Source organism: Telopea speciosissima, chromosome 2 (genome assembly GCF_018873765.1).
Source record: "Telopea speciosissima isolate NSW1024214 ecotype Mountain lineage chromosome 2, Tspe_v1, whole genome shotgun sequence".
NCBI lineage: Eukaryota > Viridiplantae > Streptophyta > Magnoliopsida > Proteales > Proteaceae > Telopea > Telopea speciosissima.
Genome location: NC_057917.1, coordinates 16,545,318 through 16,689,496, shown reverse-complemented (window position 1 = coordinate 16,689,496; position 144,179 = coordinate 16,545,318). Strand labels below are relative to the sequence as shown.

The window sequence follows — 144,179 nt, the reverse complement described above, 5'->3', positions numbered from 1 at the left end:
ATTTCACTATAATTGGAGAAGCGAGATGGGTAATTCATCATGTAACGATCAGAGGATGGAGACCGCCTCCTGGGCTTGGAGATTTTGGTGAATCCTTTTAAATGGTGGATTCCAAGTCTGATAACATTGCACGAACACGATCGCCAAGCGTGATGAGTGAGTTCAGAGCTTGAGATCAGATGATAGTGGTTGAATCGAAGGAGAAGATCGATTGGATATCGAGAAATAGTTCGGAGATGACTTCATAGATATTGAGTATTCTAAACATCTTCTCCGGTGACTTTCCTTTGTGGATCTTGGCCATGGATTTAGGGAACCGGAACAGATGGATGGCTCCTTCTTTAGTGATATCCGAGAAACAAGACTCTTTGGTGGAATCGGAAGGGAAGAAGACGTGATCGCAGACGATCCTTTCCCCAGAGAAGAGTGACTTCACTGCAATCTTGACGGCATTGAGCTAGCTCTTAATCTTGAGCACAACGACCTCCCAATCCATCTTTTGAATCTTCGAAGAGGAGAGCCGCTCGACTCCGAGCTTGTACAGAGCCTCATCAACGATAGACTTCCTCATTATCTTGTAGATCTTGATGCACTCTTTACCGTAGCTGGACGAGACCATGCATTCAGCGATGAACCTGAGGTCCGACATAGCGAGTGTGGAGAACTGCTCGACCTCTAAAATGGATACGTCGACGGCCTGAATCTCATCTTCAGAGCCGGCGTCGTCTTTGTAGTCGGAGATGCTTGATTTAGCAGAGGCATGGGAAGTACTGGATGAGGGCAATTTGGACAAACCTTAAACGATTTGGGGAAAAATTTTTCAGTTTGAAACCCTAAACCATTTGGGGAAGATGAGGGCAATTTGGTCATTTTATTCTTTAATTTTGATGGGTTTTAATCAGAGGGGCATTTTGGTCATTAGATTCCCTGAAACTAACGTCTAACATCCCAAATTAACGGACTGGACCAAAATGCTACAATGTTTTGAAATTAGGGGAGCATTTACAATTAAAAAGTTGCAAGGGGACATTTGGACAAATGGGCATTTTCAGGGGGGCATTTGTTGAAAACCCTTATAATTAATCTAGCTCAAGTGGGAGATTGTTAGATATTTTTCAACGGTGATGTGTGGGCTTGATTAATTATCGGGTTGATCATTGATGGGAATCAAAAAATACAAAGGCTGACATGGCTCGCTACTTATTTTATTGAGATGGACCGGACCGGCCTGGCCCATTGTGGAAGTGGGTTAGGGTTTGGGGAGTATTATAAATACTAATGATGAGGGGTCCCTACAGTTACTATTCTCTTTCCTCTTTTCTCCATAAGAAAGAGAGATGGACGGGAGTCTAGGAAACTGTAGAAGATCCCCATCGCAGTTGTCCAAGCTTCTACACGGACTCGCATTATTCTTCGTGATCTTCATCAACATACGCGGTGAAAGGTACACATCGATCCTCCTCTCTTTATTTTATTACATCGTATTCTAGGGTTTTGTATGGGACTCGATTAGGGTTTCATGAAAAATCCAAAGCTTATTCTAATACCACCCACCTACGGTGAAGAGTGATCAGATCTCACTTCCAGGTCTCTCTATGGGTATACCATTGGCTTTGCGAGTTTCTAACTTCTATTTGGGAATCGAGAGGAGTAGAGTACATTTGCTGCTAAGAAAAAGGCAGCTTTGTTGTTGATTTTACTACTAGTGAAAAGAGAAATAGTGTTCTTTTCCTTGCTCCATGGTGGTTTGGAAAGTTGATGATCCACCTTATCCCGCATTCTTTAGAAGATAATTTGTATATCCATGAACGAAAATCTCTTCCCATTTGGATAAAAGTTCGTTCTATCCCATCTGATTGCTTCGTTGAGGAAGCCATTAAAGCAATCCGTGTTAAGGTGTTGTTTAAGAAAAAGAGATCAGTTTGTGAATCTTCCAAAATTCGAAACAAGGCGAGAGAAGGTTTTTAAGTGGCTCTTAAGTACATATTGTTGGGGTTTGGAAAAAAATTATTTTCAACGCAAGATCACAAAAAAACATAAAATAAAACAAGAACATACACAAAGAAGAGGCAAGAGGTTTACGTGGTTCGGCAAAACCGCCTACATCTACTGAGTGAGATCCAATTTCTACTATGAATCAAGATAACAGAAAAAAGTACAACCCTTGCGATTTAAAACCCAAACTCAAGCCTCCATGTACACTCTTCTCTCATCTCTCATTTACTCTCTCTACATACCTTCACCTTGGCTCCATACTGCACCAACATTATACCTGTTGGACTCTCACTTGGATCATCTCATTTTGGCTCAACACTTGAATCACCACTATCCCCTTTAATAAACACCTGTATCCTTTTATAAGGCTCATCACAACTTAATGGTTTTCTTTCTCTTTAGAGAAAACCCATTAGTTCTCTCTCCTCCAAGGTGTCTCTTGTGAGACTCCACTTTGCTTAATGTCTCCAACCACTTCCACTCCTTTGGAAGACTCAATCTTGTTGAAGACTCCACTGTTCCACTCTTTTGGAAGACTTCACCTCCTTTGAAAACTCCAATACTTGGAAGATTCACCTTTTCCACTCTTTTGGAAGACCCAACCTTATTAAAGACTCCACCATTCCACCTACATGAAAGACTTAATCTCACTGTCTTTCTTCTCCATTAGTCTATCTAGATCATTGAACCAAACCTTCAATCGATCTAGATAAAAGCCGTCAAACCCAACATTAAGTCCATTCCATTTGTTTTATATGTGGTCAATATACCATGATACGACTTATTGTCCTCAGCTCAAGGGGTCTCCCTCATGCTGCTCTCCGCCTCTGGTTTCCTTTGATAATGTTCTAACTACCCCATTAATGGTGAACTTCCCTTCGGGTGGATATGTCTCATACCTGGAAACAGTGGTTGATTCACCTTTCTCTTTAGGGCTAGGGACAACTACGCCTGCCAGTACTGAGGAATTGGAGGTGGAAAGGCTCTCAAGAGAAGACGCATGAGATAGCAAAGGAGGTACAATCCTCTACCATGAACTGTGACAATGTGTTTTCTGCTACAAATCAAGGCCTGGAGGATACCCAAGGATTGGTATCAGGTGAGGAATTCTTTCTCTCCTCATTATTCTTGGACACCCCTTCCTTGAATCTATAAGGAACTACAAATCAGGGGCCGGTGAGTACAAATAAAATTTTTTCTTTGCCTACCATTTCATAAGCCAATCTCAATGGCCAGGAACACATTCCAACTGCCTTGAATATTAGCCCCACTCTATTTGTTGCGTCACAAGGGTGTAATTTTCCATCAACATAGATTGTGTTTATCCACCAATATTTTTATAGTCATTTTTCGCAATCAGCGATTTACTCTAATGCAAAAACCCCGACGGATACGGGAGGAGGTCAAGCCTTCTATATAGGGAACGCGAGTCTGTCACCTTGCACTAAGAAATGAAAGCTTGCTATTCCAGTTTGCTCATTATCTTTGTCTGTTGAGTTCGATGCATTACGCACATCTTTGGCTCTTTCTCTCAATTCATTTAATCCACAATTTATTATTTGATCAAGGATTGGGTCTCTGAATAACCGTTGGATACTTCTCTAGGCTTATCTCTCAAGAACTCTAACGCTGGTAAAAATGATCCATCAAATCTTTGGGAGGAGGAAGGTTCACTGAATCCAAACCGAGTAAAATCTTTCATATATTACAAATCTTTTTCAACTATTTCACGGTTTTCTTCAGTATTTTGCTTAATTTATCTCTTAGCCATTTTGATCTAAATTCTAGAGCTCTCTTTCGATCCTTTGTTCCTCGCAAGGGCATTATATTTTGTATGTTTGGTCTCCCCTTTTTCTCCTTCTGTTATTATCTTATTTTTTTTGTGCAGGAATAGCCATTCTGTTATTTAATTGACCTACCCTGCCTGGCCTAGTTTTTTGTTTACAGTGTTGCTTTTTTCTTAAAATGCCATCGGGTTCCATAGCTCCCTTAGCAAAAAAATGTTTGTTATATCATGTGAAGAAACACAAACCGGATATACTTTTTCTTTGTGAAACCAGATGCCAAGATCATGCTTCTTTTAAGTTGTCATCTTTAAATCTAGCCTACAATTTTATTGCTTTTGTTAATAGTGAAGGATTTAAGGGTGGTAAAGGGGGACTTTGGGTCTGAGCTTCAACTCAGATTCAGTTCTTTGATATTAGCATTCATCATTTTTCATCACCTTTGTTCATGCGCTGTGCATGACAGGGGAGCGTCGTCTGCTTTGGTCGAGCTTAGTTGTGGATACGGAGAACATTGATGCCCCCTGGGCGATAGGAGGGGATTTTAACACCATTGTTAACCCTCTGGAAAAATTGGGGGGTAAGCCTGCTTGCTCAACATCAATGGATGATTTTGGCAATTTTCTTAGTGAGGCGGCTCTAATTGATGGGGGTTATGAGGGGAGCATGTTCACTTGGTGCAACAATTAAGGGGGAAGGAGTAGAATTTTGGCTCGCCTGGACAAATTCTTATTTAATGAGCTGTGGGTGAACTTTTTTGCAACAAGTAGAGTACTCCACCATAACAGAACTTGCTCTGATCACTCACTAATCCAGTCAGATTGTTCGTTGCAAAGGGCTGTTTGTTTCTCTACTTTTAAATTTCAGCAGATGTGGATCTCTCACTCGGATTTTTTGAGCAGTGTGGCCAGTGCGTGGGCAGAGCCAGTGGTGGGTTCCCCCCTATATATCCTATTTGCCAAATTGAAGGCGCTCCGTTCGCATCTTCGCTTGTGGAATAAAAACACTTTTGGTAACATCCACCAAAATGTTCGAGATGCGGAGGATAGAGTTTGCCGAAAGGAAATGGAGTGGGAGCACAACCCTACTAACGCTGCTAGGGCAGATTTGGTTACTGCAAAGAAAAGCCTTCATGAAGTTTTATTACAGGAAGAAATTTTTTGGAGACAAAAATCAAGAGTGAGGTGGTTGAAAGAGGGAGACAGAAACACCAAATTCTTCCACACAATGGTCAACATTCGCAGGCAACGGAAGGGAGTGGATAAAATCAAAGATAGTAGTGGTGTATGGGTGACGGGAGAAGATAGTGTGGAAGAGCAAGCGATCAAGTTTTTCAAAGCTGCTTTCACTTCTCAGGACGCCCATAGGGATGATGATCTCCTGCAGTATATCTCCCAACTTATCACTGAGAATGATAATGCTTGTCTGCTGACTGCCCCTTTGTTCGAGGAAGTGAGGAAGGTGGTTTTTGACCTATCAGCTGATAGCGCCCCAGGCCCAGACGATTTTGTAGGCTATTTTTTTACTGCTTGCTGGGAGATAGTAGGCAGTGATGTGTGGGAGGCGGTCAAGGACTTTTTTGATGGAGGATTCGTTCCCAGGAGCTTTACTTCTGTGCATCTGGTGCTCATCCCCAAGAAAGAAAACCCGAAGGTAATTTCTGACTTTCGCCCTATTAGTCTTTGTAATTTTGCTTACAAAATTATTGCGAAGGTCATTGCTTCCAGATTAGCTCCAATTCTCCCCTCTATTATTTCAGAGGAGCAAGGGGGATTTGTAAAAGGCAGATGTATCCATGACAACATTGCATTGGTTCAGGAGGTAGTGAATGATATAGATAGAAGGGCCCATGGGGGGAATGTTGTTCTCAAATTAGACATGGCAAAGGCTTATGATCGGCTTGAGTGGGACTTCCTATACAAAGTGTTAGAGAAGTTTGGCTTTGCTACCCCTTGGATTAATCTGATCAGAAAGACGGTGGAAAATTGTTGGTTTTCTTTAGTCATGAGCAGAGGCCCTACAGGGTTTTTTAAATCCACTAGGGGGGTGCAACAAGGTGACCCACTGTCGCCTTCTCTCTTCATCCTAGCAGAAGAGGTATTAAGCAGAGGCCTTAGATCTTTGTTCTTGGAAGGGAGGGCACGGTATTTTAACCTACCCAGGGGTTGCCCAGGAATCTCTCACAGTCTGTTTGCTGATGACACAATCATCTTTGCCAGAGGGCTGACAAACTCGCTGAAACAAATCATGGGGTTCATCACCAGGTATGAGGTCTCTTCAAGGAAGCTAGTTAATAAGCAAAAAAGTTATTTCATTGTTGGAAAAAGAATAGAGGAGGGAAGGTGTCAACTCATTGAAAGGATCACAGGGTTTAGTAGAAAGAGACTTCCCATAACATACCTTGGGGCTCCGTTGTACTCAGGGCGGCTAAGAGTTGCTTATTTCGAAGATTTTTTTGGCAAAGATGCACAGGAGAGTGGCAAGTTGGAAAGGAAAATTGTTGTCTTTGAGAGGGAGGCTTATCCTGTTGAAGCATATCTTGAATTCTATGTCAATCCACATTGTTTCCACCTTGAATCCGCCAAAGGCAGTAATGAGGAAATTTAATAGTATTTGTGCTGATTTTTTATGGGATCACTCAGAGTGGGGAAAGCGACATCACTTGGTGGGGTGGCATAAAGTCACACAACCTCTTAATGAAGGGGGCCTTGGCATTCGAAATTTGAAGGACATCAACTTAGCTTTGAGGTTAAAGGGTCTATAGAGAATTTTGTCAGAAAATTCCCTTTGGTGCACTATCTTTAAAGCAAAATTTCTGCCCAACCAACATTTTGCTTTAGCTGGTGTAAGGAGGATAGGAACGGTCTCTTGGAGGAACGCCTTAAGTCACAAAGAACTATTAATTGCTAACTCTAGATGGCTCATTGGTATGGGTGATATTAGCTTCTGGCTTGACAACTGGTCAGGGTGGGGTCCTCTTTTGGACCACGTTGATAGAGCACTCAATCGGGATTTGGAAACCCAAGTCAGAGATGTGTTACAAGCAGATGGTTATAGAACCGATCCCTCCCTACTAAAATTGGTTTTTTTTCCTAGCAAATCATGTGTGGAAACATCCCAACGGATGACTCGGTGAAAAAGTTGGGCGTTCCTTTGGCGTCCAAATGCCTTTGTTGTGCTTTTCCAGATGGTGAGTCGACCTCCCATTGCTTAGTGGAGGGAGTAACGGCGTCCAAGGTTTGGAATTATTTCGCCTTGGTCTTTGATGTAGCAGTCCACACGACACAGGGCGCAAGGGGCCATATGTTATTTTGGCATGAGCAAGCTAAAGGGAAAGGTACTAAAGGGAAAATCATGGGTATAGTGGCTTCCCTCATCTTTTGGGAATTGTGGAAAGAAAGGAACAATAGAAGGCAAGGCAGGAGACCAAGACCTACCAGTGTCATTATAGAGGTGGTAAAGAACTGGGTAAAAGAAGCCCCCTTTATTGAATTTCCTGCAAGAGCTCCTTCTTTTAGAGAGAGGCTGGTCTTTCAAATTTTTAATATCACACCAACCCCCCCCCCTCGGTTAAAGCCACCTCTTGCTGTCTATTGGTGCCCCCCTTTCTCTGCAGTTAAGCTTAATGTAGGTGGAGCTTGCAGGGGGAATCCCGGAGTAGGTGGAGGAGGGGGAATAATTAGAAATGGAGAAGGGAAAATCTTGGCTGCCTTTGCTAACTATTATGGAGCATGTAACAACTCAATTGCAGTATTCAGGGCCTTAAGGGATGGTCTAAAGCTCTGTGCGGAGATGGGCTTTTCGGATTCCTCATTAGTAGTACATAGTGTCTCCACAAAGAGATGCAACATCTGGAAGGGTTGGTACTGGTTTCATGAGATTATGACTTTGGTTCAAGCCCTCCGGCCAATGGTTACTTTCACATTTAGAGAAGGAAACAGAGCAGCGGATTGGTTAGCCAACTATGCCTGTGATTCGGTGTCCAGTACTACTTTCACTGATTGGGCGGATACTCCGACAGATCTAAGGAAAATTATATGGGAGGATGCCGCAGGTTTACCTGTTATTCGTACATAGTATTCTTTTGTGGATACAGGGTTTTGAGTGTGCATATTCTTTTTGGTAGAGAGTGTGAGATTCTTTGTATCCTTGGGTTGGGGTAAGGCGGGTTATGTCCCCCCCTTGTAATTATTGATCATTTTATTTTGAAGACTTAATAAATTGCCAGGGGCCAGCCCAGGTCCCAGACAATATTCGGGGTAAAAAAAAAAAAACATTACAATGATCCTTGTTTCGAGACTTGGTGTTTGATCTATATTTACGCACCCCCACATTATATTCCCTAGGAAGATGTTGGGCTGAGCTTTTGGCTTTTGTTTCCTCTATCTCTTGTATGTTCCTCATATTTGGGGATTTTAATGAAGTCCTTTCAGCATCGGAGAAATTAAGAGGTGTCCCCTATCACCCATCCTCCTCAGCTCGTGCATTAAGAGATCTCATTTCTACCAACTCTCTAGAAGACATTAAAATTTTTTGCTCTTGTTTTACATGGTCGAATAAGCAAAAACCACTTGGGTTGGTAAAAGAGTGTCTTGATAGGGCCCTTGCCTCTCCAAATAGGATTTCTTGCCTGCTTTCCCTTTGCCTACTTAAGAAAGTTATCATCGGTGGGGTCTGACCACAATCCTATCTTACTCCAGTTCCATGTCTCCCATCCTTCATATAGAAAAAATTTTCATTTTCAAGAGGCTTGAACCCATCAGCTGAATTTATGTTCTTTCTGTGTCGAGAAATGGACTGTTTTAGTTTAATCGATTAAATATGATTTGTTTCATCAATCCTCTTATTTAGAAGAGGCCTCTGACTCCCCCCGTCTTCCAAATTAGCAAACAGGAAAAGACTAATCAATTTCATTATATCCAAGGATGGCACCAGACTTGAGGATCCTAACGGAATTGCTCATGCCTTTGCCACCCATTTAAGGGCTATCTTTACCACTTCAAACCTTTTCGATCCAACCTTTGTGGAATGTCTATTTCAACCCATTGTCTCAGGGATAATAGAGCACTTCTATGCATTCCCCCTAATCTTGAAGAGGTAAGAAAATTTGTTTTTTCTCTAGGCTCGTTTAATGCCCCTGAGGTGGATGGTTATCATGCTTATTTCTTTCAAAAATTCTAGATTTAATCCACTTAGATGTGCTTTCTTTTGTTTCTTGTGTTTTTTCTTGGGCTCTCCCATCCAACATGGAGTTAACCATATGTTTATTTGTCTAATCCCTAAAACATATGAGCATCACGAGTCTCTGATTTTAGACCAATCAGTCTACGCATTGTGTCTTATAAAATTTTGGTTAAATTATTGGCAAACCGTCTTAAGGGTTCCTTTCATCCTTTATGTCCCTTTTCCAAATAGTTTGTGTTTCTGGTCGACAGATCTTTGACATCATTATAATCGCCTAGGAATTTTCCACTACCTTAACCACAAAAAAGGGAAGGAGGGCTTTGTAGCTATTGAGTTGGGTATAGAAAAGGTTTATGATAGGTTATGGGGCTTAGTAAAAGTTGTGTTTGATTTTCTAGGTTTTGGGGATAAATGGGGTAATCTCATCTATTCTCTTATCTCTTCTCCAACCTTCTCCATTAAAATGAATGGTAGCCCCTTTGTTTTTTTCTAAGCCTCTAGGGGTATCTGTCAAGGGTGTCCCCTTAACCTGTATTTATTTATTTTGGTCATGGAAGTCTTGTCGAAGTTGCTTTCAGCTAGGGGAATCAACCGGTCGATTCAGCCTAGTTTCGGTCGGGCTGATTCGATTTCGGTCTCAAAATGAGTGAGACCAAACCAAACCGGTGTGGTTTCAGTTTATTTTGGTTTTTCAATATCGGGTTAATACCAATTTAGATCAGTTTGTTTTCGGGTTTGAACCACAATGAAATCTTACATTCATAACTTGTAGCGAATACAAATTTGATAAAAACACTTTAATTCACCTTCCCCAAGTCAAACAAGTAAACAACCATGAATAGGAAAATTGATTGTGTTGTAATCCAAACAAAGAGGAATAAATTGTAACGGAAAGATAACTAATATTGAAATTAATGGATAACTGAAGTTTGTAGGGAAATCAATTTTACAATTCATATCATTATTTATCATTAATTGTAAAGGGAAGATAACTAATATTGAATCAATGAATAACTAGTCACTAAGAAAACTAATATTGAAATCACAAAATGAACCCTACTATCAAATCATTCATTTACTATCCAATTAATATAGTGAATAAGGAGATCAATGGAAGCATTTTTACAAATCAATTTCCCTATTCATAACCTCATATTCATTGATCTGTAACAATTCCCCTTACAATTAGAAAATTCTCACTAATGTATGGATAATCAATTCACCTATTCATAACCTTATACTCAATGATTTTTTATCAGTTTCATTCGGTTCGGTTTTCGGTTTGGATATCGGTCATTTAGGTGCGGCCCGGTTTTCAGCCAATCCCATCATACCCCAGTCCAAAACCAATCTGATTAGGATCGTTTCAGTTCGATCTAGGTTTTCGGTCAGCTTCGGCCGATCTTATCGGTTCAGGCTAGGTTTTGCCACCCTTTCTTTCATCCTACAAGGATTTAGGCCTTTTTCGTGGAGTTATGGTTGCACAACATGCTCTAGAGATCTCCCATCTCCTATTTGTTGATGATACGTTTATTTTTTTTTTATCGAGAACTGTCGATTATATGCTAACCATCAAAGCAATTCTTGATATGTTCTTTGACCTTTCAAGTCAGGAAATTAACTTAGGAAAAAGTGGGTAATGTTTTAGCAATAATGTATCTTTATCGAACAGAAGAAATATCTGTGCTATTATAGGGATAAAAGAGATGCCCAGAGACTCGGTCTACGTAGGAACAAATCTCTTTCATTCCCGCTCAAAGGTAAAGACATTGGTTTTGTTGTTCGAAGACTAAGCGATAGACTTGCTTCTTGGAAATCAAATTTCCTTTCTTTGCAGGTCACATGGTCCTAATTCAATCAGTTTTGACCTCGATTCCAGCCTCTAAAATCCTCCGCAGTACCGGTGGGGGGGTTGTACACATCCAGCGGCACAGCAGAGGCCATGTGTGCCATGTGTGCCACATGGCCTCTGCTGTGCAGTCGAATGTGCACCGCCACCCCACCGATACTGCAGAGGATCCTGGTCCTTGTTTTTCTTTCCACCTCCAAATCTGTCGTAGCCTTGATTCAATTTGTCTTAATTTTTGGAACAACAGTTCAGGGTATTCAAAGAAAACTACTTATATTGCCGTGGACAAAATTTGTTCCTCACTTTCAAACGGAGGATTGGGAATTCATAAGGCAGAGACTCATAATAAAGCCCTGGTATTAAAGCTAGGTTGGAGATTACTTTTTGAGAATTCTGCTCTATGGGCTAGACTGCTAGAGTCTTAAAAGCTTTCCCCCATTTATCAGTTTTTGACCCCAAAGTGATTTCTTAGAGACGATCATGGATTTTGTCTTTAAGTTTTTGAGTAATAACCAATGGAATATTTCAATGCTCTCTTCCTTACTTCCTACTGCTTTTGTGCATAAGATTTTTAACTTGACAATTTAACACTTACTGTTTGTTCATCACTTCAGATTCTAACATGACGCATTAGGTATTCCAGTTGCATCCTAGGTGGTAGACCAAGAAATGCCTTAGCCTTCTTCTCATTTTCAATGAGATAGTCATATGCCATGGCTATTGCTTCCTTAGAATCATGTGTTTTATTTGCGTCACCAAATACAGCAGTAATTTTCAGCAGCTGCAGCTGGACCTCACAACCAGTCAAACTCCAACACTGCACCAAAAAATGGACTCCTTTTCATTCTTTTTTATTATTATTATTATCAAAGGAGGGCAGCATAACCATCCAAAGAATTTACTAAGAGAAATCAGAAGACCTGTTGAAGAGAGCAGGGGATACAAGACATTTCGGTGGGAAAAGCCAAAAGACCTTTGACAAACGAAACCTACAAGCACCCGTAGCCAATACATGGGCTTCCCTATTAAGGGAACGGGGGACATACAAGAACCTAATTTCCACAAAATGACTACACAAGTCCATAATGCTTTTAACAACAACACCAAAAACCCAATCTAAAGTTCCAGAAGAGGAATTCTGAAAATTTACAAGAACCAAAGAATCTGAAAAAACTGCTAAATCCTTAGATCCAAACTGCGAGCTAGAAGTAAAGCATGACGAACTACCAAAAATGGACACCTTTTCATTCATCACCACCAAAAATGAACCTATTTTAATTCATCAGTCATCACCAAGTATGACTAAATGATAAAAATGGTTTTATTTCATTCAAGTGTGAGAAAGTAAGAGTTGTTGAACATTTCAAACTCTACGATACAGCACCATCTATATTGAAAGAAAAGAAATGTTAAAGGTTTTAAGCTCTACCATCCATGGGTATCTTAAAAAGCCAAGTTCCAAAAATCCCTCACAATGCCCACTTCCACCAACCTGGCATGAAATCATGGTTCCTCAACCATACATTAAGCTTGCAAAGGAAGCACCGATGTAGCATAATTTAATGCAAAGTTCAGATTACTAAATCTTTTATCATTGGGAACCAAGGGATGGCATCCACAACTTTGTGAGATTACCCTTAGAACAAGGTCTCTGGGAACCAGGGGATGGCATCCACAACTTCCCTCAGAACACCTGCTATCAGCCTAGCATGAAAAGGTCCCTCAACCTTTGCAAAAGTTAATGCAAAGGGAGCACCTATCATTCAGAATTTCATGCAATGTTCAGATTACTAAACCTTTCATCATTTGGGAAATGTGAAAATATGGAGGAAAACTCATTTATTTTAATCATTTCACGGACACAGAGAAAGCACTAGCAGCTTCAGAAACAGCAGGGAACAATCAAAGAAACACAACACTACATAGATGGAAAAGAATAATTCAAGTATAATTCAGCTATCTGCTTAAATCTGCAAATTTTTTGAACCTGCTGTGTAGAAGGAAAAAGAATATTAAGAGAATGGGAATTCAAATAAGCATTCACGAGCAGAGAGAATGTTGAATGCTACTACTAATGGTTGATAAATATACAAGTCTGTCACATATGGAACTCATTGTAAGTGGTGCTCATAAGTACAGGGTGGAAGTTTAATGGATTGATTAAATCCAGCTTGGACTCATTTTAAGAACCAAGGAACCCCTCAGGATGGCCTACAGCTTTATTAGGAAAGATACCTCTGAGATTCCTTTTGGTACCATGTAACTCAAAGCAAACATCAGCCTCATTATGTCCCGATTGAAAGAACATGGATTATCAGGGAACCATCTCCATCAGTTGATTTTCTCTATGTTCTCGCCCTTGGTTTTCAATTCCAAACATTGTTTCATCATAGAAGGGGCTGTAATTGGGATATGAATCCATATGAACTTGTATAAATTGGAAGTTGGAAAGGGATAGTTTTCTCTAATGGGTTCTTTAAAAATTCTCTAAGAGAGGTATTTGAAGGCTTCAGTGGTGTTTGGGAAGCCAAATACAGAGGAATACAGATACAGTAGTAAACAAGTTAAGAAGAGAAATAGCTTTGAAGCTATCATCTCAGATGGAAAAGAGATCAGTAGAGACAAGCAACTACACTAAATTTTGACCCTTCCTCATCACAGCCTCTCAACAGCTAGGAAATGTGAAAATAATGGAGACAAGCAACTAGACTGAACATTAATCCTCTGATTTGTCAAATAAGTGCCCCAGGGGGTGTGGAATCCAAGGCAGGTATAAAAATCTGAGCCGTACAAAGAGAAATACCTAAATCGCAATTGGTGGGATTGAGAACATATTGGAATTCTGTTTTCTTAAGAGTTGGAGAGGATAACAATTCCTGAGCAAGGAGAGGAAGGTGCCCTATAATGTAGGTCTTTTTTTTTTTTTTTGTAAAGAATGTAGGATCATTTAAGTCCTTATGATAGATCTTCACTTTTAGATTTTAAAGCTTTTTTAGATAGGGTCAGAATAAGATCAAAATGGTGCTACAATGAGGTTAAGTACCTATTCCCCATTTCCCTTAGCCCTGAAAGTTATATTTTTTGACATGAAAAACTCAATTGGCATAGACCCTAAATAGAGGTTCAAAAATAGAAGCTCAAATACATCAATTCCATTTCAATGCCAAAAGGTTTAGTAAGAGAAGTACAAAACCATCAATTTTTGAGAAAATTTAAAAAGGGAAAACACAAGTGCACAAGTCGATTTTCACTATAAAATTTTCAACCAGAGAAAATACAAGTGTAATAATCGATTTTCAATATGAAAAATTTAGCAAGAGAAGATACAAGTGTATTTATTTCTTGATTTCCAATATGAAAAGTACAGCAAGAAAGGATACAAGTATACTAATTGAATTTTAATATGAAAAGTTCAGCAATCATTCAAAATCAGAGTGCAGCCTGGACTTCAAGTGCTAAGGTGAGGAATATCAATGATATAGGGGCATCGTATCATTTATAATATCGAGAAATAGAACCAAACTACGAATCCTGCAGGGTTAATAGCTTAAGAAGCATTGTTATACAGAATCCTTGAATCTTGCTTCCTCTGATGAGATCTCTAGCTATCCCAAGTGCTTTTATTCCATAACAGTTTTCCTCTGAAATCACAAGGCCCAACATAAAAACAGCAGCCATGTACAGATAAAATAAAGCATCATTAATGGCTATGAACTTATATTACTAAAATAAAGAAGAGCTAAAATACTTATATTACATTCATCGACGGATGAAACATGTTATACAAGGCATATACTATAAGACTAATCTGTAACATAGTAAATAGAAAAATACCTGTTATCAGCACCGAGACACGAACCAAAAAGGAGAACTCCGAACAGCACAAACAGAAACAATTGCGAACAGGGTGAGTTGAGTCGTATCTGAGAGATACTTTCCTTAAGGTTTTAGAAGCCCCACTTCTGCAACGAGATTGACCTTGTACCTAACCCTCCAAGATGAAACAACTCCTAAATGTATAGGTTACAGAACTTGATACGAGTACTAAGGATACCAAACGGTTGTACTATCACTCTATTTATAGAAGATACAGTAAGGTAAAACTGTCTCTGGAATGAACAATTGCAGAGACAGAAAACGAAATCTGTTGTGTGTAACAAATGGCATGCCAGACTTTGTATATATAGTGTTGGAGTACCCTTTCATGAAGGGATATATCCATACAAATGTAGGGTGCAACTCTTGCAAAGGAGGTATGATAGTACGTATTTCCTTCACGTACAGGGAGAGGGTGTATCTATCCGTATACGTGTACAAATAAGTATGTATGGTTCAACCGTATAGATGAACCATAAGTGAACCAAATCGAGTTTTAATATGAAAATTAAAACTCAAAAGTGCAAAACTTATACTATCTAAAAATAAGGTTTTGCCCACACCCCGACCCCGACCTCGACCTTGACCTCGGCCTCTGCCACAGCCATGGCCCGGCTCAGCTTGGCTCGGCACGCTCGCGTGATTCAAAAGCACCCCAAGGACCCCCCACACACTAGAGAGTAGGGTGACTACCTCTCCAAAGGGCTCACACCTTAAGGAACCAACCATATATATATACCCCTCAAGTTACTCTCCCACAACCAATGTGGGACTATTCTTGAGCTCAATATTGCCTCTTGCACACAAGAGTGCACAACAAATTCAAACTAAAAAAAATGGAGGGAAGTAAAAAGGAGGGAATGAAACAAAAGACACATTTTTGAAACTTTGACTCACATTGAAAAAGTGCTTTTTTGAAATAGTACATTGACTCAAAAAATGCCTTTTGAAATAATAATACAACAATTCCCCCACAAGTTTCAAAATAGTGATACATAACGAGTGACGAGTATATTAGACATAGTAGGACACTTCATTGCAGGTGTCTTCAGGACTTGAACCTACACTAGGTCTGATGAACTACGCTACGGAGTATGGGTGAAGTCAGACTTCTTGAACCTTTCCTCATCGGTGTAGCCGACTAGTTCACCAGCCACATCCTACTAGTCAACCGTTTGTGATATCTCTTTTATGAAGATGGACATTTTTTAACTGGCCTTGTCCCCTATCTTTGTCTCATGGATGTTTAGAGAATTCATCTATAAAACTCTCATCGGTAGGCGGCCTCACCTCCTACATCTATTTAGGTCAGTCCATAGTGTGCACCACAGTTAACATACCCCCACATTACATGATATCCGACTTAATTAAGAGTCTATAAAACTCATCCTCCTTTCTTTGTAGTGGAACTACTTTTCCTATCTGCCTAGAATGAGCTAAAATGTAGTAGTACAAGACAGGTCATCTAGAGATTTTGTTTGTACCATTTGAACCTAATTCAAGAACATACCTCTTCACATAGGTTAGGTGTCCATCACATGACCTATGTCACAGGCCTCAAACTCATTCCCTTAGATGAATCATGAATTAATTTTGTAGGCAACGGTTTTGTGAAAACGTCAGCTAAATTACTTTCAGATTTCACAAAGTCAATAGCTATTGTTCCTTCATTAATATACTGTCTTACAAAATTATGCCTTAGGCGGATGTGGCGCTTCTTTCCATTGTACATTTTATTCTTAGCTTTAGCTATTGTCGCTTGATTATCACAATGAAGTGATATCGAAGGCAATGGTTTAGGCCACAATGGAATATCTACCATCAAAGTTCTGAGCCACTCGGCTTCAGTTCCCGTCTTTTTCAAAGCTATAAACTCAATTTCCATGGTGGATGCTGTTCCACAGGATTGCTTTACCGATTTCCACGAAATCGCTCCATCTCCTAGTGTGAAAATATATCCACTAGAAACGCTTCTTTGGTATCTGAAATCCAGTTAGCATCACAATAGTCCTCTAACACGGCTGGTTTTCCGCTATAATGAAGACCATAGTCTATCGTTCCCTTTAAATATCGCAATAGTCTTGTCATGGCATGCCAATGCGCTATACTTGGATTATAAGTATATTGCCTCAATTTTCCAACCGCTAAAGCGATATCTGGCCTAGTGCAGTTTATTAGATATGTAACTAAACCAATAATTTGTAAATATTTCTTTTGGGAGACAGGTTCCCCCAAATTCTTTTGTAAAAAATAATTAATGTCTAAAGGTGTTTTAACCGATGATAAATTATAATAATCATACTTCTTTAGTATGTTTTCGACATAATGGGATTGGGATGATATAATCTCCTTTTCTTTTCTGATGATTTTAATTCCAAGAATTACATCAGCCTCCCCCATGTCCTTTGTATCAAACTTAGACATTAAAAAACCTTTAGTTTGCTTTACAATGTCTAAACTTGTTCCCATTATCAACATGTCATCTACGTAAAGTAAGATGAACACACATTTACCTTTATAGAACTTGCTATACAAGCACCTATCAGCATCATTTATGAGAAAATCATTCGATACAAGTACTGAATCAAGTTTTTCATGCCGCTGTTTTGGAGCTTGTTTTAGTCCATAAAGTGATCTAACCAACTTACACACCTTGTGTTCTTGTCCAGGCACAATATAACCTTCCGGTTGTTTGATGTATATTTCTTCTACCAAGTCGCCATTTAGAAATGTTGTTTTCACGTCCATTTGGTGTATAACCAAATTATACATAGATGTAACAGCCATCATTACTCGTATAGTAGTTATTCTTGCTACTGGAGCAAATGTGTCAAAGTAATCTATATTCTTCTTTTGTCTAAAGTCTTTTACTACTAAATGGTCTTTAAACTTATCTAGTGATCCATCTGGTTTCAATTTCTTTTGAAATATCCACTTAGTGTCCAATACTTTGGAACCTTTAGGTAAGTCAACTAATATCCATGTGTGATTGGCTAAAATGAAATCTAGTTCACTTTTGATGGCCTCTTTTCAAAACACGGCATCTAAAGATGTAACCGCTTCTTTATACGATAAAGGATCCTTGACTAAAAGGTAGACAACCCAATCACCGTCCAAAAAAATAGTTTTTCTTTGTCTCTTACTTTTTCGTAATTAACTTGAATCACCAGGTATAGGCTCAATTTCTTTTGACACTGCTTGTCCAAAAGATGATACACTACTATCAACCTTACTTTCTAGTAAGTTAGACTTAAGAGGAAATACATTCTCAAAGAATTCTGCATCTCTTGACTCAATGATGTCATTTTCTTCAAACACATCATCTATGATTTTAATAACCATAAATCGATATGCAGTACTGTGCACTGCATATCCAACAAAAACACAATCACATGTCCTTGGTCCTAGTTTTCTTTTCTTTAGTTCTAGTATAGCCACTTTGGCTAGACAACCCCATACCCTTAAATGCTTTATAGTAGGTTTTCTTCCATACCATAATTCAAAAGGTAACAGTCTCGTTTTCTCATGTGGAACTCTATTTAAAATGTAACACACCGATAAAATGGCATCCCCCCACATGTCTAGGGGTAACCCTGAGTTTATGAGCATTGAATTCATCATTTCCTTCAATGTTCGATTTTTTCTTTCTGCTACCCCATTAGAGTCAGGTTGATAAGGAGCGGTGGTCTCATGAATAATACCATGTTCCTCACAAAACTGAGCAAGATTAGAGTATTTAGTACTTCTATCAGTTCTAAGCCTTTTCACTTTTCTCCCTAATTGATTTTCCACCTCTGTCATATAGGATATAAAAGCATTACTTGCTTCATCCTTGGACTTAAGAAGGTAAATCATGGTGAATCTAGAGTAGTCATCTATGAATATAACAACTTATTTTTTGTCTCCTCTAGATTCAAGTGACTTATAATCACAAAGATCACTATGCACCAAATCAAGAAAGCCACTTTGCTGTTCTATTGACCTATGTGGTTTTTTAGTGAATTTTGTCTCCACACATGTGGGACCCTTAGTCAACGGTTACTTAATATAATTGTCAATTAAGCTTTTCTTATACATATAAGAAATGTAAGATGTATTGCAGTGACCTAATCTACCATGCCACAAATCATAATAATCAATAAGGTAAGCAGAAGAAGCACTTGGCTTATCTTTTATTACTTCAGAAACACTTAGTACAAATAGTTCATTACTAAGATACCACTTGCCCACAAATACATCATTTTTCAGAACAACAAGCTTGTCAGACTCAAAAAGTAACTTCATTCCTGCTTTGTTGAGAAGTGGCCCTGAAATAAGATTGCGTCTAAGTTCTGGCACATGCAGCACATTGTCCAAGACAAGTGTCTTTCCTAAGCAGAGCTTCAATGTAATTTTCCCTTTAACGATAACCTTGGATGACTAGGAGTTGCCCATATAGACTTGATCATCTAAAATAGAATAACTCAAAAAAGAGTTTCGATCCCCACAGATGTGCCTGGTAGCACCTGTGTCAATTATCCGGTCATTTGGTTTTTCAACCAAAAACACTTCGGTTATCATTGCTGCAAAAACTTCCTCTTCAACAAGATTGACTTTTGCCTTATCTGGCATCACCTTCTTCTTATTTCTGCAGTCTTTCTTGAAGTGGCCCGGCTTGCCGCATATGAAGCAATTTCCTTTCTTCCTGTTTGAGTTTGTATTCTTCTGAACATAATTGTCTTTCCTCTTGAGATTTGGTTTCTTCTCTGTTTCCACCAGATTAGCATTGGATCTAATGTATCCAATAGGCTTTTCACATTTGTCTTTGATACGGTTCCGTTCCTCTATTTTGATTCGAACTACCACTTGATCAAAGGACCAGTCTTTCCTCTTGTGTTTCATAGTAGTTTTGAAATCCTTCCAAGAGTCAGGTAGTTTATCAATCAAAGAACTTGTGACAAAAAGATCCGGTAAAATCATGTTCTCTTTAGCCAAATTCCCAACCATAACTTGGAATTTGTCTACTTGAGAAGAAATGGTTTCACCTTCAGTCATCTGGAAGTTCAAGAAATTTGACACCACATACTTCTTTAAACCAGCATCCTCAAGAGTATATTTGTTGACAAGAGCTTTCCAAATCATGTAGGCATGGTCAAAGGAATTGTAAACATTGTACAATTCATTTGACAGAGCATTCAGAATCCTGTTTTTGCATTGAAAGTCTGCTTCTATCCAAGCAATCCTCTTCATATCAAGAGCAACATTCTCACTTGACGGAGGCTTGGGATCAGTCAATGCAAACACCACCCCTATTTGCGTCAAGGCAAATAGCATCATCTGTTTCCACCGTTTAAAATTATGCCCGGTGAACTGTGCTATCTTATCAAACTCTGAGACTATTCTCAGTTTTTTCATACTCGGTTGTATGGCAGCAGCAGTATTTTGGGCAGCAGCAGCAGTAGGTGGAGGGTCCTCAGTAGCAGTTGGGTCCACAGTATTATTCTCAGCCATAGTCTTACACAGGAAAAAAAAGCCAAATATCTAAAACCTTAAGATTGTTATACAAGGCATATACTGTAAGACTAATCTGTAACACAGTAAATAGAAAAATACCTATTATCAGCACCGAGACACGAACCAGAAAGGAGAACTCCGAACAACACAAACAGAAACAATCACGAACATGGTGAGTTGAGTCGTATCTGAGAAATACTTTCCTTAAGGTTTTAGATGCCCCCACTTCTGCAATGAGGTTGACCTTGCACCTAACCCTCCAAGATGAAACAACTCCTAAACATATAGATTGCAGAACCTGATACGAGTACTAAGGATTCCAAACGGCTATACTATCACTCTGTTTATAGAAGATACAGTAAGGTAAAACTGTCTCTGGAATGAACAATTGCAAAGATAGAAAACGAAATCTGTTGTGTGTAACAAATGGCATGCAAGACTTTGTATATATAGTGTTGGAGTACCCTTTCATGAAGGGATATATCCATACAAATGCAGGTGACCTACGTACAGGGTGCAACTCTTGCAAAGGAGGTATGACAGTACGTATTTCCTTCACGTATAGGGAGAGGGTGTATCTATCCGTATATGTGTACGAATAGGTATATATGGTTCAACCGTATAGATGAACCATGGGTGAACCAAACCGAGTTTTAATATGAAAATTAAAACTCAAAAGTGCAAAACTTATACTATCTAAAAATATGGTTTTGCCCCCACCCCGACCACGGCCACGGCCCCTGCCCCGGCCCCGGTTCGGCGCGCACGTAATTCAAAAGCACCCCAAGGGCCCCCCCACACACTAGAGCGTAGGGGGACTACCTCTCCAAAGGGTTCACACCTTAAGGAACCAACCATATATATATAGCCCTCAAGTTACTCTCCCACAACTAATGTGGGACTATTCTTGAGCTCAATATTGCCTCTTGCACACAGAAGTGCACAACAAATTCAAACCAAAAAAATGGAGGGAAGTAAAAAGGAGGAAATGAAACAAAAGACACATTTTTGAAACTTTGACTCACATTGAAAGTGTTTTTTTGAAATAGTACATTGACTCAAAAAATGCCTTTTGAAATAATAATACAACAAAACATGAAATACGATAATTATAACTATTCAGCAAGCACAAAACTAAAGAGCTTTTCTGCTCCTCTTCCCTTTCCCCAAAACTTAGCTCAGTTGTACATAATTTCCCCCCAAAACAAAATTAAGTAGATACTATATACCCAAAATATCCATCTATCACCACCTCACTTTATTTTCAGACCCATCTCTCACCAGACTGAAAATGACAAGTGCAAGCTAGGTTAAACCAGATCAAACAAAATATTTACTGTAATTTGAATTCTCCAACCATAAGAATCTCATTGAATCTCCACACACTGAAAGGCAAATTAACCCCAATGGAGCAATTCACTACATAATCAGTAACTACAAAAAAAAATAAGAGTGAAAATAAAGGTAGAAAGGACACAACAAAGCATAAGGGCAGGGCCCCCTTCTCTGTCCCACTGGATTCTGAAATCTCTGCAGGACTTTTATCACCAGGAAAGAATAAAGAAATAGAAGAAAATGCTAATGGGAAACTGGGGACCAACAATTTTGTTATGAAGTTCCCTATTCTCCAAATTTTGAAACATCACAGCAGCAAGAGAATCATCAGTAAGCAGTTAATCCACACCCCATTCCAACTGCAAAAAGGGCAAGGAAGGGGAATTCGGGAAGAAATCTTCTGAGCTCTGTTTGTTGCGGGGTAAAATTTTACCTGGAAAATTTTCCACAGCAAATTTTACTTGTTGAAAAGTTTTCTAATGTTTGTTTCCATCAAAAAACAAACATTGCAACACTTTCCAACATTTAAAATTTTACATCTAATTTTTTTTTAAGTGAAAATTTTAAGTAAAATTTTACAATGAAACAAACGGAGCCAAGGGTCACACTGGCCGTAACAGCCAAAGAAAAAGAAGGAGAAAAAAAAAGAAGAAATTTGCCATTCCTAACTGTGGCATGGCAAGAACCACAAAATTGGCAGGTTTCTGCTTCTTCTCCTCTTTCCTTGACCACATTTTCAACCTTACAATAACGCCACAGTTGCATACAGGGGGAAAGGAAAGGGAAGGAATTAAAAAGCCGCAGCCATGGCAACCGTTGTCTAACCTTCTGACGAGAGAGATGCTGGAGATCAAGCTCGAGCTCTCTTCGGGGAGGAATGGAGGACTATTCGACCAAAACTTTTCTCACCATTCCTCGTGTGGACAACGAGATTAGTTTTAGGGTCCGATGGAAAGTATTAAATTTTATGATTTTTTTTAAAACAGAATTTTCTTTCTTAAATTTATCAAACAAACAACTAGAAAATATGAAGGCCAAGAAAATTTACAGAATCTTCTTTTCTTCTCTTGGCTTCCAAACACAGCCTAAGGCAGACTCTTCAATCTCCAAAAAACACAAATTGACTCGCATCAATTATAAGCTTTTCAACGAACTAGAAAATGTCCGAATTACAGCACATACATATTTACACTTTTCCTTGGATACATGCCTACACTTAATACTCCTCAGTCTCCAAAAGCACAAATTGGCTCACATGCACGACGTACTTTTCAATGAAATGAACTTGATAATGTCAAGAACAGCGACGTACATATTTACACTTTTTCCTTGGATACATGTGGTGGAGGTGCAAAAACAAAAGGCAAAAAACTTTCAACATTCCAGTCAGTCTGTAGCCCCTCCACTATCATCCGAACAGGACTTTTCAGGGCCCTCCGTAACCTGTGATATGTTGTCCAAATCATCCTCCCTGCAATGTATCATTTGCCGAGAAACTAATCCCACCACACCACCTGTGTTTTCAATGGCGCCAACATCTCCTATTCCATTATAAAGTGCCCTGCTTTCTGCAGCAAGGTTACCATGTTTTTCGTCGGTGCTGTTCAAAACAGGTAGCACACCCATCAGTTGTGGATTTGTCTGAGTTGAACTAATGAGCAGCCGAAGCGTTTCCCTTGCACCCTTCTCTACCACTGATTCTGTTTCTGCCATCAACGGGCCCACAATGTTTGGGTGCAAAGATGGTATAGTGGTTGAAATAGCAGGCCCTGCACTGACCAAGTAGCCTTGACCTGAAGAGCAGACATCAAGAATGTGCACTATAGGGTCACACATCAAGGGAGTGAAAGTTGGAATCTGCTGCGAGCTTACTGCAGAGATGATCGAAGAAACTGGGAGGGGTAACTGATTCACTGGGTCAGGCAGGAGAGCGGGGAAATCCAATGATATGATATCAGTGATATCAAGAGAACTTTTTGGTGGGAACAGGGTACTAGGGGATCTCATGTCCGATAATAAGGAAGACACAGTAGGCAGTGACAAAGAATCACTCCAGGGGATAGGAAGTTGTGGAAGTGTTGCAGAGCATTGCAAGGTTGATGTGCAGGGAGGGCACCAGCAGTAGTAGGGGGAATAATTTGAAGCACTCATGGATGGAATTTGGGATGACAATGGACTTAATGCGGGTAGAGAATCCAGCTTCCCAAGAGATTGCAAGAAGCCTAATGGCAATAGGGGCTGGGATCCACTGACCTCCAGAAGGTGGTCGTCCTTTTTAGTGCAGGTAGTAGTACATCCTTGTGCAGCAGATGTGGAAGCAACAGGTAGGTTCTCAACTGAAAGATGACCATCTCCCCGTCGCTTGATCTTTTCCCTAGAAACACTTTTAGCAAGGGAAATGTTCCTTGGCAAGCCATCCTTGAAAGAATTAGATCTTGGGCTGAGGCTGCCTTGATAGAGGGCATGAGTTTTTACTGCTTGACTACTGTTGTATCGTGCACGGCATGGCTTTGTAGATGCAGGCACAAGTTGGATGATTGGGTCCAACTCAGGAGAGTTGGATACAGTACCCACTGAAGAAAAAGACGACACATTTGCATTTGATTGGGGGTTGCTCACTGTTGACCCAATTAGATAAGCACGGAGATGAGTTGCAAAGCAGTCGAGGCGTGACTCACTGATGCCAGTTAGCTGAGCTAAAGAAGGCTTCCTATTAACAATATCCTTCATCTGTGCATAGAAAAGGAAAATGAGGCCCAACTATATCAAAATTCTACCAAAACACCCTGGATTATATTGATCAATGTAGTATTAATTATACCTTTGCAAGCAACTCCATGCCAAGGAGCTTTGATTTTTCCGAGCACCAGAAGTATGAGACTTTCCCATCTGGTAGCTTTATTAGGAAAGAACGACCAGAATTGTCAGCTGGGATATCTTCTATTGCCACAGAGCTTTCAGAATTGCTACTCAATGTAACTACTTTCTCTGTGCAGCCATCATCCCCAGCAAATGAGACGCGCAAATCAGATGTGGGCAAAAGAGTGATATAGAGATTTCCTCTGTGAGAAGGTAGAAAAGGAACGTAGAATTTAGAAACATTGAATAATAACTAAAGGAAAACAGAAAATAACAACTAACAGGTATGAAAATAATTGTCTAAAATTAATGAGTAAGAATGGAGATTTCATCTTCTCAATGAATAATATGTACAGTGCTTTTATTTTTTATTTTTTATTTTTTTAACTCGGAACCTTTTATGTTAAACAAAATGGTCAATGTGCCACACAAGGTAACCTTCAAGTTGCTATACAGGATATACAGGTTTTGACGTCATTTGAGATAAATGATTTAGCTTTGCAATTACGTGCAACTGTTAGGTCATTTGGTTAACATTTTACTTGTATACCTATCAACATTTCTAAATACTCATTGTTGGGGAAACCACCAGGTTTTGACGTCATTGGAGATAAGTGATAATCACTCAATTTTAAAAAGTTATTTGCGACATTCAAGCTAAATTATTAGCAGTTCCCAAAAAGTGGCAACAACAGTTGGGCAAACCACTATGGACCTGGTTACCGAAAGGAATTCCATCTAGTCTGTCATTGGAACATGAAACAGGCCGGTACTACACTCATACATCATGTGTAATGTCTGAAAGGTAAATGAAGCGGTTCAAGATAAACAGATGCCTCTCCATTCTACCCCACCACCCCAGGGGGTGGGAGGAGGACCCTTCCTGAGACCACATCCTGGGCCTCAAAAGGAACTACAGTGGGCCCAATATTCCCAAATAATAAATCAAGCACCTAAACTAATGCTTACACTTAAAACCAGTTCCATGCAGAACTGTCATGTCTATTGATCTATGCCTGGAAGGAAAGAAATGTTATATTATGTTTGACTATGACAATCTATACATATGTAACTAAATAACCTAAATATTCTGGGTAATAAATTAGTAACTGAAAAATAAATTCAGGAAAAGAAAACTAATAGAGGATTTGTACAATAGATTTATCCTTTTTGAGATTGTTAAACATGACCAAAAATTTTTAATGAAACAGTATCTAAGTCACTCATTTCAGCATGGTTGCCAAGCACAACTAATCAGGACTATTTACAATAAATCAAAACCACAAAGATACTATCTGAAACACCAAGACTTGAAGGATCCTAATGCCTATTACTAATCAAACAGAAATAAAAGAAATCCTAACGCCTATTGAGTATTACTCGTAATGGAGCTCAGTGACTGCATTGCTTACACAGAAGTACTTGCAGAAAATGTGATTGCAACCATATTTAAATGCTTACAGCAACAAAATACCTGTATAATATTAGCTTAATTTGTGTAATTGGTGCATACAAAGAGCAATCATAAATTTATACAAGGACATGCACAACGTGATTGGTTTCAAACAAGATCAACTGACTCAATGAGTACAATCTTAGTTCTTTACCGTTAGGTTGGTAGGTCCAATTCCAATTATCCATTCTTGTGGGTGAAAATTTTAAATGCAGTGTTATTTTTTACATCACCACCTTTTCCACTTGATTGGAGTTTGTGTTTGGAAAACAAGATATCAATTATCAAGCAATATTACTCTTCCAACTTGTGAGTTGACTGCCAACTCCTCAGCATATGTTTGTGCAGATTAATTTCTTATTTATCTTTTGAAAGAGTTTGGTTTTAAATAGCTTCTTCCTCTAATTTTTGTGCAGCTTGCAACAGAAGACATTGACATGTATTCAAGGACTAGAAGTGCTTCTATAACACCACCTTAATTAAGTAGCCTATCTACACATTTCTCAATCAAGTCATGCAGAATAAATAAACTCTGTCAAAAACAAATCCCTAGAAATATAAAACACCAATGCAGATCTAGAAATAATAATAAGCTAACAGTTATGGAGACAACAAGACAACACCAATAGAAAAAACCTCAAATGACACATTCATATTCATAATAAAGCTAACCAAAGAACGAAGCTGCTGTCATTAGCAAAGAGAGGAACAAATACAAGAATGATTCAAGGGTCCTAAAGCTGTCTTTGAGTAAAAAAGTCACTTCCAAAATGCAATCAGTGATTCTATCTCACACAAAAGAATAGTATCTGGATATGATAAGATGGAACTACACAATATGGGGACACGAAACTACCTTCACCTCCTCTTAATTCAGAGATCATAATAACATCACAAACGCCCATTTTACCTACAAATACAAAGATATATTCATTTGGAAGGATGAACACTGCCACCATTACTAAGCTGAAGCATAAAATCCTGCAACTTCTGTAATCACCAACAAATACAGGACACATTTTCCAGCCAGTTTATATTTAGTAGTGAACTTGAGAATACCGGTGGACAACGTTTTAATCAAATAAGTCACCTTCCACAATAAAATATTCCCTCTAATAAGATATCAAATAGAATTTTCAAACTAAAACGAAAAATGTTCTTAATCGGACTTGATTCAACATGCGATGAAAAAGCAATGCAAGGAAAAAGCATGATACAAAAGAAGCAAAAATAACCATTATAAGATCGCAGACTTCCAGATAACAGCATCATTAAAATTCCAAGAGCAGGACAAAATTGTTTCTGAAATCTGAACTGTTTGATTGAGAACTAAACATAGTGATAATTATAAGACCAACCTTAATGGTGCCTCCTCATGTTCACTTTGCACCTCTTAGTCATATCACATTCTCATTTCAAGATGGAGTGGTGCCAGGACAGACCAAATAGAACCCATCAGGCAAAACACGTCAAGAGATGATCAAGCTGCACAAATGCATCTGCATGTGCATGTAAAGGGCACTCAACATATGCCACCTCAAAGGAAAGCACCCTTGACAAAGATAGAAGCCCAGTCCAATTACAAAAGAAATGCATTAACTACTGTGAAAAATATCAGGAATTTATCTCCAATTTTCAAGAAAATATCATGAAGCTTGTAAGGTATGGGCCACTTTTTCCCAAATAACTAAATAAGTTACACTAGTCATGTCAAACTATGACATAGTATACCTACACTCATAAAATAGAAATTCTTTCATGCAGCGACCATTCATCTACCCCACACTCCAAAAGGCCACCTGAACACACAAACACATTACATACACCATTCTTTCCCCCATCATCTAATACTCGCCATAGAAAGTGGAAAGAAAAATGAGTATAATAATTGGATAATGATGCATGTGGAACTATGCTAATATCATGCAAAACTATGAGGAAGCCACAAACTATGTAGACTTGACTGAATAAGGTAACTATCTATATCAAGACGAGTCTCCTTGGTGTATGCTTTTTTCTAACGATATTGTTTTGGTGGATGATATCCAAATTGGAGTAATGGATATCAACCTTGGAATCAAAAGGTTTTAAGATAAGTAGAATGAAGACGTAGTATATGGTGTGTAACTTTAGTAACACTAGGACAGATAATGAGGGGGTGAAAATTGAAGAGAGGGCGATTCTGCAAAGTATTTATTTTAGGTATTTGGGCTCAATCATAAATAAAGAAGCTGATATAGAGGATGATGTTTCACAGAAAATTAAAATACGATGGATGAAGTGGAGAGGTGTGTGCTGAGTGTTGTGTGATTGGCGTATTCATTTAAACTTAAAGCAAATTTATAGGACAATCACACGACCGGCTATGATGTATGGTGCAGAGATAAGGATGTTGAGATGGATGAGTGGCAAAACAATGAAGAGGTAAAGTAATGAATGATCATATTAGAGCTTACTTGGGAGTAGCTCCGATACATGATAAGCTACGAGAAAGTCGTTTGAGGTGGCATGGCCATATTCAATGGAGGCCTTTGGATACTCAAATATGAAGGAGTGATTTGCTTCAGATTGAAGGGACTAAAAGAGTGAGAGATAGGCCAAAAATGACCCTACGAGAAGTGGTGAGGAAAGACATGCATAGCTTAGGTCTTGTATCAAGTATGACCTTGAATAGAGCTGATTGGAGGGCAAGGATCCATGTAGCCGACCCCATTTAGTTGGGATAAGGCTGAGTAGTTGTTTTTGTTGTTGTTGTGGTTAGATGCAATGAATGAAACGCATCACATGACATGTGCAAGTCTGTCACAAAAATTTAAAAGGTATTATCGTGCAATATAACATGCAATCAATCACAGTTGCAGAGAAACTCACTCTATCCGTTGAATAGTGCAGAATAACTTGTTAATCAACAGGCTTTAGAAACTAAGAAAATACATTGACAGCAGTGATACGTATAACCTTAAGAGTCTATGATAAAATGCAGTTAGAAAGAACATCAATACCAATTACTGTATATGGCTACTGACCTTGATGGAGAGAATACTAGACCAATTATCCATCATACATAACTGGGTAACAAAAAAGAAGGGATACTGAACCAGTACTCCTTGCCTATATTATAAATAAATTTAGAATGTATCTGTTCTTTCAGTGCAGTTTCACTTCTCTTGTCTGGGAAGAAATTCAAATGTTGTGTACTAATTTGAGATGTCAAAGGCAGAGCCTAGTTGACGTAGCTATTTGGGTGGCGCATAAGTTTGGGCATTTGAATTACATTACAATGCTTGGCAAACTTTCTTTTTGTGCTACTCTTACTCATATTTGGCAGGAAAGAAACTTCAGACTCTTTCAAAACAAGACCAGAACTAGGCCCATGCTAGTTAATGATATTAAAGCGGATGTCTTGGATCGGTGTCTGTTTCTGAATTTGTCGGGAGTGGATAATTCAAGAAACAATCATCTGGCTAGTAAATTTGGGGTTCAAGTTTTATGGATCTCCAAAATCCCAAAAACTTGCTCTTGCAGGTGTCCCTTAGATGGTATTATTGCATTACACTGTGATGGTTTGCTAAATCAAGATAGGGCATTCTATGGAGGAATTGCTAGACAGTATGATTGTAATCCCATTTTAACCTATGTGTGAAGGGGGAGAGGGCAGATCTATCCTGGCTATGGAGATTCTTGCAATTTATAAAGGATTGTTGCTTTGTAAGGAGAAGGGGTTACAGAAGGACTCAGTTTGATCAGATTTTAAGGTGGCAGTGGATTTCCTCGAGGCAAAGTCCACTGACCTTGGGGTGTTCTGTACTTGAGGAGTGCTATTTCACAAACAATTGGTGACTTCGTTAATGTGATATTTCAGCATGTCTGGAGAGAGGAGAATCAACCATTGGACTATATTACTTCTCTTCCTTCTTTAGAGAAGAAATTTTGTACTTACCCTGATGAGTATTCATCCGATTTTGGCTACTATAGTTCATAATGATGCCAGCCATTATATTTATCACCGGATGTAACTTTCCTTATCTTTAATGAATTTCTTTATTACCCATAAAGAAAAAAGGTAACAGCCACAAATATTTCTTGGCCCTGAATATCAGAACGCAGAGGGTTCACACAAACAAACTACCCTGCCCCCATAAAAATTTCTGCGCAGACACATGACATAACAAAGTACTTCAATGATAAAAATTATAGAAGAGACAAATACAGCCACAGTATTTCTTCTGAAACTATAATTTGTCATCCAGCTGGTTCAGAGAAAATCGAACATGTATATACCATGATGTGGGAAGCATATCTGAATTAAGATTTCATATGTAAATACCTGGTAACCGAATTCAAATGACTGCAATTACCTTTTAGCGGTTGGACACAAAAGGGTTCCTTGCTTGACGACCTTCCCCACACGCATGGTAACGAGCGGAATGCACAAACATCTCGCCAGCATACCAACTTCTGGGGCCTCGAAATGCTGTTCACAAATCAAGATAACAAATCAATGCTGTTCTCTGCACGATTGAGGGCGCGATGGATATGCAAGTACACTAACAAACCTGACTTATATGCGCCAGCAAGCAATCATCCGTAACACCACTCGAGACATTCAGCTTCAGCAACGGCTTCAGCCTTTCATCGGCACGGCAGCCTCCCATAACCTGCACATCCAAGGCCTGTAGCCACTGAAGGATGCCGTTTCCTTGATCGGTTCTCTGTAGCAACAGATCTTCATCAACCTCATCTCTGAAGATACCCCTAAGCCTCTCAGTAAGATCACGTTCACTTCCAGAGATTCTCCCACTCTCCCGAGAAGTGATCGAAGGGCCTCTAGAACTAACACAAGCGACTTCAGATTCCCTCGACGAAACACCAACAGCAGATTCGTCAGAAATCTCATCGGAAGTTTGATTTAAGCGATCCGATCCCTCAATTTTATTCTCATCAATCGAGCCTTCTCGTTTTGGGTTTTCCATTTCAAATCTCAGGAATTAAATTTTGTGAAATTTTCTTAAGTTCCAAGACTAGAACCTTTTTGTTCCGCCGTAAACACCGATTCGCTCAACAAAATCTTTCAAACTTCTCGATATCGAACCAGAGAAGTGATCAAGAGAGCTAACAGTCTGAAACTCAGACAAATCAATCGAGAGAACCACAAAAATCGTGAATTTAATCAATTCTTCAAAGCCTCGGGCAAGAGATCGGAGGATAACGAATATTAACCTCCAACTCAATCGTCCAAGCAATTGAAACAGATAAAAGGCTCGGACGCGAAAGGAGTTATAAACTGCCTCTATAGGGCATTTTAGATCCGACCGCAATTTCACTCCTCACAAGTCACAACTCACGCTCGCGTGGAACAACCGACTTCCAATACAATCCCACGTCAGCAAGATATTTCCACGGCAGCGATGTGTCCGCTCAAGAACACTCTGCCGATGGATTCAAAATGGATTCCCAATTAACAAATGTTGATAATTTAGGATATTGAGTCATTGATAGCAAAAAAAATTGAGATTGTTCTATTGTCTTTCTTTGTCTTGGTCTCATCACGCCCTAAGCATGCATACTTCCTTCTTACCCCCTAAAAAAAAGCATGCATACTTCCTCCTAGAATTTTTTTAAATTCTTATATGATAGAGTGAACAACCATAATGGAAAGATGGGAGAAGCTACTGTATCTTTCCACCCCCACTTTGTTTTGTTATGTAAAAAGAAAAAGAGAGAGAAACAGACACACAATGGAGAGAGAGCGGGCGAAGAAGTTTTAGAGGAAGACTTGAGATTCTGCTATGGGTGCAACAACATCTCAATTTGCCACAAGCATTGTAGGCGTTTATGCTTCCTATGAATGAATTCATTTGTGTTTAAACATAGGTCCCATGGAGGAGAAGCCTGCAACTCCAACAACTATGCTTTCAATTAACCGATCTGCACGCTAGATGATTATTGTAGAGATCAAAGTCAAGGGAGCAAGAACAGCCCTCCAGTCCTCTCGAGTAGATTTTGATGGCTCTGGGTCATAGCAACACCCTCACCAATATTACTGGCCTTCCCTATGGTAGCAACTCAAGGTCAGACCCATAACATCGTTGGCTCTTATGCTTCCCTCTCCATTGCAACACCCCTAGGGTTTTCCCAACCATCGAAGAAGATGAAGCCCATCAAGAGTTTGTAATTATGGAGTATTATAGAGTCTCATTTCTAAGATTGTAGAGCCGACCACGTAGGAGTTCCATGAAAGGTGAAGACAACCCTAAAGTTGGATCAAATAGGGTGGAAACCGGAGAATCGTTGACATGGAAGTCAAATTCCTCTAAACCAAAGGAGCACTTACAGAATTTCATGATGGGTTTTGTTCTTCATTAACGAAGTACTCCCTAAAATGGTTAGAAGTGTGCATGGTATGAAAGAACTTAGGCCTATGGCAGAACCTCTTCAAAATTCTGACATGGCATTCTTGGGTCCTAAACCTCTCCAAAGCTTGATACTATCATCTAGCATTGAAGCCAAAAGTCAGTGTCCCACTTATTGCTTTCTCGTTCAGTAGAAATACCAACAACTAAGAAAGACAAAGGGCAATGGAAGTAGAAGAAAAAGAAAAAAGAAGTAACTATTGAAAATTTTCATTCTGTGAATAGTGCAATAGTCCTACAAATTTGGTGGGACTTTGGAAAAGGTATGGTGGATGACATGTCAGCAGACAAATAAAACCTACTTTGTAAGGATTGTCTGGTAACTTTCCCTCCCTTCCTAACCAAACATTTCACAATTCCATATTTTTAAAAGTTTGTACAACTATTTCACCCCTTAAATGTCACTCCACTAAAATACCTCTAAACAAATGGGGTCATACTTAGGGGTGTCAATTATAGATCCGCACCAATGGAATCCACCTATCTCAACTTATGAAAGTTTGAAATCGGCCTGGCACGTTAGTTAAACGTGTTGTTTACAGTGCAAGGGGATGGATCGACAAGCGCCCGATTGAACTCGACATGTGTAAGCCCATTTATGAATTGTTGACTTTTTTCCAATTACCCGTTAAATTCCTAATTTTAACCTAAATATACCCTTTCTTAATATCCTTGATTAATTTATCTTATCGCATTATGTAAGCTATATATAAAAGACTATGGCCAAAGTAAAAATATAGAATTGAAAATTGAATATTAATGCACTGTGAAGCTAGTGTGCTAAAAATAAACGGAGCTCATAATTAAGGTCATTTATATTGTTCGAAATGCCATCATATATATGTCCATTGAGATTGAAGTCCATAGAACTCCAAATGTATTGAGATTTACTCATTTAGCCGTTAGCCCATTGAAGAACATTCTCTCAAGTTTTTTGCTTCATTCCACAGAATTGAATCATTATATAGACCAAACTTGCATAGCCCGATTATAGCTCATTTAGTGTGAGCTCGTTAATTACCACATTTAACTCATTCAGTACGAGCTCGATTATAATCCGGTATCTGATCGACAATTTATAAATATGACCATGTGTAAGAACCATGGATTCCAAAAAATCCCAAATTCCCTGACAAGGGGTTGGTTCTCGGTGTGCGAATCGGATCTCACCGGTGAACCCTAAAGCAATGACCCTGATCCCTCCTAAGAGGGTAAACGGGTCAATAGGAAGCCACCACCTAGAGAGGGTCTAGGGCCCTCAGATTTCTCCCGCGGAGGGGAGAGGCTATGACTCAATGGATAAGGTCGGGGTCTACCCAGATCATCGGGTAAGTGTCAGGTTACGAACTGGGAAGGTGTTAGGCACCCAGTCCGCCTGGCTGAAGCCGGTCATTCTTCTTTTGGCCACATGTTTGCATAAGTTAACTTGCAATCCCTAAAGCTAGGCATTCTAAACCTAGGTCATCCTAAACTAGGAACCTAAGGCTAGGTATCTATGTATAGGGGTTCAAAGCCTAAACCAGATTTCTAAGTTATTCTAAGTGTAAGCAAATAATTATGCAAAATGATTAAACTAACTAAGCCTTACACTAACATGCAAAGACATATTAAGCACAAAGCATAGAATACCGAACAATAGGGCATGTAGCATGAAATACAGAGTATGGAGCAAAACAAATTAACCAATCACATCATGAGTATCTTAAAACATTCACAAGCTAGATGACGGGCTAGCCCAATTCCCGTCCTAAAGATCATGTATCTACGACCCAAGGAATCCCAAAATGGTTAGCACTTCAACCTATAGTCACCGGGTGGATCCTCTCTCTCTCTCTTTCTAAATCCACGATTGGTCATGGGGCTAGTGCTTAGACACCCACAGCCCGAGCGATTCCTAAGTAGGGTCTCAAGTGATCCGAAACGGGGTAGGGGACCAACATGAGGACTATGCCGATAGATCGGAATTTAAAATCCCGATACAAGCCATAGCCTCATTGGTTTTCAGGGCATGATGTCGAGATCACATTAAACCCTACATTCTACCCAAATCATTTTCTTGAAATTCATTGGGAATCCCATAACCCCCATTCGAGATTGAAAGAAATGGGGAAGTACAATTTTTAAGATCTTGAATTGTAAGCTAGAACGCGCTCACGGGCCCAAAACAAATGGGCCCCAACTCTCCATTCAAACGAATTTGGTTAATGGGTCAATGCCCAAACCAAAGCCAAGATCAAATGGGCCTCCCAAGTCGAATCAAAGAGAGTCCTAAAGCCAAATCAGTCAAACCCATGGGGGTTCATATGACTCAAACCGAAATGGGCCAAGGATTAAAAGAAATAATCAGATTTGAACCAAGACTCTAATTATATTTCATTAAACATGGGCCTTAGCCTATTGAAGGGTTATAGGCTCAAACAAAACTCCTAAAGAAAATAAAAGACTTCCAACATGGGGTAGTGGGCTTCGTCAAACGGGCCTAAATTGGGTGCAAATAATCCATTATACCAAAAGGTTCATGCCCATTCACAAGGAGCCGATCCAAATTTAAGGTCAATTGCTTTAAGCCTAATGGGCCTAGTCTATGGATCCATATCCAACCTGAATCTGTCTTGGGACCAAGTTCGATGGCCTGAATTGGTTCCAACGGACCCCTAGGCCCAAGCCCAATAGTCAAGAGACCAAAAAATGAAATATAGTCCATACCCCAAATCGAAATCAAATTAAGCCCTCGTCCCGAAACCTCAAACTCCAGCCCAATCTCAGCCAAGTGACCGATCAATGTTGGAGATCCGAACTAAACCTAGGCCCAACATTTAATCATATGGCCCATTATCCGAAAACCCATGCCTAAAACATATATTCTAAGTTAATTAGTTACGAAAAAAACAAAAAAATAAAAAAAACCAACACATCTGATTTTCTCCAACCCACCGATCCAAATCTTGCAATGTCCCAGATTCAATCCAAAAGGGAATCCAAACAAATGATGGATGGATCAAGATTTGGGCCATTGCAATCTTTGAACCCATGGTTTGAATCGGACCAGGCCCATATTCAAATCTATCAATCATCACCATTTCGTTAAGACAAAAGCAAATAAAAACTAAAAATAACATCAACAGATAAGCTGAAATGAGTTGCAGCGGAACAAGAATAAAAAGCAGCAAATACAGGATAACAAGCACATATAGACAAGAAGCAAGAACAAGCTAATAAGCAAAATAAAAGACAATGTTAAGACAGTAATAAGCATCAATGGAATGTAGACAAATAGAAATATACTAAACAGAAACCATACTATGCATGACAACAAAAGGGTCAAAGAAATGATAGCAGAGAGCATTTGAATGTAAGAAAAAAGGAAACCGAAGCAATTTACAGCAAATATAACACCTCACGGGTTCAAAAAGGGACAACTAAATTGAGAGAAACATAACAAAGAAACATAAATGGACTTGCTCACAGAAAACAGGAAAAATAAAGAAAATGATTAGGGATCAGATGGTATACCTGAGGCGGTAGCACCCAGAAAGTGGAAAGAATTATTACAAATTGGGGAATAATGTGGGGTGGGAGTTAATTACACAAAAAGAAAAAAAAGAAATCAAAAGAAACGAACTGAAATAAAACTATAATCACTGGAACAAAGTTCGAAGCCATCCTGCCTCTCCCTGATCCGATCCTTGTTGCAATCGATCGTAGAGACGAAACACCCTTACCGAGAGGACGGATGAAGACCCACCTTCGATCGCAGAGACTCAAAGTAACAGCGACAGGACAAAGAAGGAGAAGTCAAGAAGCAAGAGACGATGACTCACAGGAATCCTCTACCTTGGCCCAGGGAAGCCTCGAGCATTTCTGTCTCAGTACTCTTTTCTCTATCTACCTCACCCTCCCTCTGCTACTCTATTTTCATTCTCGGTTTCCCCCTCTCTGTTCCGCTTTTTTCCTCCCTGTGACCTCTTTTGCTTTCCAATCCAGAACCTCCTCTCTCTCCTTTGTTTCAGCTCTCTCTGTCCCTTCCTCTTTTTGCTCTCTAGTTGTTTTTCTTTCCTTTCTTTCCTTTCTCTCACTCTCCTCTCTTTTCTCTTCGTGTTTCACTCTCTCTATTCTTTTCTCCTCTCTTTCTGTGTACTCCCCCTGCACCCCTGACTCTCTTTTTTTTTTTTTTTTTTTTTCTTTCTTTCCTCGTTTTGCTCTTTTTGAAAAGTTCCCCTCCTAAGAATGACGACCCTCCCTTAATTAGAAATTTATTTTCTCTTTTAAACCTCCCCCCTTCCACTTTAGGGTTTAGGTGTTTTACCATCTTACCCCCACCTAGGTTTAGGTATTATCTTATTTTATTGCTTTTTCCATTTTAACCCCCATCTTATTTTATTGTTTTCCATTTTAGCCTCTTAAAAAGCTTTTCCATTTTACCCTCTTACTTTTAGGGTTTGTTTTAGATTTTTTATTAATTAGCTTCCCCATTTACCCCTCCACTTAGGGTTTGCTTAGATTTTATTAATTTCCCAATTTACCCCCTTTAGTTTTAGATTTTATTATTTCTCAATTTACCCCCTTATGGACTTGGCACCAATGGGCAAGTCCACACATTCTCTCTTCTTTTTTGTGTGTCTGAGACAGAAGTCGTCGGTCCTCTGTGTGTCATCATCGCCAGGGAGGGTGACAAAAATCAGGTGTCTACACCATGCCTAACCTATGAGGATCGATTACTTAAATGGGTCGATCACAGTGCAGGATCCTAAATGGGGGGCCGATTAGGCCCAACTGAAACCGGCCCGAGCTAACTGATTGACCCCCTAATGTCTAATACTTGGATTAAAGCAAAAAACATAGAAGAAATCATTGTAGTTTCATTCGCAAATGAGGCAATGACTATTCTTTTTACCTTTATTTATACGCTTATGATCCCCCTAAATAACTCTCTCACTCTAAACTTTTTAACGGCTTAAACTAACATGCTTTGTTTTTTATCAAAAAAATAAATTAACATCATTTTCAAAATAAGACTAAATTAACCAAAAGAAAAAATTTGCTCCAACATCGTATGAATGAAAGACACAGAAAGGAGGCATAATTAAACAAAAGAGATGAATTGTCAATGATCAAGAAAAATATATCGATTTTATAATTCCTAACCAAAATCTTTTTAATTTTCTTATGATAAGAATCATGAAGGAAAGAAAACGGTAGAGAGATGTGTTAGTGACTCAGGTAGAACTCATCCTCAAAAGCTAGGCCTTAAGGTGAGGATGTCCAAGTATCTATTAATCCACCCACCCACATCCCCATTCATATTCGATATGGGACTATTTTTTTCGCCTACCACGTGAAATCCCAACAATCTCCCCCTCCATGCGTGAGCTACCAAAATTTTTTCCATCTCCCCCTCCACACGGGACTATTCTAAGATTACACCGGGTTCCCACTCCCTGGTTTTCCCCCAAGTTTGACCCTGCCACACCCTGGCCCTACCACAACCTTGGCTCTGATATCACTTATTAGGGACTTGGGTAGAACTCATCCTCAAAAACTAGCCATTAAGAAGAGGGTGCCTAATTAGTTATTAACCCACCCACATCCCCATTCATATCCGATGTGGGACTATTTTTTTAGCCTACCGCGTGAAATCCCAACAAAGTGATTTAAAGAAATAACAAAAACAAATTGAACATTCATACATTGATGTTGCTAAAGCTTGAGGATGAAAAAAGACTTGAGAAAAAGAACCGAACTAAAAGCCCCAAAAGAATGGAGGAGTTGCAATCGAGTTTCCTCCAAATAAAGCAATGAAGGTTGGGGTCGTTATGATAGATGTAGATTGAAAAACATCGCTTACCCCCAAACCACCTTATATCAGTTAGAGTGGACGGATGTGTTCCTTCTTCTCAATGCAATATTTTATAGCCTCCTAAGGCCAAAGATACAATAGGTACAACCGTACAAGTGGTATCAAGGCCATTATATTATTCTAAACGCCATCATATATATATATGTATATATCCATTGAGATTGAAGTTCATAGAGCTACAAATATATTGAGATTTACTCATTTAGCCGTCAGTCCATTGAAGAACATTCTCTCAAGTTCTTGTTTAATCCCAAAGTATTGAATCATGATATGGACCAAACTTACATAGCCCAATTGTTGCCCATTTAGCATGAGCCCATTAATGATCACATTTAACCTGTTCAATATGAACCCGATTATAAACCGGTATCGAACAGACTGTTTATAAATAGGACCATGTCTAGCCTATGAGGATTGATTATTTAAATGGGCCGGCCACAGTACAATATCCTAAATAGGGGGGCCAATTAGGCCACTTTGAAATCGACCCGGGCCAACGGATTGACAGTCTCTTTAGCAAATGAGGCAATGACTGTTCCTTTTGCCTTGATTTATATGCATACGATCTTCTAAATAATCAGTCTAAATTTTTTAACAGCTTAGATTAAAATGCTATGTTTTTCATCCCAAAGAAAATTAACATCCTTTCCAAAATAAGATTAATTAGCAAAAGGGGAAAAGTTTGCTTCAATGTCACATAGATGACAAAGGCAAAAAAAAGGCACAATTAAACTAAGGAGATGGATTGCCAATGATCGAGAAAAATATATCAATTTTACAATCCTAACTAAAATCTTTTCAGATTTCCTATGATAAGAATAATGGAGGAAGAAAAGCAATATAGAGAGGATTTAAAGAAACAACAAAAAGAAATTGAGCATTCATACCTTGATGTTGCTAAAGCTTGAAGATGAAGAAAAATTGAAGAAGAAGAACCGGACTAAAAACCACAAAAGAATGGAGGAGTTGCAAGAGAGCTTCCTCCAACTAAAGCAATAAAGGTTGGGATTATTATGATAGATGTAGATTGAAAAACCTTGCTCATCCCAAAATCACCATATATTGGTCAGGGTGGGCAGAAGTGTTCCCTCTCATCAAAACAACATTTTATAGCCTAAGGACAAAGGTTAAAGTAGGTACGAGTGGTATTTTACCAAACACAATTAGTCCCAACCTTATTCCCTGACTTCATAATTAAGCCCAAATCCTCATTGTATTTGGGCCTAACTTGGTTTCCTACAAGTTTTGTGAAATTGCATGCATCTTATGGGGAGGGGGATCGTTGTTAGGCTGTATGGCCCCTGCACCAGTGTCAATGCCAATAAGAGTGTGCAGGGCATCCCACAGAGCAAGGGTGTTAAATTAAAGCCCACACTGTTTTGATTGATAAAAACCTAAAACTTGCCCAACACATAATTTAAACGTGTTAGACTAAAGCCCAACAAATTAGCTAAACATGTCGTTCACGGTGTAAGAGGATGGACCGATGGGTGCCTGACCGAGCCTGACACATTTAAGGGACTGACAAGTTTAAGCCCATTTATGAACTATTTGTTTTACCCCAAGTACCCCTTAAATTTATTATTTTATCGTAAATATACACTTTCTTAATATCCTTGATTATTTTACTTTATCATATTATGTAAGGTATATATAAAGAACTATGGCCCAAGTAAAAACATAGAATTGAAAATTGAATATTAATACACTATAAAGTTGGTGGACTAAAAATAAACAGAGTATATAATCAATTCCATCGTAAATATGCCCATTGAGATTGAAGTCCATAGAGCTCCAAATGCATTCAGATTTACTTATTTAGCTGTTAGCCCCATTGAAGAACATTCTCTTAAGGTTTTTTTTTTTTTTTTTTTTTTTTTTCATTTCAAATAATTGAATCATTATATGGATCAAACTTGCATAGACCGATTGTAGCTCATTTAGTATGAGCTCGTTAATAACCACATTTAACCTGTTTGGTACGAGCCCAATTATAAATCGGTACCCAACCGACAGTTTATAAATAGGACCATGCCTAGCCTATACGAACCGATTACTAAATAGGTCATTCACGGTACGGGATCCTAAAATAGGGGGTCGATTAGTCCCAACTGAAACTGGCCCAGGCCGACTGATTGACCTCTTAATTTCCAACACTTGAATTAAAGCAAAAAAAAAAAAAGGGTCATTCTAGTCTCATTGGCAAATAATGCAATAACTATTCCTTTTATCTTGATTTATACGCTTATGATCCCCCTAAATAACTCCATCAGTCTAAATTTTTTAACATCTAAGACTAACATGCTTTATTTTTTTATCCCAAAAAAAATTAACATCATTTCCAAAATATGACTAAATTAGTAAAATGTACAAGTTTGCTCCAACGTCACATGAATAAAAGAGGCAGAAATGGGGTACAATTAAACCAAAAAGATGAATTGCCAATGATCAAAAAAATATTTTGAGTTTAAAATTCCAACCAATATCTTTTCAGTTTTCTTATGACAATAATCATGAAGGAAGGAAAGCAATTGAGAGAGGATTTAAAGAAACATTAAAAATAAATTGAACATTCATACCTTGATGTTGCTAAAGCTTGAGGATGAAGAAAGACTTAAGAAAAAAAACTGGACTAAAAGCCCCAAAAATGAAGGAGTCGCAATAGAGCTTCCTCCAAATAAAGCAATGAAGGCTGGGATCGTTATGACAGATGTAGATTGAAAAACCCCATTCACCCTCAAACCACCTTATATCGGTCAAAGTGGACGGATGTGTTCCTTGTCCTCAAAACAACATTTTATAGCCTAAGGCCAAAGGTATAGTAGGTACGATTGGTATTTTATCAGGTACAAATTGGACTACCCTATTACAGACATCATAATTAAGTCAAAGTCCTTAGTGTATTCGGGCCCAACTTGGTATCCTAAGAGTTTCATGAATTGCATACATCTTATGAGGAGGGGATCGTTGCTAGGCTGTATAGCCCCTATACTAGTGTCGAGGCTAATGAGAGTGTGCAAGGCATCCTATAGAGCAGGGGTGTCAATTCAAAGTCCGTACTATTTCGTCTGATGAAAGCCTGAAATCTACCCGACATGTTATCTAAACGTGTCAGGCTAAGGCCTGACGCATTAGCTAAACATGTCATTTATGATACAAAGGGATGGACTGATGATTGCCCAACCGAGCCTAAAATGTTTAAGGACTGACTAGTTTAAGTCCGTTTATGAACTGTTTGGTTTACCCAGAAAAAAGGCGTACCCAATGCATGAGGCTCCTGTCGCTGTGGTGTATGGGGAAGGTCATAATGTAAGCAACCTTACCCCCGCTTCATGGAGAGGTTGTTTCCAGAGACTCGAATCCGTGACCACTTCGTCATAATGGAGCAACCTTACCGTTGCTTTACCCAAATTACCCCAAATATATTTATCTTTTCGCATTATGTAAGCTATATATAATAGACTATGGCTTAAGTAAAAGCATAAAATAAAAAATTGAATATTAATGCACTACGAAGTTGATAGGCTAAAAATAAATGACGCACATAATCAAAGCCATTTATATTGTTCGAAATGCCGTCATATATATGTCCATTTAGATTGAAGTCCATAAAGCTTCAAATGAATTGAGATTTACTCATTTAGTCGTAAGCCCATTAAGGAACATTCTCTTAAGGAAGTTTTGTTTTCATCCCAAATAATTGAATCTCATTAGGAACTATGTGGACCAAACTTGCATAGACCGATTGTAGCCCATTCAGTATGAGCCCGTTTATAGCCCATGCAATAGGAGCCTGATTATAGAACGGTACTCAATCGACTGGTTATAAACAGGACCATGCCTTGCCTATGAGGACTGATTACTTAATAGTCGAATCACGGTGTGGGTCTTATAGTTTGGGGACCGATTAGGCTCGACCAAAACTAGTCCGAATAAACTGATGGGCACCTCTACTTTATTAGTCGCGGACAATTAGGGAACTGAAAATTTTGTCAAGACCAACCCTGTGCGTAATGATAATTAGTGATTTAGTGTACAATATTCGTGGGGGCCCTAGGAATAATTGCCCAGATAACCTAAATGACTAAATCCTACTGTTTTGGCTTTAGCATTGTGGCTAACACTTGGGATGGTGAATAATATAGAATCATAGATCGAACTGCAGTAATAAATCTTTGTTTTGGTTGGGGGTGCTAATAATATATAGTCGGTTATTTGGCAGGAACATGAAGATATCAAAAGGTGATTAATGTTGGTAACTGAAAAGAGACAAACAGAAGAGAAGTGTTTACTGGCAGTCAAGGTGTGTAATCTTTATTTTACAAAGAAATTATGATCTTTATGGGAAACTCGACGGCACTTAGACTTCATTTGGTACAAGGAAAGAAAAATATTTTTATTTCTCGTAAAATATAGGATAATGGGTCACAAGCCGTTCGTATAGCCCTTGCACCAGCGCAGGGGCCAACGAGAGTGTGCACAACGACATTGGTTTAGATGGGATTTACAATTTCATTAGGGGCAACACAGTCTCTTTGCGCGCTCTTATGTTTGGGCACAGAAACCACACGACCCATTAGCATTCTTTTTCCTTGGAATATATTTCACTTCTTAAAGAAACATTTTGTAATCAAACATCAAAATGATTTTCCTATAAATAATGGGAGAGGGCTTGCTACATGAACAATGTGCAGTTTCATGCCTTGGAGGAAGTGTATTTATTATGAAAAACAATAAAAATAGGGGATATTTGGGATAATTTTGAAATTAAGCTGGTGTTGTGCAAATCTTTTGCCTATTAATAATATTTAAAAAAAAAAAAATATTTCACTTCCTAAGAAAGATACCTAAATTTTCCCCGTAACCAAACGAAGCCTAAGCTGAAATAGAATCTCAAAACGCGCACTTCCCCGTGAATCATCACCCTAATAAATTATGCAGGAGTGACGTCGTCTTCTAATCTAACCATCTGATTATGAGAAAGGTAAACGGATAACGCTTAACGGCCAAAACTGGATAGCAATTTCGAGTCAACTAAGGTGGATCGAACGGTCGAAATTTCGAGTAAGAACTCTGACTCAAATTGTTTCCTTTCTTTGTATATGTATATCGCTCTACCTCTATCTCTATCTCCATTTGTAGCGTTGGATACTTGCGTATTATAAACCAGAGGTATATATTTGTTTGGGTTTGACAAAGTTTCTCTCCATTCTATCACAAACCAGTTTTACGAAATGCCGGCGATTGAATTGCTGAAACCCGTAACTCATCGGAAAAACTCTGCAAGTTCGAATTTTTATGTAAAAGAAACTGCGAGATTGAACTTCTGGTGTGGTCAATCGACGGTTCTTCCTCTCAAACAGCCTTGTTTTGGTGGGAACTCGATATCATTCTCTGTGATTAGTGTCTACAGGAAAGCTAGGGTTTCGAGAAATATTGGAGGATTTGATTCTTTGGGAGGTTTTTTGAACAACCAGAGATGTAAAGACAGAAGAATTCAGGTGAAAAGTTCTTGTGAGCAAGATAGCGATTCGAAGACTAGTTCAAGTGAGAAGAGCGAAGGGAAGCAGGGTGATAACGAAGGAGTTAGTAAACCATCAACTGCTTCGTCTTCTGCGTCGTCGCCTCGTCGTGAGAAGCAAGGAAAGAGCAGATGGTGGAAGGGAGGGAAGTGGCAATGGCAACCGATAATTCCGGCTCAGGAAATCGGTATATTGCTTCTACAACTGGGGATTGTCATGTTTGTCATGAGATTGCTTCGTCCAGGAATTCCTTTACCAGGTTCGGAACCAAGGACCCCAACGACTTTTGTGAGCGTACCTTATAGTGATTTCTTGAGCAAAATCAGTAATAATCAAGTGCAGAAAGTGGAGGTTGATGGAGTTCATATCATGTTTAGATTGAAATCAGAGCCTGGAAGTCTGGAGAATGAAGTGAGTGGCACTGGTAAATTACAGGAAACAGAGGCTTTGATACGAAGTGTAGCTGCTACTAAGCGAGTTGTCTACACAACCACGCGTCCGACCGACATAAAGGCTCCGTATGAGAAAATGCTCGAAAACGACGTAGAGTTTGGGTCACCAGATAAGCGCTCGGGTGGATTTTTCAACTCTGCTTTGGTATGATCTAATGTTATCTTGAATAAGTTTTGCAATTCAAGGAATTTTGAAATAAGGAAGAGAGTTAAGATGCAAAATCCCACAGTGAGGAAACAACTGCTCAACTTATATGATTATTTGCTTCTGATATGGACTCATGTTATACAGATTACCTCAGAATTAACTGTAAAGTCTAAAAATCTTCTTTTAATCTAGACTTACTTCTCATGAACCACGCAGGCCGGCCCCATTTTATGAACCAGGGCAACTCTAGGGTAACCCTTGTTTTTTTATAGGTTTGCCTTGATTCCAGAAGGCGGGCTCCTTAGTCCTTACCGCTCCTCAAACTTCTATATTTGATTTATGAATAGTATTTTTGGCTTTCTGATTAGATGTAATCCTGTTTTGAATGACTGCTCTTTCCATGTGCCTGCATAGTGCATACTGCTGCTTACTTTTCTCTGTGATTGTGATATTTACACAAGAAAATGAGTTTTTTTTGCGTAACTAAAATTTTTCATTACATAGCTTGGGGAAGCGTAATATGGCAATTGAGCCTGGAATTTGAATTACAAGCCTCCATTTCATTGAGGCTATATTTCGTATACCAAAATTCGCACGGCTATATATTTTTGTAACAAGGTTCTGTGTTTTTTCCTGATTCTTCGCTTCAGCTTACTTGTAGGCCCCCCCCCCCCTTTTTTGGATAATCAGCATACTATAAGCTTGACTTTAAATATAACATCTAAGATTTATATCAAGAATTGTTCATGGGATTGTGGGGCCAGAATTACAACATGGAGGAGCTCTACAAATTCCTGTCAACACATGCTCCTGGAGAATATAATGGAGCTCCTAAAAATTATTGTCAACGCAAGCTACTGGAGATTATAATAGATGGTTATCAATCTTTTAAATTGCTTATGATAAGTGTCACCATTGGAAATTTAATCAATACCCTTCTTAAATGTGTTGTTTTCTGTTTCTATCGGCCCTGTCCATTTTTTATCATCTTGACATGGACATGTTGTGGTGTCCAACATGGATACAAGGAGTCTGACTTGGCAAATCTGAAATTTCAATAAAAGGACAAACTATAAGAAATTTATGGTTGTGGTGTTATTATCACGCTAAAATAAATCAATGAGAAAGAATATGCTTAGTGGAACTAGGGCTTTTAAGTTGGGTAAATCTGTTTGTTACTGAGATGGTTACGAACAGATTTTGTAATCTTTTTTCTAACGACAGTTGTCAAGGCATCGCCTAGGCCCCCATCTAGGTGTCCAGGCTCTTTCTTGGGTCCAAGGTGACAGCACGCCTTGTTGACATTTCACGAGTTTTCTATGATTTATGTTTATTGCTTTGTTTTTATTTTTATTTTTATGAATATGCTTATGTTATATTGTATGCTTTGTTTATTATATGTTGATTTTCTCATATTAGGTCATCACTAGCATAATTATTTCATATTGTATTGATATGGCTCCTATGTCGCTTATAAACATAATTATATAAAATTATTATTGTTATATTACATATAGTCATTAATGCACGCATAGGCAACACCTAGGCAGGTGCATTGTCGTCTAACCGCCACTCCAATGCCTTAGGTTGCCTAGTTGCCTTTACAACTATGTTTCTAACCCTTGCCTCCCTCTTTTGAGCAATTTGGAATCAGGGACAGGGTAAATAATTTCATTTTTGACTCGGTTCAGTTGATTCATTGGCTTAGCTTGGAAAAATGCATCAAGTCAAGGTCAAACTAGTATGGGTGGATTAACTTAAGCCAAAACCTCATTGTTTTCTTCTCGTTATGTCATCCAACCAAACAAGCAACATCAGAACGACGAGTAGAGCAAGCTCAGCTTGAGGTACTGTAATTATGCCCTAGAAGGAGAAGATGAGGATGACCTTGTCACTAGTGCCGCCGGAGATGAAGCCAAGGATATGTATAGACTGTATAGTAATGATGTTAGTGGCCTTTTGGGGTTTGATTTGATGCCTTTGTACAGGGTTATCATAGCCACCACACCCTAGGACTTGAGGATTGGTTTAAGCAGTATTATTTTGAGAATCGGAAGCTTCAGTTGGCATATGATTTTCAGGTATCCTTGATAACCCTCTTTCTTGAATCATATCAAAACTTTTTCTCACAGATTGCCAGATTCCTTATCTTGGAGGGCTGGATGTTAAGGACCAGTGGTGGTTTAAATTCCAAGTTTGAAGTTGAGACTCTATGGAAGACTGCTGTCAGTAAGATGTGTTCTATGCTAGAGGGTCAGTTCTCTAGGATGCAAATCTCTGATCATTTCCTCCGTCAAAAAGATTATGTTAGTCTGCTTAGAGTGACCCTTCATAGATGTGGCTACTCTGTGGATGCTCTGCTCGATGTTTTGAGCAAGCACAGGGACAAGTATATGAGCTCTTGCTCTCCGATTGTAGCAAATTGGTAGGAGAAGCTCTTGCTGCCGATAAGTTTGAGCGGATGCTGATGGAGTATGAGTATTTAATGAATGTGCTATCATTTCAGCTCTAGACATCTGATATAATTCCGGCTTTCCCCTATGTTGCTCGATCGGTGCCGGATTTCTCCAGCCTTTCTGAGGAAAGTGAACAGAAGGTCCCACTCATTGACATTGCCGTCGATGTTGGAGATGACTCCATGACTTTCTTCCAAGGCGTCGAAACTGACCGCGGTGTTGGAATTGATGTCGGAATTGAATCCTACCTTCACCAAGGGTGGGGTTGGAACATTGGGTTGGGGAAGTTCATGGTGGGGGCTCTCCTGGTAATGCCATGAAAAGTGGTGACTTAGGGATGTCTGGTGCTCCATTTCTGCACACCACAGCCGACCCCACCAACAGGTTGGCCGCCACCCATGTTGATCCCAATTCCCACTACCAGCATAGCCACCAATTCCTCCTCCTTTGCCCCTTCACCCTTGCCTGTTATTCCACATTTTGAGTTTGTGTTTTTCTCCACCGGCGGATTGTAATGGTTTTCTTTGGAAAGGAGAGATGAGCTGCACACTGGATCTTGATACTTGATAGGAAGGCACAACGGTGGAATGAAAGATACATGGTGTTAGAGGGAAGAATGATGGGACTTGGATGGTGTTGGTCCTGGTGTCGATGATAGTAACGCTGCTGTCGACGACTTAGGCGAAAGGGGCAAGAGGCTGTTGGTGCTTCACTCGGCAGACCCACTACTGTTGCAGTTGGTAGCAGGTGAGTCAAGGTGGGTTTGAGAACCATGGGAATAACTCGGGAAGGAGTAAATTTGCCACAGGGGAAGAAGAGGGGTGACGAGCTAAAAGGATTATGTAAATTTATAACATCTGCCCCTAATGTAGTCCTAGATTGGTAGAGGACCAGCTAGGAGCCAGTATACCAGGATCTGTTATGAACAGGTGAATCGGCTAGGTCAAAAATAAGGTTTTTGGTGAAACTAGGGTTAGGGTTATGTCAAGTCAAGGTAGGGGAGTCTAACAATGAAGGTCCTGAGATGTTTTAATGGAGGGAAGTATGCTAATTTGAATTACACCAATTTAAAGTTAGGGTTTCGGGTTTTTTTAAAGTGTAAAATGGAGGAATCTAGGGTTTAGAGTGGGAGGATGGGGCTAGGGTTTGGATCGAGTGCTATAGCGGTAGGGGTGGAGAGTTTGAATTAAAAAATGAGGGATTTTGCTGGCTGGTTTGGTATGGGCAGAATTTAGATTATGGGAATGTTGTTCAGTGGTGGAGGGGATATAGGGTTTGGTGGTTTAGAGGATTAGAAGAAGAAGGATGGGATGAGGATGCTTCCAACTTACTTGTAATGGCAGAAAAGTATTAGCAGTAGCTTGTTGATGGAGGAACTTGAATAAAAATTGAATCTTTGACTGAAAGTAGAAAGTAGAACTTGAAGAGAACCACTCGTGCTTCACACAGCAAAGTGTCGATTGGATCAGACATCAATCCCACCATCGAACCACCTGGGCTTCCCTTCGCAAGGTGTCAATCGGATCAAACACCGATCCCACTAGCCTTGATCAAACATAAAGCAAAAATCCTCAATGGAGAAGAAGAGCAGCAAAAGCCTTTTACTAATATCAAAAATCGTGTTCAATACTTCCCCCCTTACAACCTTATATAAAAGACTCAAAAATAGACTCCTACACTAAAATGGAAAGGCCTAACCCAATCCTTAACGTATTAGGTAACTTAAACTGACTAGGAAAGTGAAATAACAAAGGAAACAAACTCAAAACATAGCTGGACTTATAGAGTCCTAATCCAGCCCAACTTAAATAATAATTAAATAGTCACATGACCACTTAAGTTGTCACACAGTCCAACTTAAATAACAATTAAATAGTCGCATGACCACTTAACCAAGTCACATGATTACTTGAGTGATCACATGACCACTAACCAAATAAAAAGAAATCTACTAACTAATTCCGTATGTAACCTTATTACCCATATTTTAGGCTCATAAAAGTGGCCTATTACATAGAAAACCCATAGGTCAAAGGCCCAACATGTATATAACCCAACTCTAGACTTATTCCTAATAAAATAAGCCCATTTGGGTGATGAATCTGCATCAGCCCCTCCATGCAAATGAATACAAGCAAGGTTCCAGGTTTCACCATGGACGAAACCGAAACTTCCAGGCCCAGAATTGAAATCTAGGTTTCAAGGCCCAGAAAATGTTTATTTTTTTACCCTTTTTTTATGCTGCCTATTTTTTTTCCGTTTTACACCTATTCCATGAATTAGTTAAAAAAAAAAAAACTCAAAATGGTACAGTAGTGATGCAGATAAGTCTCCTAAGGCTTATTTTATTGAAAATAAGCTTTGGGTTGGATTATATATGTAATAGGTTTTTGATCCCATGGATTTTCTTTGTAATGGGCTGCGTTAATGGGCTTAAAATATGGGTAGTAAGTAGGAAAACGGGATTTACTTCATTAGTTTAGTTAGAATCCTATTTTGAGTCAGTTTCTTTCATTATTTTAGTTTCGTAGTTAGTATTATGTTACATTATTAGTTAAGGATTTGGGCTAGGCCGTTCCTTTTTATTGTTTGAGTTTGTTTTTGAGTCTTTTATATAAGTTTGTAAGGGGATACGACCTTGTACATGAATTTGAATTAATGAGATTGAGGGAAAAAAAAAACGTAGCTTCGTGCGTTGTTCTGTGAGAGAGTATAGTGAGATGCCATTGGTGAGAAACCAAAATACGGTGAGAGGCCGTGGGTTTGAGGCCCAAGTTTGAGAGAGACTACCCTATCTTCTTCTTTCCTTCCTTCCTTCGATTTCTTGTGTTTTTTTATCTTATTGTTTTGCAATTTCCTGCAAATCTAAGAACTGATCGAAGTATTCACTATCGCTGGACCTGAAGTTTGCGATCCTCTTGTAGATTGGTTTTCACCAAGGTTCGAGGTCTCGGTATCTCGGCTGGTTTCGGTCAGGCAAAAAACCGAGTTGTCTCGGTAATTCAGTGAGATCTCGGCCGAGTTGGTGCATTTTTTATGTCAAATCTCGGCCCTTGGTTTAGGTAGCCAAATGACCTGATTAGGTCATGAAACTTGCAGGACAGCCTATTTTAGGCCCTACAAACATGGTGGAACCGTTAGTTTTTTAAAAATCGCACCCAAAATGGTAGTTTGACTTAAGACCCTAGGTTTGTAGTGTACGCTGTATATCTATATATACTGATATGACCTATTCCACACAATCTTTAGTATTAGAACACATATAATTGAAGTAGAACGACTTAAATAAACAATAGGAATGAAAAGACATCAAATTATGAAACATTTCATAAATCATACATCTAACATTGTTTGTTATATAGAGTCAAATATATTTTGAGTCAACATTTAACTATACAAGCCTATAACTACCAAGTACCAAGTCACTCCTATCCCTATATGCTCATCCTAATATTGAGTGCCGGGCCTTCAAGTTCAAATCTCCTCCAAGGAAGGTTGTTGGGCAGCAAATCTCCTCCAAATGTTGTTCTTGAGCATCAAATCCAAGTGTTCCAAGTTTTTTTTTTTGGGTAAGAGTTGGAGCTGTTTTCTTCACAATCTGGTGAAACCAGTTTAGTTTACCAAGAATAGGTCAAAATTTCGATCAAGAAAAGTCGAAACATGGTATTTATATAACTGACTTTCTGACATTTCGGCGAGATACTGAACTTTCGGCCGAGAAAATGTATTCTTATTTCGCACCCCATCTCGACTTGACCCAAGTCGAAATCAAGAAAGTTGCCTAGATCTTGTTGAGATCTCGCAAGACCTTGAACACTGGTTCACTTGTGACTGGTCTACATTATTTGGTATCAGAGCTAGGTTGGGACGGAAAATGGAGTCAAAGGTTGCTGAATTCTACTTCCCATTGGAGGATGATCGTGCAAGTTTGGTTCAACATCTCTACATTATTCGGTATCAGAGCTAGGTCGGGATATTGCTTCTACAACTGGGTATTGTCATGTTTGTAATGAGATTGCTTCGGCCTGGAATTCCTTTACCGGGTTCGGAACCAAGGACCCCGAAAACTTTTGTGAACGTCCCTTATAGTGATTTCTTGAGCAAAATCAGTAATAATCAGGTGCAGAAAGTGGAGGTTGATGGAGTTCATATCATGTTTAGATTGAAATCAGAACCTGGAAGTCTGGAGAATGAAGTGAGTGGCACTAGTAAATTACAGGAAACAGAGGCTTTGATACAAAGTGTAGCTCCTACTAAGCGAGTTGTCTACACAACCACGCGTCCGACCGACATAAAGGCTCCGTATGAGAAAATGCTCGAAAACGACGTAGAGTTTGAGTCACCAGATAAGCGGTCGGGTGGATTTTTCAACTCTGCTTTGGTAAGATCTAATGTTATCTTGAACACGTTTTGCGACTCAAGGAATTTTGAAATAAGAAAGAGAGTTAAGATGCAAAAGCCCACAGTGAGGAAACAACTGCTCAACTTATATGATTATTTGCTTCTGATATAGACTCATGTTATACAGATTACCTCAGAATTAACTGTAAAGTCTAAAAATCTTCTTTTGATGGAGACTCACTTCTCATGAACCATGCAGGCCGGCCCCATTTTATGAACCAGGGTAACTCTAGGGTAACCTGTGGTTTTTATAGGTTTGCCTTGATTCCAGAAGGCAGGCTCCTAACCGCTCCTCAAACTTCTATATTTGATTTATGAATAGTATTTTCTGATTAGATGTAATCGTGTTTTGAATGACTGCTCTTTCCATGTGACTGCATAGTGCATACTGCTGTTTACTTTTCGCTGAGATTTGTCATATTTACACAAGAAATTGAGTTTTTTTTTGCGTATCTAAAATTTTTCATTACATAGCTTGGACAAGCGTAATATGGCAATTGAGCCTGGAATTTGAATTACAAGCCTCCATTTCATTGAGGCTATATTTCGTAACTCTAGGGTAACCCGTGGTTTTTTATAGGTTTGCCTTGATTCCAGAAGGCGGGCTCCTTACCGCTCCTCAAACTTCTATATTTGATTTATGAATAGTATTTTCTGATTTGATGTAATCGTGTTTTGAATGACTGCTCTTTCCATGTGGCTGCATAGTGCATACTGCTGCTGACTTTTCGCTGAGATTGTCATATTTACACAAGAAATTGAGTTTTTTTTGCGTATCTAAAATTTTTCATTACATAGCTTGGACAAGCGTAATATGGCAATTGAGCCTGGAATTTGAATTACAAGCCTCCATTTCATTGAGGTTATATTTCGTATACCAAAATTAGCACACCTATATATTTTTGTAACAAGGTTTTGTGTTTTTTTCCTGATTCTTCGCTTCAGCTTCCTTGTAGCCCTTTTTGGATAATCAACGTACTATAAGCTTGACTTTAAATATAACATCTAAGATTTATATCAAGAATTGTTCACGGGATTGTGGGACCAGAATTACAACATGGAGGAGCTCTACAAATTTCTGTCAACACGTCCTCCTGGAGAATATAATGGAGCTCCTAAAAATTCTTGTCAACGCAAGCTCCTGGAGAATATAATAGATGGTTATCGATCTTGTAATTGCTTATGATAAGTGTTACCATTGGAAGTCCAAACAATACCCTTCTTAAATGTGTTGTTTTCTGTTTCTATCGGCCATGCCCATTTTTTATCATCTTGACACGGACATGTTGTGGTGTCCAACATGGATAAAAGGAGTCTGACTTGGCAACTCTAAAATTTCAATAAAAGGACAAACTTTAAGAAATTTATGGTTGTGGTGTTATTACCACACTAAAATAAATCAATGAGAAAGAATATGCTTAGTGGAACTAGGCCTTTTAAGTTGGGTAAATCTGTTTGTTACTGAGATGGTTACGAACAGATTTTGTAATCTTTTTTCTAACCACAGTTGTCAAGGCGTCGCCTAGGCTCCATCTAGGTGTCCAGGCTCTTTCTTGGGTCCAAGGTGACAGCACGCCTTGTTGACACTTCACGAGTTTTCCATGATTTATGTTTATTGCTTTGTTTTTTTATGAATATGCTTATGTTATATCCTATGCTTTGTTTGTTATATGTTGATTTTCTCATATTAGGTCATTACTAGCATAATTATATCATATTGTATTGACATGGCTTCTATGTTGCTTTAAACATAATTATATAAAATTATTATTGTTATATTACATGTAGTCATTAATGCACGCCTAGGGTGCATAGGCGACGCCTAGGCTGGTGCATTGTCGTCTAACCGCCCCTCCAATGCCTTTGGCTGCCTAGTTGCCTTTACAACTATGTTTCTAACCCTTGGCTCCCTCTTTTGAGCAATTTGGAATCAGGGACAGGGTAAATAATTTCACTTTTGACTTGGTTCAGTTGATTCATTTGGCTTAGCTTGGAGAAATGTATCAAGTCAAAGCCAAACAAATATGGGTGGATTAACTTAAGCCAAAACCTCATTGTTTTCTTTTCATTATGTCATCCAACCAAACAAGCAACATCAGGCCGACGAGTAGAGCAAGCTCAGCTTGAGGTACTGTAATTATGCCCTAGAAGGAGAAGATGAGGATGACCTTGTCACTAGGCTGCTGGAGATGAAGCCAAGGATAAGTATAGACTGTATAGTAATGATGTTAGTGGCCTTTTGGGGTTTGATTTGATGCCTTTGTACAGGGTTATCATAATTCATAACCACCATACCCTAGGACTTGAGGATTGGTGTAAGCAGTATTATTTTGAGAATCGGAAGCTTCCGTTGACATATGATTTTCAGGTATCCTTGATAACCCCCTTTCTTGAATCATATCAAAACTTTTTCTCGCAGATTGCCAGATTCCTTATCTTGGAGGGCTGGATTTTGAGGACCGGTGGTGGTTTAAATTCCAAGTTTGAAGTTGATACTCTATGGGAGACTGCTGTCAGTAAGATGTGTTCTGTGCTAGAGGGTCAGTTCTCTAGGATGCAAATCTCTGATCATTTTCTCCGTATAAAAGATTATGTTAGTCTGCTTAGAGTGCCCCTTCGTAGATGTGGCTACTCTGTGGATGCTCTGCTCGATGTTTTGAGCAAGCACAGGGACAAGTATATGAGCTCTTGCTCTCCGATTGTAGCAAATTGGTAGGAGAAGCTCTTGCTGCCGATAAGTTTGAGCGGATGCTGATGGAGTATGAGTATTTAATGAATGTGCTATCATTTCAGCTCTAGACATCTGATATAATTCTGGCTTTCCCCTATGTTGCTCGATCGGTGCCGGATTTCTCCAGCCTTTCTGAGGAAAGTGAACTGAAGGTCCCACTCATTGACATTGCCGTCGATGTTGGAGATGACTCCATGACTTTCTTCCAAGGCGTCAAAACTGACCTCGGTGTTGGAATTGATGTCGGAATTGAATCCCACCTTCACCAAGGGTGGGGTTGGGACATTGGGTTGGGGAAGTTCATGGTGGGGGCTCTCCTTGTAATGCCATGAAAAGTGAATTAGGGATGTCTGGTGCTCCATTTCTGCACACCACAGCCGACCCCACCACCAGGTCGGCTGCCACCCATGTCGATCCCAATTCCCACCACCAGCATAGCCACCAATTCCTCCACCTTTGCCCCTTCACCACCCTTGCCTGTAATTCCACATTCTGAGTTTGTGTTTTTCTCCACCGTTGGATTGTAATGATTTTCTTTGGAAAGGAGAGATGAGCTGCATACTGGATCTTTATAGGAAGGCACAACAGTGGAATAAAAGATACATGGTGTAAGAGGGAAGAATGATGGGACTTGGATGGTGTTGGTCCTGGTGTCGATGATAGTAACGCTGCTGTCGACGACTTAGGCAAAAGGGGCAAGAGGCTGTTGGTGCTTCACTCGGCAGACCCACTATTGTTGCAGTTGGTAGCAGGTGGGTCAAGGTGGGTTTGAGAACCATCGGAATAACTCGGGAAGGAGTAAATTAACCAATGCAGGGGAAGAAGAGGGGTGACGAGCTAAAAGGATTATGTAAATTTATAACATCTGCCCCTAATGTAGTCCTAGATTTGTAGAGGACCAGCTAGGAGCAAGTATACCAGGATCTATTATGAACAGGTGAATCGGCTAGGTCAAAAATAGGGTTTTTGGTGAAACTAGGGTTAGGGTTATGTCAAGTCAAGGTAGGGGAGTCTAACAATGAAGGTCTTGAGATGTTTTAATGGAGGGAAGTATGCTGATTTGAATTGCAGCAATTTAGGGTTAGGGTTTTGGGTTTTTGAAAAGTGCAAAATAGAGGAATCTAGGGTTTAAAGTGGGAGGATGGGGCTAGGGTTTGGATCTAGTGCTATAGGGGCAGGGGTGGAGAGTTTGAATTAAAAAAAGAGGGATTTTGCTGGCTGGTTTGATCTGGGCAGAATCTAGGTTATGGGAATGTTGTTCAGTGACGGAGGAGATATAAGGGTTTGGTGGTTTAGTGGATTAGAAGAAGAAGGATGGGAATGGGGATGCTTCCAACTTACTTGTAATGGCAGAAAAGTATTGGCAGTAGCTTGTTGATGGAGGAACTTGAATAAAAATTGAATCTTTGTCTGAAACTAGAAAGTAGAACTTGAAGAGAACCACTCGTGCTTCACACCGTAAAGTGTCGGTTAGATCAAACACCAATCCCACCAACGAACCACCTAGGCTTCCCTCCGCAAGGTGTCAATCGGATCAAACACCGATCCAACCAGTCTTGATCAAACATAAGACAAAAATCCTTAATGGAGAAGAAGAGCAGCAAAAGCTTTTTATTAATATCAAAATTCGTTTTCAATACTTGCCCCCCTTACAACCTTATATAAAAGACTAAAAAATAGACTCCTATACTAAAAAGGAAAGGCCTAACCCAATCCTTAACCTATTAGGTAACTTAAACTGATTAGGAAAGTGAAATAACAAAGGAAATAGACTCAAAACATAGCTGGATTTATAGAGTCCTAATCCAACCCAACTTAAATAACAATTAAATAGTCACATGACCGCTTAAGTTGTTACACAGCCTAACTTAAATAACAATTAAATAGTCGCATGACCACTTAAGTTGTCACATGGCCACTTAACCAAGTCACATGATTACTTAAGTGATCACATGACCACTAACCAAATAAAAAGAAATCTACTAACTGATCGCGTATGTAACCTTATTACCCATATTTTAGGCCTATAAAAGTGGCCTATTACATAGAAAACCCATGGGATTAAAGGCCCAACATGTATATAACCCAACCCTAGACTTATTCCTAATAAAATAAGCCCATTTGGGTGATGAATCTGCATCAGCCCTTCCATGCAAACAAATATAAGCAAGGTTTCAGGTTTCACCATAGACGAAACCGAAACTTCCCAGGCGCAGAATTGAAATCTAGGTTTCAAGGTCCAGAATTTTTTTTTTTAACCTTTTTTTACTATTTTACACCTATTCCATGAATTAGTTAAAAAAATAAAAATAAAAATGGTACAATAGTGATGCAGATAAGTCTCCTAAATGGCTTATTTTATTGAAAATAAGCTTTGGGTTGGGTTATATATGTATTAGGCTTTTGATCCCTTGGATTTTCTTTGTAACGGGCCGCTTTAATGGGCCTAAAATATGGGTAGTAAGTAGGAAAACGGGATTTACTTCATTAGTTTAGTTAGAATCCTATTTTGAGTTAGTTTCTTTCGTTATTTTAGTTTCGGAGTCAGTTTATATTACCTTATTAGTTAAGGATTTGGGTTAGGCCTTTCCTTTTTAGCGTTTGAGTCTGTTTTTGAGTCTTCTATATAAGTTTGTAAGGGGCTACGACCTTGTACATGAATTTGAATTAATGAGATCGAGGGGGGAAAAAAAACGTAGCTTCGTGCTTTGTTCTGTGAGAGATTATAGTGACATGCCATTGTTGAGAAACCAAAATACGGTGAGAGGCCGTGGGTTAGAGGCCCGAGTCTGAGAGAGACTACCCTATCTTCTTCCTTCCTTCTTCGATTTCTTGTGTTTTTTTTTTTATTATCTTATTGTTTTGAAATTTCCTGCAAATCTAAGAACTGATCGAAGTATTTACTGTTGCTGGACCTGAAGTTTGCGATCCTCTTGCAGACTGGTTATCACCAAGGTTCGAGGTCTCGGTATCTCAGCTGGTTTCGATCAGGCAAAAAACCGAGTTGTCTCGGTAACTCGGCGAGATCTCGGCTGAGTTGGTGCATTTTTTATGCAAATCTCGGCCCTTGGTTTAGGTAGCCAGATGACCTGATTAGGTCATGAAACTTGCAGGACAGCCTATTTTAGGCCCTACAAACATGGTGGAACCCTTAGTTTTTTAAAAATCACACCCAAAATGGTAGTTTGACTTAAGACCCTAGGTTTATAGTGTACGTTGTATATCTATATATACTGATATGACCTATTCCACACAATCTTTAGTATTAGAACACATAATTCAAGTAGAATGACTTAAATAAACAATAGGAATGAAAAGACATCAAATTATGAAACATTTTATAAATCATACATTTAACATTGTTTGTTATATAGAGTCAAATATATTTGGAGTCAACATTTAACTATACAAGCCTATAACTACCAAGTAACAAGTCACTCCTATCCCTATATGCTCATCCTAATGTTGAGTGTCAGGCCTTCAAGTTCAAATCTCCTCCAAGGAAGGTTGTTGGGCAACAAATCTCCTCCAAATGTTGTTCCTGAGCCTCATATCCAAGTGTTCCAAGCTTCATTTTTTTGGTTAGATTTGGTGTTGTTTTCTTCATAATCTGGCAAAACTAGTCGTGTTTACCGAGAATAGGTCGAAATTTCGACCAAGAAAAGTCGAAACATGCTATTTATATAACTGAATTTCTGAAATTTCGGCAAGATACTGAAATCTCGCCCGAGAAAATGTATTCTTCTAATTTCGCACCCCATCTCGACTTGACCCGAGTCGAAATCGAGAAAATTGCCTAGATCTTGTTGAGATCTCGCGAGACCTCGGACACTGGTTGACTTGTGAATGGTCTACATTATTTGGTATCAGAGCTAGGTTGGGACGGCAAATGGAGTCAAAGGTTGCTGAATTCTACTTCCCATCGGAGGATGATCGTGTAAGTTTGGTTCAACATCACTACCAAACTCGTGGAAGAGTTTTTTTTTTTCCAAGCTGGGGAGAATTAATGCAAATAAGTTACCTAAAGGGCTTATTTTATTGGAAATAAGTTTTGAGTTGGGTTATATATGTGTTGGGCCTTTGATCCCCATTGGTTTTCTTTGTAAAGGGTCGCTTTAATGGGCCTAGAATATGGGTAGAAAGTAGGAAAACGGTATTTACTTAATTAATTTAGTTAGAGTTCAATTTTAGTCAGTTTCTCTCATTATTTTAAATTCCTAGTTAATTTATGTTACCTTATTAGTTAAGGATTGGATTGGGCTTTTCATTTTTAGTGTTTAGGGTTTTGAGTCTTCTATATATGTTGTAAGGGGGCTATAGTCTTGTACACGATATGAATTAATGAGATAGAGAAAAAAAAAAAAACATAAAAAAGACCATACCCAGTGCACGAGGCTCCTGCCACTGCAGGGTCTAGGGAGGGTTATAATGTAGGCAGCCTTACCCCTGCTTTCGCAGAGAGGCTGTTTCCAGACTTGAACCCTTGACCACTTGGTCAAAATGGAGCAACCTTACTGTTGCACCAAGGATGGTGTACCCAGAAAAAACAAAACATAGCTTTGTGTTTTTTTGCTCTGTGAGAGAGTATGGTGAGATAACATTGGTGAGAGACCAAATACGGTGAGACATTGTGGTTGAGAGAGCCGAGTCCATAGCTTTGTTCCAGTATTATTTTTTTAATATATCAGTTATATGTGTGAAACAATCAAAACACACATTTGGTTTATATGTTCTTGGAATTGGTCATTTTCAGGTATACCTAGTCTCACATTTGGTTTACACTGTTCGTAGAAAATATGATGTTATCAATAAGTAATTAACATGCTTTCGATTTAGAGAAATGTTCTTGTTCTCTAAGAAATTTGATTGATCAAATGATTTTATTTTTACATGAGACTTTTTGAATTAGGTAGAGTATAATACCAGCTTTCCAACAAATCCAAGATTGCTTAAATCTGATTTTTGAAGGAGTTATGTTCCGGTCAAACCTTATTTGGTGTGCGCGAATGTTGTCAAAATCGCTTTGAATGAAAATATTTTTTTAGATATCAAAACAAATGGATATTTTACCGCACTTTTGGTTTTTAGCAATGTTTTACCATAATAAGATTTATGGAATTTTTAGATTTGAGAAAAAGCCCAACATTAGAAAGTTGAAAATGTCACCTACCACCAAAAATCTAGTTTTTGTTCTTGAACTGGGGGTTGACTTTTTATCCTTTTGGAATTTAATTTTTTAACTATTTTTATTGGATTCAAATAGGGGGGTATTTGCTTATTTATGAATAATATCTTAAGTAAATGAAACTTAAGTGATATTTGGCATAAATAAGTGTCAGAACCTGTTCAATACCAATTAAACCAATGTAAGGCAGCAGCTGCCTAGGCACTAGAAATCCGCCTGGACGCCTAGGTGACGCCTTGACAACTATGGCCGAGTCTGAGAGAGACTACCCTATCTTCTTCCTTTTTCGATTTCTTGTTTTTTATTTTATTGTTCTGAAATCTCATGCAAATCTGAGAATTGATCGAAGTATTTACTGTTGCTGGACCTGAAGTTTGCGATCCTCTTGTGGACTGGTTATCATAACTAGCCCTATTATAAACACTGACTACATATAATTTAGCTACTGGAAATGTAAAGATGCAATTAAAACAATCAAAAACATACATTAGGTTAAGGAAATAAAAGTATACAACATCACCACTCAATACCACATGGAGTTTCTTGACAGATCTAATCCACAATCTGCGTATGACTGAAGATTTTGTAGGCGTTCCTTCGAATGTGACACATACGTATCCCTTGGCATATTTTGTGCTCAGTTGTTCTGGTAGTCTGTGACAACCTACCTATAAGCCTCATCAACATACCGGAGGTATCCGAACCTAGGAAATGGTTGACTGAGACTAGAACTCGCTGGAGCCCGCACAAATGGTTGGACTGGATACGAGAAGATGATGTTGACGAAAGATGACCTAGAACCCTCATAGCCATCATACTCTCCAAATGCCGAACCGTTGCTCTTGAAGGATGGTCCACCAACATATCCACTATACCCAGCATGTGATGCTGAACTGACGCTCTCTATAAGCCACTATCACCATGATGTGTTGGACTGGGGCTCTCTCCTATGAAGGATGGTGCATGCCAATACCCAAATCCTCTACTCTCTCTGAAACTAATGGCTTCCAGTATGCTAGACAAGCTCCACATCCATGTCCATCCTAACGGTCTCCTTAGATCTGAACGATAGTTAGCAAAAACGGGAATGGTAAAAAAATGGAACCAGACAGTACGGGTTTAAACGGCATAAAACTCCGAACGGTATGGTCAAAAAAATAGAAAACGGCAAAAAAAAAAAAACAGAAATAGACAGTACGGGTTTTAAACGTGTAGATTAAAAAACGAGACTAAAAAAAGGGCAGTATACTCATATAAATTGAGGAACTATTACCTGAATACCACTGCTTCATCTTCCCCATATTTATAACAAAACTCCATTAATGAAGTACTTTAGTATTTTCCACTGCCATTTCCAGTGTGACAGAAGATCTTTCTTTATTCTTTTGAAATTTCTCATTTGATGATTGAGCACCTCTTGTTATTGTTTCATGGAAGTTCCTATAGTTTGTGTAACTGACTTGGCCCATCCATTTTACAGATTGCTATTTTCTACGTTGCTGTACTTGCAGGGCTTATCCATAGGTTCCCTGTAAGCTTTTCTCAGGTTTGATTAGGACCCTACTTTCTTTTCATACCCTGAAAAATCTGATTTTTATGCTGTACTTTAATTGTGTCTGGGGTGTCGATGTGTATGTATTTATAGCATACAGCTGGTCAGCTGAGGAGCCGCAAATCTGGTGGTTCAGGTGGAGTAAAAGTGTCTGAACAAGGGGAACAGATTACCTTTGCTGATGTTGCAGGGGTTGATGAGGCTAAGGAGGAGCTAGAAGAAATTGTGGTATGCTTGACTTTGTCCATAAATTTTGATACTTGTACTACCTTTTGATTTATTGTTTAGGGAGGACCATAGTCTTTGTTACCCCAATACAGGAAATGGTGTTTTTATGTGGATATTTGCTGGTCAGGAATTTCTTAGGAATCCAGACAAGTATGTACGACTTGGTGCTCGCCCTCCTCGAGGGGTTCTCCTGGTGAGTTCCCATCCCCCCTCCTGCATGAGAAGTTTAATTTACACATAAGGTAGACTGTTAGGTGACCCATTACGGCATATTAGTTCACCAAGTGTACCAGTAATTGTTGGGTTTTTGTCTACATCCTCATGTTCTACAAGAGATAACCTTATTTCAAATTCAAAGTTTTGGAATGTGATTCTTAATGATATATTACAGGTGGGTCTTCCTGGGACAGGTAAGACTCTTTTGGCAAAAGCTGTAGCTGGGGAAGCTGAGGTCCCCTTCATAAGTTGTTCAGCAAGTGAATTTGTGGAATTGTATGTTGGCATGGGAGCATCTCGTGTCAGAGATCTCTTTGCAAGGGCAAAGAAGGAGGCACCATCAATAATATTCATTGATGAGGTTTGTAACAGTGCTAGTATTCAACAAGTTCTTTGCGTTGGGAGTTCATATTTTCCTCAGGATCTCCTTCATGCATTGTACATTTTCTTTGCAACATTTTATTCTCTGCAGATAGATGCCGTTGCAAAAAGTCGCGATGGCCGATTCCGCATCGTCAGCAATGATGAGCGAGAACAGACGCTGAATCAATTGCTTACTGTGAGATACCTGGGAGACCCAATGTTATGTTTCTGAATGGTCTTGGCAATATACAAGCATCATAATTTGTGATATTGAAATTGTGCTGCAGGAGATGGATGGGTTTGACAGCAGCTCTGCAGTGATTGTTCTTGGGGCAACCAATCGAGCAGATGTCTTGGACCCTGCACTTCGTCGTCCTGGGAGATTTGATCGTGTTGTCATGGTCTGTTTTGTACTGGATGTTTGCTTTGAGTCTTACAATCAAACTTGACTTTAATGTTCCTTTATAGCTTAGCATTTTCTTGGAGAATAACTTGTATTAATTATATCTTTTTTAGGTGGAAACCCCTGATAGGCTTGGAAGGGAATCCATTTTAAGAGTTCATGTTTCCAAGAAGGAACTTCCTTTAGGGGAAGATGTTGACCTTAGTGACTTCGCTTCTATGACAACTGGTTTCACTGGGTATGAGGCTATCTAATTGTTTGAACTTGTTCAGGGTTATTCCTTTTTTCCCATGCGATTGATTTGTTGATTTTGGACATTGCACAGGGCAGACCTTGCAAATTTGGTGAATGAAGCTGCTCTGTTGGCTGGTAGATCAAACAAAGTTGTTGTGGAGAAAATTGATTTTGTACAAGCAGTGGAGCGTTCCATAGCTGTAACCATCTCTTTGCTTTCCCTCTCTTTCATGCCTTTAATTGCATCCCTACATTCTGATTCTATTCTTATTAAATATTTCATTTATACCTTGTTCAGCTGGTTCGGCTTACACCTATTTATAACATGTGCTGTACGTGGTGTGTTGTGGGCCTTCCTTACCATGAAATAGTCATATGGGTGGTATTGTTATTAAAAGTTCCATACACTAGGTTCCAGGTTTCGACCCTGGTCGAAACTGAAACCTCCCAGGTTTTGACCGAAACCTGGGGTTTTCTGGACCAAAATCGAAACCTAGGTTTCAAGGCCCAGAAAATGGTTTTTTGACATTTTTTTTTTGTGCTGCCTAGTTTTACCATTTTACACCTATTCAATGAATTAGTTTTAAAAAAAATACCCAAAATGATACTTGTGGTTTGGACCCAAGTTTGCTAGTGTACACTGAATGCTTCTGTACACCAACTCTATTATAAACACTGACTACATGTAATTTAGCTATTGGAAATGTAAATATGCAATTAAAACAATCAAAACATACATTAGGTTAGGGAAATACAAGTTTACAACAGTATACCACTCAATAACACATGGAGTTTCTTGGCGGGTCTAATCCACGAGCTGCATATGACTGAAGATGTCGGTGACGCTCCTCCGAATGCAGCACATATGTATCCCATGACATATTTGTGCCTAGTTGTTCTGATAGTCCATGACAGCTCACCTATAAGCCTCATCATCAACAGACCTCAGGTATCCAAACCTAAGGAATGGCTCATTGAGACTGGAATTGGGTAGAGCTGGCACAATTGGTTTGGCCGGATACAAGATGTTGTTGACGAAAGATGACCCAGCACTTGAACCACCCCATACTCAGTGCTAAGGAATGAAGTAGGAGATCCACCGTAGCCACCCTCATATCTATCATACCCTACAAATGCTGAACCGGTGCTCTAGAAGGACAGTCCACCAGCATATCCACCATACCCAACATGTGATGCTAAACCGTTGCTCTCGAAGCCACTATCACTGTGATGTCCTGGACTGGGGCTCTCTCTTGTGAAGGATGGTGCACGCTAATGCCCAAATCCTCTACTCTCCCCCAAAACTCATGGCTTCTAGTGTGCCAGACAAGCTCGATACATCCATGCTCATTCTAGAAAATTCAAAACATTATTTAACAACCTAAAAAACAATCTGACTCCGTGAAGTTGTAGATTGGGCCATTCTATTGAACATATAAAAAATTGAAACGAAACTACTATATTTATGTACTAGTTTTTCCAAAAATTAGAGATGGGGAAAAAACAATTTCTTTCAAGCTCCAATCACGCAAATCCAAGCTGTACAAGGGTTGAATGATTAGAAGAATGCAAAAAAGTGGGAAGAAATCAAGTGATTTGGCAAAAAAAACTGCAAGTTTTTGACAAAATCCCAAGGAGCAGTATCGAAACCTATGAAACAAGGAGGTCTCGATCGAAACCTGTTGAAATATGAAAAGAAACCTATCGAAACTGGGCTGAAACTTGGACCAAACCAGTATCGACCCTTGGTTTCGTTTCTGTTAGTGTTGAAACCGATACGTCTCAGTCGAAACTTAAAACCATGTCCACATATGCAGAGACAGATGCATTTATACGCCTTCAATTTTGTGTTTACTTAAATTATAAAAAATCTCTGAGGCTGTAAATAAGTTGGTTCAATATGGAAATACATGGAGTATGGGGAGGTGCATTGAGATTGGGTGCTTGTTAGGATTGATGTCAAGACACTCTCTAAAGCCATTATTTCTGTTATCCTTGTCAACAGCAGCAAGTAAGAAGATTATGCACGTGGAATAAAAGCTTGGTGTCTAAAGTAGATATGTGCTTCTGAAATGCTATGTCACATCACCAAGCTTCGAGTTTTCGGTTTCAGGCATGGTTTCGATCAGGCCCGAAGCCGAGATGTTTCGGTCGAAACTGAGACTTTGGCCGAAACTTGATATTTTTTTTAAACTTGGGTTTTGGTGGCCATATGACCTAATTAGGCCATGAAACTAGTAGGACATCCTATTTTAGGCCCTATAAACATAGTGGAACCCTTAGATTTTAAAAAATAACACCCAAAATGGTAGTTTGATTTTGGACCTTAGGTTGGTAGACTACGTGTATATATGCACTGAAATGGCCTATTCCACACAATTTTTAGTATTAGAACGCATATAATTCAAGTAAATCTCATTCCCTATGCTTGAAGTCTAAAGTAGATACTTGCTTCTGAAATGCTATGTCAAATTACCAAAGTTTGAGTTTTTCGGTTTCAAGCATGGTTTCGGTCAGGCCCGAAACTGAGATTTTGGCCGAAACTTGGTATTTTTTAAAAAAAAATTCGTACTTTGGTATTGGTGGCCATATGACCTATTTAGTATTAGAACACATATAAATCACACCCTATTCTTCTCAACCGAAATGGCAACCCTCTCACCGCTGCCATTGACATTAAGGCGGAAGCCATCTCCTTCTTTTCCTCCCTCGTCTGCCCTCCCCCTTCCCCCCTCCCCCTTCCTCCCTCCTCCCTCCTTCCTCCTTTCTCTGAACCTCATTAATAAGTTTGTCCCCCCTTCCCTCTTCAACTCCCTCCAATCTATCCCCTATGAGGAAGAAATCATTAAAGCGGTTCTTTCTCACAAATCCAATCGGGATCCTGGTTCTGATGGGTTTAGTATGGGGTTCTTCTCAGCTAGCTGGTGGGCTAGATATCGTTTTAGCACCAACTCTGAGCCTCTTCATGGATTTTCCGCCATTCTTTAGCATGGCCAGTCTGGAAATAGACTCTCTGCGAAAGCAGGGTTAAGGTTGCGTACATTATGACTCTCCCCAGACTCTGCAATGGCGGGAGCCTCGTGCACTGGGTACGCCCTTTACTAGTCAATCGCAACTAAACAAATCTAAACCTTCTCTCCTATGTTAAGTTGTAACAGTCAAAATATTCTTCTAAAGAAGCTAAACAATCAAGGAATAGCCATGGGTTCGTCTGTCCAGCAAAGTAAGAAACTTCTGGCCTCACCTTCTTGTAGTATTATCAGTCCTCCAGTGGTAGGTGTTGTTTTCAGATGTACTCCCTTTTTGAACTCTCATGGTATTATTAGCAATTGAATCAATAGGTGGCTCTCAATCAACTCCATGATTTTAAAAACTTTTAGGTTTATGGGATGGATTAGAACCCTCATGTTGCTGTTCCATGACAACACGTCAGTCTGATAACTTTTGTATACGTTCTGCCATTTGACTGAGGGATTCCATCAGGATGACTGTTGGGAGGCCTTAACTCACTGCTAGCCGTGGCTCTGATACCACTTGATGGGTTTCTAGAAGAGTAAGTGATTACGGTTTAGAAACACAGTTTAGACCAGAATCGTAGTGAAGAGGTAAGGAGCAGATTCAAGAAATTTAATAGCTTGAAATCAAAGAATCAGATATGGTCTAAAAACTGGTCAAGCACTCTATTCAAGGTAATTAACAGAATATTAAAATTTGAATTCTTGGGAGACTTAGAGTAAACTGAACAACAATCTGAGATATGATGCAAACAGAATATATTGATGAAAACTGAATATCAGGATACAAATCTGGAATAACCAACAACCCTAGTAGCAATAGGAATCCGATGATCTGAGATCAGATTCGAAATTTAAGGCATAGAAAGTTTCAGAATAGCATCCGATTGGAGGATATAAATTTAGAATTGAAATAGCAGAAGCAACAAGTAAGAAACTGAGATTTTCCAGATTTATAGAATATGCAGGAATTCAAGAATTGACCTGAGTTGCAGAATTTGTCAATGGAGAACAAAGTTTATGAAGAGAAAATATGACCAGGTCTCCTGCCTGGCCTTGCAGGAATCCCTCCAGCAGTATTGGAGTTTCACCAATAGGGTAGTTGAGTGAGATAACCAGATTCTGAATCACAAAGATCATGAACAACAAAAGCCATCTCTTTATTCGTCAAATCCATAGTTGTCAATGAGGCAAGGCGACCCAAGGTGGTGGAGGGGTGTCTAAGTGCTTAGACGACAAGGCGTCCGCCTAGGCGACCAAGGCGCCCGGGTGTTATGTTTTTATTTCCCCTCTTTTCTAACATTATTTAGTATGTGCAATATATACCTTATATCATCAAAAAATCAACATTAAACCACATCAAGTCATTAGAAATCAACATAAAGTCACATCAAGTCATTAAAAATCAATATTAAGCCACACCAAGTCATAAAAAATCAACATAGAACTAGAAGACAACAGAACTGAAGAAGCAAGCTATTGGAAGCTTGAAACAATCTAAACATACATTTGATTTATACTATTCTTGGAATTTTTCATTGTCCTGGTATACCTAGTCTCACATTTGGTTTATACTGTTTGTAGAAAATATGATCATATCTATAAGTTATTAAATTGCTTTCGATTTAGAGAAATGTTCTTGTTCTCTAAGAAGTTTGACTGGTCAAATGATTTTATTTTTACATGGGACTTTTGCTTTAGGTAGAGCACAAAACCAGCTTTTCAACAAATCCAAAATTACTTAAATCTGATTTATATTGAAGGAGTTATGTTCCGATCAAACCTTATTTGGTCTGCGCGACTACGCGAATGTTGTCAAAATCGTTTTGAATGAAAATAATTTTTAGATATCAAAATAGAGGACTATTTTAATGCTCTTTTGGTTTTTAGCAATGTTTTAACATATTAAGATTTCTGAAATTTTTAGATTTGAGAAAAACTCCCAACATTAGAAAGTTGAAAATTTCACCTACCGCCAAAAATCCAGTTTTTGTTCTTGAACTGAGAGTTGAACTTTATCCATTTGGAATTTGATTCTTTAACTATTTTTATTGGATTCAAATAGGGGGTATTTGCTTATTTATGAATAATATCTTAAGTAAATGAAAAACATTTACTTAGATGATATTTGGCATAAATGAGGGTCGTCAAACCTGGTTCGATACCACTAAGGCGACAGTCGCTTAGACCCCAAAAATCCATCTGGACGCCTAGGCGAAGCCTTACAACTATGATCAAATCTATGGGGGCTTTATGACCTGAAATCCTTTAAATAGAAAGTAAAAGTGTACTTACAATAGGAAAGGAAAATGTGCTTGAAATAGGAAAGAAAGAAATAAGAAACTCTATCCATAATAGGAATAAATGTCCCTTGTAACTAAAACTCTATCTTAACTAGTTAGAATAGGTGTCTCACATGCTTAGAACTCTATCCAAATTCTAAAGTAGGAATAGGAGTTCTATCCATACAAGGCACTCAAATTAAATTAATAAAATACAATAATAATTACTTAATGAAAAAAACATTGAAATTAAACTAATAAAAAAAATCCTGTATGCCTACCTCCTACCCATAATTCAGGTCCATTAAAGTGGCCTATTACAATGAAAACCTATAGGACGAAAGGCCCAACACATATATACCCCAACCCAAAGCTTATTTCTAATAAAATAAGTTGATTTATGTGATTTACTGCATCAATTATTAGAGCGAAATTTTTTGAGACAAACACCAAACTAGGTTTTTATTTCATTATAAAAATTGATGAAAGACAAAATGATGCAGTTGGGCGTTGGAAAAATTAGGAATTAAATTTATTCATTATTTCAGCCGTGGATACAAGTAGTGTTTGAGTCAAAGTTGTTTTAGTTTTATAGTCCAATTAGAGTTGCAATTTTGTTTCGGATTAAGTTAGAGTTTAGTTCTGATTTCAGATTCAGAGTAGGATTAAGTTTTCTTTTGCTTAATACTATAAAATAGCATCTAACCCACGATGGGATTCAGTTTTGAGAATTGAATGAAAATTTTATTTGGTTGAAAGCAATGCTTGCCCGTGAGCTGCTCTTGTCTCTCGCTCCCTCTTCAATTTCTTCTTCTTTAATTTTCTGTCTCTTCCCCAACCTTAGACCCACTCCCTGCTTCCCTAAATCTCCTATTTTAACCTTGGTTTCTGAGTTTTTCTTTCTGGGCGGTACTACCAGATTCTGGAAAGCCAGCGTTGGATCCTTGCACACACATCGACTGGTTCTGAGATTTGATCCACAAGTTCTTTTCTCTTGGGCGATCCATATCTGGAAGTTGCAGATCCAGAAGTCTCTCTTGCTGTGAGATTCGAATCTTCGAAGTAACCTGCTTTCCCTGTTTACTGCCAGACCTGAGTTGCAGAGATTTTCTTTAATCCTCAACCTACTATTTGGAGTGCTGTTTGTGTGGAATCGGTAGAACCTGTAGTGGCAAGTCTTCGCCTGAAATTTCAGGCTCATCCGACAGTTGCAGAAGAAGTTCTCTCCATCGTAGCTTGCTGATTTTTCCGTTTTTGAAGTTTTGGGTGTCTATTCTCGAAGGTTGAAGAAGGTATAATCCTCTGAAATTACAAGTAGGGACATCTTTATTATTTACACTAAACCCCTAGTTTCATTAAAGTTATTCTATTTACCCCATTCAGTTCCAAGAATACCCTTCCCCACACGTTGAACCCTTATATTTTGGAATTCTAATAATTTACAATACTCCCATTCCTTCTTTGCAACTTCAGGATAATTATAATTCTGCCATTGTCCTTATAAAACCTCAAGTTAATCACTATTTTGCCATTCAACTTTGAAGTTGAGTGCTTCTTTGCTTGGGTGGGCCGACAAGCAACCCAATAAGGGTTATTTCGAACCCGGGTCTGCACTACAAAAACTCTACACGATTTTTTAGTAAATATAACATGGGAGATGGTTGGGCATGCCACCCACTTGCTGCAAGCTAGTGGCATGCACCAATGGGAGCATGAGACACATAGGGGTAGGGGGTCATTTCCATTGGGGGGAGAGAGACAAACACTGGTCTTGCATCCAACAGCATGCCTAGACTTCTCCTATATAATTTTGCCAAATAGGAATGGTCGTCCACAAAGGTAACAAAATGCATAAAACAGGACTATCTCTTAACACGACAAGGACCCCAAATGTCTGAATGAACTAAAGAAAACAAAGACTAACTTCTAGAGATATCCCAGATAGGAAAAGAAGCATGATGATGTTTGCTTAGTTCACAGGCTTCACACTTGATAGGAGAGTTATTCTTGCAATTAGGAATCATGTGTTGAAGCTTGGACAACAAGTGGCCCAACCGATAATGCCAAGATAAGGGAGAAACACTAGTAGAAACAACCGAGGCAATAGTATATGATGAATCATTATCAAGATAGTATAAGCCATCCTTCTCACGCTGTTGACCAATCTTGTCCCTTGTTTGAAGATCCTGAAGGACACAATAGGAAGGATAAAAGGTAATTGAATAGTTTAATGCTTTAGTAATTTGACTGACAAAAGATTTAAGGGTAATTAAGGTATATGGAGAACAGAAGATAATGATAAGGAAGAAGTGGGAGAAACTACTGACCAGAAATATGGGTAGAGGACCATTAGCAAGAACAGCTTGAGATGGATGGCTAGTGTTATGGAAAGAAAAGAACACATTGGATTTACCGGTCATATGACTAGAAGCCCTAAAGTCAATAACTCAACTGGTGAGAGATGAAGATGCAAGTAGCGTTGTAGTACCTAAATGGGATGGAGTTGTAGTGGATGAAGATGTGGATGCCTTGAGTTGCTAAAGATGTTTCAATGTCTGGTTGTAATCATCTTGAGACATAGAGCTTGAGGGACCAGCTCCAGATGTAGAAGCAAGATTAGTGTCACTAGAGGACACTACGTCAGAACTCCCATTAGTTAGTGTCAGTAGTGGACACTATGTCAGAACTCCCATTAGTCACTGCAGAGTCGGCTAACTGTTGTGCCCACTTAGGTTTACCATATTTCTTCCAACATTTGTCAGCAGTGTGATTTGATTTGTCACAATGAGTACACTGGCGTAACGGCTGATTGTTTTGCTGACCCCTCGATCACCAGTACCCCATCCTCTCCCTCCATCTGAACCTTGACCTCATCCAAAAGAAGCAGAACCACGTCCACGACCAAAGCTACGAGGGGGGTGAATGTTCACGTACTTGAACGTATGTGAACGACTCACAGCCGTTCAGATGGAACATTCCAACAGATTGGATTCCGAGCCGTTCATGTACATGAACATTCCCTGCTTTCCAAATTTACCAGTAACAAGAGCATAGCTATCCTTGGACGAAGAAGAGGAACCTTTGGCAAGGGAAGGAGAGGCAATCCGTCAGATACGACAATAAGCGTCATTCATAGAAGCATGGTACAAGGTTTTCAGCGAAATTTCGCGAAACCTACTGAAATGTTTGGGTTTTGCAGGCTGTCAAAACGAAACCGCTACCGAAACTGAAAAAATGTAATGTTTTGACTGAAATGTTGGACTTCTGTTTCATTTTGCCGATATATTGGTCGGATCTGTTCAAGACCTTTAGTATAAATACCAGACTTTGATCGAAATTACGACCCTTTTCGTCTGGTTTCGGCAGTAAAAATTGTAAAAAAAAAACCCAATTTTTGTACTTGGCCAATCACTGCTGTATAAGGTTGGAACAAGTACTTTGGCAGTAGAGGAACACTGAAGATGTGGTGTTGAAATATTTCCGTAAGATCCAAAGTTGCAGGTATATGCCTTTTCCCAAAACTAATTTTTAAAAAAAAAAAAAAAAAAGGATAAATGCTTTGTGGGGCATTCAATTTTTTTATATGTTACACACCGTAGCACGATCTATGACTTCATGGAGCCAGAATTTATTTTTTGTTTTTTAAATATTTTGATTTTTTTCTTTTTTGGAAAAAATTGATTTTCGTGCAACATTATTGTGAAAAAATAGGGTTAATACTTTGGTGTTTGGAGGTCAATTTTATATATGTTGCACACCGTTGGCCGATCTAAGGAGGATAACTTGATTCGGCAGCAGCAACGACAACAACATTCTAGCGGTTTTGATCTTGTTCAGAACTTGTTTTGGTACTAGGAGTCAGGACTCTAGGATGGGCATAGGGGTGACTTGTTGCTTGTATTGTTGACTCTGATATATGTGACTCTTTGTAACAAACCATGTATGATGCATGATGTATGAAATGGTTTATAATTTGATGTCTATTCATTCCTAATACATATTTAAGTTGTTTTACTTGAAGTATGTGTTCTACTACTAAACATTGTGTGGAATTGGCCATATTAGAGAATGTACAAAGCGTACACTACCAACCTAGGGTCCGAAGTCAAACTACCATTTTGGGTGTGCTTTTTTCAAATGTAAGGGTTCCACTATGTTTAGAGGGCCTAAAATTTGGTGTTCCAGAAGTTTCAGGACCTAATCTGGGCATTTGGCCCTCGAAACCAACCATTGAAACTTGAAAAAAACATATACAGGTTTCGACTGATTTTTCAGTTTTGAGCCTGGTCGACATCGGACTCAAAACCGAAACCTAGTACCCTGTATAGAAGTTATCTTCTCGCCTGCAAGAATCTGACTTTTGACAGGCTATAAGTCAGAATCCAATCCAGATAGAAATTTAGCAACCAAGGAACTTAGCACACAGAGATTTTAATACTTTAAGATCAATGAAGAGTGTCTGGAAGACATTCAGTTCTTCCCATGTGCCCTTAAGTGCACTATAATTATCACTAGCAGATTTATCATTTTGGTTGAAGGAGAAAAAGTTTTCATATAGGTCATACACTATGGACATGTTCTTGTCTTGAGAAAAACTTTCCCTCGGATCATCCCAGACACCTTTAGTAGTAGTGTGGAACATGACATTAGCTGCACTAGAAGGGCATACCCAGTGCTTGAGGCTCCTGCCATTGCGGGGTCTGGGGAGGGTCATAATATACGCAGCCTTACCCCTGCTTTCGCAGAGAGGCTGTTTCCAGACTCGAACCCGTGACCATTTGAAATGGAGCAACCTTTACCTTTGCACCAAGGCCCGCCTCTATTAGCTGCAATAGAAGGTTCCATACTATACCAGAGCCACACGAGTAGTGTATCATTCTCACACATCCACTCTTTGCATCCTGCATAATCGTAGATGGTGGAGAAGTCAACCAATAATCCAATTTATCTTTGGCATTAATATATACCTTGACAGTCCGGAAGCACCACTCAACTTAATAGAGGTGATTTGAACATTGACATTGTCCACAAGAGGGCTTTGGATCGCCCATGATAGAGATCTTATCTTTCCAGCAAGATAAAACAAAGAAATCTTCAGGACCAGCAGACAAGGCTGGTAAATATTGCAGTTAAATATTTCAGTAAACAGTAACTAAAACAGCAAAATATGCAGACCGCAAGATAGTAACTTCAACAGGTTCACTCAGCCATGTCACAAATCAATAGGTCAGCGTCAGACTAGATCTCCAAGTAGTAGAATAGGTCTAAACAACCTTCATGAGGCAGTAATAGTTAAGGGTGTCAAAACAAAACCAAAATCATGTACAGAAACCGACTCAATCTGTTTACACTAGAACCCGTTTAATAAATGGTTTGGTTTTGGTTTAAAAAATGAGACTGTTGAATAAACGGTTCGGTTTTAACTTATTCAGTTTATATATTAAATAAATAACACCCTCCCGAGTCTTCGGACATCCTCATTACCTCATCCCATACTGATGAAAATGTTTATGCTTTTTTCTAAAAGCAATCATTCAAAATTCAAAAGGATAGAGTAGATTTATATTAAATGATTGTTTATACCTTTTTATCAGAGAGTATGTTTATATTAAATAATTGCTTATGACTTTTTCTATGGGAGTAGGTTTTTGTGTGCAACATTTTCTATGAAACCGTTTAGGAACCGTATAACTGTTTAATAAACAGTTCGGTTTTGGTTTCATCATACAATTATGGTTTCTACCTCTGATACCGTGAGCCGGACCAAACCGTACCATTTGACTGAAACCGCACCGTTTAATACCCTTAGTAGTAGTTATCTCAGATAAAGGCAGTAACCATCGGCAGCATGTAAAAACAGAACAGCACCACACACCTCATATCACAGGGTAGAAAATTCTAGAATAAGGAAAAACTTGATATTATACTATAAACTATAAAGTAATCTGATCTGCTTACAGTTTGGATCGAATACAGGGCTTGAATGAGAGAATACATCCCCAAAATATCGATAAAATTCAACAGCCAGATAGAGCTCTGCAGGCACTGTTTCAGAAATACAAACTGCAATTCCTCTAAAATTAGGAACTTCAAGATCTAACAAACCAGAGGTCAGATCAGTGTCAAATTTCTATTGCACACTCTTCTTAGGGTAGTGATTAATATCCCAAAATATCACTGAATATCACTGAATTCTGATGGACAGAAGTTGCAAATCAGATAAGTCACAAAAAGAGGTGAGTAGGGACAAAAAACAGAGTACCGCACGTCAACAGGAATGTAGGAAAACAGAGACTATAATCTGATCAGAGCAGATCAATCTTCAACCAGCATAAAAGGATCCTTGTTTTTCATATTGTGCCGAACAAGGATTTACATCTAGTATAAATGGGACCAGCAGTCATTGCTGCCAATCAATTTGAGAATAAATTCAAGAGACTCTCAAACCAGGGAAGAGATGCAGTCATTGATTACTCCCGCTCTGATACCATGTGACAAACTCAGAGAAGGGCAGGATCAGTACCTGCGTATAAGAAAGAAGAAGAAGAAGTATTATAAGAGAATGACTTACGGTGGAGAATAGAATACTTTCAATATGTGAACAAGTGGTATATTTATAATAATAGTCTTTGGTGGTGTAATTACAAGAAGGACCTGCTGGACTTATGTGTTATTGCATATAAGCCCCTGCTAAGTAAAGGACTATGGTAGACTAAGAGAAAGCAATATAATAGACAATAGGAAAGAATAAGAATGAAACATAATAACAGCTTTGACACTATTTAAGGTTATCATACCATATGTGAAGGTCTATGTCCAAAACTGTGCACCCTATTCAAAAACCAATTAAATAGAACCATTTTTATGAAAATTATACATAACATTTTAAAGGGGCACCTTGTAGGTTGTAGCAATACACTGACACCTTAGCACCCGGCTTGGCGCCAAAGCAGTTGCCCAGCCCCTTGCCTCATCTTGGCGCCATAACAGCTATGCTGATAAAGCAGGTTCTGGTTATATGAGATCACTATTTTACAAATCATGCTGCCTCTATTATGAGGATGTGCATATTCATCTTGATGTTGTATGTTTGGATAATAAGTATGTCTGGTGAGGTTCCTAAAAAATACAAATTTTCCCTTGGACTATTTATGAGGATGTGCATAAAAAGTTCATGACATATTGACACGGTTGAGAAGGGAAGAGAAGAATTTTGACTGTTTGTTGTACATATTGGGTGCATAATGGGTTTTCTTGAGTCCGTTATCTTTTTTGCATGTTGAGATGTATTCAGTTCTGTCTTCACACCAATTTTTAATATGAATAGTATATCCTCACTACATGAATGATTTACAAGGAACTGAAAGGGAAAATTTTTTCTTTAGGGTATTGAAAAGAAACATGCTAAGCTGCAAGGAAATGAGAAGGCTGTAGTTGCACGACATGAAGCTGGTCATGCTGTTGTTGGAACTGCTATAGCAAATCTTCTTCCAGGACAGCCACGTGTCGAGGTAAACTGTTATGTCATGGTAACTGGGGACTGTTTTCTCTTGTCCTCTGCAAGCTTCCAAACTGAATAGCTGAATCTCGTGTTTTTCAATTATGGGTGGCATGGATTGATTTTGATGGAGCCCTGAAGGGGTAATGACAGTACACCATACCCAATTCTAACCAAATTATCAAAAGAGTTGAGAAGGTCAACTCTCACCCAGCCCATTAGAAAACCTGTCTTGAAGTTTAAAATAAAAGGTGAAGAAGGAAAAGAAAAAATAAAGGGGAAAAGAAGACTGCTAATCATAACCAATACCAACCACTCTGAATCCCCATCGCATGTATGCAGTTGCTCTTTTATCTATTATTGGACCTTACCTTTTACTGGTTGTCTTTGACCATATATTTTATCTGGTACTCAATTGATCTGTGTCTAGTGTTAGTTGAAACGTAGGAGACCCATCTTTGCCCAAATAGCTAAATCAACTATAAAGTGACCTGCCTGATGCTGAACCAATCCAAACCGGTTCTTGGTAGTGTAGGGTTGGGTTTGGGTAGGCTGAATACTTGGGTTCAAATAAATAGATAGTGGTCTGGTAACTGCTAGGAATAATGACAAAGCACTTGAACAATTTTGACATTGAAAAACCCAAACCCTATTAGATATTGCTCTACTGTTAATGTGCCCCTCCACGTTGAATATGCAAGTTAGCTTCTGGTTTTACAAGGTAACACGGTTAGGGCTAGTAACCAGGTTAGGTCCTCCCCATAGTTGTCACGGCGTCACGGCGATCCAAGTCGGTGGAGGGGTGTCACGTCGATATATCGACATGTCGCCCGCCATGGCGTTGCCATGGCGAGCATGTCGACCATGTTTTATTTTTTATTTTCTCTATTTTTAATGTGTTAATAGATGTATACTCAAGCCATGTTTTATTTTTTCTCTATTGTTTCTCAAGTTTTAAGAAGAAAATTCAGAAATCGAAGAAGAAATCGAAGAGGGAAAGAAGAAATCGAAAGAAATCGAAGAGGGAAAGAAGACAGGAAGAAGAAATCGAAGAGGGAAAGAAGACAGGAACAAGAAATCGAAGAAGAAATCGAAAGAAATTGAAGAGGGAAAGAAGACAGGAAGAAGAAATCGAAGAGGGAAAGAAGACAGGAACAAGAAATCGAAGAAGAAATCGAAAGAAATTGAAGAGGGAAAGAAGAAATCGAAGAGGGAAGAAGAAATCGAAGACAGGAAGAAGAAATCGAAGAGGGAAAGAGAGTCAGGAGGAAGAAATCAAAGAGGGTCGCCATGGCGTAGGTCGCCATGCAGCCCTCTCCAGCGCCAGGACGCCATGACAACTATGGTCCTCCCTTCCCTTTCCTTTTGTAGTGCATTACAAAACACAACCCTAACAGGTCGTACAAAACAAAACCATAGCATTGGGCATGGTGTCCCACCATATTTCATCCTTAATAAAGACTTGCTAGAATCACTGAGTCAAGCAGAGCATGAGCACTTGTCTCATGTTTTCTGTGTACTTCTAGAAAACCTTTTGTCAAAGAAGGTATTTATTTGGTGTTAAACGTGTTGCATGGATTGATAGAGATCTTTATTTCAACTCTCATAGACAACACTTATAGGGGTTTTAATAGGTGTGTCAATGGGCCGGGTTTTAAAACCCCAGCCCAGCCCTAAGGTCTCTTAACTCAACCTAGGCCCAGCCCAACCCTAGGTTAGGTTGGGATATCTCAGTTAGTCAGCCCAGGCCCAGCCCTGTCAGGCTCAACACAACCCAGTCCGGCCCTGATTGACCCTGGCAGCCCCTGTATATTGCCATTTGGATAGGAGGAGAGGAGAGAGAAGAGAGACACACACACCATTCGCCCGCTCATTCTCAAGCTTTTAAAGCCAACAATGTATATTAAAAAAAGAAAAAGTAAAGATAGACATGGGTGGTGAGATTAAAAAAAGGGTGTTGGTGGTGAATGGAGACATTAAAAAAAGTATGACATAATACATTTTAATTTAGTAAATATAATATATTTATTATATACATAGGGTCGGGCTGGGCCCGGACCAGCCTGGCATCGGGCCTGAAAATTCCAGCCCAGGCCCGCCCTGCAAGCTGAACCACTTAGCTCAAGCCCTTTCTGGGCTCATGGCGGGCCGTGCTTTTTTGACAACCCAACTGTTTCAACATCATATGGACCTTGGGTTGACCTGAACTATAATCTGACCTAACTCAAACTGATTTCACAAATTAGGTTGGGTCAAGGTTCGAGAACTCGCGAGGTCTCGCCGAGTTTCTCGGTTTTTCAAAATCTCGAGTCGAGATCACATACACCTTCTAAAAGTGCATTTTCTCGGCGAGATATTGAGATCTCGGTGAGATCTCGGTTTGACATAGGAAAATGCCCATCTAGGTCCTTTACATGAGTGCCAGATCTCGAGATCTTGCTGGAAATTCTTGGTATACAGACACCTATCTATGCCAGGAACCAAGACAGACAAGACAGACACTTATTTATGCCTAATATTATTTGTATTTCATTTACTTAAGATATTATTCATAAATAAGAAAATACCCCCCCATTTGAATCCAATAAAAATAGTTAAAAAATAAAATTCCAAAAGAAAAAAAAGTCAACCCCCCAGTTCTAGAACAAAAACTGGATTTTCGGTGGTAGATGCAATTTTCAACTTTCTAATGCTGGGGTTTTTCTCAAATCTAAAAATTCCATAAATCTTATTATGGTAAAACATTGCTAAAAACCAAAAGTGCGGTAAAATATTCATTTGTTTTGATGTCCAAAAAATTATTTCCATTCAGAGCGATTTTGACAGCATTCGCGCACACCGAATTAAGTTTGACCGGTACATAACTCTTTCAATATAAATCAGATTTTAGCAATCTAAGATTGCTGGAAAGCTTTCCAACAAGTCCAAGATTGCTAAAATCTGATTTATATTGAAAGAGTTATGTACTGGTCAAACTTAATTCGGTGTGCACGAATGCTGTCAAAATCCAGTTGCGTTAGAAAGTTTGAAAATTGCACCTACCGCCGAAAATCCAGTTTTTGTTCTTGAACGGGGGGGGGTTGACTTTTTTTCCTTTTGGAATTTGATTTTTTAACTATTTTTATTGGATTCAAATAGGGGGGTATTTGCTTATTTATGAATAATATCTTAAGTAAATGCAATATCATTTACTTAAATGATATTAGGCATAAATAAGTGTGTTTGTCCTGTGTCTGTCCTGGTTTCTAGCATAAGTAAGTGTCTGTCCTGCTTTCCTACTAACTGAAACTCCTATTTGGACTTAGTTTTTGCAAAATCTGATAGTGTCATTGTGTTTAAATGGCCTAAAATAGGCTGAATACCAAGTTTCAGACCCAAACTAGGTCTAAAACCCACCGAGATGAGGCTTCGAGTCGAGAAAAAAAAAATTGCAACAACTCGGCGAGATCTCAGCAAGATCTTGACTCGACTTGGTTTTTCAAGGGTCCGAGTTGGCACCGAGACCCGAGTTTTCGAACCTTGGGTTGGGTTAGGAATGAGTTCCTTAATACAATGTGAGGTTGGGTTGGGTTGGGTTGGGTCAAAGGCTTGTTCTCTTGTGTCCGGCTATGGATTGACCAGAACCCACCCCAAGTTGTATCTATATAAATAGATAAAATTTAGGTTGGCTTTATAACTTAAATTGGAAATAGAAAATGAAGAAAAAACTACTATTTGAGGCCATAAGCAACCCATCGGGTCTGGGCAGTCATCCTGTATCCAGCTGATTGTAACAGCTGCAGTAAATCAACCCAAACCCTACCTGGCAGTGAATCCTTTGTGGGTTGGTTTTGCTGGTCAGATTGACTTTTACTGCCCCTAAATGCCATCTACTACATGTTTAAGAGATGCCAGGGATGACAGAGGAAAAGGTCTGTGTATTCTCAGCCATTGTCTGGTGCATCTCCAGAAGGAAATTGCTATTAAAGAGCATTTCTTGCTTTTCTATGCTTTCTGAGATTTTGGGGAACCTTCATTTGATTTGTTCATCTTAGGATATAAAGTTTACCTGATTATCAATTATAATTATTCAAATCCATTGTATTCTTTTTGATTGTCCAAAGGCATTTGCCATGTTCATTGAAAAGAAATTTTGAACCGAATTGAGATTTGGTCATGTGTGATATGTATGACAATATCCTCTGTTTGGATTAAAGGCATAACATAAATTAATTGTTTAGTCCGCTTGAATAGGAATTTGATGCCTGGATTGATTACTTATTTGTCATGTTATTAGAAATTAAGTATATTGCCAAGGTCAGGAGGGGCATTGGGCTTCACATATTCTCCACCCACTAACGAAGACAGATATTTGCTCTTCATTGATGAGTTACGGGGTCGCTTGGTCACTCTTCTAGGAGGGCGTGCAGCAGAAGAAGTTGTTTATTCAGGTCGTGTATCAACAGGTGCAATGGATGATATAAGACGTGCGACAGACATGGCATATAAAGCAGTAGCTGAATATGGTCTTAACCAGACCATAGGCCCTGTATCAGTGGCGATACTAGCTGGTGGAGGGCTTGATGAATCTGGGGGATCTTCACCTTGGGGAAGGGATCAGGTCCTCCTTTTTCTTGTTTTAGTGTCACCCTTGTTCTACTTAATTTATGGCAGAGACTGATTCAAGAATTAATATTGCAGGGTCACCTTGTGGATTTAGTTCAGAGAGAGGTGAAAGCACTATTGCAATCTGCACTTGATGTAGCACTTTCTGTTGTGCGTGCAAATCCTACTGTGGTGGAAGGTCTTGGTGCTCATTTGGAAGGTAAGTGGTCAAAGGATCATTTCATTTTTTTTTTCTATTTCCTCAAAGATTTTCAATGCTAAAATTTCTGATCACACTTCTATAGTTCTATTATACTTTGACATGTTACATGTACTACCTAAAGTGCTAGACTGATGGCATCTAGTAACCAGCAGCCTGATATTCAAACTCCCTCCCCATAAAACCCTTGGCCCACCAACTTATTTATGTGGATAGTTCGATTGGAAACACCAAGGGATGAGGTATATACCAAAACACTCAACAGTAATACATCTAAACAAATATAGGGATCAATTTTTGAATGAGGGAAAATAGATGAGAATCAATGGGCCAAATGTCTACTTTATTTTGGGGTAGGTATGTCTTCACTAATGAAGGGAAGCACATGAAAAAATCTTAGGTCCCAAGGACTGAATTGTCACTTTTTAAGGTCAGACACTGTACCAGGAAAGATAAAAACTCCATTGATTGGACCCAATGTACACAACTCATGCGGTATTGGGGGAGGCTCTTGTCCTGTTGCACACTACATCATACAAACAGAACTTTCTCAAAGCTCACTCGTCTGTCCTTCCTTATACTCCAGCGTATGGCAAGTTCCCTCATGCACTATAATACAGGCACTTCTGACTTAAGGCCTTCCACTGAACTGTAATAGTATGAATATTCTGAGACCTGGTCTGCCCGTCAACCGGTTTTGGGTACTGGTGGCAGGTCACCAGGTTGACTCACTAAAGCAGTTTAGGGTTCTAGAAAAGATTCTAGAAACAAGAACTACAATTATACCAGGACCTGCATAGAATCAGATCAAACAATAGGACGGAGCAAGGACAAATATTGGATGGAAGAAAACTAGAATAAGGAAGATGACTAAATCTAGCAATCTGAAAATTGAACGAGAAACAGGGGTTCCATTTAGTGTTGAATCAAGAGTAATAAGAAGTAAAAAAGAAGAATAGTAGCAGTGAAGAGGGTAAGATCACACCTGATAAAAGCAGATCAGAAGAAGGAAGGAAATCAGGACTGGTGATGTAGTTCAAGTGATGCAGATCTGAAGACCTACATCCGTAGGAAGCAGGCCAACGAGAGAGGTCAAACCGTGGCCTAGTCTTGTTGCTGATTTATTGTTTTATTGCTTTCTGTACTTAGTTTATTTTTATGTCTTTTAATTTCCAATTGGACTGTGGTCTATGTTGGTTCAATTATGGGTCAATTTAAGTTGTTTAATATTTTTGTCTTTAGTTAGAAACTAAGAAATTGGGTTCACATCATTTAAGTCGACATAGACTAAGTGATATTGCTTTGTAATTGAGTCAGCTATGGGGATTTCACTATCCAACTCACAGTCAGATTTTAGGCTTATAAAAAAAACCTTGTGTTGGCTCTCTTCCCTTACCCACGATTTTAAATCATAAGCTTTGCTGCTGCAACTTGTCTTCTACTGTGAAGATCCCCGTGTTTGATGAAGGAAGAAGAGATTAGTGTCTGATCCAATTGACACCTTGCAATGTGAAGCCCGGGTGGATCTAGCTTGTGTTCTTGCTCTCTTGCTACTGCTGGTTATTGTTTGTTCTACCTAGTTCTACCTATTTTATGATCTTAGCCTTTATCAACTAAGTTTTGTTCTTAATTTTCTGCAACTAGAACCCTACATTCTAGACATTCATTGATGTAGAATCTGGCCAGAGAAAGAGACACAAGAAAGCCCATCGGACCAGGCCCCTTTATGGGCCAGAGATGGGCCAGGCCAGGCCCCTTCCTGGGCTAGAAGATCCAAGTTGAAGACTAAAATACTGTTCACGTCACTGTTCACGTGAACAGTGTCAAAGCCAAATATGCCCCAGGATTTTGAGAAGATTCTCCTTTGACCAGTCAACTAGGATTGGTGCAATTAAGTAGTTACTATATTTATTGGTTTCTAATTTTGTTATATGCATTTGGCTGAATTATAAAGCCAAGTAGTTAAGTTTAGTTACTTTCTATTTTTGTTAGGATTTAGTAGTAGCTGTAAGCTTGCCTAAGCTATTAATAGGCATGATATCTTAATGAAAAGGGAGAGTTTTAGTAAAAGATTATCTTGGCCACATTAGCCATCGATTATGGAAGCCTGCTCCTATGTGCAACAGTTGAAATAGCTGTGGGTGAGTGACCCAGGGTGAGAAGCCCATTCCCCTATCCCCCTTCTCTTTTTCTATCCTCTCTTGCCCTTTTCTCCCTACCCTGATCAATCCCTGGTTGCTGCTGTGTTATTGTGACTGTTCCAACCATAGAGAAGACCATACAAGTGCTACTATTGTTCTCCAGATCTGCTGCTGTTCTTCATTCGAGGGAGGTTACTGTGCTCCTGCAACCCAGTTGTGCTGCTGCAATTCCTAGTGAACATATATCTCTGCAACAAAGGCTCATCTTCAATTGAGTTTTGTAGGACAAGATTATACCACCTAAGGCTTGACTCGAATCCAACCCCAGTCCCTGCTGTTGGCTGGATTGCTCAGCAGGCTGTTACCTTCTAAATCTGAACCAAGCCTTCTAATTTTGGAACCCCTCTGCAACTCACAATTCTGCCATTAGAATTGCTTGGAATTTTCAGCAAAGGTTCATTCCTATTGGACCCCTACTTGATCCAAGTTCTGGTCCAAGCCATTGGCTGGTTTGACTTCTACAGCTAAGTTTCCCTAAACCTTCTAATTTCTGGCCTAGTTCTATTCTGAATTTTGTGGGTTTTGGGACTGGTTTCAGTCTTACATTATTCATATACAAGTTTTTTTTTTTTTTTTTTTTTAAAGATTAAGCAAACCAGCCATTAGATCATGTTGAGATTTGAATCACATGTTCAAATTGACTACGGGATTAAGTAATTAGTTTCTATTTTCTATTTCTTAGTCTGTAAGAATATTAGGTTTCTATATTTTGAGTTTCTATTTCCTTTTTTTTTTTTGGTGAATAAAAAATGCATTACCAAAGCCCGAGAGGGGCAAAGGAGGAAAAAAAGGGGGGGGGGAATATACAAAGGGAAGGGAAGGGAAGGGAAGGGAAGGGAAGGGAAGGGAAGGTGGGGGGGGGGGGAGGAAACAAAACAAACCCCAAACCAACTAGGAGGGGGGCAGTAAAATAGAGCTGTCTAATCCCCAGGAACTAACAATATGCCTATTCCTTGGGGAGTCCAAAATGTGCTGGTGAGGAAGAAAGCCTAGCTTGGCAGAAACATCAAAGGAGATGGGTTTCCAAATCAAGTCGAAGGACCGAGAATTTCTATTTCCTTTTAAGTTTTATTTAGTTGCTATTTTGTAAGATCTCTCCATTAGTCAAGGAGAGTTTCTATTTTTGTAACAAGGCCATTTATAAATAAAGGAGGCAGTTCTTAGCCTCCCTTGATTTTGGCAGCCACCTATTGTGGTTCATGCATGTGTGTGAGTGTGAGAGACACCTATGCTGTGAGAGACAACAAACCTCTCCTAGTTGGTGGGAGACCAACATATCCCTTAAGTATGTTCCTCCAACTGGTAAGTCTGTCCTTGTTTAATTTCTATTGGTTTTTTCCTTGTTCTCAGACTTCGGTTTTCACTTTTGTTTCCGTCGATTTGCATCTTACTGTTCTGATTGTTGATTCGAACCAAGTCTTCTCCTCCAATATCCTGCATGTGGTGCTACAGGGTTAGAGGACAATAGTTGCTGTTTTCCAGTCACTTTCCTAAATTAGAAACTTCTATTTCCTTGTTCTCTAATCTGGTTTTGCAGGTTTTCTGTTAGGTATTCCAGTGCCTTCATAGACCAGGTTATTGATCACTATTTATTCTGTTTTCTCTAACTTTCTAATTCTGGATTGGATACCTTTGGATGTTGATCAAACTTTGAGGCCTTGTGACTTTTGTTAATAGGTACCTTCAACCTAAATTTTGTTCCAATCAGGTTGCCCTGCTGTTGAGTTACAGAAATTCTCTGAAGTCTGGTTTATTATCCTGCTTTGTGATTCTGGTTCTTTTGGTTTCCTGGTCATTATTGGTTTGGTGATTCGGATTCATCAAGGATGGGGTTACAAATTTCATATATCTGATTTCTTTAAATAAGTAATCATTCTATATTGTTGGCCTCGATTCACTCAAATATGGATGTCAGCTAACCAGCAGCTGGGGTTGGTCTGGTCCATGAAAATGGCTGTCATAATGATTCAGATTCGTGGCTGAACCAGCTTGGCGTAAGGAGATATCCAGCAAATAAATGGAAAATAAATTATAAGTGAGAGGAAGAAGAAGAGAATTGAGGAGGTCTCGCAGGGGAAGGGGAGAGAGGAGGGTGCACAGCTGGCCACACTCGAGTTCAAAATTTCCACTCTCAATCAACTAACTTCTCCCATGTAGTACATATTTAAAAGAAAAGAAATTCCATCTAATTAGGAAACTAACTTCACAAGGAAACTACTCAAATAGGAAACTGAAATAAGACTCCTACGTATCTACTCTATCTAGTACTTCCAATGAAAGGATTACAGGATAATTCAAAATAAGTATCTAATTATCCTACTAGACCAGAACAAGGTTGGGACCTGGTTCATTTTGGTCTGGATGGCCAGACAGGTCAAGCAGTTCAGCCACGAATCTGCATCACATAATCTTTGGACTTGCCAATGACATGAGATATGGATGGCGTGGTTAGTCTCTGTACAACCCTATGGTTAATTTTACTAGCCTATTCCTTGTGGTATGCCTTCTTAATCATCCGAAGTTTCCAAGATGTGGGCCATATAAAAGATTGCCAGGCCAACAGCTAGCATACTCTAAGAACATTAATGCGAGCTATTGATCCTTTTTGGACCGTCTGTAGACAAGCAAAAGCCTAATGGGGAAGGTTCTCTTTTTATCAAAGTTCTAATGAGTTATATGGTATTGGAGGTTTTCCAGTTTCCCCTGGTTGGATGATTCAGATAGAAAAGATTTTGCGCTGTTTATTTAACATAGACTGGATGTTCCCATACTAAAGGTAGTAGCAGGACTACCCAATGTTGCACCTAATATGTGCTATGTACTCAGTTGTGAGATGTAATGCAGTAGCATTGGTGGTACTTAATTAATGTAGATATTTGTAACAGTATAGTTTCCTGAATTAGGTGGTACATAGACTTACAGCAATGCCTATGACAGCAGTATCTTCAATATAATATAATTTTGTAGTTACTCTTTGTGCTTAATGTATCATAATTGCTATTATAAAGCGATGCTTTACTACAAAGTAAGTACCAGCACAGCTCTTGGCTAAATTCCTGGAGAAGTTTCCGATTCTTTACTGATCTCTCTATTATTCTGATGATTACCCCATATGAAGAGAAAGAGAAAGTGGAAGGTGAAGAGCTACAAGAGTGGTTGAAACTGGTGGTTGCGCCAGCAGAGCTTACTATCTTCATTAGCGGCAAGCAAGAATCTTTTCTCCCGCTGCAGGTGAGATCTGGATAAGAAGTACAACATCTTCTCCTCTTCGGTGGTGTTTGAAGCATCTGACATATTGAAGTGTTCTTCCCAGTCATTAAGCTAGAGCATGATACTGCCCTTTCACACCGTCACCAATGACTGCCAACCTTTCTGCTTGGTCAGTGTGAACTCCATCGTACAACTTTGTAAATCTCGACGATGTGCTTTTGGACCCTCTTTGGCAGTGCACAGATTGTTCTCTCTATATTTGTCTATTTTCTTGGCAGACTTTTTCTTTTCAATGTTCTTCAGAACAGCACCTAACTCATTCACTCGAGGCTAGATGCAAGACGTGTATGATCCAGGCAAACGTGCTAGTACGCAGGGGCCATCAAAGTGTAGTCGCTGTCTTCAATCTTAAAGAAAGACTTATTTTGTACTGTTTATACACAAGTTGGTTGGTGAAACTGTTGTATATCTGGCTATTGTTTCAGTATTTGGCAATGTATATTCAATTTATTGTACAAGCTATGATTAATCAAATGTGTAATTTAATAAACAAAACTTACGGAGAAATTGAGTGGTGCATGGATTTCCTCCCCCCCTTCTTTTTTTATACTCAACCTCAAATGAAACAAAACAAAATTATAAAGAAAAAAAAAGAGGGCAGTCAGTTTTGATCATGAAATGAGCTTTGTTTTGAATTATTTTCATAAGAATAAATTCATTGTCAAAAAAAAAATAAAAAATTTCATTGTCAAAAACAGAATTCACTCTGGTGGAATTCTTAAAGAGTTACCTATTTTTTTTAATGGAATTCTTAAAGAGTTGTATTTTCATTAAAAAAAAAAAAAAAGAAAAGAGTTCTCAAGTAGTGCACGCATGAATAATTGTCAATGCCACATTGTCCATGATTTTCTAGAATGTACTCCAAAACCTTGTCATTCTCATCTCATCAAAGGCTAAAGCACCAAAAGCCCCCAAAATCCAACTCCAAAACCCAAAACCACAAACCAGTACAATAATTACTTCTCTCTCGCACCTCCCAGTTTCTTTATCTTCTCCATTAGTATCAAAGGTGAGAGTGTAATTGGTGCATGACTTTGTAGTGGGAGTCGTAGAGAAAAGCATTTCCAATATGAGGTAATCCGTCTATGCTCAATGTATCGAAGTGATTTCCTGTTGGAATACTCCCACTCATTGTTGGACAAATTGAAGGTAGATTAGATTAAAGAAGTTAGTGATAATGGAATCTCTCTTGTGAAATTAAAACTGAGGTCTAAGGACTCTAAGTCATTCATGTTGCCAATATTACTAGGGATTTCACCTGAGGCGATTGTGTAATAGGTTAAGCATATAGAGCCCCTGCAACAGACCTATTTCTTGTGTGATGTTTCCTAATTTCTTAGAGATGGAAACATATATAGCTTGTTGTACGTTGATGTATTGCATGTTCCTTAAATTTGTTAACCCTTCCGATATAGACCCACTGAAAGAGTTTGGTCTTTGACTCTTAGCACAATAATACAAAGATATAGGAATTCAATGATGAATTGGGGAATCTATCCTTCAAAATTATTGTTGCCCAAATTTAAAAACTATTATTGGAGGAAGTGTGTCTATCAAATCTTATAATTAAATTCTTTTATTCATTTTATTATGCATGATATTAATGGGTCATGGTTGTCCTTAGGTTATCACCTAAAAATCTTCACGACTAGGGATGAAATCGAGCTTCAGTTCATACAGTTGAAAAACTGTGTCCAACGGAATGATGATTCAAAGGTACAAGTATGAGTGTACATACATGTGTACATTGGACTGGATCACATGAAAATCTCAAGTGGTGTTCTATTGTCGGATGTTTAAGAAATAAATTCCTCATAGGTAGCTTATGATTGATCCTCCGCCTTAAGAAGTCCTTATCATAGTAGCTAGACATTATGGGTTTTAGAGTCCCATCGATTGTGATGTTTCTTGGACTATAATTCGATACGGCAGATTCATGGTGTCGAGCTATGTACAAAAGAGATGTTCATCAAAGAATCCACTTCTTGTAACGAAGAACATCAAAGAGTGTGTGTTTGTACATGATTGGACAATTTGGATCCGGTGGCAAGTTTTGTAAATAGTTTGCAAAAATTTTTGAAATTATTAAGGGGAAATGTTCTCTCTGGGGGAATGCATTCCCTCTGCAGAGACACATGGGGGCGAAATGACCACCTCACCCCCCATGAAAGGTAGTAATGACCACCCTGTTGAAGCCACTGCGGGAGTTTCCATTGGCCTCTGCACGAGCACAAGGGCGACGCTCCCCACAGAGAACTCTTGTCCAATTATTATTTTATAAATTTTTTAAAAATATTTGTATTGTTCCAATCAATGGTACAGATTCTTTGTGTACGTACATACAATGGTTTATGGTGGCAACAATGATTTTTATCAAGCCTTGAGGACTGTTAGGTGATATTGTTTAAGTGGAGGGACCCGAACATCACCTAGTTGTTGTAATGAGAGAAATAAGTAATTTTATTTTTGGTGAACATATTAGTAAATATCTTTAATAAAAAATTTAATACATTATCTAATATTATATTAGAAGTGGATATTCTAATGGGATCCTATCTCTTCCTTATTTTAGCAAGGTGAGACTCATAAGTAGATAGATATTAAAATTTTCTTTGAATGACGATTCTGATGTGATAAAAGAGAGAGGTTGGTTTCCAATTGCTTTTTTGGTGAAAGATTTCCAATTGCTTACACTATGCATAGCTACTGATCTCTAATTTTAAGATGTTCTATCAAATTATTTGCTATTAGTTAAAGAAATTGTTCATCCTAAATAGAAAGAAACTTTTAAGGAAAAACAATAGGATATCCCAATTTTGACAAAATGTATCAAATGAGAAAAGCTATTCTATCTTGCCTTTTCAATCATATTTCTCATTGTTGCCGCCGAAAAGCCTCCTAGTGACGTGTGTGGCCTGTAAGGGGAGAAAAGACAAAGAAGAGATCCAAAGCGGACTGCGAGGGGGGACTCTTCGATGCCAAAGTCAGTCTGGCGCACAGATGAATAGTCAGAGAGGGGGTATGGAGAGGAGTAAGCGATTAAAGTTCAGAATATCGTACTTGGGTCCCCTCCTTTCCTTTTATACTTGGCACAGTTATCGAGGCGATTGGTAGCTTCCCAATCTCCCACCTTCTGACACGTAGTGGTGGTGGGGTCTGTTATCTGCCTCAATGAGCTCTAAGTGATTGCTTGCCCCCCAAGTCAAGCTCTGTGACACGTGTCGCGTGATCTGCCGCGTTGGCTACCCACTGGGATTCTGCCACGTGTTGACCGCTTATTGGTCTGATATTTCTGGGTATATCACTCATAAACATTAGGGAAGAAATTTGTTCATGTAACCATATAAAATTATACACAGAGACTATTGTAATTTCACTTTTGAAAACAAATATTGGTTGGTTTTGCAAAATGGATGATGCTCATGTGAATAATCGAAAAAAAAATAATTTTGTACGAAGATGATTTACTGATGAGAACCATGTGTACAGCCGACGGGTTTAGACAAACAAAGATAGTCAAGCCACCGAGTGGAGATCGGCTAATCTATCAAAATAGGGCCTTCCTTGTCAAGGCATCTGTAATTACATTTCTAGCCAGTGAAACAAAAAGGAAAGAAATAGATACAAAAGCAGAACATAACTCACGAACATCATTAACAACAACTACAACATCAAGAGATGAAACTCGGTTTGGATCTTCAATAAAGTCAATAATCTCCTTATTGTCTAATTCAACAAGGAAATTTGTGATTCCTAAGTCACGAGTTTGCATAAGCATTGCTCTAATGGCTAGAGCTTCTCCTTGGATTGCAGAGAATAAGACCTGGGAAATAGAGAGCGCTTTAAGAGGGCGGCCAATGTGATCCTTAAAGATAATGCCCAATCCGCCAACAGTATCTCCTTGTGGATTTGCAGCATCGCAGTTCACCTTTATAGAACCCAAATTAGGGGCCTCCCAACAGTCATTATCATGACTTGAATTGGCACCCAAATTGGTTTGAGAATGGTTTGAAGAGATAATAACTGACTAGAATTCATGGAATGCTCTTTCAGCTGCAGAGATCACCTCAATTTGTGTCCACTCCTTTGTTTTGAATACTTCATCATTTCATGCCTTCTTAAATCACTAATTGGGTCAATTTTAAGGGAGCATATTTCACATAAGGTACCCTTTTTTTTGGATAAAAAATAAAATAATATTAATCAAGAAGGAAAATAACATCTTTTACAAAACTAGAAGATAAAAGACCTATCTGGAGCCCACATGCCCATTGGGCGAGCAAATTAAACAAAAGACAAACCCGAATATCCCCATAATTACAAAAATTAGCAGATTGAGTATAAAGTTCAAGTTGAAAAAAAATGTATATTTCCAAGGTCACCATGTTCTGAGGGGCGCCTTGATCAAATCCTACAAATCCTGAGAAGCATTTCAAACTTGAGTATTAGTCCATCTTAGACTATGTACAATCTTTAAACCTTTGAGGAGGCCACGAACTTCAGCCTCAGTGAAATTGTTTGTCAAAATATTGTCCAACTCAACCAAAATAAAAGTGCGTTGAATCAGAATACCAAAAACCCATCCAAACTTATATTAGAAATCTATTAGTATATCAGGCACAAATTAAAATAGGATCAGTTGGATATGGAATATCAAATGGTAAACAAGGGGATAGAAACATTACTACATTGTCTGGTTATGTAATCCAATTCCTCATTCATGAATGGGGATAATTTCAAATCAGCAATCCACCGATTGACATTACCTAAGATCTGCTTAGGATTCGGAACGATATCTGAGAGAGTAACTTGGTTCCTATGCTTCTAGATGAAGTAGGAAGTGATTGGAATCACACTAATAACCCATTTGTGGGCAAACATATTGGATGACAAGAACTCAAAGAGACCTAAAAGAAAGGGTTTGGCTAAGACGAAGGTATGTCTTTCAGAGATTAAACCTAAAGGTCCCACAACCCAGATCCTTTTGGAAAAATCACATGAGAAGAGGACATGCCAAATCAATTTTGGGTGTGTGCTGAAGAAGGGACAACACGTATTCATAAATATATATTTTTTGGATGAATAAATAATTCAATTACCAAAGGGAGAAAGTGGGAGGAAGAAAACAAGCAAAAGCCGACACAAAGCCCTACCAAAAGCAGGAACAAGACAAAGGATCAAAGCCCAACCCAAATAAAAACTCACAAAAGTAGAAACAAGGCAGGCAATCCAAAGAACCAAGCCCAGCTTGCTGAGAAACAAACTAGGAAATCCCAAGTGCTAGCTAACCCGGGTCAATCGGCTCACCACTTAGAGCAAAATTTCTGATATCTAAATTGAGAAAAAATGCAACTCCGGGGTGGTTAGGGAGTAAGAAACGTAGGGATGCTTTTTAGGGAAAGGAGGGGAGTTGGGGTTACGACGATGAAAAATGAGAAGAGAAGGGGAGGTGGTAGGGAGAGGAATCCAGGTAGAATTAAAGGTTAAGAGAGAAGGGGGAACTGGCCCATTAGAACTAGATGGGCCAGTGAAAGAGAAACAAGGGGTGGGCTAGTTCGGAGAGGAAAGGGGGAAGGGAGAGGGAGCTGGCCCATTAGAACCAGATGGGCCAACCAGAAAGGGACTTGAGATGGGCAATAGAGGGAATCAAGATGGGGGGGACCACCACGTTGGAAAGGGGAATTGAGGAGAGAGAAGGCAAAAGGGGGAGAAAACTCTTAGTTATCGATTTGAGAAAAGAGGATATCCCGAGGTGAGAGGAGCGATTTTGGAGAAGAATGCAGCGGAACGACAGGCATAGCATGCTCGACCGCAACAAGGACAGTGGAGACTAATTCAGGAAGAGAGGCTAGCTCATCGGGGGAGGGGAAAGCTGCATCATCGCAGAGGAGAGAGAAATGATTTGAACTTGCGATGGCAGGGGGGACCATTTGCTGGAAAGGAAGACGGGGAGAGATCGATGCCGGTAGATCCTTTCAGTAATTTTTCTGTTGGCGGTTTCTTCTCCGGCCACGACTGGGTTTCCTCTGCACAGAGGCTGGCGGAAGAGAGGCAGAGGCTTCGACTAGGCTGCGCTGCTCAGAGGTTGCCGTAGGAGAAGCAAGGTCTTTAACTGGGGGTTTTCTTAGCTCCGAGGTAGGGTTGGGACCTTTGGTAGAAGAGGGCAGAGCAGGGGAAACTTCATCAGTGGCTTCTCTCCCAGCATCTGGGCATTCTTTGGTCAAATGGCCAAAGACTTTGCAAGATAAGCATTGAGGGGAGGTCCAATCGTAGTGGATAGCCTGGTTGAAGGAGAATCCTTCATCATCAACAACGAGAATGAAAACTGGCATGGGTGAATCCGCCAAAACTTCCACGTAGATTCTGGCGAAGGCGAGGAGATCATTCTGGCGAAGGCGAGGAGATCTTGGAGTTTTGTTCTGCCATCTGCGAAGAGAGGATTTCAAAGGACCGAGCCAATCACGCTAAGACCTTCCTTACACTAGAAATGCAGTGGGAGCCTAGGGAGAGAGATCCACAGAGGAAGAGAACTAATATCGAGCCTATGCATATGAAGATATCGATTCCATTGTCGTAAAAAGAGAGGTTTTCTTCCAACATTCCAGGGACCTCCAACCATAACTCTACCTCTGTCTTCGGCTTCAGCAAACTTGAAGATAAAGAGGCCATTGTCAAGCAGGTATGTTTCAAAACGGCTCTTTGTTTTCCATTGCTTGGCAAGAGAGTCTTTCACAAGGGGGAAGGGCGGTCGGGTTCCCATAAAGTGTCCCACTAAGCAGTTATCCCATTTCTTAGCTTCAGAAGGAGGTCAGCTTCGTAATGGGCTGCCTTGGAGCCACTGATGAAGGTGAGAGGGACAAAGTGCAAGGTGAAGCCATCGCGGGATGGAGGGTTTTGGGAAGAGAAGAGAGAGGACCAAGGTCGGGGTTCAGGGGTGGGAAGGAGGGAAGTCCTGGGTGGTGGTGGCACCACCCCAGGGAGGTCGGACATGGAGGAAGGGTTTTGACACGTATTCATATTAATCCATCTAGCCAGGGTTTCTCTGACAAGTATCCCATTATGAAAAACCCTCCATAGAAAAATTTTGAATTTGGGGTGAATACCTTCCAAAAAAAATTCCACCATAGAGATGTCAGGGGGAGGTTAGGAATATTAGAGTTGTGGGGGGGGGGGGGGGATTATTTTGGATTTTGAAGAGGTATTTTGCAACCAATTTGATTGTAAACTAACCAGACTGAGAAAGGTGACACCACCATTGTTCATGAGGATATTGATGATTTCACAAACAAGAGATGGAGGAAATAATGAAGAGAGGAGAGATACATTATTCCAAGAAGAGTCGTCACTGAAAGAGTTAACCTTTAACCTTGGATTAACAGAGATTTGAGTTTGTGAGTGATGATAATAATCTTTGTGGAGCCCAAGGGTTAGACCAAAAGATGGTATCTTAGCCAGAACCAAGCGAGAAACCCTATACTTGAGATGGGAGAGAATACAAACAATATTGTTCCAGGTCCATGACCCCCTTAAGGTACACCTTTTGGGAATCGTTTGGGGTTTTACAAAGAGGGGACAACAAATATTGGATGATTATGCAAAATCACTACCTTCCACACAAAGCATAATGCATCATGTGATTCCTAACCATACTGCCTTGTAAGAAGCTCAAAGAAATTAAGGAAAGGATCCAGATACTGAAATATATGACTAAGGAATTCAATGGAGACAACGGGTCACATGCTCTCCTACATCGTATCGTAGTACTTATTTAGTTGATCACTTATTAAAGGTGACCACCTCAATGCAATCTAATAATGTTAATTTCGAAAAGAACTAAATCAATGGGTTGGTTAATCTATCTACTTTCAGGATTTTCACCACTCAATGAAGGATGATTGTGTGGAGGCTTCTACATTTTGTTTTATGCTGATCACATGAATGAGAGAGAGAGAGAGACAGAGAGAGAGGGGCAAGGGAACCTCTGAAACTAGAATGGGAACATACCTGAAAAATATAATAAGGAATAGATTAAATAAATTTATGGGGTGCTGTTTTCTGGGTGGGACGCAGGGGCCATGCCGCACACACCAGCCAATGAGAGTGCACGCCGTAGCACAAAAGGGGGGTGGAATTTGCACAATACATGGGGGCATGGCCATTCACCGTCAGTATATATGGGATTGAAAATATCAGCTTGATGCCATCAGATTCTTTCCCCGGGCCTTAAAACTGAATCGCCTTCCTCCTCCAAGCTACCGGAATTATGCTGTTTTCTATGATATTGAGGGGAGTTCTTGCAGAACCAAGGGCAACAGTGCTGAATTCTCGTGCACCTCCTGCATTTTGTCTTGGGTTCAACCTGTTACTTCAGAAACCGTGATGGCCAGATGGTCAGATTTAAAAGACCTATGAACTTAGTCTCCCTTATTACCCCTATACGAGCATGACTCCTCCCCCAACACCCCCCCCCTTAAAAACAAAAAACACCCCCCATCACTTGAATTTATTTAAATAACCCCAACTGTCAAACTTGACCTCTAACAGCCCACCTTGGCAAAGATTAGAGGCTCTTCAATTGTCCCATACCAATAGGCACATATAATCATACAATTTATCAAACCTAATCATGCAACATAGATGGATGATTTGGTAATTTAAACTACTGGATAAGAGGACATGGTGAGTATAACCGGTTAAAAGAACGTCTCCGGCACACAAGGCTTCTGCTACTACAGGATCTGGGAGGGACAAATATACACAGCCTTAACCCGTGCTTCGCAGGAGAAGCTGTTTCCAAGTTTCAAATGGAATCATATAAACACCCCCAAAATATAATGCCATTTTCTCCTGACTTCAGCCATCCATTTGTTTTCAATCATTTTGGGGGTTGTTTATATTAGATTAGACCAAAACTTGAAATGTAAACAAGGGACCTCAGGCATACTTTTCAGTAAAATTGGAGGCCTATCCGACCTGCCAGGTGGGAAATATTAGGGCAATATAGAAATACCTTCCTAAGTGGACTGCCCAGGAGACCACTCCAAGGAATAATATTTTCTTCCATTATAAAGTTCAAATATTTCTATTTTTATATGTAAAAGTTTTCCAATATATGTAAGCATTCTTGATTCCTTTTATTCTGAGGTACAAGACACAGCATGGCATTTCATTTTCAATGTACTGTTTTTCTGCTCAGCAACGGGCACCAAGAATGTCAAAAATAAAATCAATCTAATACAAGAAGAGAACAAGTGAACCGCAATTAAATGGGCCCCCAGATCTAAACTACACTAACCAGGTTTGCATCCTTTTTCACCAGCATACGAACCCCCTTCACAAGTTCTTCCTTAATCATGAACAGGACAGCAGCGGCAAACACACTCTGTACAATTTTTGTGTTCATTCCCTTGTAAAACCCATACAAGCCTTCATATTGGATCATCTTCATGATTGCATCAAGTGTGCCTGTCATTTAGAAAATTACGTCATCAAACAAAGAGGGAGTACAGAAAAGGAAAGGAGACTGAGTCGTATGAGTTCATGAACACCAAGTTCCAAGATATGATGGTTTTCACACCAGATGTTGGCATAATCATTTGGCCATCTTAGAGACTCCATGTATATCTAAATTTTCATCATCAATCTTCATTGATATGTGTTAAGGATTAATTCTCTATTAGAATTAAAAATTGCAAGTAGGGATTTCCACATGTTGGTTGACTATAATATCCAAGCAGGAAAATTAGGAAACCTCTTGTTGTCTAAATGAAGGAATGGCTTCTATCATGTTCACCACATAATAGGTGATGCCATCTGATTGAGGTCTTTTTTCAAGGTAATCCAAGCAGTCTCCAAAATAATTTCTTCATAAAGGAGAAGATAACCATGGTATTGTTTCAGACCTTTATAGTGATGCCTTTGGTCTCCTCCAGTTACTTGTTTTGCTTGAAGCCTCGACTGCAAAAGCAATAGAATGATTGAGGAAGGAAGACGGCACACAAAAACTTGCAAAGTTGAAATACAAGCCACAAAACTCAGAAATATTCAATTACAAATACACATATAAATGTGGATCAGACAACTACGGTTTGATTGTCTGATTGACATATTATACCTCGACCAATGCTTTAAAAAACAGAGTAGTGGCTGGCAACCATTAGTGACCTAAACACTAACACTGTAGGCAATTGTAAATAGATGCTCCAACTTGCATCAGCCAACTTTTAAAGGGTAGTTTAAAGTCTGATAGACAAACTATTAACCAATTTCAATGTCATAGGCTGGACCAATGTAATCCAGTTGATCAACCAACTGCCAAGTGACCTAAACAAACTATTAACCCAAAAACAGAGCAGTGACTGGCAGCAGTCAGTGACCTAAACAATGACAATTACCCAATTGTAAATAGATGCACCAACTTGCATCGCCAACTTTTAAAGGGCAGTTTAATAGCTGAAAGACAAACAATTAACCAATGTTTTTAGGAAAAAGAGTGGCTAGACCAATGTAACCCAGTTGGTGGTCCAACCACCTGGTCAAAGCAACCTAAGCAGTGACACTATATGCAACAGTGAAATGCTATACAACTTGTGTAACAACTAACAAGTGCCCGTATAGCTCCGTGGTAGCACATCAATCTCACACAGAGAAAGGACTGAATATCCTGTAGGCCCAAATAGAATCACTGCAATCAATAGCTTAGTCAATGTTCATAAAATAGTCATTAGATAGAACCATGGTAGGCAGGAGAAAAGTGTGTTATTTTTATTAAAGAAAAAGGCTTATTAATATTTCTAATTTGAAAGACGAAAAATTGCCCCGACAATAAGTAAACCTCATATAGAACTTCTTAAAGTTATTTCTCACTATTTGACAGTGAACTCAATCAAGTCAGTAGGGTCAGGTAACTCCATAGTGAGGGTTTTTTTTTTTTGGGGGTGGGGGGGTGGGGTACTAAACTCAATGAATCACCAATCCTCAATCATACATCAACCCAAAACAGTGAGATGACTTGCAACTCCAACAAGTAAAGGGTAACATTTTAGGTTGCCTTGACGGGATTTTTAACCAGATTCCTAACTCTACAAGCTCAGTTACCTTCACAACAAGGAGTGGATACGTCACAACAGTTGCTCCAAGTTTAGCAACAGCTCCAAGAAAAAAAATCTGGTAGTCATTCAACAAAAGTGAGCTGATATGGTCTGTGAAGTATATAACAGAAAGGAGGTGATATTGAAACTTTGAGTGAAACCCACCTCTAAAGCAGTGACCCCGTCATTTCCCTTGCCCCTTGATGCACGCCTAGCCTTTAGCTTCTTTAATAAGGTTTCATACAACATGAACTGTATGGAAGGATTGCTAACCTGTAACATCACCAGCCACATTTCAGTGGTCTTCTTTTCTTCAGTGCCAATAAGAGATATTTCTTACCATGATAAGTGTTGGAAAAACGCCTTTCCAGAAACCCAAAACCCCAGCTTCACCATAGACCTCTTGCACCTGTATACATTAGAGCCATTTAGTCCTAAAGTTCCATACAAAAAGCTACATAGTGATTCTTTCTCATTTTCCATGTATTATTATAAGCCGCACATACTATTAGAAACTAAATTTTGTGATGCTTCTATATTAGTATGGAATTGCCATGAAACTTCAGCACTCAGGTCTCTCGGGTTTCTAAAGGTCATTATGTTTGACGCCTCATACTTTTTAAGAAGGGTGACATGCATCCGTATCTTAGTATGAACAATTTTGCAGAAAAAGTAAAAGTGAACATATTGAATCAGCACAGAATGTGGGACCAAGACAATGCAATACTTAATTCGCATCTCAACATTGAAGAGAAGCATTTTAAACCAAATAATATAAACATTGGCAAAGTCAACAACTTAAAATTACTTAACTACTCCTAAGTTTACAAGTTACAACAGAAGAATGAATAAAATTCATCATCTTAGATGCATGTCCACCAAGCTTCCAAGACAAAACCCAGCACTAAATTTGTCCCACCAAGGAGATCTCTTACAAAGAGAAATAATCTGCGTTGCTAACAACAAATGATGATCTTTTGGACAGTAAAAATATATATATAGTGTTTGAAAAGTAATGTATTGAATTTTACTCATAGACAATAATTTTGCAGAATACAAGAAGCAATGATTTTCATATCAATCCCGAGGTTGTATACATACAGCATGGCTAGTTCCATAAGGAGGAGGTTCCACTGCAGCAAGAATTGCTTCTTCTGGCGTAACTGAAGGATTCTCTGAAGGTATATGTTTTAATGAGGCTTTTCTGTGAGTCTGAGAAACAAAAACACAAATAAAGCATGTAAATCAAATCAGGATGATTAAATTGGTAATAAAGACAACTGTTTTTGTTATCAAATCATTGGCTTTGAAGCATGCAATGACAAGATTTTCGGAGCCATGTCATGTGCTGATATGGTAGTTTCAGATCATGCAAAAGCTGGGCACCTCTGGATTAGCCATATTTACTCTACCTGTGTGCAGTGCCATTTTCTTGATCTACCATTGCCCTTTTGCTCCAAAAATACAGTACTGGAATATTATTGGTTCTTCTTCAACAAACAACTCTTGAAACAGTTGCTCTTTTTGCCACCATAGTTCAATATCTCGCGATATATCGGTATCTCGGGCCTACCGAGATATCCGAAATATCCAAAATATACCGAAATTTCGCCGAAATATGTTATTTTTTCTGCCATATTACGGCACTCCATCTTGATTGGTTTTTGGCCATATTAAGGCCTGATACTTTATGTACACCCTTATTTAAGCTAAATAAACACATTTAAACCTTCATATTGCAAAAAAAAATGAACTCAAAGTGGTGTTTTGGGTTTGCACCCTTGATTGGCTGTATAAGGTCGGACCCTGATGTATAAAATAGTTAAATACATATTGTTTAAGTACTAAAAGACATAATAAGAAATTTAAACAAAGTAATGAAACAAAAATAAAGTCAAATGTAGCCTTTAGTTTAAACTTTAAAGTTTAAACTCATAAAGTCATAAGTGTATAAGTCATAACTCATAAACTTCATAATAGTCAATAGTTCAATACTCAATACACAAAGTATTTCTACGAAATTTACCGAAATTTCTACAAAATTTGAACATTTTCATTTCGGAAGCCCATCTCGTCTCGGTAGTGTTGAAATTACCAAAATTTACCGAAATTTCGGCGATATATCGCGAAATTTTGTACCATGCTTGCCACAAGGCCTAGGGTTATAGAACTCAAACTTGCTACATGTGACAGGGATCATTTGAGGAATATCTGGACACATCTTCAAGCTGCTATGTGTCAGAGCCATTTCAAAACAGCAAAGTCGGCCTCATTTATATTTATACACATTCTTTTCGGCAAGACGTTTCCTGCATGCTTGGACTAGGAATGCTTTCCTGCACATCAGCCACCTTTTAGCCACGTGGACTGATTATTTGGTAGGCTAATCATTGCATAGCTTTAGGACCTCCTTATAGACCCACCTGTAAAATTTGGTGGCCTATCTCAACCATAAGTACCATCATCTATTAGTTTTTCCCCTTGTTTTATAACCTCAAATTTATTCATATACCTTCCCATGTAATGGCATATCCTCTCATGTACGTCCATGCATCCCCTATGTAATGACATATGGGGATGTCAGATTTGTCTGAAATTCTAACCATAGAAGGATGATGATGTGGACAGCCTATCCACAAAATTTGGGTCTCGACCAAAGTGCCATGTGGCACCAAATTAGAGGACATACATGAACTCTTTCCAATTACCTTTTTTACTTTGTTGTAACTGAACCTACTCCAGTTAAAACACTCCACCCACCCCACCCCACCCCACCCCACCCCACCCCCCCAAAAAAAAACGAGGATTGGAAAACACCTTGCTGAAGATATGGGTCAAACAATGAAGCAGGAGGCTACATTTTTCTAACCAAACCAATAATCAGGTATTAAATCATCGGTCATGTTAACATCAAAGTTCATTCTTAATACAACCTATTGTTTACAAAATAAGGAAGACAGCATTGAGCTTCAGAATGAAAGACGGTTCTGAGTCTAGCATGAATTTTAGATCTTTAAAGGGAAATAGTTTTGAATATCAATCAATTTTTTACCTGCATACGAGTAACAACTACCCATATTGGGTTAGTCAACAGCACGTTCAGGCACCTACAAAAAGGTAACATCAAGCAATACTGTAAGAAGAAACCACACAATGAGTATTCTAGCATTTACAGGAATCAATAGAAACACTCCAACAGGCAGTACTTAAAGCGACAAAGCAATATCAGAATGCCTGGTTAAGGGGAATCTATTTACCCCTCTTTTATGTTTTCTTCAAAATGGACAAAATATATGGTCCCAGTAATGTTAGACCAATGTAATATTGAACAGTTGCATGTGTCTTCTACAACACAAAAACATCTATTAATACCTATAATCATAATCTCCAGTCCATATCATCTCTTTGACCATTCAAGCACAATTGGCCGAAGGTGCCTATATGCTTGATAGGTAGGGTCATCAGCTGCATTAACTTTGATTTAGGAGAATGTTGAGATGTTGGGAGTTGTAGAGGTATAGTCCCACATTGGTTAGTTAGATCCTTGGTGCCTTCATATACTTGAGGAGCTATCCCCACCTAATGCCTTAAGGTTTAAGGTTGGACCCTCCAATAGAAAAGTTAAAGAGGGAAGCGAGAGCAATAAAATGGTGTCTAATCCTTAGTTTTGCATATGCACAGCAATTCCATTATATCTTAAGCATGGCAAATAAAATTACGACCAAACACATGGATAAACCCAGAAGTTAATAGACATGCAGACGTACAAATAACTAGATGAAAACATATTATTACATGGGAGCAAATGAAGGATTCCAACACCAACTAATTCTATGAAGGTTGTGTATTGGCAAATCACCCAGACAATGCAGCCACCAAAAGTGACGATAACATTCCAACTGATCCATCACCAGTCCCTTTCTTCAAGCGTTTAAGTGCAGCAGCTTCGGCTTTGTTCCTGAATATTTGATAGAAGTAGTAGTAAACACCCTGTATCAATATAAAAAGTGATGAAATGAGCCAAAAATCAAAATCAGAATGAATAATCTACCAAATTATGCTCAATCAGCAGTAAAGCCACCATGTTGTAGATCAAGCGTTCAACTCGAGTTTTATTATAGGACAACTCTAAGGAGTTGTATTGAGATGTCAGGAGCTGGTAACAGACCAAGCAGCATAAAATAAAAATTAAAAATAACTTGACAATGTGAGAATTTGAAAGAAGGAAGAGCCATCAAAACAGGTATGCTTTTGGTTCCTATTTGATGAAATAGAGAATAATGGCTTGTGACATTATGTCCACAACCCACTTTATTTATAATAGACTAGAGAATGTTCTAGAATAGGTACAAATACAGGAATACCCCTAAGAAATAAAATAAGACAAAATTACCCATGTACCCAAATTACAACACTCCCCCTCAAGTTGGTGCATAGATGTCAGTCATGCCCAACTTGGAAATAATCGGATGAAAAACTTTACTAGATGCCTTTGGTGAACACATCTGCCAGCTGCTCTAAGGATGTTATAAATGGAACACAAATGATGCCTTCTTCTAACTTCCCCTTAATGAAGTGACGGTCAATCTCAATATGCTTCGTCTAATCATGTTGAACTAGGTTGTGTGCAATACTAATGGCTGATTTGCTATCACAAAAGAGTTGCATGGGAAGCTGAACAGGGACACACAGATCCTAGAGAAGACCTGAAGCCAGAGTAATTCACAAATACCGTGGGTCATAGCCCTAAACTTAGCCTCTACACTAGAATGAGCAACCACTGCCTGCTTCTTACTGTGCCAAGTAACGAGGTTTCCACCAACCAGAATACTGTATCAGGAGGTGGAACATCTATCATCAGGAGAACCAGCCCAATCAGCATCACTATAAGCTTCGATGCGTCTGATCATGAGAAGAAAAAGGAACCCCTCGACCAAGAGCAGACTTTAGGAACCTCAAGATCCTATAAACAACTTCCAATGTCTAGAGTAAGAATCATACATACATTGAGTGACCATACTAACAACAAATGTAATGTTTGGCCTAGTGTGAGAGAGATAAATCAATCGCCCAACCAATCTTTGATACCCCCTTTATCCACAGATTCACCGTCCTTCTGCTTGAGATGAAAATTTGCCTCAAGGGGAGTATCTGTAGGTTTGCACCCTGACATCCCAGTGTCAGACAAAAGGTCGAGTGTACACTTCTGTTGAGAAAGGAAGATACCTCGATCTGATCGTGCAACCTCAATCCAAAGGAAGTAACATAACTTTCGCAGATCTTTAATCTCAAATTCAGAACCAAGGAAAGTCTTCAACCGGGCTATTTCACTACTGTCACTTCCTGTAACCAAGATGTCATCGACATATACAATAAGAACAGTAATCAGCTCACCATTCTTCTTGATGAACAGAGTATGACCAGCATTGTAGGATTAAGCGCTTGCCAATCCCCCAAAAGACGTCTTGTGAGGAATTGTGCAACTTTAATTCCTTATTGCACATTAGCCAGCGCGCATCGCTCCCTCGCCCGAGTCGGGATCTGGGCAGGGCATTTTGGGTCACTCCCAACAATCCCCCCCAAATGCACGCCCAATAACAGAGCACCCATGGCACCGGGGAGGCTCGAACTCGCGACCACCTGCTCTGATACCAATTGTAGGATTAAGCGCTTGCCAATCCCCCAAAAGACGCCTTGTGAGGGAAGATGCAATTTTAATTCCTTATTGCACACCAGCCAGTGCGTATCGCTCCCTCGCCCGAGCCGGGATCTGGGCAGGGCATTTTGGGTCACTCCCAACAAGCATTACTCTATTTGTAACCCAAAGACATCTTGGCTTTCTTAAAGCGCCCAAACCACGCTCGAGGTGATTGTTTCAACCCATACAGTGCTCTTCAAACTTAATTTGGTGTACACGAATGCGGTCATAATTGCTCTGAATGAAAATATTTTTTTGGACATCAAAACAAATGAATATTTTACCACACTTTTGGTTTTTAGCAATGTTTTACTGTATTAAGATTTATGGAATTTTTAGATTTGAGAAAAACCTAGCATTAAAAAGTTGAAAATTGCACCTACCGCCGAAAATCCAGTTTTTGTTCTTGAACTGGGGGTTTGACTTTTTTTCCTTTTGGAATTTGATTTTTTAACTATTTTTATTGGATTCAAATAGGGGGTATTTGCTTATTTATGAATAATATCTTCTTAAGTAAATGAAATACAAATGGTATTAATAAATAATATCTTATTTATGAATAAACAAAAACATTTATTAAATGGTATTAGGTATAATTAAGTGTTTGTCCTGGTTTCTGGAATAAGTAAATGTTTGTCCTGGTTTCCCACTAAGTGAAACTCCCATTTGGACTTTGATTTTTGAAAATTTGATAGTATCATTGTGTTTAAATGACCCAACATAGGCTGAGAACTAAGTTTCAACCCCAAAATAGGTCTAAAACTCCACGAAACCAGCCATCGAGTTGAAAAAAGAAAATACCCTAACTCAGAAATTTGGCTGGTCGAAACCTGTACTCGAGACGAGTTTTAGTTCCTTGTTCCCACTTAAGAGTAGGTATCTTTGTCCGCCGAATCCAATAAGAGATAACCGTGTGCAATATTTGGGTGCATGAAATTGATAAGATAGGACATTACCAGATAGTTGTCTGAATTCCATTTGTTTTTTAGTAGGACCAGCATCACTAGGCTTTGTAGCATCACCGGTAAGACAGCCAGAAAATCCACGGGAGTTATAGAAAGGAAGCAGAAGCGAGACCATATTAAATAATTGTTCCCATCCAAAAAAATAGAACAAACAAGGAACGAAAGAAAGCCACAATCACTAGAACATGGTTGCTGATCAGAGAGAAAAATCTTAAATAAAAGATTTCTAAAAAACAAAGGGCATTGCTAAAGTAGGCAAATCAAATAGTTCCAGGAAAAAGAAATATAGATCTCTAAAAGGGAAAGAGAAATCACTCAAAAAAACATGGATTCACCGAAAGAGACCCTTGGTGGAAGAAATTACCACCGAAGGGTAGAAAGGAAGGAGTGTCGCGTGCTAAGAGGCACTAAAGAAGGAGGCAGAGGCGACAAGTAAAACTGAGAGAGAGAAAGGGAGGCAGAAGCGGTAGAGGCGGCGGTGGAGCTGGAGAGAGGCAGAGGCAGAGGCAGAGGTGCTAGAGAAGGGTGGTGGCGCTGGAGAGAGGCTGTGGTGCTGGTAGAGAGGTGGAGGCGGCGGCACTGAGAGAAGAGAAAAACTTGGGTTTTGTTTTGGTAGAGATCCCAAGGTTGATCCTCGCTCTGATACCATGATGAAATTGAGAATAGTGGATTGTGACATTATGTCCACAACCCACTTTATTTATAATAGACTAGAGAATGTTCTAGAATAGGTACAAGTACAAGAATACCCCTAAGGGATAAAATAAGACAATTTCCCCTGTACCCAAATTACAATACTATTTAAAAGATTATTGAAGATGACCAATCCAAAGAAAATCAGCTCATTCAGCATATTAGTGAACAGAAAAGTGAGACCATGAAATAAAGCGAATGTATAGGAGATATGTATTATATGGGTGAAGAGTTGTTGCCTCCCCTCTTCAATGTCCACCTCATATGGAACTATATATAATTTTCAGTTAGTTTAGAAAGAGTGTCACAAAGTCACACTTGGGATATCTACATTGACATTAAACAATTAATATTGTCATATGGTTCTCAAACAAAAATAAGCTTAAGCTTCTACATTGAAGTATCAAGAAATCTGGTGGAGGGACGGTAGGGAAGAAGGGAATATTTGCAAGAAAGCGGAGAAATCGAATAAGAAGGGGGGGAGGGGGGAAAAAGATCGCACAATCACTTTGGCCATGCAAGCATTCACAACACATCACTATTGTTCTATTCAATCTATCAAATGATGGGGAATTACACCATATATAAAGAGAAAAAAAAAGAGGCTCCTAAAAAGAAAGACTAACTCTTTAACTAGGAAACTAATTCAAATAAGGAATAAAATAAACTAAAAAACATGATTTCCCTAAATAACATAAATTCCTAATATCCTAGGAGATTCAAAAACTCAAATTGGACCCAATTCATCTTCGTCTGGATACCCAACTGGGTTTGGGTCGGTCCAAGATAGTATATCTGCATCAATTCCCCCGGTATTGAGAAAAACTCGTCCATGAGTTTTATAAAACAAGAGAATCAGCACTATCAATCGGCATCCACAAATATCAATTTTGATGGGGTGATGATCTAGCGCATGTCATGATCAACCGTCACGATATTTTGATGGTCGTTAGCAAACGGCGTCTCTTCAATGGGAATTTGATTGTGGGGTTTCACAACTGAAATCGGATAGTCGATCTATCCTTCAACTGCAACCTTGATTGGACCGTTCACTTTTTTGCCTTCTGAAAATTCTATCATGCTTGACACCTTATCATAGAAGGTGTTATTATTATTGGCAAGCTCCCGACAACCTGTCTTTAAATCAAGAAGCCCTGTATGGAGATTACAAAGTTCTATTTGCAATTTACAGAAACCATCACTAATTGAAAATAAATAGAATCTCTAAGGGCTATTGAGACATCAGAATAAGGAAGGACGAAATAAGGTTAAGAATTAAAGATGAAGGGTAAACTAAGGTACCGTTCGACAATGTTTTGTTTCTGTTTTTTTTTTTCCAATAATGTTCCCAGCACATAAATGGCAAAAAAAGCGTTTGATAAACCTGTTTTGTTTCAGGTGTTTCTGTTACCATAAATTTAAATTTATAACAGTTTATGCCTAAAAAAAGGTTATTGTAGAAACAACAATTTCTTGTTTTTATCATTTTGTTACCAATTAATAAAACTGTTGCCCGATAAAACCAAATCAGGGGTTTCCTCCATCGTCTTTTGTCGCTCCAATGAAACCAGCAACTCTCTATCGCCGAGGGTCGGAGCTCGTCGCCTGCAACTGGTTGCTACCGCCTGCCACTGTGGGATGCACTTACCCCTTTATCTTCTTCTGATTCTTTCTTCTCTCTTCTCCTCCTTTGAACATCTCCCCCGTTTCAGAGTTCTGGCAAATAGTTTCCGAACTGTGAAGGGCTTGATCGAACTCTCTTATAAGCAACCTGTTGGACCTGAGATTTTGAACGGAGGCAGTCCTCTCATAGGCAACCTTAACCCAAGCTTTCGTCTCCTAACATCATCTATTGTGAGGATCAATTCAAATCAGGGGTTTGTTTCTCTACTTTTTCCGCCAGTGACCTACTTCGCCAACTGAATTCATTTATTGGGGCTTGAGTGGGTTTGTTAATGACCTGAGGTTCAGAGAATATTGTTGCGATTCAGAACCCTACTTCCTTGGGTCGATTGGCTTCGTGTTGAAGCTTCGTGGTTGATCTCGAAGCTTTCCGCCACTGGTTCGAGAGTAAAAGGTTGAAGAAGAACCTTTCGATGAGCTTGCATGAACGGTGGGAGCAAAGTGAGTGGATAATCATTTTTGGGGGAGCATACTTTCTTGCCAGTTGATATAGCTAAAATACTTTGGAAGTAACTAGTGCCACTATAAACTTTTCTATGTTTTTTACTATTGGGATTTGTAGTTGAGGGGGCATTGGAAGTGTTCATCTATTATTTACTTGGAGTTCTTTGCCAATTTAGAGAGATATTGGGTATCTCTATATGTAATAGGATTGGTGCATAGATAGCTGTATATATGCCTATATGATGTGAAGATCTAGCTTGTTACATCTTCCATTGCTTTCTTCTTGTTCTCTTTCATCTCTCACTTTGTCTTTATTTCTGGAAAAAAAATTAGGGTTTCAGTTTTTTCCCCTCTCTGATTGATTGATTCAGTAACACTTCAGGTCTTAATTAGGGTTGTGATGATGCAAAAAAGGATTCATTTTACTCTGGGTTATGATAATCCTAGAGGCTTGCCCTTCATTTTAAGTTGTCTTAGATAGTACAAAGAGAGAGCATAGAAAAGAGAAACAGCTCATACCAACATCTGGCTCTGCCCACTCTAACATTAGTAACCCTTCTCTGTACCAAAACTATGGAATGTCTGTGGATTTGGAGAAGCAGATTGAAAATGACCATTTCAGTCTCTATTTGGAATGTCAAAATGCACTAGAAGCTCCTTATTCTGGTTCCCATTTAATGTAGTCCTAGGTAGGAATAGTCCCACTAGGAGCCAGGGTAATAGGATCACTTAACAAGGCTAACCGATTGGGACAGCTTAGGCTAATTAGGGCAGAATTAGGGTTAGGGTTAGGGTTTCGAGCTAGGGTTTTATTTGGTAATGATGTGCAGATTTTTATGAGTCTATTGGTGTAGGTTTGGATTGATTTGGATGAAGTTGGAAATCTAGGGTTTCGGGTTAGAGGCCTTATGAAAATGGACTGTTTGTAAGATCTAGGGTTTGGGGGCAGATTTTAGGAAAGAGGTTTATAGGGTATTAATGGGCAGGTCTAGGGGGTTATTTTGGTATAAAGAAGTTGGGGTTTGGATGAGTTACGAAATTCTGCAGTTCTGGACAGAATTGAGTTGCAGGTTTGATGGAGGTTTGAGTGAGGTTTAATGGTGATGGAAGAAGAGTATAGATCAGGTTGATGAAGGAGAAAAACAAAATACAGCAGGTTTACTTACTGTAGGGCAGAGATAAGGCAGCAGCTTGAAGAAGCTTGAATTGAAGAAAAGACCTCCCGATCTACAAGATGCAAGGAGTGGCCGGAGTCCACCAGCCCTCACCTTGATATTACTCACAAGGTAGCCTTGATATTACTCACAAGGTTCACTCAACAGAGCAGAGCAACAGCTATGGCAGCAAACAAAAACTTTTCATTAATTAAATTCGTGTACAATGCTGGCCTCCCTTACAAACTTATATAGAAGACTCAAAAATAGACTTAACACTAAAAAGGAATGGCCTAACCCAATCCTTAACCTATTAGCTAACTTAAACTGACTAGGAAACTGAAATAGACTCAAAATAGAGTCCTAATGACTTAAAACAACTTAAACTACTTAAAATATAGAAGATTCCCTACTAGCCAATAGGATGTAAGAACCTCTTAGCCAATAGGATCACTTCACTTAAATTAGACCAATTGAACCAATTGGATGCAACCAATTTAAACCGGTTCAATTAAAAACACAAAATAAAAACTAAGTATTGGGCTAATCCCGTATGCAACCTATATACCCATATTTTAGGCCCATAAATGTGGCCTATTACATTAGAAACCCATGGGATCAAAGGCCCAACATGTATGTAACCCAACCCTAGACTTATTCCTAATAAAAGAAGCCCAGTTTGGTGATAAATCTGCATCACCAATCCTACAATGAGAAAGTAGCACCTGTGGAAAATCCACTCATGTCTGAAGAAATGCTGCAAGATTTAATGCAGAACCCAGAGCTTCTTCATATCTTTGCAGCAAGGTTGCTAAACACCTGATCGATCATCAATTTGATCCACACCCATATAGGAGGGAGGGTGTTTTGAAACGGGTTTTGAAACAGAGGAAGTCAACAATGTACTTTGGTTTTAGATTTAGTATCTTTTTTTAGGCTTTTTCTTAAGTGTTTGTCTTGTAGTCCTGGTTACAGTTCTCTACTTAGTTTTGCTGACTTCAGTTGCATTTTGGCACTTATTCATACTCTTAGAATGGAATGATCCTTGAGAAGAAGAAGAAGAAGATCGATTGTTCTTGCTTTCTACCCTAACCCACTACTTGCTTGCTAAAATTGTAATGATTTATGGGCTTTACACTTGAATCTTGACTCATATATTGGGCCTATTGGCAAGTTTGCTATTCATCTTCATGGGTCTTGAAATTTTCACACTTGAATTGGGAGTCTAATTTTTACATAACTCATTGAAGAAGAGACCAGCTCTGAAGGCCTCTGTAGATAGTCTATTAGTAGAAGAAAGACTGCAACTCCACGTAAAATAGAGCTTCTGTGAAAAATAATATAAGGAAATCTGCAGATATAGAGAATGAGTAGTAGGGTGTTGGGAGAAGAGATTGGGAGGTAGGGGATTTATATAGATAAGAAGAGTAGCAATGTGGCCGGCTCAGTCTTTCACTATGATACTGTTAAAAAAGAATTTGTTTCCTGTACAAATTCTTTATAACTTCAGTTAAAAGAACGTCAGTTAAAAAAGACTTAGTTCCTGTACTCTATGGCCAGCTCAGTCTTTCACTATGATACTATTATTGATCTTCCTCTTCAATAATTTTTTTCTTGTTTTGTTCAATACATGTGAGAACATAAGGAAGGGTTGTGGTAAGGTCCCCATTGGGTATTATCATTGAAAGCATGGTTTGTGGCATGGTCTCATGGTTACTTGTAAATTTCAAACTTTACTTGTTGGGTCTTAAGCTTAAATTGGTAGAGCACTTGGAACATGAGGATGTCTCAAGCATGTTCCAAAGGGATGGTGGTTCGAATCCACCAAGATCCTTTTTATTCAACTGTTCATAGAAGACAATCATGAGCATCATACAATGTCTGCTTCTCTGTGTTTTTTTTTTTTTTTTTTTTTCCTTTTTTGTTGATAGCATACAATGGTTTACTGTTATGCCAATGTGACTGAGGAAGGCTATAACTCGAATTCTCTGTTCATGATGAAAGCTTTAAAGGGTATTTTGATCCTCTCCTTAAGATCATGCTATTTAGTGGCCAGGCCACTAAATAGTTCAGTTTCATGCAACTGGCTGAGTTTGACCTTTTATAGGGTGTAGCATACTCTATGAACATGCTGAATTACTCTTGCAAATCTTTATGTTAAAAATCAAGCTGGAGCTAATAAAATTTAGGTGAGTCAAGTTGTTGTTTCAGGGGCTGGGCACCTTGTCCCTGCTGATCAGGCAGTGAATTCTCAGGCGATGATCGAAGACTGGATTATGGAGAGAGGACTGTTTCAGGATGAGAAAAAGAGCATCTCATTACCAGATGGTAAGGGTTATCTATGAATTCCTCTCAGGTTCTTCTGAAGTAAACACTTTTGAATCAAATTATGGAATGGTTTGGTACTTCATAGATAGATCTGTAATCTATGAGGTCTATCTAATAACTGATTCTGAATAAGAATACCATCACAGAACTCAGCTCCTTGTACTTCAAATATAGATATGTAATGTAGAAAGTCCAATATCTGATTCTGGAAATTACAGTCTCAGTTGTGTTAGAAAAGGAATTCAAGATTAAAGGCCCAAACCAGAAGGTATACTTCACTTGGTTGCTTCTGACCCTTGGAGTTGAAACTTCAGTAGATCTAGGATAAAAAAATAGATGAAGTAATTCTCACACTTCAAACTCTTTAAGTTCCACTAGTCATAGGATCAGTTTAGGAAGATAAAGCAGGTAAACTCCAGGGGTTTTGGAACTACAAGAATCCAAACACACAGAATTATTTACTGGCAAAACCAACAACGCATTGGACTTCCATAGTTAGATCTCCAATTCAATATTACTGAAGTTAATTTCCCACCATCTGTCTTCAGAAAACGAATCAATTTTGTCCAGAGAGATCACTCCTCATATCCCAATCACCTAAAAATGATAACATGAATCCCCTGGACTAAACTTTCTGTTATGATAATGGTTTCCTGCAAACAGAGATGCTCTGCCATTCTTGGTTTGTCTTAGTATATTTCACACCCCCCCCCCCCAAAAAAAAAAAGAAAGAAACAACCAGCTGCAAGAAGCAAACCCCACAAAAGCTCACATGACGAGTTCATGCCATTCACCATTAAAAATTAGTCTCTAAATACTGACAATTTAATGTTTATGAACATTTCCTAAATGGATTAACCTAAACACCATTGTTTTGCACATAAAAGCCTTCTAGACGTGAGCCTTTGGTTGTCAGTAACTCCACCAAACTAATGCACTCGTGAAAGTTTAATTAATGACACCAAATTTCTCAATGGTGCATTGCTCTTTGAGTCTTTCTCAAGTATAGTTAACTGACATATAAGTCTTTGGTTAATGGTCTTTGCTGAGTTGAGGTTAGTATTGGACGATAAACCTGACAATGCTTCAAATAGATGATGCCTCTCCTTGATGAGGACTTTTAGTATTGTAAATTCTTCATAGACAACATAAAAATGTCTCCTTTTGGTGAAGGCATGTGCTGGTCATCATGGTGGATCACTGGATTACATACATAATGTTGAGTCATGATATGAATTTGCTACAGCACAGCTAATTAATTTGGATAAGTGTTGACGAAATTTTGTTGCTTCCATTGGATTACCACTTGTGATCTATTAATGTTTGCTTTGTGATATTTTTTTCTTTTCGTTTCTTTTATTTGTTTATTCTGACTTTGTTTGACATGTAGAATGAAATGGTTGATTGTGTTAGTATTATCATTGAAGCATGGTTTGTGACATGGTCTCATGGTTACTTGTAAATTTCAAACTTTACTTGTTGGGTCTTTAGCTCAAATTGGTAGAGCACTTGGAACATGAGGATTTCTCAAGCATGTTCCAAGGGGATGGTGGTTTGAATCCACCAAGACCCTTTTTTCAATTTTTTTTATTAAAAATAATTTTTAATGTCCTACCATCCATGACTTTATATGTATTTTAGTAAAAATGGTAATTTTGTAATTTATATTAATCAATACAAAACTGTTACAGAAACAGGTTTTATCAAACACATTTCAGTATTAATAGTGTTCTGGATACGTTTCTAGAACAGGTTTATCAAACACCTTTCAGGAAGCCAGTAACGTTATTCTGGTAACAACAACAACAACAACAACCATAGCCTTATCCCAACTAAATGGGGTCGGCTACATGGATCCAATAGATGCTAAGCCAATACGTTTTTGGTCAAAAACGGCACAGAAACACTAGTAACGTTGTCAAACGGTACCTAAGAATTGAGGCTAAAATAAGGACAAGGATTAAAGAAGCAAAAGAAGGTCTAATGGGAAATGTAATGTAAAAAACACAAGGGAATAAACTTTGAAGTAGGGGTGTAAATGAATCGCCGAAATCCATGTCCGTATCCGTTTAGCACTATCCGAATCCATCCGAAAGCTAAACGGATGCGGATATGGATAGGCTATAGCTATCCGAAAAGCTATATTTACATGTAAACGGATAAAATATCCGATCCGTATCCGCGTCCTTATCCGTTTAGCACTATCCGAATCCGTCCAATAGCTAATCGAATGCGGATGCGGATGCGGATATAGCACTATCCGAGCCGAATCCAATCCGTTTACAACCCTACTTTGAAGGAATAACGTAGATGGGGAAGGGAAAACTTGGGTGCAGGGGTACTATAGGGAATAACAGAAATTAAGAGTTAAGTGTATCGGGGGCCAGGACAAGGGTGGGGGAAAATTCTGGAAATAAAACATAAGTTAAAAGAAGGATACGCAAGACTTGAGGGGCACGGACAATTTAGGAAATATGGGTTTTAAAAGAGTAGTTGTGGGTTTTGGGTTTACCGATGCAATCTCCTACTTGGAGTCAGCTACTCCAGAGAGGGAAACAACAACAGAGGGTGAAACGACTTCGATGGAGGAAGTGTATGCGCGACTTCAAAAGAGGCCAGTGGAGGATAGCGATTGGTGGAGTCCAAGTGTGAACCTAGGTATGCTTTCTTTGTCTTTATTTATTCTTCGATACCTCTCACTCTCTCTGCTCTTCTTCTTTCTCTGTCTCACGCTCAGCTAGAAAAGAGGGGAGTTGTTCAATCGATTCACAGGGGAAGGAAGGGAAGGCGGTGGGGGTTGTATATGGAACTCGATGGGAGGGGGTTTTCTGTGGTATCAAAGGGGGTTTGGGGTGGCGGGAGGGAAGGAGGGGCTTGCGGTGATTTTATTCCTGTGGAAATCAAGGGAGGAGGTGGGATGGCGATAGCGTAGGATTGTTGTGAGAGTCAAAAGTGAGGGGAAGGGTGTTGTGGTAACAGCAGGAATTTTTTATTTTTTATTTTTGGTTTTCGCTGTCACAACAGGGGAAGAAGGGAAAGGGAAACTAAGTATATTATTTATTTATTTATTTTTTTTATCACAACTCTCGGTAGAGGAACAGAGATGGGGTTAATGGGAAGGGAATAAGAGATTGATGGGGAAGGAGATGGATCCTTCGGCTCTAATACCAAATTGGTGGAGGGCCGGTAGGGAAGAAGGGAATATTTGCATGAGAGAGAAGAAACCGCATAAAAAGGAGGGGGGGATCGCACAATCACTTTGACCATGCAAGCACTCACAACACTTCACTATTCCATTCTATTCAATCTATTAAATGATGGGGAATTACATAATATATAAAGAGAAATAAAGACTAACTCTCTAACTAGGAAACTAATTCAAATAAGGAAACTAAGAACAATTGGGAAATCAAATACCCTATGTAGCTAACTTCTAAAATAAACAGAATAAAATAAACTAAAAGACATGATTTCCCCAAATAACATAAATTCCTAAAATCCTAGGATATCCAAAAACTCAAACTAGACCTGGTTCATCTTCGTCTGGATACCCAACTGGGTTTGGGTCGGTCCAAGGTAGGGTATCTGTATCAAAATCTAAAGGGACTGGAAAGTTAACTTTCTTAGTTGAATTAAAAAAAGAAAAAGCAGACTGTCAACTGTCAGTGAGCTAGATAACTTGGATTTTGGAATCTGTGGAGTGCAGGGCAAGTTATTGTGTCGATGTTCAAAGCACATGAATATCAGAGCGATGGAAAAGAAACATTTCTCATATTGATTATAATATTTTCGCATGTATCAATTTGTCCATGGACTATAAGCTTTATATCTGTCTAACTATAGAACCTGACGGAATATGAGAATTACAGTACATTTTCACCCCCTGGACTGGTTAGTGGTGCCCCTTGAAACTACTAAAGCATGAGCATACACAACCATCCAAAGAATTCTGCCTTAATATTAGAGGTCATTTCAATCCTTATTCATAAATACTCGAAACCCATATGATGTATAAGACTGAAAAGTAACTCTGTTTAAGTTCTGAAAGATATGAGGGGGAGAAAAAAAACAATAGAAGCTAAGGTATGAGCCTATGAGGAGACCTCAATATCTATTTAAATATTATAAAATTTTGAATTTCCGTTCCCTTGTAATCTTTTAACTGCAGGGTTGGAGGAGCATGCGGCATACTGCAACGAACCTAGATCTGGGAAGGAAAGAAATTAAGTTGAAGAAGAAGGGGAAGGGAAAAATACCACTTCGAGGGTGGTGACCTCCTAGAACAGAAATAAGAGAAGAGATTTTGATTAATTCTTGGATACCTCTACATGACCTTCATTCCTCCATTTATAACAACCATTTATCCTCTAATTACCTAACTGCCCCTAGCAAACTAACCCAATACAAATTACCCATCTACCTCTAAATGATTAACCCAACATAGTAATCCATCTATCTATGACTATCTATGATCATAACATTGCCAACCCCTTCAGAGAACCTTGTCCTCAAGGTTCAGCTGCAGATAACTGGCGCACCGCAAGCATGCCTCCCTAACACCAAACCAACCATAACCAAGAAGAGCCGCCCAAACAAAGCTGGATCGACACCGAAAAAGCGTGCCATCGTCAGCCAATCTGAGCATGCAGGAGTCCAGACCCAACTCACAAGTCTCCCAACTACTGTACAGCTGAGCCAATTGAAGGAATTCCAAGGTTTTGGAGCTCCAAGTTGCAGCGGTCTGGTTTTGCGGATCCAAGGTGCAGTGGACTTGTTGAGCTACAGACAAGACTCTCGCAGCAAAGGAACCGGTATTCCTGCTCCGGCAGAAGCCCGAATGAGGTGGTGGCTCCGGTGGTGGCCGAAGTTGCCAATTCTTGAGGTCTCGATCGCCAGGATCCCACGATCTACGCACAAGAGCAAGATCTCGCTGGCCTCCAAGATCTTGATCACCAAGGCTCCATGACTGAACCAGAACGGGGGGAAAAACAGAGGTGATGGAACACCAACTTGTCCCTGTTGTTCCGCGATCGATCACCAGTGTGGTAGCTGCGCTCTGTCGTCGACAAACGCATGCCACCTTCGCCCTGGCTTCCATTTTTCCTCGATCGAACACCATCCTCGGCCCTAATCGGTGGAGTGGTTGCAGCTTCAAGGACTCCGTAATAAAATACCGCAAGTAAACCAAGGATGGAAAAAATCTCATCAAGCTTCAACGAAGAAGAGGAATTTGATATGTCTGACCTTGAATGTGTTGAGAGCTTACGCCTTCTCCACCAAAGTATGCTTAGGACTAGAATTGTAATCAACAAAATGAACCTTGTTGAAGGTAAGAACAGAGCAACCATTGGGAAACCTGAACTCTGATTTGCAGATTGGGTACCATATGTGACCACCAAAGATGACCTGACCATCATCTTAATGTATTCCAATAGATCGCTACTAGTCGTGTGGCTTGAGTTTATGAAACCCAATTGATTTTCAAGCAGATAACACAAAATACCCCCAAACTTCTCCCAAATTTCAGGTAGCTGGCCTCCAAGTGGGTTCCCACTCAACACTTCCCTCAGGTTTGGCACCTCTGCTAAAAATAGCGGAATTCCAAGGATACCAAAATGGTTGTAGCCCCAGTCCAAGAACTCCAGTTCCTGCAAACCCACTATGCTCTCTAGGATTTCTCCATCAAAGCTATTCGAACCCAACCCGAGCTGCACTAGCTTTGTCCTCTTCCTGATTGATTTTGAGATATTCCCTTCTAACCCATGGAAACGATTTCTGCAGATTGTAATCGGATCAAGCTCGAGTAAACCACCAATTGCATTTGGGATTTCTCCAGAAACACTGATCCCACTGATAAAGATCAGTCCAAATGCAAGTGCCAAATCTTCAAAACAAAATAAGTCAGCGCTTCCAGAGAATGGCAACAACACCCTAACTATTTTTCTCACTGAAAAATCGTCGAACAGTTGGAGGTCTTGCTCGATTACGAGCGCAATTTTATCAAACACCGAATGGGCAGAAACTCGTACCAGAAACTCTCTACAATCAATCTCTGAATGCCATGATTGGAGCCTCCTTTCCAGCGCCATGAAACAATGAGGCAGAGCTGCACCAGTGGTGATTTTCAGATTGCCGTTGTGTATGACGGACGACACAATGGCAGGAAGGAGCTCTGTTCCGGTTGGATTCTGACCGACAAAGGAAGGGACGAGCACTGCTGCCACGATCGTTGAAGCAACCAGATTCTGCTCCATGGCTACACCGTTGAAGGTCTGGTCTCCATGATCGACGTCGACATCAATCCCAGATTCCAACTCCAACTTCCACAATGCCAATTGGAACACGACCAGAGTGGTCGGTGGTGGCCATGGCGTGATTTGATTGCCCTCTTTGTCCGGATCCGATTCCGTTCGTCGAGGCGCGCAAACAGAGCACGAATAGGGGACATTGGTTTCACTGGGATTCTTTTGTAATGATCTCCGACGACTAGTTCGTATCAGCTGGCGGAGAGGGTGGATGTCGACCTGGATCAAAGGGTTGTGTGGCATCAGCAGGCAACATCGGATCTGTTAGGTGGATCTGTTCAGTCGAGGTAGCCTTCGTCGATGTCCTCGCGCCAACTGGCTGAGAGAATGGGTATCCTCCTGGAAAGAAAAACGTCGGGCCTTCAGGTGGGAAACAGATTCCAGTCTCGATGCCAGCCAAATTGGTTGGTGGCGCTGCAACATTGAAACCTGACATTTTGTCTTGCGTCGTTGAGGCGATGTAGTCGTTCAGCGGCGAAGGGTGCTGTGGCGCAACGAAAGTTGAAGCGATCGGATACTGGTCATCATTCACGATGTCGGAATCTCGATCTGAAGCCACGATCGTTGAAACCATTGGGGTTTGGCTCAGGGCAGTAGGAAACGAAGTCGTTGAGTCGTCAATCTTATCGTCGTCGGACTCCCTGGGAATCACAGCATCTCCCACAGTGCCAAGATCCAAATAGTATATACGTTCGAGCTCGTTGGCGATTGCAGTTTCAAGAAAATTGAGGAACGGCGATGTCGGATCGTGTTGTTCCCAGTAAAGAAAAGAACGGACCAAACTGTTGTAATGAGAGAAGAGACCCATGGGGATTAAGGGAATGAAAGAGGAAGGGCAAAGAAATGGTAATGGAATGGTAGGGGGAGGTTCAATGAAAGCACCAATGTAACGAACCTAGATCTGGGAAGGAAAGAAATTAAGTTGAAGAAGGAGAAGGGGAAGGGAAAAATACCACTTCGAGGGTGGTGACCTCCTAGAACAGAAATAAGAGAAGAGATTTTGATTAATTCTTGGATACCTCTACATGACCTTCATTCCTCCATTTATAACAACCATTTATCCTCTAATTACCTAACTGCCCCTAGCAAACTAACCCAATACAAATTACCCATCCACCTCTAAATGATTAACCCAACATAGTAATCCATCTATCTATGACTATCTATGATCATAACACATACCCATAATATGAAAACTCATTTTATATGAACAGGAGTACAGTGAGAGTCACAACTCAAAACAGTCTGGTTCAAGTTAAGAAACAGATACACGGAGGATTCTACGAGTCAGCGTTTAACACCGAAGAGTACTGAAATGCGCTTACCTGTGATGCAGCAGTACCAACCAACGACGGCGTTAGGCCTCCATATAAACGCCCCCATCCCTCTTGTTTAACAACCTGCAACCCATTAACCACAGAAAAAAAAAAAAACTAACATATAAATATATATAAGGTATAACAAAACATATAGAATTTTAATTCTTGCTGTAATATTTGAAGATTACAGAAAACCTGACACATTTGTTCAATGGTTCCGAGTTTCCTCCTCGACTTTTTCGGATCTCGTTCGGTCTGTTGACGAGTGTTAACCTAGATCGGAACAACCACACATTGCAAAAACAAAAGAAGAGAAAATGAGAAAATGAGAAAATTGGCCATTCAAAAGAAAGAAGATTCCAAACAAAATTCAGTTAAAAAGGGAACAAAAAATACAGTTTGTAATGGATACGTGAGGAGCTGAGCGATGATTCCCCCTCCAGCTCCAGCCAATCCATTGATTAAAGCATCTGACATCTTTTCTTCAAAATAAAAAACAAAAACGATACAAAACAGAGCAGAAGATCGGGCTAATCGATTGATTGAGAGAGGGAGAACGGAAGGAAACAGAATGAAAGAGAAAGGGGAAGGAGGTGGGTGGGAGACTTAAAGAGCATGTATGAATATCTCTGAGTTTGGCTGTATTGAGCTAATTTCATGTCGTTCGCTATCAGTGACTCGTCTTTTTTGTGTTCCCTTCGAGGAAGAGTAAAATGATGTTCTTGGTTGCATTGTAATAAGTGTTCCTATTAGCCCTTACTGGACCAAATTACCCTTACGTTGACTCAAAATATCGAAATTGTCCTCTCCCGGATGATGGGCTTATGGGCATATATGTCCCGTTACCCCCCATGGTATAATCCATAGGTCCACGGTCAAATACGAATAGACGTGATCATATATTGGCGCGTACAAGTCAAGTCAATGGAGACACAGGAGGAAGTTACTTATGATTCAGGGTCCACATGATCATAGAAGAGTGTACTATATCATTTTTCTAATATGCATAATTCAATAAAAAAATATTAACTTGGGAAGTAGTTTTCAAATCAGAAGAATTTGCACGAGCCACTCCCGAACAGAAAACTTTCTCCCCTTTTTTTTTTATTAACATAGAGAAGATGTATTTTATGGGAGGGGATTCAAATGCTGTCGGCATGTAATGTAACCCACATGTGCTATCAATGGGGAGCATAGAGGGGACTTCATACAATTCGACGAGGCCCATATGTTAGGGAGGATAGAGAGTGTAAGAGGGCACCCGTGTGTATACTCTTTTGCCATATTTTGTTTAACTCTCTTCCCACTTGACCTCCCCAACCCCCTCACAGGATTGTAACACCAACTAAGCTAGTAATTGTGTGCACTATTTCAAAAGCTTGATAGAAATTATAAATTGACATAACAAATCATACTCTTCTTCTCTTCGTGGAGTTGAAAATAAAAGGGAAAATTACACTGTCACCCCCTGAGGTTTGTACTAAATATAGAGTGACTCCCTGTATTTCTAAATTATATAGTTGCACCCCTTAAGTTCCCCCTCCGTTAGTTAGGTGTTACGGTGTTGGTTAAGTGTGCCCTCAAATAACTAATATACCCCTTTCAGGGTGTGAGCTTATCATTTTGCCCATAGGGCATCCCTAACTTCACACCCCCCCCCTTCCCCTATTACTCGAATCAGAAAGAGGGCTTAGGGTTCAAAGGAAGAGAATCGTTGTAGGCCTACCGTGAAGACCTACTCAACTTTGGTGCATAGCCTCTGTGAGCATGGTAGAGTTGATGAAACGTTTGAGCTTTTTGAGGGGATGGAGAGAGGGGTTGCTTTCCTGATACAATTCGTTCAATGTACTAATCTCAGGTTTGTGAAAGCAGGGGAGAGTAAGCGAAGGAATGGAGCTTCTGGAGAAAATGAAGTTTAAGGGCTGTTACCTGAATTCTGGATCACATCAAACTGCCTTGTATGTTTTATTTGATTCTAAGAAATTTGTTGAGGCTAAGCGTTTCATTGAAGTGATGGTTGATGACGGTCTGCTCCCAAGTTTTCTTTCTTACAAGGTGATTCAGGGCCTCTGTGAGGAGAACTTATTGGAAGATGTTGATTTGGTTCTAAGGCAGATGATACATCAGGGATTTATCCCGAAGAATGAGTTGTGGAGGAAGATCGTTGAGAGTATATTTTCTGGGAAGAACAAAGACATCTGCCTCTCTTACTGTCAAGTTATTTATGATTAGTTAAATCTGGAATGTTGCGTCCCTGATGTGATTTATTAGCCATGAATTAACGAAGGAGCCTCTCTGTGGTGATTAACAACTGAATTGTTTCCTAGGATGGGGAATTCGTTCGCAAATGGGAGTGAGTACATAAGCCTCCATGAAACTGCACAGGAATTTTGGTGTGAAGGTAGTTACTGCCATCTGGTCCTCTCTTGGGTGATTAACAATTGGATTTTTTCGTTAGTATCTCTACAACGATTCTCTTCCTTCGAACCCTAAACCCTCTTTCTGATTCGAGTAACAGGAATTTTTATCTCCTACAATTCTGACACCCTCCAATTCCCCTACAATCCCTCACATGGGAGTGAAATGACCACTTGCCCACTGCCTTGGGAAGCGTGTCCAAGCAGTGGGTTAGTGGTCATTTCACTCCCATGTGAGGGATTGTAGGGAATTGTAGGTGATAATGATCCGAGTAACAGGGGAAGGGGTGTGAAGTTAGGGATGCCCTATGGGCAAAATGGTAAGTTCACACCCTAAAAGGGGTATATTAGTCATTTGAGGGCAAACTTAACCAACACCATAACACCTAACTAATAGAGTGGGAACTCTCGGGGTGCGGCTGTATAATTTAGAAACACAGGGGCCGCTCTGAATTTAGTACAAACCTTAGGGGGTAGCAGCGTAATTTTCCTAAAATAAAACCAAATGTCTACAATACACAATTGACGTTCAAATAGATCAAGCACATTGTAGACTTATAGCTCCTTGCCTCTGTTCCATGTTTTTTTTTTTTTCTTTCAAATTAAGGGCTAAAAGTCGTAATTCACATAAAACCTCCCATAAAACGCATGTTGGTTTCAATTTGAATATTGCAAAAAGGGGGGTAAATTTTCTTCACCCATGGTCCTTGACTTCGGGGTTCGAATGATGTGCAGAGGGTATTAGGGAACAGTGGGGGTATTGTCAACCTCGTATAATAGGGGGTAGAGCATTTATGACCCTAGATGGATGTACTTTTCCTTTACCCACAACAAAGGAAAACTTTTTCCTTGTTGTAGACGCTGAATTTTGTCACCCCTAACAATGATGACAACATTATGTGGACAGATCCTTATGTCTCTCTCAAGGATTCAATCCGCTCATAAACTTTGACGATCCAAACCCAGGATATAGTAATAGGTACAACCCTTGCAGGTGGTGATCAAAATGATCAAGAACATACTGTTAGATTAAATCGATCCGAATAGGGACAAAATCCCAAAAGCCAGGATCTCCATAGGGCGTTCAAGAACACAATCAAATAAATAATAGAAAACAGGGATAGAACCACCAACCTTGTTTCGCATCCATAGTGATGATGATTGCAGCGAAAAATAAAGAACAAAGATCTAGGTGTTTCCCTTCTATTCCCAAAGTTACTGGCTTGATGAGAATATCGAATGTGCAAGGACGATGAACACTGAATATCTCCCTCTCTTTCAAGAATGCACTCCTCAATAGCAATTGAGAATAATAAGTTGTGTTGGGTAGAGGGGGGACCTAGCTCTCCTTATATAGTAATCCTTATAGGGTCTGACTCATCACAGTCCCAATAAGAATCTATCTGCCCACACTAAAGCCAGTCCACATAGAATTCCTAATATAACTCAATGGCCCCCTTAATTAGACCAATACCATAATTAGCCTGAGTTTCACCTTATTTAATATTAGTCCATAATAGGGAATATGGAATTATATTCCATATATAATTCTAACATTCTCCCACTTGGACTTATATTAAATCATTCATTTTTAAAGAGATTTAAAAACAGTTTTGACCAAAACAAATCATAGGCTAACAATTCTTTAAGAAAACTTTATGTGCACATTTTAAAAACAAATTGGTCTAGAGGTCGTATTAGAAAATCAAACCTATCCCATAGAGTTTTAGACACCGAATCATGGCGGTAACTGCATCTATGATCAAACGACACAGAGCCTTCCATGGTCACGAGAGCCCTCAACTCTACTAACATGGATGTAATGTGGTAGTGTGACAATGAGATAATACTTACATAGTGATTCCTTATGTATTATCCATTTGTCAGTCCAAAATTTCTCTTCTTTAAGTGGCACAGGCTCACTAGAGAAATAGTCTTTATAATTCCAACAAATCTGTATATCTCATCTTGAATAACTTGAGTTTTACTTTATGTGTTACAAGACATACCTTTAGGCTAATAACTTAATGCTCCAGCCTTGCTTAAGGTTAACACATTCCTTAAGTCTTTAAAAACAGATATATATATATATATATATATATATATATATATACATCATGTCAATAAATGATAAATGAAACACACATGTGTTCAAAAGAAACTTGCATATGATGACAAATGATATGTATAAGCCAAAGTTTACCACACGGTAAAAATTATAGATGAAAAGAAACTTTATTTTATAATGGACAAAAAACAACTCCCACTAACCAACTGCAACCCATAATGCACCTAGGCCCATGCTTATGACATGTCTTTCAAAACACAAAGACGAAGACCTTAGGTTTGGGGATTTATAACCATGTCATCTATACCAATATGCTCTACTACAATGTCACCTTTCTTTACTGTCTCCTTTACGGTCAAATACTTGATCTTCATGTGCTTAGACCCTCTAAGTCCTTTATTATTGTTTATAAATAACACAGGCACACAGCAGAGCTGTTATCACTATACATCTGGATGGGTCTATTCACAAAATCTAAAATGGTCAACTACTTTATGAGATTCCTAAATCAAATATCCTGAGTAGTGGCCCATGACATGTTACAAAACTTTATCTATATAGTCGAAGTGGTTACCAATGTCTATTTTGTACTGTTCCATGATACTGCCCTTCCTGCTATCAGGAAAACATAACCAAATGTGGACCTCCTATCATCCTCACAGTTAGTAAGGTCGGAATCTGTATGACCCACTAGCTTGAGTTCAGGATCGTGTCTTTATGTTGCATATAATCTTTTGTCCCCTTTAAGTACCTCAATACTTTCTTGGCAGCAACCCAGTGGCTAAGACCAGGATCTTACTGATATCTACCAAGAAGACCCGTCACAAAGGCGATATCCGGTCTGGTACAGACTTGAGCATACATGATACTACCTAGTGCGCTAGCATAAGGTACTTCATTATTTCATCCTTCTCAGCTTCATTTTTCGGGCAGTGTGTCGAGCTCAGTTTGTCACCCTTGAGAACAAAAACATTTTCAGGTTTGCAATGAACCTCTCCTGAATACGATCAACATAATCCCTCTGAGAAAAACTTAGTAAACGGCGAGAACAATCCTTATGGATCTCAATGCCAAGGACAAAAGAAACTTCACCAAGGTCCTTCATGTCAAATTCCCTAGATAATAGTTGCTTTCAGTTATGCAACATCCCTAGGTCACTGCTAGCAAGCAGAATGTCATCCACATAAAATATGAGAAAATAGAATTTGCTCCCACTGACCTTATGATATATACACTGATCCACTTTGTTTTCCATAAAATCGAATAAAGTCAAGACACTGTCGAACTTTAAATACCACTGCCTAGAAGCTTGCTTAAGACTGTAAATAAACTTCTTGAGTCTACACAAGATGGTCTAAATCATCCACCGTAAAACCCTCAGGTTTAATCAACAAGCTCCCAATCAACATTATGTTCCATCGATTTCACCTCATCTCTCATTACATCTAACCACAAATCTAACTGAAGACTAGAAACAACACCCGAATAAATAACTGGATCAACCACACAACCTATGTCGTAGTCATGTTCTCCCAGATAGACCTCATAGATAGATGGTATAGCTGAATTTCTCTCCCTGATGGATTTTCATAATGGTGCTACTACTATCTCACCCTGAATCTGAGGAATTTCAGCTAGAATTGCATTAATGATAGGATCCTCAACCGCATCCTGATTAAGAAGAATCTCATCAGGTGCTACATGAATGTCAGGGACCGTATCAATATCAGGCTCCTGAACTCCAGCAGGTGTAGCCAATGGCGTAGTATGCCCCACATCCGTTTGAATAGGTAGAAAAATAGGTACTGATGTACCAACCATGTGACTATCTTGAACAGTCTAAGAATATTCATTCTTTTCGGTCACATCAAATTCCAAAAACTTCGCTGTCTATGAATCCACAATCCTAGTGCCTCCGCAAGGATTATAAAATTTATACCCCTTCGAATGATCTGGGTAGCTAACAAAATAGTAACGAGTAGTCCAGGGATCCAACTTGTTCAAAGTTAGATAATATAGTTTTACTTCTGCAGGGCACCCCCAAACTCTAAGATGGTTTAAACTGGCTTTAGTAGCTACATGGTTAAGGAGATAAGGAGTAGTTTTCAAAACCTCTCCCATAAGAACTTAGGTGAATTTGTCTTACTAACCATACTCCTCACCAGTGCAATTATGCCTTTCGACGACACCATTTTGCTCAGGACTTCATGGCATAGTCAACTAACCAACTATCCCAGAGTCCTCTAGGTATTTGACAAACAGGCCCTTAAGCTGTCCAGCATCGCCATGTCTGCCATAATACTCACCCCCACGATCAGATTTAACAATTTTAATAATTTTTCCCAACTGTTTCTCAACTCCAGTCCTAAAAATCTTGACGTGTCAAGAGATTCAAAATTTTTTAATTAAGAATAGATAGCCATATTGGAAATAGTCGTCTGTAAAAGTGATGAAATAAAAATTTCTACACAATGAGGCTGAATAGGGACCAATTTTGTCTTACTAACCATACTCCTCACCAATGCAATTATGCCTTTCGGCGACACCATTTTGCTCAGGACTTCCTAGCATAGTCAAGTGACAAACTATCCCAGAGTGCTCTAGGTATTTGGCAAACATGCCCTTAAGCTATTCAGCATCGCCATGTCTACCATAATACTCACCCCCACGATCAGATTTAACAATTTTAATAACTTTTCCTAACTGTTTCTCAACTTCAGTCCTAAAAATCTTGACGTGTCAAGAGATTCAGACTTTTCTTTAATTAAGAATAGATAGCCATATTGGAAATAGTCGTCTGTAAAAGTGATGAAATAAAAATTTCTACACAATGAAGCTGAATAGGGACCACTAATGTTAGTATGAATGACCTCTAACAAGTCAGAATTACGGATTGTAGTCATCTTCTTTATCTTGGTCATCTTTCTCTTACAACAGTCTACACAAGTTTCTAGATCACTTTCGAGAGTAGGTAGGATGTTAGACTTTATTAGCCTTTCCACTCTTGTCTTAGAAACATGATCTAGCATCTTATGCCACAATGTGAAAGACCGTTCTTTAAGTAAGGGTCTTTTGAAAATAACGTTTTCAACATTATAGGAGGCATAAATATCATTGGGGAATAAATACAGTCTGTACAATCCATTGGACATAATGTAGGAACCAACTTTACTTGAAACAAATTCATCATACGATTCTTTATTTAAAAAATGGTAACTATTAATGTCCAACACTGAAACCGAAATTAAATTTCGCTTGAAGGACAATATATAGAAAATGTTCTTTAAAGTCAAATTAAAATTAGAAACTAGTAATAAAATGATATCTCCCACGAACTTTACGTCAACATATCCATCGTTTCTTATGACAAGCCTTGATTCATCCTGATTTGGCCTCTTCCGATTTATGAATCCCTGTATGGTAAAAGCAACATAATTAGTTGCCTCGCCATCTAGCCTCTAAGAACTGGATGAGATTTCTGATAGATTAGATTCACAAACAAAAGCCAAAGAATCAATACCTGATGGCTTGAGTTTTGATAACCAAGTCTTGTATTTGTTGCAGTCCTTCTTTATGTGACCCTTCTTCTTGCAAAAGAAGTAGCGATCACTCTCTTTCTTGGGTCCCAAATTGTTAATCCGATCGCATTCTTTATTGGCAGACTTATGAGTATGGTTTTTAGACTTTTCGCTCTCATAGGATTTGGAAGTAACAAAGGTAGTATGGGATTTATCTTTCTTTAGTTTCTCTTCCTCAGATACAATCCTAGAAATAAGGTCATTAATACTCCAGACACCATCCTGGGAAAAGTAGTTGGTTTTGATGATTTTCAACTCAGAAGGTAGGGTATCAAGAACTTGATGAACAATCAAGGCATCAGGAAGAGCAATATTCAATGCTTTGATTTTGGTTTGATAGTCAACCATCTAAACAATATAATCCCTAACATCCCCAGAACCTTGATATTCCATATTAAATAGCCCTTGCAGAAGTCTCCCAATCTCAGCATTCGATGAAACTTGATATCTCTTGAAAATTGCATCCAGCAACTCCCTGGCAGTACATTTATCAGGCAGACCACTCTTTAGGTGTTTCGATATTGACCTCTTTATAGACAGTACAGCTAAGCGATTACTCTTTTTCTATGCAAAATGCACAGATTTTTCATCATCAGTACTATCATCTATTAGGTCCATTGGTTTATTTATAACAAGGGACGTATGCACATTCGCCATCTCCATGGCAAACATAATGTTCTCTTTCCACTTCTTAAAATTTGACCCAGTTAGAATCTCAATAGTGACCATCATATTGTTGACATAAAAAGTGACTGAAAATTTAAACAATGAACAGTACAATAATCAGCATGATGCAAGTATAGCTTGAAACCTTATAAGCTAATGAGAATTTTACACACATCATTGTGAAAACACCTTTGGGCTGAATTCCCAGCATGCAATTGTAAAAATCCCTACATACCAGTGGCCATGGGAATACAACTTAACTTTTAAAATCTACCACCTATGGGTGTGCAGAATTTTAGGGTTAGCATATTCACATGCATACTGTATATGTACCCCTTCAAGTACCAATACATGACCACCACCTTTGGGTGTATGACCACACATCAGAGTTGAAGGACATCCCACAACTGTATGAGATCGGTGTTTCATAAATCCAACAAGGAAGGTCGCTTTGGCGGCTGCATCCTGTCGAACCCATGGAACCCTCTCTTGGGATTATCCAAAATTACTTACATCCTTAAACAATTTGTGTTATTTTATGATTTCTGACAAGGGGCTTAAATGTCTTAAAACTAACACAAAAAGCTAACAATTCTATCCATCAAGGTAGGTATTCCAGCAAGTCAGAAAATTAGTTCGGTTCCTAATGGAACGAACCGATAAATTCCAGAAAAGGGCATGCATCAAAAGAATACAAAAAATATTTAAAATATGCATGTCTGATAAAAAATATTTAAAATACCACTGTGTAGAGCACAGAAAAATAGAGCCAACGTAAAAAATGGGATCCCAAATGGAGTCTCGTGGCCCCCAAAAAAGTCGATCAAAGTTTTAAGCCAAAACTGGTTGACTGTATTAGTTTGACCGATCCGTATGGTCAAACCAGTTCAGCCAAACAAACCAATTCCGGGTCAAACCCGGTCCAACCAACCCGGTTTAAAACCAGTCTAGCCGGGTAGGGTTCTCAGGTTGAAAAATGGGTCGACCCGACTAGGCCGGCGCACATTAGCACAACCCTAAAGTTGTTGAAGGCGCACAATAGCAAACCCCCAAAAATTCCTTTTTTTAAAAAAAAAAAAAAAATAAACCTGACGGCGAGGGAAATCACCCGCCGCTGTCGACGGCGCGTGAGGGCGCGTCCGACGGTGATCCACCCATCAAAATTTTTAAAATTCCGAGCTCTACGTACCCATGTGGTCAGATTCGGTTTTCGCCGGAGAAAAATTCTGGCAGTAAGCCGTGTCTGTATGGATTTTTCCAAAATTTGAAAAAACCCTAAAAAATTTCGATTCCCTTAGCAATATCTATTATTTTGAATCCATATAGGTTCAAAAACAGATCCATGGAGGCTCCAATACCACATGTTAGATTAAATCGATCCGAATAGGGATAAAATCCCAAAAGCCAGGATCTTGATAGGACGTTCAAGAACACAATCAAACAAATAATAGAAAATAGGGATAGAACCATCAACCTCGTTTTGCATCCATAGTGATGATGATTACAACGAAAAATAAAGAACAAAAATCTAGGTGCTTCCCCTCTGTTCCCAAAGTAACTGGCTTGATGAGAATACCGAATGCGCATGGACGATGAACACTAAATATCTCCCTCTCTTTCAAGAATGCACTCCTCAATAGCAATTGAGAATAATAAGTTGTGTTGGGTAGAGGGGGGACCTAGCTCTCCTTATATAGTAATCCCTATAGGGTCTGACTCATCACAGTCCCAATAGGAATCTATCTTCCCACACTAAAGCTAGTCCACATAGAATTCCTAATATAACTCAATGACCCCCTTAATTAGACCAATACCATAATTAGCCTGAGTTTCACTTTATTTAATATTAGTCCATAATAGGGAATATGGAATTACATTCCATATATAATTCTAACACATACTACCCAACTAACCAAATTGTCAGTCCCAATAGTACCACAACAAAGTCTATCAAGGGAGTTGGGATCCAGTTATAATCCCAAACTCAAAGTTGAAATGGTATTATGAAAACACTTCTAGTGACATCTACTTACATAAGGGAGAGCTACTTAAAGTTATTACAATTTACAACCATTTAATTACAGTCATCCATATTTACTATACATACACAAAATATCAAATGCCAAAAAGTGTGTTTAGAAGTGTGCTCAGGTCCTATCTGTGCTGGGCATGTAGTCAACTCAATGACAATGGACGTCATCTGAGAAAAATAAAGTAGATGATAGAATGAGTAAGCGATCGAGTGGGGTGAACATAATCATACCATAAAGCAAGACTATATGCATGATAAGATGATAAATAGTTTAAATGATGGAATAAATCTCCAAATACAAGCATGACATCTCAAAGTTTATAAGTAAATATTCAATGGTCCATTTAAAAACTTAAGTTTAAATCAATAATTGATTTGCCAATGTGTATCAAGAGTGGGAACATGCCGTGATCAACAGCCACCGTTTACACCATTTGTGCAGTCTCAGTCACTGGAGCACCGGGCACTCCAGAAGTCCAGATGGCACCATTAGGCATTCCCATGGGCAGCGGGGTCATCTTGGTAGCTGGTAGGCACACTAGGGCATCATGGCTAGCATCACCAAGGTCCCTCACATCCCAGATGTGCATCGTATTATCTTGATTTGAAGCACCAAGCAATACTCGTGATCAATAAGTTGATATGACAAGAACATAATATTCCTGCAAGCACTTATCCCCCTACTAGCAAGGGGGTGACAGTCAATTGAGTTACCATTTGTACCCCTTTTCTACTTTTCCTTTCAGTCCATACATCATATATCCCTACATTTCATTCCATTCAATTACATAATCATTTCATTTGATTTCATACATTTCATACATAAAAACTATGCAATACTTTCACAGCATGAGCATATGCACAATTATTTTCATGGTCATCACATCCCATTTAATTTCATAAAGTTTTTCATGCATTAATAACATCAAGTGTACATACAGCATTAAGACAATGCAGCTAAATCAAAATAGTAGTTATGAAATGTTCTACTCACCTCGACATTGCTTAAAACAACTGACTTGTCGACGTCAACACCTATCGATTCTCCCTATATACAAACATATAGCCAACCTTTGTACCTTTCCTACTATGATCCCTCATCAATAAAATACTCACTCCCCCTTAAAACTTTCACCCTATATATAGACTCGTCAAAATTCTATCGGTACATAAACCAATAGAAACCCAGAAAAATCTAGGATTTCACCCACTTAAACATATTATGAGATCACCAAAATTTACAAGTAGATACCTTATCCATTAATTAAGATTTCTGTGAGGACAAATGACATGGTGGGGATCCCCATGTGTCCTCCACCTCATCCCTCTTTGGAGGAAAAGGAGAGAGGTGAATTAAATGTTGGGAGTCACCACCTAAAGGAGGGTCTAGGACCCAAAGTATAAATGTAATGACTCTTATGCAATGCCCTTTTAGGGACTGATCGGTCCATTGGTTTGGGAAAAAGTTAAGTTACCATCTGCAAAAAGTATTAGGCACCCTAGTCCGCCCGGACTTGCCAGTCTTTCTATTACTTAGCTAGGTAGGATTATAACATGTTTTTGAGTAAGGAATATAAAGTACAAGAAAGGGTAAAAGTGAAGGTAAAAGTACAAGTGTGAGTTTTTAGAGATATATATGGAAGTTTGGCTATAAGACAATGGTTAGTATACGTGATGGAAATAAATAATATACAAAGTAGGAATGAACGTCGTATGAAGAACTGAACCCTAAATATGCAAATCCTAAATTAAGATTCATGGATGGATGGTAAATCAAAGGGAGACCTTAAGAATGCAAAGATGCCAATGAAAACATGGCTAAAACATGATAATATGGATTTGAAGCATGGAGCAAAATCGAATCTTGGATGTACTGACAAAACATTTATTCTAGCTGTGAAAACCATAAAAAATAGAAAAAAAATATGCAAATGAACAAATGATGCTTGGAGACATGAGGATATACTAATGACACATTATAGAGATGCAAAAAAAGACCTAGATCTAAATGAGAGAAAACACAGATGGAGGTTAAAGAGAATATCTAAAGCACATGCATGAACGCAAGAAGCTATAATAATATCTGACATGAAGATGAAAACAACTGTCCATAGATGATCACCAAATCATAATATTAGGAGAAATCTCAACGTATGCAAATCATCATGAGGATAATGAAGAGGTCATATATGAACGTGTTAGCCACATAAGAACTAATGAAGCATGAAGATCATGGTCTAAAGGCATAAGTAAACACACTAGGATTCGTAAAAATAATATGACATATATACAAGTAAAGGGGAGTCTTAGACTACAAGGGATGGGGATTATAAGTTAAAATAAATTAAAAGGAAGAGAAGAGGCATAAAAGGAAGGACAATAAGTGTGTGTGTGTGTGTGTATGCATGTGATCACCATCTAAAAAGATGAGATCACACACACCTCCTTAAAGATGCAAAACAAAGCGAAAAAGAAGGCGATAAAATTGACAAAAAGCGAGTAAAAGAGATGTTGCATAGTTATAAGTATTTATACTTTAAGGAGGGTGGAGGCTTCCTTTTATGACACAGGAGATTGGTACGTAGAGATAATATCGCCGATAGTTATAGGTTTTCTTGTCTCTCTTCGGACAACACTTCATTGTTAAGCATCAAAATCACCAAGTATGATGAATCTAAGCTATGAACTTGAAACTTGAAATTTGAAGATCAAATAATAAACTCAAGAGGCAAAGGTCGTTGAGTAAGGGACTAAGGACCAAAGAAGGACCAAAGACCAATTGAGTAGCTGGGGGACCCTCCTAAACGTGAGAGGGGGTGTATCTATAGTTGTAGAGGGGTGTGTGCACTCCCAAATTTGTGCTAGGATGTTGGTTTTAATCCCGATCATTAGTGAGGCATCAGAATGGGTGTCTTTGCATAGATGTTAGGTGTTTGATCAAAGTTATGGCCAATGGGGGTTATGGGTGATGAACCCAAATTCACACCAACCAATCAGAGATTTCCACGTGTTGCGGCCCAGAAAAGTGGGCCAAGATAGAGCCAGTGAAGGACCAACCGCAGGCGGTGACCACCAACACCCACGGGTGCGAACCCCCTTGGGGGCGTGGACCTCCCTGGGCGCCAACCCCCCTTGGGGCATGGACCTCCCTTGGGGCGCCAACCCCCTTGGGCAACAACTCCTTCGAGCGCGAATCGACATGGATAAAGACTTCGGGCATTGACTAGGGACCCTGGGCGCGGACTCGGACCCCCTCGGGCATATCATCCCCAGGTACAGTCTCCCTTTAGCACGACAGCAACCGCCACCATCAACAAGACATCAATAAGACAGACCGCATCACAAAGGACTCTAGGCCACCGCCTATCAAGTCACGTAGTCTGAATGGACTCATATACTACGAACCTCATCTACCACGTAGATAGGTCTATCCATCAAAGATACCAAGTCTATCAAGGACACTACGTCTTACAGGAAGACAACCAGTCAAGGAGGAGCCCTGCTACTCAGGGACTCTATCACCTACGACGGACACTCTACATCAACTGGGACTCTCCACACCGCCATGCTGTACTATAAAAGGAAAGGTACTCAGCCCCATCAGGGGACATCTTAACTCATCTTGAATACTACTATTCATCTATTTTCTCAGAGAGATCTAACTTAGACATCGGAGAGTCCTAAGTTGGAACCACACTGGTTCTCCTTTGTCACCCAGGGTCTTTTACAGATTACGACACTCGAAGTACCACTGACCGATTGCTTGACGCAACAGATTGGTGTCATCTGTGGGAACGACGCTAGCCATCATATCTACTAGCTTGTTTCCATACCTGTTCAACCATGGCACCATGAGGCAAGAAGACTGCTCCCTCCACCAACAACGCCCCGAGGGAGGGGAATAGCTCACCTCCTCCAGAGAGCTCATGTCGTAGAGTCAATAACCAAGACCAAGTCTCTCTGGAGAGGGAGATCCCAGACGAGGATCAAATTACGGTAGTCGAACCCAACAACGAAGTAGTGGTGGAGGTGGTACCTGACCCCAATGCCCCAGCAACTATGGGTCAGATCAATGACCTACAGCGACAGATCCTTGAGGATCAACAACTCTTCTGCGACTACCCGAGGTAGCGTGCAACATCACACCATCACAGGATGGACCCTCGAAGGGAACAGAGCCCCAGGAGGTCCCCTCCTAGGGGTGACAAATCAGAGAGGCACACCAGGCAGCGGGGAGAGCCTTCCCAACCTAGGGGAGATCGGCGGATCCTCCAGCACAATCGAATCAGGGGAGAACACCATCACACCGATCCGTGGTACCTAACCCTGAAGGGTCCATTCGGAGGTTGGTATTTGATGGTTGACTAGGAGGAAGCTATGTACTAAAGCAAAGTCGGACTTACCATGAAGCAAGCCCCTCATGGTCAAGATAAGATTCGTCATGACGTGACCCCTCACCATCTCTCCAATAGTCGAGACGGGAAGGGACTTCCAGGAGAGGACGCGAATGAGCTCGCAGTGAACGATCGATTAGACATGAAGGACAAACACGGGATGAAGAGCTAGACAAGAGACTCCGAGAGTTGGATGAGAAGCTGGAAGGGTTAAAGAAGCAGACTAAGGGTGAGACACACTCAATCCCTAGACAACACCCCTTCTCAGAAGGGATCATGTCAGCCTCACTCCAATCCAGGTTCAGGCTACCCACCTTTGAACTCCACAGTGGTACCACCGACCCTAATGACCACATCAACTATTTTAATGGCATGATGACACTATATGGTGGATCGAACGTGGTATCCTGTCGAGCATTCCCTACATCCCTCAAGGTTGCGATGACCTCATGGTTCTCCAGACTATGACGGAGGTCGATAGGTTCGTTCGTAGAGCTGTGCGAGTAATTATTTCCCGCTTCCAGAGCAGCATTAAGCAAAAGAAGACCATGGTCAATCTACTGAACGTGATACAAAACCCTGAGGAGTCCCTCAAGGAGTATGTCAGCAGGTTCACCAAAGAGTCCTTAGAAGTCAGAGACCTAGACGACCAGACCCAGCATGCTGCCTTAGCTGGGGGCATCCGAGACATGGAATTGATCAAGGACCTGGCGCGTCGTGAGACCAGGACTATGAAGGAGCTCCCGGAGCGATGCAATGAGTTAGCCAACATGGCCGAGATAGTATAAGCTCGGAAGAAGGTAATTGAAGCCAAGCCACAAGACAATAAGAGGTCAGCACTAGATGACCGTAAAGATAATAAGAGGTCGAGAATCAAGTGTTGACAGGAGAAGGGCGATCTCCCATCAAGAAGAAGTAGCCACCACCCAGAAAGGAGTGAGAGAGCAGGTAGCCCAGTGTTCACACCGCTGAACACCACCAAGTCCCAAATCCTTATGCAGATCCAGGATCGTGACCTAAACCGATGGCCATACCCATGCTAGCAGGACTTGAGAAGCATAATCCTAACAAGTACTGTCTCTTCCACAAGGACTATGGGCATGACACAGAAGACTGCTACCAACTGAAGAGGGAGATAGAAGGCCTTGTGAGAGCAGGGAGTCTGAACAAGTATGTGAAGGGGAGACGTGATGGCCGTTCAGGCCAAGGAGATCGAGGACATGACCGAGAAAGAGAACCAAGGAGGGGAGAAAGAAGGGCAGACCAAGATAGGGAGAGAGACCACACTGATGAAAGAAGAGATGTAGTAGAGCCCAGCGGCACTAAGGGAGCCCCCATCCTCACCATATTTGGAGGACCAGGGCAAGAATCAACCAGGAAGGCTAAAGCCCATACTAGGTTCGTAGGAGTAGCAGAGAAGCCAAGCAAGATGGCAAAGATCGAGACGTTGATCTCCTTCTCGGATGATGACTTGGAAGGTGTGAGCTTTCCACATGGGGATGCCCTGGTAGTATAGGTGGAGATAGCCAATCGACCCATGCACAGGGTGCTGATAGATACAAGGGCGTCTGTGGATGTACTCTCGCTGGAAGCCTACCGTAAGTTCGAATTCGGAGACGATCAACTAAAGCCAGAGCCCACCTACCTCCATGGATTCTCAGGCGCCACCGCCTCCATCAGAGGCACCATAGAGCTGCTCGTCACCTTTGGAGAGCACCCTCGATAGGTGACCATCATGTAAACTTCATGGTCATCAGGTCTGTAGTGTCATTCAATGGCCTCCTAGGGCGACCTTCCCTGATGGCCCGTAGAGGTGTGGTATCTCCACTCCACCTGAAGATGAAGTTCCCCACTAACAACAGAGTGGGGGAAGTTCGAGGTGATTAGAAGAAGGCCAGAGACTGCTATGCCACCTTCGTGAAGAAGAACAACGGCAACACACAGGGTATGGCACTGTGCATAGAGAACCTAGTTAGTGACCAGAGAGATGAACTAACAGAAAAGAGAGGAAGACCGGTGGAGGACCTCATCCCCTGGCCACTCAGCAAAGACGACCCTTCCAAGGTCGTATAGGTTGGCTCATTATTGAGCGATGGATAGAAACAAAAGCTGGGGCACCTCCTCCAGACTAATATGGATGTCTTCGTATGGTCAACTGCAGACATGTCAGGCATACCCAGATCCATAACAGAGCACAGATTGCATGTAGACCCAACCAGGAAGCCCGTCCACCATAAGAGAAGAAATTTTGCCCTCGACCGACAGGCAGCCATCAAGGAAGAGGTCGAGAGGTTGAGCCGAGCAAGGTTCATTAGAGAAGAGAAGTTCCCTACCTGGCTCGCTAACGTGGTCATGGTACCTAAGCCTAATGGGAAGTGGAGAATGTGCGTCGACTACACTGACTTGAATAAGGCGTGCCCAAAAGATGAGTACCCACTACCCAGGATTGATCTGCTGATCGACGCCACAGTTGGACATGAGATGTTGAGTTTCATGGACACCTACTCCGGCTACAATCAGATCATCATGCATGAGGATGATGAGTCTTACACCGCCTTTCGAATGGATAAGGAGAACTACTGCTATCACGTCATGCTGTTTAGATTGAAGAATGCAGGGGCCACCTACCAGAGGATGGGCAACAAGATGTTCGAGGAACAGATTGGGCGCAATATGGAGATGTACGAGGATGATATGCTCGTGAAGAGCATCCAAACCCACCAACACCTGACCGACCTGGAAGAAGTGTTCGTCGTGCTGAAGAGGAACCAGATGAAGCTAAACCCTGCAAAGTGTGCCTTCGGGGTGACGTCAGGAAAATTCCTGGGGTTCATGGTCCCCGTGCGGGGAATAGAAGCCAACCCATCCAAGATCAAGGCCATCCAAGAGATGGCACCACCTCGGACAGTCAGAGAAATACAGAGATTGAATGGAAGGATCGTTGTCCTTTCAAGGTTCGTGTCACGGTCGGGAGACAAGTGTCTGCCATTCTTTAAGACGTTGAAGAACTTCCAAAATCCTAAAGACTTTGCATGGACAGAGGAGTGCCAAAAAGCATTTGAAGAGCTAAAGGTGTACCTTGACAATCCACCATTGCTTGGGCGCTCAGAACCCAACGAAGAGTTACAGATCTACTTGGCCGCGACACCCGTCGCAGTGAGCGCAGTGCTACTAAAAGAAGAGGGTAAGATACAGAGACCCATCTATTATGTTAGCCATGTCTTAATTGATGCAGAGACCATGTACACAAGGATTGAGAAGGTAGCATACGCATTGGTAATCGCGGCTAGGAAGCTCAGACCTTACTTCTAAGCCCATACCATCACAGTCCTCACCAACCTACCCTTGAAGAAGGTACTGCACAAGCCAGACATCTCCGAACGGTTGATCGCCTGGCGGTTGAACTGAGTGAACACGACATCAGGTACCAACCCAGGACGGCCATTAAAGGCCAAGCCCTGGCGGACTTTGTCGCCGAATCCACCCTACCAGAGACTGAGTTAGAAGCAGAGGAACCAGAGGACCAGGACCGAGGATCATGGGAGATGTTCGTGGATGGTTCGAGTAACGCCACAGGAAGCGGAGCTGGTTTCATACTCACCAATCCCGAAGGATTTTGAATCCAGTAAGCTCTCCAGTTTGCCTTCCTAGCATCCAATAATGAAGCAGAGTACGAGGCATTACTCGCTGGACTCCGGGTGGCTAAAGCCATTCAAGTCACACACCTATCCATCCGGAGTGACTCCCAGCTTATAGTGAACCAGGTAAATGGAGAGTACAAAGTGAAAGTCGATCGAATGGCATCATACCTAGCACGTGCTCGAGAGTTGATCGGAGAGTTCATGAAGTTTGAGATGGTGGCATCATACCTACCACGTGCTCGAGAGTTGATCGAAGAGTTCATGAAGTTCAAGATGGTTTGGGTTCCCAGGATCGAGAATGCCACTGCCGACGCACTGTCCAGGCTAGCCAACGATGAACTTAGAAACCTAGCCAGTGCAGTGTACGTGAAAATATTGCATGAACCAACATACCAGGAGAAGCAAGTCAATGAAATCGAGGAGGGGCCTAGCTGGATGGACCCTATACTCAACTACCTACAGAACGATGTCTTACTAGAAGACAAGGTCGAAGCAAGGAAGATAAGGATGAGAGCTGCAAAGTACACCATCCTGGATGGAGTACTGTGCAAGAGGGGGGCCACAGCACCACTGCTTCAGTGCCTAGGACCTAAGGGAACCCAATATGCCCTGGCAGAGGTACATGAGGGGATCTGTGGAAGCCACATGGGAGGATGAAATCTAGCCTACAAAATCCTCCAACAAGGACTCTACTGGCCAAGAATGCAAGAGGAAGCAATACAGTACGTCAAGGCTTGTGAGCAATGTCAATTGTTCGCCCCAGTACCCCATCTACCCGCCACCAAACTGACATCGATCCTCAACCCTATTCCCTTTGCCATGTGGGGGGTGGACATCTTGGGGGACTTCATAGCAGCATCAGGCAACCGTAAGTACTTGGTGGTCGCCATACACCAAGTGGGTAGAGGCCAAACCATTGGCCAAGATCATAGAGAATGAAATGGAGAAGTTCGTCCATGACGACATCATATACAGGTTCGGTGTGCCAAAGATCATAGTCTCCGACAATGGGAAGCAATTCAACAACCCCAAGTTCAGAACCTTCTGCCAAAGCTACAACATTGACTATCGGCCTGTTTCTGTAGCATACCCACAGACCAATGGTCAGGTGGAGGTAACAAACCGAACCCTACTGGATGGAATAAAGAAAAGACTAGAAGGAACCAAAGCGAAGTGGGTCGAAGAACTACTGAGTGTCCTGTGGGCATACCACACCACAGTAAGAACACCCACAGGAGAAAGCCCATTCCGCCTAGCATATGGCACAAAGGCACTAGCACCGGTAGAGGTCCTCGCCATGTCCCACAGAGTACTGCACTTCAATGAAAGGACGTACACAGATGGACTGCGAGCAAACCTAGACTTCCTAAATGAAGTACGAGAGAAGGCACTATTGAGAAATGTGGCATACCAGCAGCGCACAGCCAAGTACTACAATGCCAAGGTGCGAGAACTATTATTCCACCAGGGGGACCTAGTCCTAAGGAGGGCAAGTGCATCGCAGTCACTGAAGAAAGGGAAGCTATCAGCAAAACTGGGAAGGACCTTACATAGTTTCCAAGCAGATACGTCCAGGGACATACCGCTTGAAAACTCCGGAGGGTAAGAAGGTAGACCGTACCTGAAACTCAGAACACCTGAAGAAGTACTATCAGTAGAAGTAACAGCACCACCACTAATAGTAGCAGTAAAGTAGTAGCGATAGTGGTAACAGTAGTAGTAGCAGTAGCAGTAGCAGTAGATGGCATCACTGTTTCAAGAATAATTTGAAATTTTTTTATTGAAGTAAAGAGTTGGTTTTGGAAATACTCGTCTTCTACTACTCAATCGAATCACTGCCACCACACCAAGGTCCTTTGACCACCAAGGCATTATGCCACCAAGGCCCGTTCGCCACCAAGACCCGTTTGCCACCAAGGTCCGTTGACCACCAAAGTGTTATGCCACCAAGGCCCGTTGGGCACCAAGATCCGTTGACCACCAAGGTGTTATGCCACCAAGGTCCGCACCGTCCTCAGGAGAAACACAAGCCATAACAACAGTCGTAGGCAACAGAGTGGTGACCTCCGGGAACCCTGAGAAATCATATTCAGGGGTCTTCTCCAGAATGCGGACCGCCAAGTCTCGGATGCCTGCATCATATATCTCTTGGTTGTACTTATAGAAGTATGCAGTGATCTCAGGAGATTGGTAATAAGCTGCCACTGCTCGTTCCCCGGCCTCAGACATCTTAACCTCATAACTCCACCTCAAGGCGCGAAGCTCCTCCTCCAGGGCACGAACTCTAAATGAGCTCTCGGCCGCCATAGCAGATGCCACCCTGAGCTCCTTGACCATCCTCCTCTCACGTGCCACGGCCTCCTCTCGGGTGACCTCGTGCCCTTAAAGTTCCTTCTCCAAGCCTTATAGTTTATAGTTCAGCGAGATCTCTCGAAAAGCATGACTCTCTAGGCGAAGCACCGTCTCCGTGACACGATGTTGGACCTGCAATCAACATAGCCACAAATAATCATCCAAAGTACAGGAAAAGCAACAACATCAAAAGTAAAAGATCGAGAAGCACAACTTACAGAAGCCATATCTTGGTAGAGGGTCTGCATCAAGAATGCATCGCTAAACCCCTGTAGGACTGAACGCTCCTCGGGAAGCCTCCCCATATCCAGCCACTCCCGACATACTCCGCGGCTGGTCAACGTCGCTCCCTCCTGAAGATCCCAAGGTAGCACCAAAGGGGAGGAGGTTGGCGGATCAGCAGTCACGCCCCCAGAAGAGGAGACCACCCCTTTGCCCCTTAAGGGGGGTGGAGCAGAAGATCCAGGAGCAGTGGCGGTAGAAGACGAATGCGGAAGGATAACACGCTGCCCAGTCCTCACTGAACTAGGGGGATTAGGGCCCCCCTTCCGCTTGGTCCCAACGACCCCAGAAGGAGAAGAAGTAGGAACTAGAGGATCAACAACAGAAGAACCATCCCTAGGGGAAGCAGTCTGAGTACTCCTCTTCCGCAGGTTAGAGCGAAAGACACTAAGATCTGGTCGTAGGTCCACTACACAACGACACCCAATCACAAACACAAGGCAAGTCAAATAGTGGATACATAGAAGAAAAGTACATAAGCAAACAACCAAGAAGCCAAATATCTTACCTGGACTCAGCTTCCAGAGGCATAAGAAGGCCTCGGAATCCAACTGACGGATGTCGAATGGGTCGCATCCCTGACATCGCTGGAGGGAGTCGCGCTCAAAGTCTCTCAACACAAGAGGGCGGTTCACCTCCTTGACATCAATGACCTCCCAGGTAGATCGCAGTGCACATCGGGGGACCATGGCAAAAAAGAAGCAATCCCTCTAGTACTTCACTGAGCTAGTAATCCCCACAAGAGGATCGAGCGTGGCAAGAGACCCCTTAGGGAGATGACAGGCGAAGTGGTAGCACCCACCTTCCCCCTTCTTCAAAACATAGAAGTACGAGAATAGGGGAGCGGTAGCAGCATGCCCCATCAGGGCGAAGAACACATTGAAACCCAGGATGACACGCTAAGAGTTGGGCAACACCTACCCAGGGTAAGACACCAGTGCTCCAACACCAGCTCCACGAAATGGGAGATAGGGAAGCGAAGACCATGGGTGAAGAAAATATGGTAAAGGCAGACCTCATCCGCTCGATGGGAGTAAGCACGGTCATTAGGACCAGGGACGCGAAGCACGACCTCAGGGGGTATATGGTACTCCCGGCGAAGTGATGCTAAGTCCAAAGAAGTCAAGATGCTAGGAATGTGAGCCAACTTACTCCTAGGGTCACCAACTGAAGTAGAAGCTCTGGAGGCCTTACGGCCCCTACTAGGGGCTGAACCTCCAGAAACCTCCTCCCCATCACTAGCAACAGGGGAAGGCAAAAAAGAAGAAGTATGCACGGGGGATGATGACCTTGAAGAAGACTCCTCAGCGGATCCAACCACGACTGTAGTCGGATTAGAGTCGTTCGATGATGACATAGATAAACAATGAAGCAGATGGGCTACTTACTCAGAACGATGGTCTCCCAAAGCCAAACAAACAACGCAAGGAGAGGGATGCCAACCTGCAACCACCAATGCAGAATCAATTAAAAAAAAAAAAAAAAGAGAAAAAAGAGAAAATGAAGACGACACATACCAGACACAACCCAAGGCGTGGCCAGGGGTGCTAATCGAGTACAGGCGCAGACCACAGACAGGTACAGGCGTGGACCACGAGTGGGCACCGATCAGCAGCAGGCATGGACCCTTGACGGGTACGGACCACGAGGGATGGGCGCCGATCAGCAACAGGCACAGACCCTTGACGGGTGTGGACCGCGAGGGTTGGGCACCGATCAGACAGTAGGCGTGGACCACGAGGGATGGACATCGATTGACCCCAGGCACAGACCCCTAGATGGGCACAGATGCGGTGGATGGGCACCGATTGAAGCAGGCATGGACCCCTTGATGGGCGAGGACCGTGATGGAGGGGCGCCGATTGAAGCACCAGGCACGGACCCCTTGTCGGGCGCGGACCGCGAGGGAGGGGCACCGAACGAGCAGCAGATACATCGAGCAAGCGCAGATCTAGACAAGTGTTGATCAAGCTAGGCATGGGCTGGATGCATCGATATTTAACAACAGATGAGCATGGACCAGGGCAGGCTAAACACAAGCACAAGGCAAAAGCTAAGCACCAAGCCGTGCAAGTCGCAAAGCACACTAAGCCCAAAGGCAAAGCTAATAGCCAAGAGAAATCAAACAAGCAAGAGGAGCACACTACTCTTCACTGTGACCCAAGAACAAATACATGGGGGGCATAATAAATAGTAACCAAACTCAAAGCCAAGCAAAAGTGGAAGATGCAAAAAGCAAAGAGTGGAAAAGCAAGAGAGAGAGGAAGAGAAAGGGAAAAGCAAAAAGTGAAAAGGGAGAATGAGACAAAAGCATCTATCTACAAAAAGAAAAAAAAAATGGGAGAGGAGAGGTTTGAACCCACAACCTCTCCCTCACCAAGCAATTCATAGGCACATCCTTAGAGAAGAGATTATTTGCAGGGAACCCCTTAATTGGTACAAGAATGCAAAGGACACTCTCTTGAGCACTCTGTTCCAAGAGAGTGGGGGCAAATGATGAACCCAAATTCACACCAACCAATTAGAGATCGCCAAGTGTTGTGGCCCAGAAAAGTGGGCCAAGACAGAGCCAGTGAAGGACCAATCGCAGGTGCCGACCACCAACACCCACGGGTGCGAACCCCCTTGGGTGTGGCCACACTAGGTTGCTAACCCCCTTGGGGGCTTGGACCTCCCTGGGTGCCAACCCCCCTTGGGGCGTGGACCTCCCTTGGGGTGCCAACCCCCTTGGGCAACAACTCCTTCTGGCGCGGACTGACATGGATGAAGACCTCTGGCGTGGACTGGGGACCCTTAGTCCGGACTCGGACCCGGACCCCCTCGGGCATATCATCCCCAGGCACAGTCTCCCTCGAGCATGGCAGCAACCACCACCATCAACAAGACATCAACAAGATAGACCGCATCACAAAGGACTCTAGGCCACCGCCTATCAAGTCACATAGTCTGAATGGACTTATATACTACGAACCTCATCTACCACGTAGATAGGTCTATCCATAAAAGATACCAAGTCTATCAAGGACACTACATCTTACAGGAAGATAACCAGTCAAGGAGGAGCCCTGCTACTCAGGGACTCTATCACCTACGACAGACACTCTACATCAACTGGGACTCTCCACACCGCCATGCTCTACTATAAAAGGCAAGATACTCAGCCCCATCATGGGACATCTTAACTCATCTTGAATATTACTATTCATCTATTTACTCAGAGAGATCTAACTTAGGCATCGGAGAGTCCCAGGCCGGAACCACACCGGTTCTCCTGTGTCACCCAGGGTCTTTTGCAGGTTACGGCACTCGAAGGACCATTGAGAGATTTCTTGACACAACAATGGGCAAGTGGTTTATTACCATAGTTAGAATTTCTTGGGGCCTAAGGGAGCAAAAATATGCATCCAAGTTACCAAAATTGAGCTTGGGCACAAAAAGAAGTGAAATCAAAGTTAAATATCACAAGTTTGGGTCTCTCAGATTTGCATAGAATCAACAGTGCACTGGGGTTGAGTCGACGTTGGGAATGGGTAGGTCGACATCGAGTTATTGTCGATGAACAACTATCGACATCAATGAAGGTATTTTTGTGTATCGGCATGAATAGTCGAATGTCGATGGAGGATAGACATTATAAAGGCATTGTTCGACAGTCAAGAGGAGTGGGTTGATGTCGACTCGGGATCTTTCAATGTCGACCCTAGTCTGGGTGTTGACAAGAAGGGTTTAAGCTGTTTGGGCTGGTCTAGTGCTGGCCAGGCTAGTTACAAAGAGTTCTGTGTCAGGGCTAACCTTTCCTAGGGTCTTGGAGTGCTCTGGGACTTTGGTTTTGGCTTCGTTAGTGGTTTGAACAATCTGTGGATGGATTCGGACAATGCACACTTACGCTACATCTACAAATACACTGACTCTACGCCTTGGAGGATGCTCATCATCGTCATGGGAAGCCTCCGGGGGGAATGACAAAAATTGATGTCTACAGTTCCCTAAACATCCCAAGTCCAAAATCAGTACATTCACCAGTATTCTTTAACCATAATCTTAGTATCCAATATCTATTAAAATTTTGTTTACTGAAAATAAAAAAAAATTAATACTCAGAGAATCAAAATGATTCCAAACTTTTTTTGGACTTAATAGTAGTATTACTCACCAAAAATCAAAACCCAACTTAAAGTTTTCATATTGATTTCTTATAGTTCAATCTCACTGCACAGATTCTAATTGAAATTTGTGCACCAAAATTAAATAGTGCATAAAAGCAATCTCTCGAATCCAAAATACTTCAAATTTTATATAATGATTCTAGACTCAAAAACGTTCATTCATATTAAATTTCACGTTTTGTCTCAAAGCATAGGTCAGGTTATTAATCTCCTCTTTACATTGTTACTGTTTTTGCCCTATCAGCGAACCAACTCCAAGTTTGTAATTTATGGACATATCAAAAAATCTCAATTGAAGCCCAAACTTTCCAAGATTAAAATAGACATAATGAGGACCATACTAAAAAATTTTCATATCGAAATTAAAACCCTATGTCAGGTTTTTATCCTCCTCTTTTCGAATTTAGATTTTGTTCTTGACTAAAACACAGATTTACCCCAATAATTACATCTGAGCTTAGGGTTCCAAACTTGAAATACCAAAATCATAAATCTGATCCCCAAATCCTAGAGATCCCTATCAGGATAATATAAAATCGAATCGTAGAATTAAATTCACTTACCTCTCTAGTTGGATCTGATTAAGCCAAATGCTTATCGCATATGCAATACTAAGTTCTCAATGTAAGGTTTCCATTACCGAAAAAAAAAAACATGTAAGCTTCCCTCTTGGGTGGGCTAGCATAGTCACTTATTTGATTTTCCAAATTTGGATTGGTAAGTGTTGATAGCGGTGGAGTGAGTCTGCTAAGTCCAATAGTGATAAGTGATCACATATAAGGATATTGGACTTATTTTGACACACCTTAATTGGTATGAAAATATTACGCAAGTGTGGACCTAACTATTATGTCCTTTAATGGAAATGAGATTTTGCTTTCTTTTTGTAGGGTAGGTCCCTACCAGCGCTCTATAAATTGTCAACATTGGCCCATTAAGCATACTATATCTGGAAACCTAAAGTGAATAGAGAAGATTGATGGCCATTGCAGTGGAGCGATGATGCTCGTGCAATCATTATTCTTCGCTCATGGATTCAGGTATGTCGAAACCTGTCTCCGTATAGATTGTTTGCATGCTCATATATTCTCCATGTTGTATTGGATGTATATTTTCTATGTAAATTGGTGAATAATTGGATGATTTTATTGATCATATCGTATGGTATTTATATACATGAGGAGGGAGACACAATCTCCTTAACAACAGGTGATTGATCTTAATTGGATCAATAACAATCTTCCTATCTAATTACAATCTTATCTTACAGCAAAGAGATGAGGATAAAAATAGAATGTACAGTCAAGGGAATCGATAGCTTGGAGAAGAAGAATATCTTCTAATACTCCCCCTCAAGTTGGAGAGTGTAAGTCACAAACCAACTTGCGAGTGAGAGCATGGAAATCAGAATAACCTAAAGCTTTTGTGAGAACATCGGCAAGTTGCAACTTGGACGGGACGTGTGTCATGGACAGAGTGCCAGATTGGATTTTGTCCCATATGAGATGATAATCCATCTCGATATGCTTCGTGCACTCGTGGAACACGGGATTAGAAGCAATGTGTAAGGCCGCTTGGTTATCACAATAGAGTGTCGCTGGATGGGAAGGGACATTGAGATCTCGAAGAAGAGATTGGAGCCAAGTGATCTCGCAAGAAGCCGATGCCATGGCATGATATTCTGCCTCAGCAGAGGAACGCGATACCGTTTGCTATTTCTTGGACTTCCAAGAAACCAGATTGTTTCCAAGGAATGTATAGTATCCAGTGATGGAGCGACGTGTGGTAGGGCAAGAACCCCAATCGGCATCACAATAAGCTTGAAGGCGTAGGTCGTTGGAGGATG

At 40.0% G+C, this 144,179-nt stretch overlaps 4 protein-coding genes, 1 long non-coding RNA gene and 1 pseudogene across 7 annotated transcripts; 2 read left to right on the top strand and 4 right to left on the bottom strand.

Annotated features, from left to right (window-relative positions):
• The window catches only part of LOC122650498, a 2,278-nt pseudogene extending 499 nt beyond the window's left edge, over nucleotides 1–1,779 (bottom strand).
• Nucleotides 1,780–6,881: 5,102 nt separating this feature from the next.
• LOC122650497 (ribonuclease H-like) lies at nucleotides 6,882–7,856 on the top strand. The gene is made up of 2 exons (XM_043843909.1): nucleotides 6,882–6,969; nucleotides 7,396–7,856. The coding sequence occupies exons 1-2, from the start codon at nucleotides 6,882–6,884 to the stop codon at nucleotides 7,854–7,856; spliced, it is 549 nt and encodes a 182-aa protein (XP_043699844.1).
• A 3,560-nt stretch (nucleotides 7,857–11,416) lies between these two features.
• LOC122651994 lies at nucleotides 11,417–21,913 on the bottom strand. Its single transcript, XR_006331542.1, has 3 exons — nucleotides 21,823–21,913; nucleotides 17,746–17,747; nucleotides 11,417–11,429 (listed from the first exon to the last, which is right to left on the bottom strand). It is a non-coding gene; the product is annotated as an uncharacterized LOC122651994 (long non-coding RNA).
• Nucleotides 21,914–22,636: 723 nt separating this feature from the next.
• On the bottom strand, nucleotides 22,637–31,006 carry LOC122651993. Of its 3 annotated transcripts, XM_043845605.1 has the most exons (6): nucleotides 30,385–31,006; nucleotides 30,187–30,302; nucleotides 24,338–24,578; nucleotides 23,809–24,246; nucleotides 22,859–23,778; nucleotides 22,637–22,727 (listed from the first exon to the last, which is right to left on the bottom strand). In XM_043845605.1, exons 1-5 carry the CDS (start codon nucleotides 30,799–30,801, stop codon nucleotides 22,903–22,905), a joined length of 2,088 nt encoding a protein of 695 aa, XP_043701540.1. In that variant the 5' UTR covers nucleotides 30,802–31,006; the 3' UTR covers nucleotides 22,637–22,727; nucleotides 22,859–22,902. The 3 variants fall into 3 exon arrangements, with proteins under 3 accessions (XP_043701540.1, XP_043701538.1, XP_043701539.1); XM_043845603.1 differs by having other exon boundaries at nucleotides 22,859–24,246; XM_043845604.1 differs by lacking the exon at nucleotides 22,637–22,727 and having other exon boundaries at nucleotides 22,785–24,246.
• Nucleotides 31,007–43,262: 12,256 nt separating this feature from the next.
• On the top strand, nucleotides 43,263–85,557 carry LOC122651319 (ATP-dependent zinc metalloprotease FTSH 7, chloroplastic-like). Its single transcript, XM_043844666.1, has 13 exons — nucleotides 43,263–44,217; nucleotides 60,474–60,539; nucleotides 60,639–60,773; nucleotides 60,901–60,966; nucleotides 61,165–61,350; nucleotides 61,462–61,548; nucleotides 61,640–61,753; nucleotides 61,869–61,993; nucleotides 62,081–62,189; nucleotides 74,671–74,796; nucleotides 79,060–79,383; nucleotides 79,464–79,587; nucleotides 84,907–85,557. Exons 1-13 carry the CDS (start codon nucleotides 43,333–43,335, stop codon nucleotides 85,032–85,034), a joined length of 2,475 nt encoding a protein of 824 aa, XP_043700601.1. The 5' UTR covers nucleotides 43,263–43,332; the 3' UTR covers nucleotides 85,035–85,557.
• An 8,540-nt stretch (nucleotides 85,558–94,097) lies between these two features.
• Nucleotides 94,098–117,440, bottom strand: LOC122653105 (peroxisomal nicotinamide adenine dinucleotide carrier-like). Its single transcript, XM_043847040.1, has 11 exons — nucleotides 117,134–117,440; nucleotides 116,933–117,010; nucleotides 116,744–116,818; nucleotides 100,008–100,138; nucleotides 99,201–99,255; nucleotides 97,250–97,360; nucleotides 96,489–96,557; nucleotides 96,314–96,421; nucleotides 96,156–96,224; nucleotides 94,961–95,015; nucleotides 94,098–94,523 (listed from the first exon to the last, which is right to left on the bottom strand). Exons 1-11 carry the CDS (start codon nucleotides 117,212–117,214, stop codon nucleotides 94,339–94,341), a joined length of 1,017 nt encoding a protein of 338 aa, XP_043702975.1. The 5' UTR covers nucleotides 117,215–117,440; the 3' UTR covers nucleotides 94,098–94,338.
• Between the last annotated feature and the right edge of the window lie 26,739 nt (nucleotides 117,441–144,179).

Coding starts and splice junctions, on each gene's coding strand:
- LOC122651993 (XM_043845603.1), bottom strand. CDS start 30,801: ATGGAAAACCCAAAACGAGAAGGCTCGATTGATGAGAATAAAATTGAG. Junction 30,303..30,384: donor TGCTGGCGCATATAAGTCAG/GTTTGTTAGTGT, acceptor ATTTGTGAACAG/CATTTCGAGGCCCCAGAAGT. Junction 24,247..24,337: donor GCATGGAGTTGCTTGCAAAG/GTATAATTAATA, acceptor TTCTATGCACAG/ATGAAGGATATTGTTAATAG.
- LOC122650497 (XM_043843909.1), top strand. CDS start 6,882: ATGTGTGGAAACATCCCAACGGATGACTCGGTGAAAAAGTTGGGCGTT. Junction 6,970..7,395: donor TTGTTGTGCTTTTCCAGATG/GTGAGTCGACCT, acceptor CTTTCTCTGCAG/TTAAGCTTAATGTAGGTGGA.
- LOC122651319 (XM_043844666.1), top strand. CDS start 43,333: ATGCCGGCGATTGAATTGCTGAAACCCGTAACTCATCGGAAAAACTCT. Junction 61,994..62,080: donor ATGACAACTGGTTTCACTGG/GTATGAGGCTAT, acceptor GACATTGCACAG/GGCAGACCTTGCAAATTTGG. Junction 74,797..79,059: donor CAGGACAGCCACGTGTCGAG/GTAAACTGTTAT, acceptor TCATGTTATTAG/AAATTAAGTATATTGCCAAG.
- LOC122653105 (XM_043847040.1), bottom strand. CDS start 117,214: ATGTCAGATGCTTTAATCAATGGATTGGCTGGAGCTGGAGGGGGAATC. Junction 116,819..116,932: donor CCATTGAACAAATGTGTCAG/GTTTTCTGTAAT, acceptor AATGGGTTGCAG/GTTGTTAAACAAGAGGGATG. Junction 97,361..99,200: donor TAGTTGTTACTCGTATGCAG/GTAAAAAATTGA, acceptor TTTGTTTCTCAG/ACTCACAGAAAAGCCTCATT.